The 144,179-nt window shown below is 32.8% G+C and overlaps 6 protein-coding genes and 1 long non-coding RNA gene across 11 annotated transcripts; 4 read left to right on the top strand and 3 right to left on the bottom strand.

The window, feature by feature from the left end:
- Window positions 1-3,481: 3,481 nt before the first annotated feature.
- On the top strand, window positions 3,482-6,537 carry LOC105786309 (ubiquitin-conjugating enzyme E2 variant 1D). Of its 2 annotated transcripts, XM_052635265.1 has the most exons (5): window positions 3,482-3,650; window positions 4,843-4,982; window positions 5,301-5,426; window positions 5,700-5,882; window positions 6,290-6,537. In XM_052635265.1, exons 1-4 carry the CDS (start codon window positions 3,617-3,619, stop codon window positions 5,838-5,840), a joined length of 441 nt encoding a protein of 146 aa, XP_052491225.1. In that variant the 5' UTR covers window positions 3,482-3,616; the 3' UTR covers window positions 5,841-5,882; window positions 6,290-6,537. The 2 variants fall into 2 exon arrangements, with proteins under 2 accessions (XP_052491225.1, XP_012468140.1); XM_012612686.2 differs by lacking the exon at window positions 6,290-6,537 and having other exon boundaries at window positions 5,700-6,085.
- An 8,586-nt stretch (window positions 6,538-15,123) lies between these two features.
- Window positions 15,124-16,090, top strand: LOC105786308 (transcription repressor OFP15). Its single transcript, XM_012612685.2, has one exon. It carries the CDS (start codon window positions 15,209-15,211, stop codon window positions 16,025-16,027), a length of 819 nt encoding a protein of 272 aa, XP_012468139.1. The 5' UTR covers window positions 15,124-15,208; the 3' UTR covers window positions 16,028-16,090.
- Window positions 16,091-54,105: 38,015 nt separating this feature from the next.
- LOC105786307 (transcription repressor OFP6) lies at window positions 54,106-55,323 on the bottom strand. Its single transcript, XM_012612684.2, has one exon. The coding sequence runs from the start codon at window positions 55,122-55,124 to the stop codon at window positions 54,510-54,512; it is 615 nt and encodes a 204-aa protein (XP_012468138.1). The 5' UTR covers window positions 55,125-55,323; the 3' UTR covers window positions 54,106-54,509.
- Window positions 55,324-58,408: 3,085 nt separating this feature from the next.
- LOC128043116 (uncharacterized) lies at window positions 58,409-77,102 on the top strand. Of its 3 annotated transcripts, XR_008198857.1 has the most exons (4): window positions 58,409-58,608; window positions 58,800-58,993; window positions 75,960-76,464; window positions 76,841-77,102. It is a non-coding gene; the product is annotated as an uncharacterized LOC128043116 (long non-coding RNA). The 3 variants fall into 3 exon arrangements; XR_008198856.1 differs by lacking the exon at window positions 76,841-77,102 and having other exon boundaries at window positions 58,410-58,608; window positions 75,960-76,834; XR_008198855.1 differs by lacking the exon at window positions 75,960-76,464 and having other exon boundaries at window positions 58,416-58,608.
- Window positions 77,103-100,470: 23,368 nt separating this feature from the next.
- Window positions 100,471-103,752, top strand: LOC105786303 (HVA22-like protein j). The gene is made up of 7 exons (XM_012612679.2): window positions 100,471-100,617; window positions 100,741-100,819; window positions 100,942-101,040; window positions 101,806-101,862; window positions 101,947-102,010; window positions 102,093-102,302; window positions 102,403-103,752. The coding sequence occupies exons 2-7, from the start codon at window positions 100,788-100,790 to the stop codon at window positions 102,538-102,540; spliced, it is 600 nt and encodes a 199-aa protein (XP_012468133.1). The 5' UTR covers window positions 100,471-100,617; window positions 100,741-100,787; the 3' UTR covers window positions 102,541-103,752.
- LOC105786304 (uncharacterized) lies at window positions 102,306-103,421 on the bottom strand. The gene has a single exon (XM_012612680.2). It carries the CDS (start codon window positions 103,419-103,421, stop codon window positions 102,900-102,902), a length of 522 nt encoding a protein of 173 aa, XP_012468134.1. The 3' UTR covers window positions 102,306-102,899.
- Window positions 103,753-122,501: 18,749 nt separating the features above from the next.
- On the bottom strand, window positions 122,502-125,655 carry LOC105786302 (cytokinin riboside 5'-monophosphate phosphoribohydrolase LOG7). Of its 2 annotated transcripts, XM_012612678.2 has the most exons (7): window positions 125,425-125,649; window positions 124,567-124,664; window positions 124,181-124,211; window positions 123,991-124,090; window positions 123,805-123,875; window positions 123,059-123,202; window positions 122,502-122,912 (listed from the first exon to the last, which is right to left on the bottom strand). In XM_012612678.2, exons 1-7 carry the CDS (start codon window positions 125,530-125,532, stop codon window positions 122,817-122,819), a joined length of 648 nt encoding a protein of 215 aa, XP_012468132.1. In that variant the 5' UTR covers window positions 125,533-125,649; the 3' UTR covers window positions 122,502-122,816. The 2 variants fall into 2 exon arrangements, with proteins under 2 accessions (XP_012468132.1, XP_052491207.1); XM_052635247.1 differs by having other exon boundaries at window positions 123,991-124,211; window positions 125,425-125,655.
- Window positions 125,656-144,179: the final 18,524 nt, after the last annotated feature.

The following is a 144,179-nucleotide window of genomic DNA, read 5'->3' as shown; positions in this document are numbered from 1 at the left end:
AGTGGAATCGTTCCCAGAAATAAGTAAATCATCAACATAAACCAGCACATTAATGCGTACAGATCCTTTAGTGTATGTAAAGAGTAAATAATCAAAATATGATTGAAAAAGTCCATACCCTTTCAGTGCAATAACAAGCTTTGCAAACCAACACCGAGGAGTCTGTTTCAACCCATACAAAGACTTGCACAAACGACAAACCATTCCAGGCTTATCAGGAGCAAAACCTAGAGAAAACTTCATGTAAACCTCTTCATCAAGATCACCATGCAGAAAGGCATTATGGACATCCATCTGATGTAACTCCCAATATTTCAAAGTTGCAATAGCTAAGAACGCCCGAATAGTCACCATTTTCACCACATGTGCAAAAGTTTCATTATAGTCAATACATTCTACCTAGTGATTACCAAAAACAACAACATGAGTTTTAAGTCTCTCAATACTTTCATCGGAGTTATATTTAATCTTGTAACCCACTTAGTACCCAATGTTTTCTTTCTAGGAGGAAGTGTTTCCATAGACCAAGTGTCATTATCCTCCAAAGCACAAATCTCCTTTTACATAGCATCATGTCATCTTGCATCCTTCACAACCTCTTTAAAAGAATGTTGCTCGACCCATGTAGTAATAGCTGTAAGAAAATTTCAGTGCTTTATAGTAAATTTGTCACAATTAACATAATGCGTTATATGAAATGGAGTACTTGAGGAAGACTCTGAAGCAGGTGAGGTGAGAGATGGACTTTTCTTTATGATGGTATGGGTGACAAAATTCCAAAGCTTCATAGAAAGAGATTTCTCCCTATGCCCTCATCTCAATTCAGGTGCATCATTACCCAAAGCCTTCTGTACCACCGTGTCATTAGAGGAAGAAGAAGATACCACAAGTGTCGGAGAACTCACAAGTGGTGAACTCACAGGATATGGAGTAGCAAGTGGAGGAACTATCACGGATTGTAACACTTTTGATTCACCAAAATATGTATCAAAAATTTCGTCTGCACGCCCATATGGCAAAGCAACATTGTCAGGCTCAATGGTTGCAACATTCCCATCCAAATATGGAAAAATATCCTTAAAAAATTTCACACCGCGGGACACAATGAATTTCTTAGAATCCAAATCATATAAATATCAACCTTTTTTTCCAAAAGGGTACCCAACAAAAACACTCTTTCGACTTCGACTAGCAAACTTATCACCTTTAGAACGTTGATTATGAGTAAAACATAAGCAAGCAAACATACGAAGATCATAAAACAAAGGAGAGCTACCAAACAACATTTCATAGGGTGTTTTATTGTGAAGAATAGGTGAAGGAGTTCGATTAATGAGATAAAAAGCAGCCAACACACACTCCCCCTAAAAAGATATAGGCAAATTTTCTTGGAAATGTAAAGCATGAGCTACATTTAAAATATGTTGATGTTTCCTCTTCACTCTCCCATTTTGTTAAGGAGTACCAACACAAGATGTTTGAAAAATAATGTCATTTGAAAAATAATCTTGAAGATGTTTGTCGGGAGGGGGTGTCATAGAAAATGCATGGATCCCATCCAAAAATGCGTCGCAAATCAACCAATTTTTCAAACTTGAAAATTGACAGCTTTGGTAATTTTAATTTAATAAATTTCACCTCATCTGTGCATGTATCACATGAGTTGTACATTAGTAATGCTAGTGCATTGTAGATAGCATTGATAAAGGAGTACATGCTAAAAAGAAGATATATTTGGCATTTCTATCCGGATAGGTAGCAACTAAAATTGGAAGAACGTTTTACAGTTTAGCCTAAGGGCATAGGATTTGATTAAGCATGCAGATAGTAGGAACACATGGCCTCACCCAAATAATAGTTATTTAGTTGGTATGGTTAAGAATGCTAACAAACCCAAAAACGATAAGTGGATGGGCATAAGCCAAAATGTCTCAAGTTTAACATTCCATCTTTGCTTGGATAGCAATAAAATGTTGGCTATAAAGACAGGTTAATTAATTAAGGCATAGAATTCTCGTGTTTAACCTAGTGATCAAGGGTTGTTCACCTATAGAACCCACTTAAGTTTGAGCTTTCAAGGAAGTAAGTGGTAAACTTTTATTTGGGCAACTCCCTTTGAATGTGAGTATGTCTCTACTGTGTGATATATATATTAACCCTTTAAACATTAAAAAAAAATTAGAGCATAAATGCGAATGCAAAATGCCTTTTTGCAAATAGGAGAAAGAAACACAAGTTCACATGTGATTCTCCAAAGAATTAAGGTGTGAAATGTTAGACTTATGCCACCTTCAAATAAGAGCTCTCAGTTAAAAAGAAAAATTGCATCACCCATATATACTCAAGAGTCGCAAAGCATTGATGATTGTCATTTTATAGCCCGAGAAAGGAATAGTAGGTAATTCAAAACATAGAGACGTAACTTAGAGAAGAAAATCAAGGAAATAATAATATTTAGGTTGCTGTCTTAGCAAAGCTAAAGTATATAATATTACTTCTAAAAGAAAATAGATATTATTAATATTAATATTAATGTGTTGGGTATAATAGTAAGTAATGTTATATTTTTAAAGAGAAATTTTGATTCGAATTTTAGATATAACATGGTTGAGAAGGGTAGTCGTGAATTCTAAAATGATTAGTTTTTTTTTTTAATGTTACAAGTACAATTAAAATATAAATACATGTCCAAAGAACCACAAAATAGAATCAAATCATTATAACACAACTGTAATAATAACTAGTACAATCCAGGCTAAAGCCAACAAATTGGACTAACTAGATTAAAACCTACACATAACCACCGCACAGTGAGATTTGGAGACCCATGAATATATTGCATATGATAGGTCTCGAACTTATGTACTCATAGGAGAGAGCATTTGGTTTTTTCGGTCGGTTCGTTTGGGTTTTTTATTAAATCGATTTAACTAACCATAACCTAAAAAAATAGACCCAACCAAATTAAAGTTCAAAAACTAACATAATCGAACCGATTTTAGGTTGATCTGTTCGATCGATTAACTGACTTTAGTTATTGAGCTTGAATAATATATATATTTTATATATTTTATATTATAAATATATTATAAATAATTAATATATATTAAATTAAGTCAATTTTTTCAGTCGAGTCAAATTAAAAATTTAAAAACTGATAAACCGATCAAAATAATCACCCTAACCAAATTCATAACAAAAAAACTACACAAATGCGCAAATCAAAACCGACTAAATCAATTGATTCAATTTAGTCGGTTTATTCGATTTTTATTAAAAATTGCTCTCCCTTAAATACTCAAGACTCAAAGACTTCACTTTTATCAATTGAGCTAAGGCATTATCGGGGGAAAGAATTTAAATATTTTTTTTACTGATGGTAAAAAGGTAAAAGTTTATTAATTATGATTTAATTTTCCAATTATAAGAGTTGTGCCGTATTGGTAAAATATTTAACAAATAAAAATGCCCCCTTTATTTCCCCCATTCCATAGCTTATTGCCTTTCGTCACTTTCCTTTTACCAGATTCTCGACTCTGTCTCCCCTATCGCTCTTTTTCATCGATCAGATCTCTTCAAACCCATCAATTCAAACAACCCTCCACTCATTCCATCCATGACGCTTGGCTCAGGAGGATCCAGTGTTGTGGGTTAGCCCTTCGATCTTCTTTCTCCTTTCTCTTTATCCCTTTTTTTTTAATGCCCCCTTTCGTTTCCCCTGTTGATCTTGCGTTTTTTTTAAGCATTGGGTATCCTAGATTTCGTTGTTTCATCCTCTGTTTCATATGTAAAATAAATGGTCTGGTTAATTTATAACTAATTGAAGGGAACGCTCTATTTTTCTATTGTTCTGCGGCTTTATCATTTATTTGAAGTTTTGGGTTGCTGTAAATTTCTGTTTTTGCTTTCTGGGTTGATTTAGTTGCTGTTATATTCGATGTAAAAATATAAATTTTTTTTCTCTTGCCTAGCTGGATTATCTATTTAGCAATTTAAACCGTCTATCTTATGTTCATGATGAATATAAGCTTTATATTAACAAATTCGAGACTCTAAATGTTGATGATTTATGTTCTAGTGTTTGTCTGAAAATGTTTTGCACCTAAAATCTTTAATCAAGAATATGAAAATGCACATTTCTTTGTGTAATTGCTAATTTTTTGTCCTTAAAGCATGTAGTATAATCATTGATGATTCTGAATTTCTTTGGTTGTAAGAGTTGTAGCCTATGCAATATTTGAACAGTTTCTATATTGGAGGACTAACATAGATGTTTATAATTTCGTAATTACTTGTTTGTTGGCGCTTATCCCGTTTGGGAATGTTTCGAAGAACAAGTATATCAAAGGCAGATTATTCTTGTTAGTGACCTTGTCACTTCTTTTGCCCTTGTATACTACGTAGACCGTTTACACCTTGAGCTGGATGAGATTGTAATAACTAGAGACTTGGTACATTTTCCATTAATGGCTTAGAAACAATTGATAAATGCAGGTAAGTTGAGGTGGCAAGAATATTGTGGTAAATTTATTGTGAAATTATAGTACCGTAAATTGTATGCCCTAAGTGTGTTTACCAGTGAATGTCTATGCGAGAAGCTTTTGGAGCAGCCTTATCTAGGATCGTTGAATCTAAGTGTTGACAAACAATTAATTTATGGCAGGTCTAGAATGATTGTACTTGGGCAATGGGATTGATAGTCATGATTGTAATGGAAGAACAAAACTTAGATTACATTTTTAACATACTTTCAGATTGGTGGTCTTTGGCGACAAGTCCATTGCTCGAATTTGTTACGATATTGGCTTATAGATTATGAGTATTTTAAATTCTTTTTTGCAGTGCCTCGGAACTTCAGATTGCTGGAGGAGCTTGAGCGTGGAGAAAAAGGTATTGGAGATGGTACTGTCAGCTATGGAATGGATGACGGAGATGACATTTACATGCGCTCTTGGACTGGCACCATTATTGGTCCTCATAATGTAATTGCTTATTTTTGTGTCCACAAATCATATATTATGATGCTGGTCCTCTGTGTAAAACTTTGTGTTTGCATGAACAACCATATGTTAATATTCTGAACTCTGGGCTGATATGTCATTACCCTACGTCCCTACCATCTTATTGATGCTCAAGATCCTTTTCAAAAATGGTTAGCATCATGGTGCAGTGGTGCTTGTCCTCCAGATTATCCTACTCTTGAACAAATGATGTTTTACTTTGTGATTTTGAAAGTGACCATTTCGTACATGAATTTCAGTTTCTTTCTTTGAGTTGAATTTTGTTTTTCCTGTTGTCAGACTGTACATGAAGGTCGAATCTATCAGCTGAAGCTGTTCTGTGATAAAGATTATCCAGAGAAGCCACCAAGCGTCCGTTTTCATTCAAGAATCAACATGACTTGTGTTAACCACGAAACTGGAGTGGTATGCTAATAACTTGTTTCATATCTGTATTTTCCGGTTGATCTTATGCTGCTTTTATTGATCGGTTATTATAACAATTTAATGGTTTGAGAATGGTGCAGTCTGGTTTTGTTTGATTGTGTAAACTGCCCAACCCCCAACCCCAATTCAGATACTCGATTCTTCTTAAATCCAGGGCACTCTGATTAATGCAACTGTATTTTTTTTATATTTTTATGAGTACGCTTACAGAAAACTGAATGACAAGAATTTGATGACATGCGATGACAACAGGTGGAACCAAAGAAGTTTGGACTTCTTGCAAATTGGCAGAGGGAGTATACCATGGAGGATTTACTGACACAGCTGAAAAAGGAGATGGCGGCACCACATAACCGAAAGCTGGTTCAACCTCCCGAGGGTACCTACTTCTAGCTCTCAAGATTATCGGACATCCTGGATCTAAGTGCATTTCTGGTATGCAATATATAGTTTGTAATGCTTGTTGATCTTTAAAGAAAATAGTGGGGAATGCCCCAAAAAGCTTCTCCAATTACTTTCCCTTGGTTTCATCTTCATTATCCTTTTCTTATCAAACTCTGTTTAAGGAATGCTGTTTAATTAATGGGACTTTATCCGTATGTCGAATATAAAAAAACCCCTGTTTGATTATCGTTTTAGTTCTCGCCCCCCTTTTCCCCCTTGATTTTGTTGCATTTCAGAATTTTCTTTGTTCTTCGATCTCTTTGTTCCTCTAAAGTACCAAAAAGAAAAAACCCAGAATTTTTTTTTATTTATTCCAAGTCAAGCCTGCTTCATTGTTCTGTCATGCAAATTTTGCTTTATGTTTTATGCGTTTGTGTTTTTTTTTTTTTTCATGTTAGTCTTACTGAACCAAGCAAAAGGTAGAAGGAAAGAAACTAAAAGGATATTGTAGGGAAGATTTGGAGGGGTTATTTTCTTGTTGATGTTAATGCTATTTCAGTATTGGACTCCATAAATTCATGAGCTACGAGTTGGATTGTATTTTGGTTCTTTTACTCAAGAAAATGGTAAAATAACTTTTGTACGCTAGACCCAAGAACAAATTTGTTCTTTTGTTGAAAATTCTATCCATTTCTAGCGTTAAAAATTTGTCATTGACTCAGCATGAGGTACATGTGGCACGTCACATATCAGTGTTTGGTTATTCTGTTAGTCACGTAAGTTTTTAAGAGTATAAATGTTTAAAAAAGATGAATTTGTTTTTTGATTTAATGTATAGAGATTAATTTCTTCAGCTTTTATTATAGGAGATAAAATGCAATTTGACTTTCGGCTCTATGGTGCACTTCCACCATTGATTTTGTGATTTTGCTGGGTTTAAATGAAACGTAAACATAACATTTGAGGGTGGAATCCATTTTTAAAGTTGAAGCTTGATTTATGATAAAAATAAGTTGGATTTTAATGCTTAATTTCAAAATTAAACTTCCTGTATAATATAATAAAGAAGGTTGATTAAGTTTTCAAACTAGTATTAAGACCTTGGAAGTTGTTGGAGCTCTTTAAATTTGAATTTCTTTCCATGGCACCAAAATTATAAGGTTTAAAAATATTTGTGTGTAAATCTTAGTGGTTATTGTATTTTAATTATTTTTATTAAAAATAAATTAATAGTAGTATGATGCTTTGCCAAAAGGTTGTTTACTCCTTACTAAAGAGAAAAAGAAACAGAATATATATTGTTTTTAATTGACTTTTAACATATCAAAATGTAACCATACAACCCAACCCCAACATTTTCTTTTAAAACCCTAAATTAATATTTCTAATATCAACTCTTGCTTTGCTATGTGTAGTTTATTCTGTTTCGGTACGACTTGACTATTTGTCAAGCCTTCATATCATTTTCTTTTTGTAGCTGACATTTTTCGGATTCTTTTCTTTGTTCAATGAAAAAAAATCATGAATAGGATAGGTTAAAATATAAGTGTATGTACTTTTCACAAAATTGAAATTTAATTTCTAGAAATTTAGTTCCTCTCTTTTAAAACTTCAAAATCCAAGTTTAATTGTTAATATTATTTTATTAAATTTAGTTACATGGCTGTCACACTGATAATTTTAAAAATAAAATTAACAATTTGACTTAAATTTCGAAATCAAAAAAAGCGACTTATTTTTTAACCTTTGTAAATATTATCAAACATGGGAATTTGAAAGGGATCAACGGCCGAAAGGTATTGCAGAGAAGAACAGCCAAAAAATGCATGCAATTGACATGAACAAGGAAGAGCCAGAAACTGAACACAGGACTGAAGTCATTGTCATTGCAGTTTGCAAATTGGGTGTCCAAAGGCTAAGATGGTGACCAATATGGGCCTAAGTTTCTGTGATATTAGTTGAAAATGGAGCCTGCTTGCCTGAGGTAAGATTCTTTTTTATCTTCATGTAGAATAATTTTGACTACTGCCAAAAGTTAAAAGGATTCTATCATCACAAAATAGGGTGCTTATGCCATGGGACCATTTCATCCTTTTACAACTATATTGCGCCACTCCATTACATCATCTTAAAACATACTTTTCATTCTTAAATCATTACATGCTTTCTTTAAAACCATTCTTTTAATCAGCTAAAGATTAGATTTAAGGATGTTGATGAGAATGACATCTCTCACTTCCCAATTTGTATTTGGTTTTAGATTTTTAGCTAGTTTAGGCAGTTCTTTGCTGTTTTAATTCATGGGTAAATAATTATTTTCAATCATTCGAGGTAAATTTGATAGACTCATGAGTACTTCTATTTAAAAAGTTGTTTAATGTTTTAAATTATATTAAAAAGTCAAATTTATGTATTTAATAATGTGTGTGAAAATTTCAAGTAATGGAGTAAAAAGTTTTGAACTGATGGGCTCTGGGAAATGGAATGGACCACATATATAAAGATTATGGTCCCCTTTCATTAATTATGCATGTTGGAAGTTTTAACTTATTAAAGATGTATATTTTGCTAATATTTTGTGTTTGAATTTCTCTTGACTGATTACATTTATTTAAATTATGAAAAATTAATTTCCTTTCTGAACGAAGAAATTTAAAATTTTAAGATGGTAGAATAATTAAAGTTTGATCAATTTTTAAATAGATTGAATTAATTAAAATGTTTGCTGAAAATTAAAAATAGTCAGTTAAGCCCTTTGTTGGCACCTCAAATATTAAGATTCAAATTTTGTTCGTGTCATCCTTTTTCCTTAATTTGTAATATGTACCAAAGAAAAATGAAAAAGTGTTGATACACGAAGGAATAGGTAGTGAAGATAACTGGTTTACTTTGTTTAAGACAGCATAATGAATCATTCACTAAGTGACCTAAATAGGAGACTAAGAGTTAAAACTGGTGTAGAGGTAGAGATAGTAGGAGTATGGGTTGCTTGCCTCTAGCTTGAGGCCTTGAGCCTTATATACATATGGTTTCCCATCCCGTGGAGCAACGTGTTGTGTCGTTATTGGTGGGTCAGGGACAAGATTTCAAGTGATCTATTGCTATAGATTTAGGTAAAGTGATGTTATGATGTGACCTGGGTTACCTCAAATGGGATATGGTAGTTGAAGTTAATAAGTGAGTTCGATTATAAAGACCAAAAGGTTCTTTCAAGGGATTTGTATGTATAGTTTTTATGAGGGATTTGCACATACTAGACATGGAGTTAACAACTTCAAACCATCCGAGTGGATGTAACAAAAATGAAAAATAAAATTTCGATTGATTCAATTACAAAAAGATATCTTATCATCTCATAAATATGAAATACATTACAAGGACATACAACTTCCAATATTAACTAATAAAGACCAACAACGTTAGATGGTGAAATTACTCTACTCTAATTTAAACTGGATTGTACTTCAAATATGATAATTTAAATTTAAGCGGATTATATTTGAATTATAATTCAATATAAAATTTTATGTTTAAAATATTAATATAAGTTGGTTGAGACTTAGCTTAATTAGTATTAATATTATTGTTAGTTTAATTAGTTTGATCGCATTCAAGTATATCTTATTCTCCTATTTATAGGTTGGAGGAGATAATTTTTTAATCTGAATTTTAATTAATTGAATCAAATTCATGAAAACACCACATATATGGTATTTTTTTTTTTTTGAATTTAGGGTTTTCAGAATTTATGATTTTCCTCTTTTCAACATTCCAACAAGATATCTTTATATAAACTAACAGTAATTATATATAACTAATAACTTAAGTCTTGTGTGTGTATATATATATATTCAATGAAATGGAAGAAGAAACAAATAAAAATGGTTGTGTCAGCCTGAGGTCCCAATTTCTTGTCTAGATAGCACGTGAAGAGAGTTACAATTGCACATGATTTTCATCCCATTTGCCAACCACCAAGAACAATCCATATATATTTTTTTATATACAAAGAATACATATAAATTTATCCACTAGGATGTTTTAAGATTTCATATTCGAGTTTTATTAAGTATAAATTCTTTTATATATTTTTTTTGATTTAAGTCTCGTAATATATAAATCATATTTAAATATAGACTTAATACTAAATTTGGTCATTGACGTTTACATGTTTTGTTAAAAGATTCTAATTGTATTTTTGAGTCTTTTTAGTTATCAACTTTTGTTCTTTTTTTCATCTGCTTTTTCTATGATTTAATGAATAAATTCAAGACTTCAAATTTTCTTTTCTTTCAAAAGGTTTCAATCTTTCGTACATTTATTTATTGAGAAGTTTTCTATTGAGTTAATTTTTTAGATAATTACGTTTATTTTCTTTGAATTAAGAGTTAATTTTTTAATTTAATTTATCTTATTAGGTTATTTAAATAATAAATTATATCTTATTAAAATATTTTACATATGAAATTTCACGTGATTCCTATTAACTTTTTTAACCGTAGTTTCACATAGAATATTTGTTAAGGGTAATATTATGCAACCGAAAGCATTAAAAAATTGAACAATCACAGTCATAACTATATAAATGTATCACTTCATATCATGAAACACTTTAAGTAAATACCTCAAATAAAGAATAGCTTTGACCTAAGCTGAAGTTGGGTGTTTATATTAGTATAACGTCTATATCTCTCAAATATCGACTAGTTTCAGGTGTATAAATTAGTAAATGATGACATTATTTGACAGCCTATGTCACAGTCATGCATTAATTCAGAAGAAGAAAAAAATTGACCGTTTGCTATCCAACTTTTCAAATGCTATGGTGGCATATCGCTAAAAACTCTCATGTTTTATTTTCAAATTCCAGTTAATAAATATTTAATCATGCCTATGCATTATCCAGTCAAAAAGATCTTGATATTGTTAGTAACCACAAAGGTTCTTCACCTTAAATATTTTGATTCAATTATATGCATGGTCTTCGAATCTCATTATGTGTAGTTGCCACGTGCGGGTAAAAGTGAGCGTTCGATTGAATCGCGTAAAAAATTTTGAAGTTAATCGAGTTGACGAGTCCTTTTTTATCATCCTAATTTGATTTAAAATTTTTTCAAATCTAGTTTAGTAAAATGAAATTCGAGTCGAATCGAATCAAGTGCAATTGTTTGAGTTAAATTAAAAAATTAAACATGTCAAATTAAAATCTTGTTACAATATAACTAATTCCATATTGGAGTACATAAACCATATATATTTGAAAACTTTTCAAAGTAAAATAATAATAAAATAATATACCTTAGTATGATAAAGTTGAATTATTAATTAACTTATTAGGTCCCGAAATTATTATTTTAGAAAGTTTTTAAATTTGTTTATATATTCTTTAGATTTTTAAATTATTATAATTTTAAATATATATATTGGAATTTTATAAATAATGTGATTTTTAAAATTATTTTGAATTTTGAAAATTCTTTTTGTAATTTTATTGAGAGAGAGACCAATTTGGTTATTTTTAAAATTGACAGGGACCAAAGGGGTATTTACATCAATCTGTTATTCGAATTATTTGAATTATTCCAGTTATTCGAATTGTAAAATTCAACTCGATTCAAACTCAAAACTTGAATTACTTATTCGAGTTAACTAGAATAACTCGATTAACTCAAAATTTAATTTTTTTTAATTGAATCAAGTTTTGCTCAGTCCTATGTGTGGGTTTTAGTCCTATTAGTCTACTTTAGTTTGGATTTTACCAGTTCTTAATCCATTTGTGCTGGAATAATTTGATTCTACTTTGTAATTACTTAAACAATTTGTGTTGTAACAATTTGATGCTTGTTATTACTCGGAATATATTTGTATTTGTATTTTGAAGGTACTATAATTATAACACTTTAAACATATATGTTATCCATTTAGTCCAATTTGAATTAGACGGAATCTTAACTATAATTTTTAGCTCAATTTATTTATTAAATAAAAAATTATTTGAATTTAAATATAAAATATATAAATATTAGTATAAAAATATGTATATAATAATAAAAAGCTTTGCAGGTGGATCCAAAGTGAAGTTGATAGAGGAATATTTGGGGAATTCAAAGCTCAACCTAAAAGTTTCATGTTAAATCCATTATCTGCCTGCCTTGACCCAGCTTAATAATTCAGCACATCTTCACTTCTATGAGAAAAAAAAGAGAGATTTTCTTATGGATATCTATGCGCCTTTAATGTCATTAATTCGGTCTTTTATTTATGGAAAGTAGCAATTGAAAGAAAATTTATAAGAATATTACAATGTCTCTTTGTATATTTTAATTATATTTCTTTGGATAGTTAAGAATACCTTACATGGAAGAATCAAATTAAGCAAGAATCGAATTTAGACTTTCAATATAATCAAAGTTCTTTTAAATAAAAGATTTAATCTTTAAAGGAGTTTGATATTGAATGGATCTTTGTCGGTATTCTAATTATTGGAGTTTGGTATTGAATGGAGCCTTACCACTATTTTAATTATTGAGGGCCTTTTTAAATGGTTACTTAAAAATTAGTAATTGTAATTGATTGTAATTCAACAAGTCTCCAGCAATCTCCCAAAATGAATAAAGACAAATTTGGGTAATTTCGGAGGGACGACAGATGGGATCCCTTGGTCTACTCTTTTTAGTTTGCTTGTATCGTGTATATGGAAGAACAGAAATCTCTTTGTGTTTCAAGGATTATTCTAGAATTTCATAGAAACTATTAAAGTATATCTAAGTTGGGCTAAGGAGTATAGCATAGCACAAAGGTTGATCCCGACAGGGAGAAGCTCAGTAGAGTCTGAAGTTATTTTAAGAAGAGACTAGAATAATACGGTAGCAGAATATTAAGTTTAGGTAATTTGCTTAGTTACTTTTTTTACACCAACTAAACAAACATATTTTGTATTTATATTCAATGGCTTGTTTAGGTTAGCAGTACAAATTAGAGAGCACATTACTTGTTAAATGAGGAATTGTCTTTGAGTGCAAAATTTGTGGGTAAATTGAATTGAGTTAATCAATTCACATCTAAACTTTCTGGGGGAAAGCGATCTAGTTTGAAGTATAGAAATATGATTGTAACTTAATAAGTGAGTTGAAATTAACGCATAGCTTGTAGTTGTTGATAGTGGATTAGTCTCTTAATTAGGCCCAGCAAACATAGGAAATTTTTGAATTACATAAACATTTTCTGGTGTCCATCTTTATTTTCTCACTAGTAATTACTTGGTCTAGTTGCAATTGAACGAACAGTTGTCTGGAAAAAATCAATAAACTTTCCATTAGTATTAAAGCTAGACACTCGACACACGATCAAATATTTACGAGTAAATTACTTTAATAATCACTCAACTATTGACGAGATTTATTTTTATCACTTAATTATAAAAAATTATAAAATGATCACTTACATTTTCAATTGTTTTTGTTTTGTCCATTTACGTTAATTAGGTAACAAAAGATGATATGATAATTTTAAATTGGCATAATAATAAATTTAGCCATTAATATTTACACACGATGTCAATTTGATTTCAATTCTAAAAACTAGTCCTCAATATTTACACATTGTGTCGATTTGTTTCTATTTTAAAAAATTCAAAATATATATAAATTCCAAAAATAATAAAATTTTCAAGTAAATCTTACAAATTTTAAAAATCTTAATAAAATTAAAAAATACATAAAAATTTTAAAATCCAATAAAACAAGTCACTAAACCAACTAAAACCCACAAAAAATCTCAACTTTATCATCCTTCCTCGGTTTCCATGGTAAAGCTTCTTCATTGCTCTTCGTTTTTCTTAAGAGTAATTCCTTTAACTCTCCCATTAAATATTTTTTTTCTTTTAATTATAATTTTTTCCCTTTCATTTATGATAGGAGGAGCCACAATCACTGTAGCATCAGTTGCAGGAGGAACAATCACAGTTAGTACCTTAACAGGATTGCTTGAAGTTCCAAATTTTGCAGAAGTGACTAAATTGACATAATATGTAAAAAGTGAGGATTAAATTTTTTTTTTAAATTAAGATCAAATGTAAATATTAATGGTTAAATTTATTATCATGCTAATTTAAAACTATCAAATGTTAATTTAACCCTAAACAATATGATTTTCCTATTTAATTTGATATTTATCAAATGTTAATTTATAAAAGGGTGTTATAACAAAAAATTATTATAATAAATCATTTGTTTTATTTTCTATCATTTAATTAACCAATGATTCTATATTTGGCTTCATACTTTCATTTTCTACCCTTAAAAATATACAATAACGTGTAATTTGACATAATTAATATATTATTTTTATTTAATTATATACATAATTTTTAATTTAATCGTACACATTTAAAAATTAAATTTACTTTTTTTATATTTAATAAATATAATTGTTTGTACAAACAAAAAATACTAACTAAAAATTCATATATAGTTTTAAAATGAAAAAATATTTAGTACACTATTAGTGAAATCTAAAAATTCCATAAGCAAAGTTGAGTTGATGATAAGTGTATATAAGGTATAGTAAAAAATTGAAAAATATATATAAAAAAAATGAAACACATTGCAAATTTATAACTTTGCTTGAGGAGTTAAAAAAGTACATTGTCAAGATATTAAATACCCACTCTTTTAAAATATATCATTTTACTTCTTCAATAGAAGACTAGACCGGTTCAAGAGTTGGACTATTTGCTTAAGTTCAAAGGCTTGCCTAAATTTTAAAAGGGTTTATGAAAAAATAGGTCTAGAAAATAAGTTTAGACAAAAAATTTAAGTCCATTCAAAATATGGGTCAGGCTTAAATATTAAAAGCTTGAGCCCGATCTGACTCATTTTTTAAATTTATAATGTATATATCATATAATTTATAACATATAAAAATTAAATTTATAATAATATCTCATTATAGATTCCTATTATAACCTATAATCCCTCCCCAACCCTTAAATAAGTGAATAATATTTTTTAGTACACTCAAATTCACGTTCGATTACACTGACAATAATATCAATACTAATCAAATTAATACTCCGTGTATATATATATTGAAGGAATACTAAGATCTCATTTATTAATGTAACGTTGGTCTATCTATAATTCAAGTTCCCTCAAGAGGCTACTTGATTCACCACTCCTTCAAAATCTTCTCTCCCCCACTCAGTCTGACTCACCCATTAATGCCCACATAAGAAAATACAATTCACTTTAATTATTTATTTCCAAACTCCCAATATTTTAACCATTTCAAAAAACAACCCCATTCGTTTTTTTTTTTTTTTTGCTCTTTATCATAAATCGCTCTCTACAACAACAAACCAAAGCACAACAACAAACATGGGGAAGAAAATCAAGTTCCCTTTTCTCTCCAATGCCAAGAACAACATCGTACGACAACCTAAATCCTCTTGGCAATGGCCTTCTTGTCACCAACCCCGAACCCTCTCTTTTAGAACGGATAACAACACCACCCTTTTCAAGACCATCAACTCAGCTTACTTAGATGCCATTACCATAGCCGATGAAAATGAAACACCCCCATCCGACGACTGTTTAGAGACTGTCATCCGTGGTTTAAGGTCTGATAGGCTGTTCTTCAAGCCTGGTGAAACCAGTTCAATCATGGAAGAAGCAACAAAACCAAGTGAAGAAGATGAAGAAGAAGAAGAAGAAGAAGATGGGTTGCCTTTTAAAGAAAGTGTGGTCTTATCAATGGAGTCACGAGATCCATACGTTGATTTCAGGGAATCCATGGAAGAAATGGTTGAAGCTCAAGGGTTAAATGATTGGGAAGAGCTTGAACAACTCTTGTGTTGGTATTTAAAAGCTAATGGGAAATGTAACCATGGGTTCATCATTGGTGCTTTCATTGATTTACTTGTGGGAAAACTCACCATTGTTTCTTCTAATCCAAAGTCTGATAATTGTTCTCCTTCTTCTCCATTATCTTTTTACACTTCTTCTTCATCTTCTTCATCTTCGTCTTCCTCTGAAGATTGTTCTTCAGCAACGATTAATGAAGCTGTGAAAGAGATTGATGATAATAGCTGTCATTGTTTATTCGAAGCTGACAACAAAAAAGAGATGATTATTATTGAAGGTAATGAAGAGGATGATGCTTCTTCTTTATTAGATGTTTGTGATTCTTCCTATTGAAACATTGTGTGTATGACCAATTTTTCAGAATATGCATGATAGTTTGATGATTTTTTTTCTTCTCATTTCTTGTTATTTCCCCTCACTTTCTGTGTTGCCAAACAGGACTCTGAGTCCAATGTTCTATGACAAATGCACATCTCAACATGGTATACTATTTCTTCTGCAGTTACTGAAAATAAACTTTTTTTGGTTCAAGAAAATAACACTTCTATACTCTAGGGAATTTTCCATGTATTTTCAAATCTTGCTTCTTCTTTTTTTAACAAAAACAGAATAATAATAAAGAAAATTTAGAAAATAAATAGTATAATTTTATTTTTTTGTACGAATGGTAAAGTAAATATTATTCAATCTTGACATAAGACAAATTTTATATTATAAAAGTTAGCATTTGATTTTTTTTTAACCCCAATAAAAACCTACCCCACTAATAATAACAATACCTTCAAATTTCATTTTATAATTATAAGTTAATAATTTGAAAACAATTTTGAGAAAAAATTTAAATTCATTCAACAAATAATTTTTTTTATCAATTTGAAACAATGATGGTATCCTTTTTTTCAATAGTTTTAGGTTAGCATTTTTATTCTGAAAAAATCAAATAAAAATAAAAAATTTTAAAATGACGAGGACTAGGTGTCATGTAAAAACAAATCAGGAACGTAGACGTGTAGGAGGTATGATTGAGAAATATCTGCCATTGGATATAATTAACCTGGCAGCACCTCATTGTGGCCTGAAAGAGATCAGAGCCGTTGATTTTCAAATTGGAGAGTCATTATCATCTGATAGGTACTATTCCAGCCAGGATTTTGGCATTGTCCTACTCTCGTATCCCTTTGCTGCTGCACCACCATCATCTTTCTTAACACCTAAAAACAAGACATTTTTTTTTATCATTTTCATTTTAAAATTTTGAATTAATTAATTAATTAATTAATAGTCCGAATATATTTCAATTACGTTAAATCAATTGAAGTAATTTAATTTTCAAATTTAGATTCTAATAATTCAATCGAATGATCAAGATTTAATTACTGCTAATTAATATAAGTATTAAAAAAGGAACATTTTTAAAAAACTTGTGGCAGGGGTTTAGGTACTATTAAAAAAAATAAAAATTGTAACATTAAATGCGAAATTTTGAATGGAAATAGATTGGGGGTTGAAATCTGAATCAAAACGAGCACAAGTTGCGAGAAGAAAACAAGAAATGCAGAATGGGCGGGAAGAAGAATGTTGTTGGCTGCTTGTCATGGAAAGAGGAAACGAGTGGTACCTAAACACCAACCCACTCTTATTTATTATTGTCGAGGTAGTAGAATGTAAATTCGAATACGTTGAAACGCATTATCCTCCTATTTATGAGTTAGAAAAGACTATTAATAGTTCTAGATATTGTATCAAAAAGACTTCTTATAATGAAAATCGATTTCTGAAAGTGCCAGTCAATATGCATTTCTTTTGCTTCAGTCCTTGCTCACTATGAAACAACATCAAGGCTGGTAAAAGATGGAGAAGCATGAATGTCATATCTGATCCGATTGGAAGGACTAAAATATAAATAGAGAATCCAACACTTTGAAGGACTGACTTTAAAGTCGACACCTCCAAGTAAAGACTTCCATTTCTTGAGACAGCAATTTTGAAATCGGTGTCACGATATCCATTCCAACTAATTTACTAATTAATTGACAAAGTCTATTATATTGCTATTTTTTTTCCAACTCATACATATGGGAAAAAAAGGCAAATTTTTGGAGGTTTAATATTTTTATTTAATAAATCCATACATCAGATTTCATTCCAGCCTTTCAAAGTGACATTGTTTTTGATAATCTCAAAGTCTTGAGCAATTAATTACCAATTAAAATAATTAAATAACACATTTTAATATTCGTATAAAAACAAATAGCAAATTAACCTAATCGTCAACGTTCATTTTTCAAGAATTTTGGCTTCAATTGGCTAAAATTATCGATTGCCGAAGCTTCCAAACCCTGCACCATCCTCTCTTTTTTATTTATTTTCTAACCAAAGAAATTGATTCTCGCACTTAGCGAGGGAAAATAATGATTAATTAATGGTGTAGGAAAAAGATTAAAAAATCCGCTAATAGTTATCTAATGCATTAACTACAGATTCTTTAATTAATTATAATTTTATTACTTTTTATGAAACTTCAATTTTCTTCATACTCCGGATAATTGGATTAATTTATGCTTTGATGGTGCGGTGCAAGCTGTGTCTGAAACTACGGTAGTTGGAGAAGTCTTAAGGTGTCGAAATGGGGATTGGATTATAGGTTATAACATATTTTTGGATAAATGTTCAATCTTTGATGCTAAATTGTGGGCATTCTCAATGGACTGACCTTTATCCAAGATAAGTTATTTGAGGGTGTAATGATTCAAGCATATAGTTTGGAGGTGGTCAAGGCTATTCAGGATTTCTCCTTAACAGTTTCAAACTCGAGCTTAATTAGAAGAACTCATTAACTCTTAGTGAAGATTGAACATTAGGTCATATAACACGTCCCCAGGGAGTTGGATGAAATTGTAAATTGTATGGTTAAATTGGCTTTTGATACAAGTCAAAATTTGATGGTATTTGAAGAAATCCCAAAAGAAGTGTAAGCAATTTCGCCTATTGTCAAAGTAAGTGTTAGCCTTGCTCAAAAATCTTCTATGTAGTTAAGTTATCTTAAGTTGGTTTTCTTTTCATAAAAATATATATAATTTTAAGATTTCTGGTTTTGCATTAAAAATAATATTCTTATGCAATTTTTAAAAGATTATTTCATTATTTGCATTTTCTTTTACATAATATTAATGTTTTCCTTATAAAAACAATACAATTGTAGTTTGGATTTCCCAATTTTTTAAAAATAAAATTGTTGCTAATGAAATGAAATTATTTGATTGATTAATAGAATATTTGAATAAATTAAATACAAATGGATACAAAATTTAATGCAAAGGTCCCGTGTTTTGCTCTCTCGGTATTTAAAATCGAAGCTGCTGTTGGAATCACAATTCTAGAGATGAACTCATTTTTCAAGAGGAATCTATGTTAATTAATTAATTAATTGAGTTATCTTCATTATATTTTATATTTTCATTTAATTAATAAACGTGGATAATGGCGATAGAACAATCGCAAAACAATAAGAAAAGAAAATTAAGAAAAAACCCTATTCTAATCAAAGTCAAATAGAAGAATAATAATACTATACGAATTCAACTTGTTTTGCCACTGTATTCATTTATTCAACAAGTTACGGGACTCGGGTCACACAAATTCTAACACTTTTTCATAATCACTTTTTACAATTACAATTAGAAATATAACTATAAACATAAATAAGGGTAGAGATTCACTTACATCGATATAAAATTAAAATAGTTTTATATCTTTCCGTATTTCTTTCTATGATTAATATTTTAAATATTTCACCGTTAAATTTATTGATGTAATTTTTAACTAATCGATATCTCCATCACATCGATCTAAAGTACTCTTCTCTATACATATTGATATTTATTGATTGATTAATTTTTTTACCTAAAACAAATAGTTAAAAATTTTAATTTACATCAAATTTGATATTTATAAATTCAAGAGTTGAATTGTTAAAATATTAATAATAGAAAGATATACAAAAATGGTGTAAAACTACTTATAAGTAGAATCAAATTATTAAAATGAATCAAGAAATTAAAATGAATATATATTTTGACTTGCTAGATCTTTGTAATAATAATAATATTACATTGTTGAAAAATACATATAACTTTATTACAACTTAAGTAATTGAGTCAAATGCTAGATTCATTAGGTGTGAGGGTTTATCTTTTGGATTTATATCTTCAACTTGTCCACTAAACTAGCACATTCATTTATATTAACACAAGCCACATTTTTAATCTATATCAAATAAAAATAATCATATATTTTAATTCACTGGAAGTAGGAAACATTACATAGATTACATAAAATAAGTAAAATTATGAAGGCTTATAAAATCAAAATGGTTTTATTAGTGGAATTTTTAAAAAGAAATACAATTACAATTAGCACCCATCAATACTAATTACATTTAATTGTCCAAAAAAATCCTCAAACAAAATTTAACCATTACAATAAGCTAATAATCAAAACATTTTGAAATGAAATCAATATAATTTAAAGAGAACTCACCCATGTGCAACTTGAACTTAAAAGTTCTTAGGGCCTTGCTGTTGAAAATGGTAGTTACAATCTGGCCATTAAGGCATTGGCTTAACGCCTAGTAGGAAGCTTAAGAATTTTAAAGTCTCAAGTGACGTGAATTTTTCCATATTTATTTTGTTTCAAATCGAAATGTATTATGGTTATTTACTTGATTGTTCATTATAATTATTGAATTTAATTGTAGTTATTTTATTTTGTTAATTGAATCTTACCTCGGTCGGTATTAGAATTGTTGTTAGTGTAGGAGCTGGACGTGGATTCAAGCGTGCTGAAGCGCATTTATCCTCCTATTTAAGGGTTGGGATGGGTTATGAGTAGTTCTAAGCATTGCATCAACTTAGAAACTTTCAGATATTTTTACAATTGAATTAGATTTTCAAAAAATATAAAAAATCGAACACAAATATTTTATGTGGAAAACCTCCTCTGAAAAGGATAAAAAAACCATGGGCAAATATAGTTTCACTAAAACAAAAAAAATGAAGAGTACAAAAGATGGAGATAAAACTAAACCCCGAAACCTGAAATAAGAACCCTCAAAACATAAACACAAATTTCTCTGAAAGATTGTAAAAGCTAATACCTAAATGTGTAATGAGTTATTTTTTGCGATGGAAAAGGGTCTATTAAAAAGCTAAATTCATAGGTCAAATGATATTAACTACACTAATAAGAGTTTAAGTAGGAAACTAAAAACAAAGTTTAATTGAGAGAAGAAAAGCCGAAAAATGCGGGGCATAACTCCACAAATCTCCACATTGGTTCATATTTCCACAATGTCTTCTTTGCTAAAGCTCGCCACAGGCTTATCTCAAACTATGCAGGATATTAACTGAGTCGAAGTTGTGCTTAGAAGATAAAAGACTTCTAGTTTTCGACTTATGCATTGCCAAATCAAAACTGAACTAGGTCTAATTTTCACAAACGTAGTGCCCTATATTTGCAAAACCTGCATTCAAAAGAGAACCCCTCTTATACGATCATACATTTTCCCTCTTATGACCAAGTTATCTTCGCTTTAAACGAGTCGACTTCGTCTCCTTAACGGACGAGGGACGTCTAATTTCACGGGTTACTGTTGATCCTTCCAGAACATAAAGACTGCCAATCTTTTTACCCTTCATCAAAATGAGAGTCCCGTGGAATATCTTAATGCCACTAGACTCGATGTTAATTCTACAACCCTTAGAGTCCAAATTTCCCAAGGAGATGAGATTTTTCTTTCAGTCAGGCACATGTCTGACATTTGATAGTGTCCTAATTGTCTCGTCGTGCATCCTGATCTGAATAGTACCAATACTGGTTACCTTATTGGGTGAACCATTCCCCATACGCACAACTCCACCTTTAACTGAATTGTATGTGAGAGACTAGTCCCTGTTGGTACACATGTGGAAAGAACACTCCGAGTCCAATATCCATTCGGACATAAGCTCGGAGCTTTCACTTGTTGACACCAACAAGAATTCATCACTCTTGTCATTGGCCAAATTAGCACCAACTAAATCTTCCTCGTTACTCTTAGCAATCATTTTATTTCTCAATTTGTAACAATTTGCCTTAACGTGACCTAACTTCTTACAATAGCGACATCTCTTGGGTCATTTCCTTGATGCTATCAAAAAATAACTTGAACCAGACTCATTGTCAAGTTTGTTTTTACTCAACAAATGACTCTTCACATCCTCAAATGAGAGATTATCTATGCCATAAATCAGGGTTTCCCTAAAAGACTTGTATGAAGAGGGTAAAGATCACAATAATAGTATTGTCTGATCTCTATCGTCAATCTGAACCTCAACATTCTTTAAATCATTCAAAAGAGTAATAAATTAAATGATGTGATCTCTAAAGTACTCACATTCGTTCATGTGGAACATGTACAATTATTGTTTCAACATTAATCGGTTAGCCAGAGACTTTGTGGTGTAGAGGGTTTCTAACTTTTTCCACAGGGTGTATGTCGTTTCTGTTGCGGAAGCGTCGATAATATTAATAACAATATTATCAGAAATATTTAGATAATTATTATGCCAACAATTAAACTAAGAAAATTCCCAGTTAAATTGGAGGGGTCACAAATGGTCCCACTTAAAACCCAACAACTAGACAGAACTCACTTAGTTATTTATAGCAATAATAACTAAATAAATATAACCAACATAAAGCTATTAAATATAAGCAAACAAATGAGAAATAAAACACCAGAATTTTAACGAGGTTCGGCCAATTTAGCTTACGTCCTCGGACACTACCAAATTACTATTTCCGCTAGAAATATTACAAAAGAGGAGATCAACACCAAGTTACAATTAGCTACTTGGATTTTCAAAATGAGATTTTGGGGATGATGAAACCTAAGGGGGAGGGGTTCTATATATAACAAACCAAACCCCCTCCCTTTCTATCTTTTCACAATGTGGGAAATTGCCAATATTCAACAAATCTCCACCTTGGCGATACTCCACATTTTCAAACATCTTCTTATAACACAAACTTCAATAGTGTCTTCAAATTTGTGCCAACGACGCCATATCAAATGTGTCGGACATTGATCAAGTCTAAACAATGTTCAATCTTGGCCCTTGTAACCACCTTAGTTAGCATATCTGCAGGATTCTCCGTAGTGTGAATCTTTTGGAGAATTATCTCCTCTTCTTCGAGAATTTCCCGCACAAAGTGATAGCGAACGTCTATGTGCTTCGTTCGTGCATGAAAGACTTGATTCTTTGCTAAATGAATAGCACTCTGACTGTCAGAATATACCTTAAGTTGTTTCTGACCGACTTCCAAGTCTTTAAGCAATCCATGAAACCAAATTGCTTCCTTCACAGCCTCTGTAATTGCCATATACTCTGCCTCTGTTGTAGACAAAGCCACCGTGGACTGTAAGGTAGATTTCCAACTAACTGGCGCTTTTGCTAAAGTAAACAAATAGCCAGTTGTAGACCGTCGCTTATCCAAATCACATGCATAATTAGAATCACAATATCCAACTATGCATTGACCAAGTGATTCATCCCGCTCGAATGTCAATCCGACATCTATGGTATTTTGGAGATACCGCAGAATCCATTTTACAGCTTGCCAATGACCCCTGCCCGGATCATGTATGTACCTGCTAACAACACTAACAGCCTGTGAAATATCTGGTCTCGTACATACCATTGCATACATCAAGCTTCCAACTGCATTTGCATATGGGACTTTTGCAATGTACTCTCGTTCTTCCTTAGTCGTTGGAGATAACTGGTTACTCAGTTTAAAATGAGGAGCAAGTGGGGTACTTACAGGTTTTGTACCTTCAGACATACCGAAACGTTGTAGTACCTTCTCCAAATACTGTTTTTGTGACAGCCAAAGTTTTCCCCTCTTTCTATCCCGAGTTATTTCCATGCCGAGAATCTTCTTGGCTTTCCCTAAATCCTTCATCTCAAACTCTTTACTCAACTGAGCCTTCAGTCTATCAATCTTCATTTGGCTCTTTGCTGCAATCAGCATATCATCAACATACAAGAGTAAGTAAATGTAGGAACTATCTTAAAGCTTGCGCAAATACACACAATGATCGTATTTGCTTCTTTTGTACTTCTGGTCCTTCATGAACCTGTCAAATCGTTTTTACCATTGTCTCGGAGATTGTTTCAATCCGTACAATGATTTGCTAAGTTTACAAACCCAATTTTCTTTACCAGCAACCCTGTATCCTTCTGGCTGAGTCATATAGATTTCCTCCTTCAAATCACCGTGTAGAAACGCGGTCTTCACATCAAGTTGAGCTAGCTCCAAATTCAACTGCGCTACCAAGGCCAACAAAATTCTAATGGAGGAATGTTTAACAACTGGAGAAAACACCTCATTATAGTCAATTCCTCCTTCGGCGTAGCCTTTAGCCACCAACCTTGCCTTGTAACGAACATCTTCTTTGTCAGGAAATCCTTCTTTCTTTGCAAATACCCATTTGCAACCAATCGCCTTCTTCCCTTTTGGTAGTTGTGCCAGCTTCCACGTCTTGTTTTTCTCTAGAGATTGCATTTCCTCTTCCATTGCACCTAACCATCTATCATTCTCTGAACTTTGAATGGCTTCGGTGTAAGTGGATGGAATATTATCAACAACTGGAAGTGCATAAGCTACCATGTCAGTGAAACGAGCAGGTTTCTAAATTTCTCGTCTCTGCCTTCTGACTGTAATTGGCTCTAATTGCTGTTGAGGTTCTTTGGGTAGGAACCTCTTCCTCATTTGACTCTACATCTGCCAATGAAGAATCACTAGTGGTACCTTCTGCTGGAATTACCACACTCTGCTCAAACTTTACCTACTGCGGAGTACACTCCACCTGCTGCGAAGTACTATTCACTCCTTCTGGATTTACCTTATTCAACATGGCAGATTCATCAAAGGTAACATCCCTACTGATTATCGTCTTCTTTGCCTCTAGACACCACAAACGATATCCCTTAACACCAGCATTGAAGCCCATGAATAGAGCCTTCTTTGCTCTTGGATCTAACTTTGATTCTTTCACATGATAATATGCAATAGAACCAAAAATACGCAATGTGTCATAATCGATGAGTGTTTTCCATACCATTCCTCCAAAGGAGTCTTGCCATTTATAGCAGATGATGGCAAATGATTGATGAGATGTTGAGCGTACGTCACAGCCTCAGCCCAAAACTTTCTATCTAATCCAGCATTAGATAACATACATCAAACTTTCTCTACAAGCGTTCGATTCATACGCTCTGCCACCCCATTCTGTTGCGGTGTTCCACCTACGGTGAAGTGCCTTACTATGCCACAATCTTGGCATATCTTCAGGAATGGATCGCTTTTATATTCTCCACCTTTGTCTGATCGGAGAACCTTAATCTTCCTTCCTGTCTGATTTTCAACTTTAGTTTTCCACTTAAGGAAAACTTCAAGCACCTCATCTTTGTTCTTCATAGGAAACACCCAAACTCTTCTGGAAAAATCATCAATAAAGGTGACAAAATAACGTCTTCCTCCAAGTGATGGAGTCTTGGACGGTCCCCATACATCAGAATGCACATAATCCAGAATACCTTTAGTATTGTGAATCCCAGTGCCAAATTTCACCCTCCGTTGTTTTCCCAGAACACAATGCTCGCAAAATTCAAGTTTGCAAGTCTTTGTACCTTTCAATAATCCTTGCTTGGCTAGAGTTTGCAAGGATTTTTCACCAGCATGGCCCAAACGCATATGCCACAGCTGTGTTGCTTCAGCGTCCTTCTTGGTACTCGAAATTGCTGCTGCTGTTGTCCCCACCACTGTACTACCTTGGTAGTAATACAGATTGTTCTTTCTTATGCCTTTCAACATCACCAATGCTCCTGAAGTTGCTTTAAGAACTCCATCTCGTATTGTCACAACTAGGCCTTTAGATTCTAACGACCCCAAAGAGATGAGATTCTTCTTCAACTTTGGGACATATCGTACATCCCGTAAAACTCTAGTAGATCCATCATGATTCCTCAGTTTAATTGAACCTATCCCGGCTGTTTTACATGTGTTATCATCACCCATGTAAACAACCCCTCCATCTAGTTTTTGAAATTCAAAGAACCATTCCCAAATGGGACACATATGATAGGAACAACCAGAATCCAAGATCCACTCATCTGCATGTGATGTTAAAGATGACATACTAAGAGAAAAGTCTGACTCTGCTTCACTATTGCATTCTGCAACATTTGCATCTTGCGGAGTCTTCCCTTTTTTCTTCAATTTTGGACAATCTTTCTTCCAATGTCCTTTTTCTTTGCAAAATGAACATTCATCTTTAGCAACAGCTCGACCTTTGGACTTTCTTCTCTTCCCCTTAGACTGACTTTGGTGACGACCTCTTGTTACCAATGATTCCACTGCTGCTTCACCTGAACCTTTCAACTTATCTTTTCGGCATAGTTCATAGCTATACAATGCAGCAGTTACTTCATTGAAAGTTACTTCCGATTTTCCATGAAGTAGAGTAATTTCAAGGTACTCAAACTCCTCAGGAAGCGATCCCAACAACATTAACGCCAAGTTTTCGTCTTCAAAAGTCACATCCAAATTCAACAAATCAGCCACCAGCTGACTAAAATTGGTAATGTGCTCGTTCATCGTGGTACCAGGAACATAACTGAAATGAAACAGTCTTTTCTTCATATGCAACTTATTTTGACTGTTCTTCTTCAGGAATTTCTCCTCCAATGCTTTCCACAACTTACTTGCAGAAGTCTCTTTACTGAATGTATACTTCTGCTCTCTGGAAAGACATGATCGAATTGTACCACATGCCAATCGGTTGATGGTCTTCCATTCTTTATCATCAACCCCTTCTGGTTTTTCTTCCTCAATGGCAATATCTAGACCTTGTTGAAAGAGGGCATCTAGAAGCTCACTTTGCCACATGCCGAAATGACCTGTTCCATCAAAAATTTCCACTGCAAATCTCGTATTTGCAGTTCCAACCCTCGACAAAATGTACGAGGTGGAAGTTGTTGAAGTGGATGGTTTTTCTTCTGTCATTTTTGCCACAGCTTCTATTTAATAGCCACCAAATGCGGAATACCCACAAGCTTTAGGAAATGTTTCTGATGTGTAAGATCAGACTAAGCTGCAAACACAGAGCATACTACAAAACCTTGGCTCGGATACCAATTGTTGCGGAAGCGTCGATAATATTAATAACAATATTATCATAAATATTTAGATAATTATTATGCCAAAAATTATACTAAGAAAATTCCCAGTTAAATTGTAGGGGTCACAAATGGTCCCACTTAAAACCCAACAACTAAACAGAACTCACTTAGTCATTTATAGCAATAATAACTAAATAAATATAACCAACATAAAGCTATTAAATATAAGCAAACAAATGAGAAATAAAACACCAGAATTTTAACGAGGTTCGGCCAATTTAGCTTACGTCCTCGGACACTACCAAATTAATATTTCCGCTAGAAATATTACAAAAGAGAAGATCAACACCAAGTTACAATTAGCTACTTGGATTTTCAAAATGAGATTTTGGGGATGATGAAACCTAAGGGGGAGGGGTTCTATATATAACAAACCAAACCCCCTCCCTTTCTATCTTTTCACAATGTGGGATATTGCTAATATTCAACAGTTTCTCCATCAACACCTCCTGTAATAAATTATTTGTGAGAGACAACTAAATTAAGGATAGAGCTTTTTTTTTATCTAATGTATGTCATTTTGATTGTTCTATGTCTGTAAGCTTATTCTCTGTTAGGACATTCTCAAAAACACCCTAAACCAGAATTGTTGTCATCCGAACTTGTCGCAGATTGAAATTTGTGATGCCATCAAACTTACCAAATAACAAACCTTGTTGTTGCCATCTCTGTATGGGTTGATTTTGGAAATCGACTAGGCTCTAATACTAGTTTGATGGGGATAAAATTGATTAAGCAATGAACAAGTAAAATAATGAAGAAATTGAAAAGATTGAACACAAATATTTTACGTGGAAAAACCACTTCGAAGAGGATAAAAAACCACGAGCAAAGATAATTCCACTAAAACGGCAAAAACGACTAGTACAAAAGATGGAGATAAAACTAAACCTCGAAACCTGAAATAAAAACCCTCAAAACATAAACACAAAATTCTCTGGAAGCTTGTAAAAGCTAATACCTAAATATGTAATGAGTTATTTTTCTAGGATGGAAAAGTGCCCATTTATAGTCTAAATTTGTAGGTCAAATAATATTAAAATAACATATACTAATCAGAGTTTAAGGGGGAAACTAAAATGGAGTTTAACTGGAAAAAAAGCGAGAAAAATATGAGACATAACTCCACATGTAATTCTATTTGTACTTATAATTATAACTTCTTTTCAAATTTATTCTGGTTTAGCCCAGATATATGATGGTTATTAAGCCTATAGTTTATTATAATGATAAATCATAATTGTAATTATTCATGCTATATTAATTATAATTTTATAGTTTATAGTTTATACTTGTGATTATAACTCAAAAATTCTATAAAGATCATGATTTATTTATATACACAAAATTTTTTTAATGATTTCCATGTTCATGTTTAGAATTTATAATTACCTCTCATAAAAATATTATCTCTAAAATTTAATTTAATTTATTCTTTAAAAATATAATGTATCCACCACTATATCCCACACTTAACACTTAATTATACGTAAGTAATTTTTATTAGTCATGGTATGTCAACCTGTGTATGTATAGGTTCATAAATAGAGGGTGATAGGGCATGTGATGTGTCAAAAACCTGAATACGTATGCTAAAATGGAGCAGCAGCAAATAATTTCTGCTTCAGACAAACAAACTCAACCCTTATAATTAGAGCCATTTTTACTCTGCAGGCTTTTACTTGTCGAATGCTTCGGGGAAAAGAACAAACAGAAATTAAAATGTGTATTTCAAAAACCATGAAATTAAAGTATGGTCCAATGTATGGTAATTAGTGAGATAAAGACATATTAATGGCAACTCCATTTTCCAAGAAAAATCGATTTTCACTACGACCAAACAGTATCTTTCCATTCTTTTCATTCAATGTCTCGACTGTCAAAGTTATTTTCTAAAAAAAAAAAGGATATATATAATCAAAGGGCTTTGGAGTTTGGATGCTATAACATAGCATGGCCCATCACATTATATATTTTAGACTATATCATCAAACATTAAATTATGAGGAGATTTTTATCATTTAACTAAAAAAAGTTATTCAAAAAATTTTATGTAAGTCCCTAAAATTTTAAAATTGATGTTATATGACTTTTTCTGTTTGTACTGCTGGCACCAATCGAAAGTTCTTTTTCCCTTCTTTTCTACAGTTCAATATTTTTTCATGAAACAACTTTGGATATTACAAATTCGCGAACCAAAAATTCAAACAGCATTTTTCTTTGATCTTCAACACTGACTGTCAGATTGATTGGATTTAAGGCATGTTTTACTTGTCAATGAGTATTGATCCATTGTATTGATCATCGAATCACCGCTTGGAGCTTACTAGTGGAATTTAAAAAAAGAACTTAACAGCCTAGTGATTTAAATAAAAACAGTTGAATAGTTCAATGACTTAAATGAAAACTTTTAAAAAGTTTAGTGACCAAATTATAAATTTTTTAATTAAGTGACCAAAATAAAAACTTACTCTTAGTTTAGTGACTAATAATGTAGTTTACCCTATATATAATATTTATCCGTCCATTTAGTTAAAGAAACTTTTAAGAAATATAGTTGAATTAAATCGGATAATTATTTTGAGATTCATGATTGGACTCCCACTGATATCAGTTTTAAAATTCAAAATTGAAATATATTATATGCAACTAGTGGTTGGAAAATTGATCCATATATACATTTAGTATGTAACTAGGGTTTTATTGCTTTTTTGGATTTGGTGCGATAGTGACTTGAGAATGAGTCATTTGCTGTCCAAATTAATAACTTGCAGTTTAGTGAATAATCAAACCCCTTGCTGCTGCTGCTCATTTGAATCCCATGCCATGCCTTGTTTCTTTCAATTTTGTACAGTTTGTCTACCGTATAAAATACATGGGCCTTTTAAGTCAGCCAAGGAAATACTGTCAATTATTTTGGATTTTCCACGACTTTTTTAGGCCCATTATTTGCTTGTTCCAAATGAAACCCATTAATTTAAAGAGTTGTAGACATGCACCAAAAGAAAAAAAAAAGTTTATAGACTAAACAAAGGCCTAATTTCGTATTAACTAAAAATCTTCCTTTAATTTTTATTAAAATATTAGTTTTTTCTTAATTTACAAGTATAATTATAATTCAAACATATACATCCAAATCAACTATAATTAAAATCAAGCATTACAAACAATGAGGTGTGGTGTAATGTGGTGGTGGTTCACCTCATCCCTTAATTATGTGGTCGAATGATTAATTTCATTTATTTCTTCGAGAAATAAAAGTTTGAAAATTACATTGAAGTAACCTTTGCACTAGAGAATGTAATCTAATCTAACATAATTACAAAATGCTTTAATTTGCCATGCATTGGTAGATAGTTGGAAGAGCCATCAATAAAGTGAGATAGAGTCCTCTTTGCACGATTAAGTGTACTGATAAAATATATTATGTTTGAAATGGTTAAGATATGACAATGAGGGACAAGAATCAAAATTATGGAGTTCCCCGTGATAATGGTGACTAAGGAATTAATTTGATATGACTCTAGTGTGGCCACTTTTCTTCTGTATTATCATAATCTCTTTCACCTTTTTAAGCTCCAAAATCTAGAAATTCCGGTATTACAATTCATTGGGCAAGCAATGCACTAAAGCTACTTTAACTTCATGTCCCAAACTTTATAATTGTCTGGTCTTTTGGCAACAATAAATTAATTGATTTCGTATGATTTCGGTCGAAACCAATTTTTTTAATAAAAGGGGTCGACTTTTATTTTGAAAATAAAAACAAAAAAAAATGGGAGTCGTCACCGATATATTTTGAGGTGTGATCGGATCACCTTGCAATTTAATTTATTAATTAAATGTTTCGATTTTACTAAAACAATGATTTTGGTCTACGAAATTCGAGAAAAATGGATTCGAGAGTCGGTTACGTGCTAGAAAGGGTTAGCACCCTCGTCACGCCCAAAATTAGTACCTAATTGATTAATTAATGTCTTAATGTTGAAAGTTAAAAATTTTGATGAGACTTAAAACACGGTCCTTTTGTTAAAATTATCAAAAAGAATTTAAAATGGGCGTATTTCACGTCAATCGAGAGAAAGAATTAGACCGCGTGAGTTAGGATATAATCTTAAATCCCGAAATGATAATAAACACCGAAAATTTTATTTACTTTTAGAAAATTTTAATTATCTCGGTTTTAAAAAAGAAATCATATTCCGTAAGTTGGAAAACGATCTTTTTTAATTCCCGAGATAATTTTGAAAATGTGTTTTTGAAAAATGGTTCGTATATTTGGATTTACCGGAAAAAATAAAAACCCCGTAAGTTAGGGAACGACTTTTCGAATTCCAAAATACAAAATGTAAAACCCAAATTATGCCCGGGCCTATTAAAACCAAAAACAGCCCAAATAATACAGCCCAAACATCAGTCCAAATATAAAAAATAAATTAATTAATGTCAAATTATAATGACCCAATACCCAGACAACCTAATACCCAAACAGCCCAACTAAACCCAACTAAACCTTAGCCCAAAACAACAACAAAAGAAACCCCAGCAGCCGCCGCCCCCAACAATAGCCCAACGGTAGCCCCCGCGCGCGCCGCTTTCTTCGCGTGTGCCGCCACATCCTTGTACCTGCAAAACAAACTAGGAGAGTCCAAAAGCAAGAAAATAGTGTAAAAAATAGAAAAAAATATGAAGATAATTAGTATTTTCGGGCTATAAAAAGAGTCCCGAGTTTGTATTTTTTTAACTTATGAATGAATCAAAAGAAAACGGAAAAAAATCAGTTCAAATACAAGCCATTTTCGAAGGTATCTGATTTCTTATTTATTTATTTATTTATTTATTTTCCCTTTTTTTAAAAAAAAATCGAAAATAAAGTGATAAAAATCATACCTTTTTTGAGGAAGAGGTACCGATTCCGATGAAAATCGGTGTTTTTGAGTCAGGGAGTGGAAAAACACAAAAAATGAGTTTTTATTTTTCGGCCACCGCGAGCGGCAGCGGCGTCATCGCCGGCAGTCGGCGGCCGACGCAGTGGTCCGACGCCGGAGCTTGGCCGGGCTTGGGGGCTGCTGCAGAGAGAGAAGAGAAGAGGTCTTTGGTTTTTTTTTAATGTGATGCTAAAATGTTGTTTTAAATTTTTTTTGGTTTAAATAGAACAAAAAAACGGCGCCGTTTTGCAAGAGATGTTCAGGTGCCAAATCGGCATCGTTTTGGCCCTGACCCGCGCGGTGACCCGACCCGAGGGGAGGATTTGTGTGTTTTTTATTAATGGGCAATTTGCACCTTTATCCCTTTCGCTTTTAAATTACTTTGCAATTAGGTTCCATTTATTCTTTAAATTTCGCCCTGTATTTTATTTCAACTTATAATTTGGTCCCTTGACGCTGTGTGTTTTGGAGGGAGGGAATTATTACCCATTTGGCCCCTCATAGTCATCCACAGGTTCTATTGGGGCCGTATTCATTTATTTATTTCTGATTGGCCCCAAATTCTTGTTTTAAAGCTAAATTTAGTCCTTGTTATTATTTTGACTATTTTATTATTAAATTAATATTATTATTACCATTATTATTTTACCCTTATTATTTATGTACTTATTATTATTACTATATTGTTAAATCAATCAATTTGTACATTATTATTTCCATTATATCTTTTTATTTACTTACCAAAATACTTTAAATACATTTATTTTATTTTATTTCCTATTTTTTTAAAAATTAAAACTTTAGACTATTTTTTTATTATAACTCTAATTTCACCCATTTTATAATAGTTTTTTATTTCTTAGTGTATTTTTATTGTTACTATCATTGTTATTTCTCTTATTTTTATTAGTATTATTTTTATTACAATCTTAATTTCATCCTTATTTGTCCTTTGAATATTTCATAAATTATTTTTCTTTTTAAATATTTATTTGTATATTTATTTATTAATTCATTTTGCCCTTTTAAATTTAGTATGGCTTTGTTATTTTTTTATTGTTTTATTGTTGTTATTCATTGATGTTATTTATTTATCTTTTATTTTTATTTATTGTTAATATTTGCGTCAAAATGATGTATCATTGTGGTTGTATTTGTAACGATTTTTTATTAGTACACTCACATTGTGGTCGTTTGTTAGTTTAATATTTTTTGTGTAACATTTCAAGTATCGCATCAATTTCGACCCAAATACATATTTTAAAAAAATAAAATAATTTGTATTTTAAAATTCGGAAAGATTGTATCCTAACTTACGGGGTCTCGATTTTTTTGATAATTCCAAATATACGACCCTTTTTTTTTGAAAAAAACATGTTTTTTTTTAAAAAAATGTCTTTGGAATCAGAAAAGGACTGTGTTCCAACTTACGGGATATGATTTCTTTTCTAAAACCGAGATAATCAAAATTTCTAAAAATAAATAAATTTTTGGTGTTTATTCTCGTGTCGAGATTAAAGGTATTGTGTCCTAACTCACAGAATATAATTCTTTTTCTCGATTAATGTGAAATACACCATTCCTTAAATTTTTGGATGATTTTAAAAGGATCATATTTTTAAATTTCTTTTCGAATTTTTAATTTTTCGACATTAAGACATTAATTAATTGACTAGGTACCAATTTTGGGCATGACGAGGGTGCTAATCCTTCCTCGCATGTAACCGACTCCCGAACCAGTTTTTCTTGAATTCCGTAGACCAAAATTATTATTTTAGTAAAATCAAAACGTTTTATTAAAACGATTGAATCGCAAGGTAACCCGATCACGCCTAAAAAATATCGGTGACGACTCCTGTTTTTTTCGTTTTGGTTTTTCAAAATCCAAGTCGATCCTTTTATTTAAAAATGGTTTCGACACGAAATATTTCTTATTTCCTAATTTTTATATTTTTTTACAAATTTAGATAAAAAGGTGTAATATTTAAAATAATACAAGAATGAAATGTTGCATTAATAAATAACTATAATGAAAAATAATAAAGATAATTTACGAGAATCATTATATACTACTTTAACATTAATAAGAATAATCAAAAGATAAATAAAATAAATAATAACAATGGTAATAATGCCAATGTATGCACATAAAAGGACAACACCAACTTAAAAAATAAATAAACAAATAAATACATAAATAATGTAAGGAAAATAGTTTATAAAAAATATTGAAAGTAAAGAAATGAATTAAAACATAAACGAAATTTAAAGACACAATTTAGAATAAAATATGTAAATAAATGAAATAATAAAAACCATAAAAATAACAAAAACAACAATAATAATAACTATAAAAGTCAAGAATAAAATAAAATAAAACATCATTAAATACGAAAATCAAAATAAAAAGAAATGGAAAGAAAATAAATAAAATAAATAAAACACAACAAAAAAAGAAAATAGATGGGGATTAAATTGACATTGAAATAAAATTAAGAGCCTAAATCCTAATAAAATAAGTTTTTGAATATAAGAGGGGCTAAAATTATAATAAAATAAGCGCAAAAGGACTAAATTGAAGTTTAATCGGAAATCTGGGTAAAACTCGAGAATGAAAATAAGGTAGAGGACCCATTTGAAAGGCCCGAATAACTTAGAGGGACCAACTGGGGAAATATCCCCGCCCTTTGAAACGCGTCGGTGTACTAGGACTAAATCGAAAATGAAATAAAAATTGAAGTACAAATTAGAAAATAAAAATAATAAAAAAGGATTGGATTAAAACAATTGAAAAATGCGAAAGGGTCTAATGCGCAAATAGACCCTTCCACAAAAACACGCCGATCCTCCTACGGGTCGGGTCAATGAGTAGGTGAACGGGTGAAACGACTTCGTTTTGGCCACTAGGGTTAAGGCCCAAAACGGCGTCGTTTCGATCCTCTATAAAAACCTAATTTTTTTTTAAATTTTAATTTCTCCCCTTTCTCTAAAAAAAAAGTCAGAAAACACTTTCAAAACCCTTCCCTTTCCGAAACCAAGGTGGCTCGTGCGGGACCACCTTAAGCGGCCACAGTGTGCCGAAGAATCTGTCTTGTGTGCTCTGCGGTGGCTGGAAAATCAAAAAGGCCATTTTTTAGGGCCTTTCAACTCTCTTAGCTTAAAAACGTTGTTTTTCATCGGAAATGACGAACCTCACCCACGGCGGCGCAAAACCCGAACAAAAAGGTAAGTTTTTTCTTTTCTTTGTTTCCTTTAAAAAAAATAAAACGAACGAAATCAAAAAAAGAAGAAAAACAAAAAAACTAGCTTCAAAATTGTTTGTATTTTTTTTTTGTATTGATTTTCTTTGTAAAAAAAAGGGTCCACATCACTGTTTCTTGGGGCTTTTTATAGCCGAAATCGAAAAAGAAAAATACAACATTTCTTTGCCTCTGTCTGTGTGTTTGTTTTGCAAGTACGGAGGCCGACGGGCCGCGTACGGAGGTGCTGACGTGAAGGGCGGCGGCACAAGGGTTTCTGCCATTTCTTTTTTGGCTGAAAATAGGTTTAGGTTTTGGGCCATTTGGGCTTTTGGTTTCTACCATACGAGCCGCGTACCAACCAAATGTTATATGAGTCCACTAAATTAGAAAAATGCTAACAGTCAAAAGAAATTAAGGACTTATTTAGGTGTACACAAATATAAGGGTTTATCTACATAAAATTAATAGAAGTTTAGATACTTTGTTAAATTTATTTTAGTCAATTGTTAATGTGTTAAACTTTGTACAAATATACATCACCTCAAACATTATTATGACATGAAAAATAATAAGAACAAATGAATTGTGAAGCTTAATCCTAATGGTAAACTTATCTCATAATATTTGGGATTATAAAGGAAACTCTGTCTTCTTCCCCTATAGTTGTTGAATTTGGTTAGAAAAATTGGAAGGTCTTCGCTTGTTTGGTCCTTATCTGAGAGTTTCTTTAGTCAACAGTTAAGGCAAATAGTGTTTATCTAGCCAACCACAAAAGGCAATGACATGTTCCCCACTCAGAGAGAATAGCTAGATAAAGATGTCCATTATGTCTACTTCTAGCTAAACTGTATGCCCAAAAATGATAGATTTTTTATTTAATTTTTTAAAATTTTATGAAATTATATATTAATATAATGATGAAATTTTACTTTAATTTTAATAATATATGATTCATTTTTATCTTTTAAAAAAAATTAGTTTCATCTTTATTTTTAATATTGATAATTTTTTTAAGTAGAATTTATATATCATTGGTGAAATAAATCACTGTTAGTATATGCACTACAAGTCATGCTAGCTAATGGGCTAACATTGGGTCGATTTCATTTTAATTATAATAAGGGGCAATCAAATAAATTGACATGCAATGATGCAGTTTTAAAATTGAATCCAACATCTAGCTCATGATGAAGGTCACTTGTTTCTACTAGCCCCAAAGATTATGAGATTGTGGTTTTGACAAACACTCGAAAACCACAACACATTTAAGTTTTTTCTAATTGATCAGACCAGCTCATTTATGAAATAATTATGAGATACAGAGAAAAAAATGGGGAAAAAAACAGATAGAAGCAACCATCATTTTCCTTGCACATTACATCTGAAGTACTGGTCTCTACTTGCAATTAAAGTCAACTATTTTGAGAAGTTTGTAATTTTCGAAATTAGAGTATTTATTGAGGATAGCAATGTTTAATTTTTTTTATTGGGAGTATTCTCTAAAGAAGTAAATGATTGGTCATGAAATGAGCTCTATTTTTATGAGTGAAGATCGAACTCCCGTTCTCATAGTGGATGAGGTGAGTAACCACCATACCTCATGATTGAGAATTTTGTAATCTCGATTATTCCTAAATCTCAATGAATTTTTTTTTGTTTTTCTTTAAGCAAACCCAATGGTTTCCGTTGGTCAAAAATATATCCCTTGGCACATTTAGTATCCAAATTTAAGATCCACCATACGCAATTATATGCATGGGTCTTTGAATCTCGTTATGTGAGATGTTCGTGTGTGAATTTTAGTCCAGTTCCTTGACTTTAATCTGTTAAAATTACTTTTGCATTACTTAATTAAAAATAATAATTCATTAATTGTATTCTTGTAGTTAACATCTTAACTAGTATCACTAAACAATTAACATTTCTTCTTTTAAAAAAAATGATAATTTTATCATTTCAAATTTCAAGTTAGGAAGTAGATATATATCATGAATAGTTATGTATAGTAGTAAAGTCCTTCCATAGAAATACACTACCATAAATTACTTTTATTTATTCTGGGAGACTATTAATGTGCTTTGAAAATGAATCATAATGAATGTACAATTTTCTCATAGTCATTAATTATTGTACTCCAGATTTGAAAATTTGAACAAATCTAATAATTGTTTTATGAGTAAATTTAATACTATGCTAGACCTTTTGAAAAAGAAAATTTTGAGAATAAGAATAATAGTATCATACGATGTTAGTAACCCATCTACCACCATATTTAATAAACATAATTTATAATATCAACAAAGAGAGGTCCTTTTGTTTTACACATTGCAATAGCATAAGTAAGAGATTTTCAAATTAATTATAAAAAGTGATATTATCTTGTATCTTAATTATATGATTAAAATTTGATTTTCGCAAACATATTTCATAATCAATCTTTCATTTTACTCTAATTTTGAAAAAAATTATAAAATGAAAGGAATGGATTCGATAAATTTTTGACTAACCCTTTAAAGCGGACTACATTTCAAGTATTTTTTTTAATTTCATCAGACAAACTACATTTATGAAATGGCAGAGAAAAAAAAAACAAATAAAAATTGTCGAATTTGCCACATGCAGTGATAATTAGTCCCTACTCCATTCGCATTATATTTATGATTAATTATTTGAGGAAGAAGCTTCGTTCAATAAAATCTCAATTTTTGCTACTGCCATTTGATCTCATAGTTAAACTGAATGCGTGTGAATTCTTCACTAGAATTGATTAATGTTGCATATTATAAAGATACATAAATAGATTCAGCTGTTGAGAGAAATGACAAAGTTTCGTTAATTGATGATTTATTTATTTGCACCTAAATCTCCTAATTATCATTGATGTGGCTATCTACTTATATGACTCTTTTAAACCCAAATAAATTGAGATCCTTGGCAAATGATTTTATAAGTCTGAGTTGATTCAACTTGCATTACTATTTAGTACTACATTTTTATTTAAATTTAATTATAAACGTTAATGTGAAAATAATTTTAGTGATAATATTTTAAATTATCAAAAGGTTAGTCGAAGGTGAAAAAAATTAAACCACGGTCCAATTTAAACAACTTAATAAGAAGGTGAGAAAAAACCTTTTGAATCACAAATTTGACCACAATTTTAATTTAAAGATGCTTATCGGTAAACGAATAAATTTTAATTTTATTAATTAATTGAGATTTAATTTAATTAATATCGTCATTATTGTAATAATTAAAAGAAATTGAGGTTTTAAACCATATTTCTCCTTCAATTTAAACATTAATGGAGAAGAAACACATTAATTATTTCTTGTAAAATAGCCCTTACTTGACGAAGAAGTTAGGCTTAGACTTAGCTCTAAGTGATTATGTTCCTACGGCTGATGAGATAAAATGTAAGATATAATTTTGCTCAATAGGGGTAGGCAGGGTTGTTAGTCTAAAAAGTTCAAATATTTAATAAAATAATAACATTAAATTTTAACTTTCTTAAAAAATTATAATTTATTTTTAGCTTTTTTCTTTCTTTGACTTTGCCTCTCCTCCAAGGTAAAAGATCTAATGTATACCATTAGACTTTGTAATTGGTATTGTTGACACTATTTTCTGGATGGAAAACGGGGTCGACTGGGGTTTTGAAAAATGAAAGAAAAAACGGGAGTCGCCACCAATCCTTTTTAAAAGGTGTGATTGAATCACCTTGAAAAGTGGTTATTTTTAATAAACAATTTGATTTTATTAAAACAACGGTTTTGGTCCACGAAATTGAAAAAAGCGAGGTTCGAGTCGGTTACATACGAGGAAGGATTAGCACCCTCGATCGCCCAAAATTGGTACCTAGTTGATCACTCAAGGTCCAATGTCGAAATTGAAAACTTTAAAGAAATTTAAAATCGATCCTTAAAAAAAACTTGAATGGCATGGATTAAAATTTAAGAGGATATTTGGCAATTTGGTTAAACAAGAAATCGAAACCCAGCACATTAGGGCACGTTCCTCGAATTTCCAAAGGCAAAACATTGCCTTATTTTGAAATATATATATATTTTTTAAAAAAGGATATTAAGCCATTTGGTTGAACGAGAAAAATCAACACCCAGCACCTTAGGGCGTGTTTTCTCGAATTTCCAAACGCAAAACATTGCCATATTTTGAATTTTTTTAAAGGATATTAAGCCATTTGGTTGAATGAGAAAAATCGACACCCAAAGACCTTAGGCGTGTTTTCTCGAATTTCCAAACGCAAAACATTGCCTTATTTAGAAATATTTTCCTTTTTTAAAATATGATATTAATATGCAGTGGAATAATAAATATGATAGTGTGAAATAAAATGAACAAAAACAAATAATAAAACAAATCAATCATGCATATATCATAGCAAATAAATAAATAAACTAAAGCATAAAGATGGACATATAAATGAATACATAAGTGAACATAAAATTAAAGGAAAATATATGAAAATTATAAAATATAAAAAGGTAGGTACATATGAGGGAAATATGTATGTATATACATAAAATTATGGAAATATAAAAGATGTGTATATAAAAGTATGTATATATGTGTATACTTTTTATAAAAGAGAACTATGTACGTATAAATAAGTTATATAAATGTATTAACGTGTGTATATATATATATATACTTTGAAATTATAAAATAAAAACATATGTACATATTTTAAAATTATTATATAAAATATATATATATAAGTAAGTATATACAAATTAAGTGAGAAAAAATATAAATATACATATATATAAATATATATAATGAGTATTTATGTATGTATAAAAAATAAAAATATATATACATATATATATATATATGTAAGCAATTATATAATAATAATATAATATGTCACATATATCTAAGATTTATATAAGTAAATATAAGTATAAATATAATGATAGTAATAATAATAATAATAATAATAATAATAATAATAATAATAATAATAATAATAATAATAAAACTACTGAAAAAGGACTAAATCGAAATAAAATAAAAATACTGAGCGAATTTGAAATAAAAAAGACGAAAAGGACCAAAATGTGACGCGCGAGAAAGGACGGAGGGCCAAATGGGAAATAATCCCCATCCTCCAAAACGCGCAGGTTCAATAGGGACCAAACTGGAAAGCAAAACAAATTAATGGTGCCAAATTAAAACACAAAACGAAAAGCCAAAGGAGTAAATTGAAAGAGGGTGACAATGTGAGAGTACTCGCAGCGAAAATAGCCCAGAAGGCGCAAAAACACGCGGACCTTGGCCGCGGGTCGGGTTGAGATTCGGGTAAGGGCAAAACGACGTCGTTTTGGAGCCTTTCTGACCCTTCCAAAACGGCGCCGTTTTGGATTCCTATATAAGTAAAAAAAACCCCTAAAAAAATCATTTCATCCCTCTTTTAAAAAAAAAAATTCAGAAAACTCTCCCTTCTCTCCCTTTCATTGAGACTCAGCTCAACATCCGTGAGTGCTTCAACTATCGGCGCCGACGCCACCACCGTACTGATGGTAGAAAATCCGTAAAAGGTATTTTTTTTGCTTTTTTTTTACGTTTATACGTTTTATATATGTAAAATAAAAGAAATAAAATCGAATACAATCAGTTTCGAAAGGAAGAAAAAAAAAGGAAATGAGGAAAGGAAATAGATCTTATACCGAAAAAAGTTTCTTGAATCTGTTTTTTTTTCTTTTATTTCTTGAAATCGTGAAAGAAGAGAGCCCTTTTTACAATAGATTTTCTTTGGCTTTATAGCCGATTACATGTTATTATTTTTCTTTTCCTTTTTTGTTCTTTGCGTGTCTTCTCCCTTGCAAATGTCGGAGGAGTTGGTGGTGCGGTGGGATTGCTTGTGCGGTAGGTGGCGGTGGCGAGAGGAGTTGATGAGCGGCGAGGTAGGTCTTGGCGCTAGGGTTAGGTGCAATAGAGGCTAGGGTTTTCGAAAATGTTTTAGTTTTGGGTGGTTGGGCCTTTAGTTTTTTTTCTTTTTGGGCTGTAATTTTATTGTTTTGGGTTGGTATTTGGGTCTAGGTAGGTTGTAATGGGTAGGGGTTTAGGTTTGGGTTTTAATTGGGTATTGGGCCCCGGGCAAATTTGGGCTTGTACAGCTGCCCCTCTTTGCTCGTTGTCGTGTAACGAGAACAGAGTAAAGACCAAGAAAGACCAATTTTGCCCGGTCTTGCCGAGTCTTGACTTGTTCTGGTGCTTCTCTTCTTCAAATAGCCTCCTTCCAATCCACCGTGTCTTGTGGCTTCAATCCACTATACTGCACTTCAGAAAGATCTGACTTGTAGCTTTAATCTTCTTCGCAGCGACTTCAGGGGGACGAGATTCATGGTTTTAATTTACTCCACTGCAACTTCAGGGAGATAAGCTCTGTGGTTTTAATCCGCTCCGCTGTAACTTCAGGGAGATAGGATAGTGTCTTCGATCTGCTCCGCTGTAACCTCAGGGGGATAAGATCTGAAATTCTTCGGTCTACTCTACTGTATCATCAGGGAGATAAGACACGTGTGATCTGCTCTCAGTAACCCGGAGAGGTAAGATCCTTTATTTTAATCCGCTCCACTGTAACCCGGGGAGATAGGATTATGTCTTCGATCTGCTCATTGTAACCTCGGGGATAAGATCGAAAGTCTTGATCTACTCCACTTGTAACCTCGGGAGATAAGACTGGTGCGATCTGCTCTCTCAGTAACCCGGAGAGATAAGATCCTTTATTTTAATCCGCTCCACTTGTAACCCGGGAGATAGGATTATGTCTTCGATCTCTTTCATTGTAACCTCGGGAAATAAGATCGAAAGTCTTGATGCATTCCACTTTGTAATCTCGTGGAAATAAGACACAGTGCGATCTGTTCTCATCAAATTTCGGAGAGATAAGATCCTTTATTTTAATCCGCTCCACTTGTAACCCGGGGAGATAGGATTATGTCTTCGATCTGCTCATTGTAACCTCGGGAGATAAGATCGAAAGTCTTGATCTGTTCCACTGTAATCTCAGGGAAATAAGACCTGGTGCGATCTGCTCTACTGTAACTTCAGAGAGATAAGATCCTTGGTTTTAATCTGATGCGATCTACTCTGCTGTAACTTCAGAGAGATAAGATCTTTTATTTCAATCCGCTCCACTGTAACTTCAGGGAGATAGGATAGTGTCTTTGATCTGCTCCTCTGTAATCTCAGGGAGATAAGATCTCTGGCTTCAATCTGCTCCACTGTAACCTCAGGGAGATAAGATCTGAAATTCTTCGGTCTACTCCACTGTAACCTCAAGGAGATAAGACCTGATGCGATCTACTCTGCTGTAACTTCAGAGAGATAAGATCATTTATTTTAATCCACTCCACTGTAACTTTAGGGAGATAGGATAGTGTCTTTAATCTGCTCCGCCGTAATCTCAGGGAGATAAGATCTCTGGCTTCAATCTACTCCACTGCAACCGATGGAGGCAAGGCTTTGTTTTCGATCTGCTTCGTTGTTAACGCAGGAAGGCAAGATCTGCTATCTTCAACTAGCTCTATTGCAACCAATGAAGGCAAGGCTTTGTTTTCGATCTGCTTCGTTGTTAATGCAGGAATGCAAGATCTGCTTCTTTAACCAGCTCCATTGCAACCAATGAAGGCAAGGCTTTGTTTTCGATCTGCTTCGCTGTTAATGCAGTAAGGCAAGATCTGATTCTTTAACCAGCTCCACTGTAACCAATGAAGGCAAGGCTTTTTCGATCTGCTTCGCTGTTAACGTAGGAAGGCAAGATCTTCTTCTTTAACCAGCTCCACTGTAACCAATGAAGGCAAGGCTTTGTTTTCGATCTGCTTCGCTGTTAACGCAGGAAGGCAAGATCTGCTTCTTTAACCAGCTCCACTGCAACCAATGAAGGCATGGCTTTGTTTTTGATCTGCTTCGCTGTTAACGCAGGAAGGCAAGATCTGCTTCTTTAACCAGCTCTACTGCAACTAATGAAGGCAACGCTTTGTTTTCGATCTGCTTCGCTGTTAATGCAGGAAGGCAAGATCTTTCTTTAACCAGCTCCACTGCAACCAATGAAGGCAAGACTTTTTCGATCTGCTTCGCTGTTAACGCAGGAAGGCAAGATCTGCTTCTTTAACCAGCTCCACTGTAACCAATGAAGGCATGGCTTTGTTTTTGATCTGCTTCGCTGTTAACGCAGGAAGGCAAGATCTGCTTCTTTAACCAGCTCCACTGCAACCAATGAAGGCATGGCTTTGTTTTTGATCTGCTTAGCTGTTAACGCAGGAAGGCAAGATCTGCTTCTTTAACCAGCTCCACTGCAACCAATGAAGGCAATGCTTTGTTTTCGATCTGCTTCGCTGTTAATGCAGGAAGGCAAGATCTTTCTTTAACCAGCTCCACTGCAACCAATGAAGGCATGACTTTGTTTTTGATCTGCTTCGCTATTAACGCAGGAAGGCAAGATCTGCTTCTTTAACCAGCTCCACTGCAACCAATGAAGGCAAGACTTTGTTTTCGATCTGCTTCGCTGTTAATGCAGGAAGGCAAGATCTTTCTTTAACCAGCTCCACTGCAACCAATGAAGGCAAGACTTTTTCGATCTGCTTCGCTGTTAACGCAGGAAGGCAAGATCTGCTTCTTTAACCAGCTCCACTGTAACCAATGAAGGCAAGGCTTTGTTTTCGATCTGCTTCGCTGTTAACGCAGGAATGCAAGATCTGCTTCTTCACTGATCTGTTCTCTAAGGAACATGACCTGTATGTTCTATTTTATGAACCTAATTGTGCCTAGTGATTAGGATAACATGATCATAACGAATCAAATGCTCCTAACTATATGTGTATGAATGACATTTGAATGAATGCAAACTGTCATGAAAATGATTCCTTAATGCTTAGGTTATCATCACGCAATAGCTTATTAAGGCTTTATCACTGACATGCTACAACGCCTTCTTGCTCGGCAGGCGTATCCAAAGAAACACTTAATTTGAATGCCCCCGAGTGTGATCTTCAAACTTCAATCCACTGGGATGCAAAATTTGTACCATCATTCTCCCACTGTAATCCAAGAGTAGAAAGATATGGCTTTTCTCGATCTTCTCCTATCGCAATTCAAGGATACAAAATGTGAAGCTCTTTGGTCCTTTACCCTATTCCCAAGGTGTCATACCAAATACTCATGCACAATTGCAAAATTTTATTCTCCAAGAAAACCTTTACTTATCACTCGGTGATCATTACTTGTTTGTTCATTGAAGCTTTGTCACCAACACGGTATCTTGTCATTTTGCTTAATCAATGTTTGGACAACAAAATCTGAAAAGATAATCTTTAACTTAGACCCTTCCTTCTTAGATATTTCACCCTTTAAACCTGGTGTTTTCTAAATAATAGTCCTGTTTCAGGTCCCTATATTATTTAGAAACTTCTAGAGTAATATGCAAAACTTCCATTGTGAAAGTATTATTAGTCCATTAATCATTATTCTAATGCAACATGCTTGCAAAAAAAATCATAATGATAGGTAAAATAGAATTGATTTGAGAGCATAGCTCGAAATGAAAAAATTTTCAAGGATAGCAAGAATAAAAAGAGGAATTGATTAGAACATGTATCTTGAAAAAGAAAGAAGTATTCCAAGAATGACAAATTCAATATATAAATAGTATGAATGTCAGGTGCCCCAGATATCGCAGCTTGAACTTCTCTGTACAAACTTTCTGAAGACTTTCCTGAGTTTGACATGTGTTTAAGAGATCTACAAGGCTTTGTCGATGCCCCAAGATGTCACCCTACCCTTTCAGGTATAGCAGGATCACCACATGCCCCAATATGATCAAAATTCGAATCGCTCTGATCGCCTCATGCCCCATTCTGAACAAATATTTGAGCCGCCCTTTTTGGGTTTTCAACTCAAAGCCCCTTTGGCCTAAGGCGCCCTTTCCAGGTTTTCCCCTTAGCCTCTCCATTTTTCACTTTCATTTTTCATTTTTCATTTTTCATTTATTCATCTCTTTTTTTTGACTCGAAGTGCCTTTTGTAGTTTTTCACCTTGGTCTTCCTTCTTCTTTAAATGAAGTGTTTCTTAACTGGATCCGAGTTTATAGGATTGGCAATCTCACTCAGGATCAGTGCTCCTCTGAAAATAGTCTTCTTTACAACATAGGGACACTCCTGGTTTGGCACCCATTTCCCTTTAGAATCATTCCGTTAAGGAAGAATCTTTTTCAACATCCAGCCCTCTCGTGAAATTCTCTGAGACGGGCCTGTTTATTATGGGCTCATATTATTTATTTATGGTACATCCGCCCTGATGAATAGCTTTTAACCCTTTTCCTAGGGCCAACTGATCACATCGCGATTGGATCCCTCCAATAAGAAATGAGGGGATTTTAATAGGTAAAACTACCTCAATCCTGTAAACCAAAAAGAGAGGTGTTGCCCCAGTACAGATGTTCGACAAACAATGAGGGCAAATGTTAATTTCCTATGTCAATCATTGTAAGTCACAGTTATTTTCTTTCAATTTTCGATGTTCAACTCTAGGAACTTCAGTGACGAATCGTGGTGTTCACTTCTGAGTTAATTTGAGACCTCAGCTATCATGCTATGGTTTAAGCTCAATGCATTCTCCAATACCCTCTTCTCTGAAATTTTGTATCGGTACGATGACTTTGGCTCATGAAGTAGCCTCTCAAAATGAAGCAATGCCCATTAGAAGTCTTCGATAATGGTGATGTCCATGCTTCATTGTGCTCAAAATTTGAATTGCCCTTTTCGGGTTTTCAACTCAAAACCTCATTTGGTCACAAAGCGCCATTTACGGGTTTTCGCTTTGGCCTCTCCTTTTATTTTTCTTTTTCTTTTTCATTCTGATTTTTTCATCTAGATTTCTCTTTTTTCATTCTTCTTTCTTCTTCTCAGTTCCATTTTCATTTTGATCTTGATTTTAATTTTTTTCTTCTTTCTTCTTTTTGTTTTTTTTTATTTTGATTTTTGATTTTTTCATTTTCATTTTCATTTTGACTTTGATTTTGATTTTTCTTTTTCTTCACTTTTTTGATCTGAGCCTTTTGGGATGCAACTTCGACAAAAAACTTTGGATCTTTCTCTTTAATCAGGATGGACCCAACAACAACTTGAAGAGACGAAAATTCAACTTCAAATGGGCAAAACTATGCTGACTCCACGAGAAAGGCATTGCCCCGGTAAAGAATTACATCGTTCATACTGTAAATTTCTGACATCATGCTGTTGTGCAGATTTCATTATCGGCATTTAACCCAGGCATATCCTGGTATGATCCTACAAAGATCTCTTCGAAATCTAGAGGTGCCTCAACAAGGTGTTGCTTCGTCTCTGCGATCAGGTCAATTCTAATCCTCGCTAAGCTCACAATTTCTGATGATTCCTTGTGAGGTAGGATCTGTCTATCCTCTTGTTCAACCATCCTTAACAAGTTAGGAGATAAACTACAATCTTTGTCATTTTCAAAGCATTGAGATCCCTCTGAACACATGCCTCGCTCAAAAGGAAAATCTGGGTCTGTAGCAGTCATTCACGTAATTGATATCCGGGGACCCATAGCAAGTACCAAAGAATATACAAAAGAATGTATAGATTCATGAATAATTATTTGTATCATATAATTATGAAAGAATGAATGAATGATGGTTTGGAAGAAAATTCAAAAGAATGAAAGAATCAGAAATAATTATTCAAAAAGAATGAAAGAATATTAGCTCAAAAAGGAATGCAAAGATGTATTTTATTGGAATAATAACGTTCAGACATTAGCCTATTTCACAAAGGAATTTCTATCGCTTTAGGCTAAAAACAACAAAAATGTTCTGAACATTACTCTAAATAAGCCCTGATAACTACAGGGATTTCTTCTGCAGTCTAATTGTTTAGAACACTCCCAGGGTTATAAGGGCGGATATCTAACAAGGTCCCTTTTCCTTTTTGTCTTCATGTATGCCATTGGTGTGAACACTTGCCAACATTGTTTCATACACCTCATTTATCCTGTTGTCAACATGATTGGGTAGATGGTTTTTTGCACTAGATGAATCACCCAACTTGACAATACCCATGTTGATGAATTTTTCGACTAGCTTCTTGAAGGCAATGCAATTCTCTATTGAATGCCCCGTAATTCCCGCATGGTAGTCGCATTGTACGTTCGTGTCATACCATTTGGGATACGGAGGCTGTATGGGTTTTAAGTAGAAGGGGGACACCACACGTGCATCAAATAAGCTTCGGTATAACTCACTATATGACATCGGAATTGGTATGAACTGGAGCTTCTCAGTACCTAGCTTCACTCCAGATTCTTGCTTTGAAGACCTCTGATGGCTGGTGGTTTCTGTCTTTGATCGGCCCACAGTGATTGGTTTTGAGTGGCCCTTGTTATATATATTCATATTATTCCCCATATTCCCCTTCTTTTTTGGGGCCTCTATAATATCTGGGTACTCTGCCCCTACCTGCTTCATTTCTTCTGGATCATCACGTGCAACAAGAAAATTGTTCCTCAAATTGGATCTTGGGCCCGTCAAGCCACTTACTGGTGCTGTTGTACCAGTCTGATATTGTTGAGATCTTATGGTAAAGAGTGCCCCTTGTGGACGCCCATCCGGCTGGACTTGGACACTTATCGGAGTATAATCTAGGGAATGGGCAAGATCCTTATTATCAACCCCTAAGTGGACCATTGGGTCCTTCCTTTTTTCTAACTCTCTAGCTGGCAGTCGGTTGAACTGACTTATCAAGGTTCTTTGTAATTCTAGCATCTGATCTCTCATCTCCTGTTGAAATTCAGTCAATTGCTCCCGCATCTGAATCTGCATTCACTCTAATCTCTCCAACCTTTGGCCCATTCCTTAGTTTCTATTCGGGTACTGCAAAAATGTTGGTTTTCCAGATTTTCTGAAATAATTTTACCTAATTAGGGTCACTTCGTGAAAATCTAATGCATATGATACAATGTAATGTAAATGCATGAAATGAATGCCTAAACAGACGTTGATTCTGATTCAATTACATTTAGGAAACTTTTCTAGAAAGCAAATTCCCTTACATAAAACGGATACATGTACGACCTCACCCTCATATTCCAAGAAACAACATCGGTTTTTTCTTCATTCGCATGTTTGAGGTAATCTCTCCAATAGATGCCATTGCTAGCTCATTTTCTTGATCTTGGTCGCGATCCATCATCTGCCCATCTTCATAAAGCTCGTCCGCCTCTTTAAGGGGGTGGAATGTTGAAGCCTCTTAGATAATTGCCTTGAATCCTCAGGCTACGAAGCAGGGTCACGAACTTTTCCATCGCCATTCTTGTGTTTCTCAGAATATATTCGAGAAGTCGTATTGTTTTCCACTTTATCAAGGAATCCGTATTCCATGACAAGCTTTCTAATTTAGTAATCGGACTTGAATCAATATCTCTTTCCTAAGATGCAAATGCAATGTAATACAATCATAATCAAAACACAACAAGAGGGGTCAGAACAAAACATAAGCAAGCACAGAAAACAAAAAGTACCTAATCAGGTAAATACTAGGGATTTGGAGTGGCTCTACCTAGGTTAAGTTCCTAAGTCCACTATATGAGGGTTGGTTCTAAAGATAAGGTACCGAACCAGTGATTCCTCGATCTTCACCCATTATAGGTTCATACTGCATCGAAGTTCGGTTACGGGAATACATTTCCTATGGTACATGCGGAGATGAAAATCTCACGAAGACATAGGTACGGATGTATCCCAAAAGCGATCCACTATCCTGCACGGAGGTGAAAACCTCACGAAGGAGTAGCTTCTCACTCCCACTTAAAAGGTGTGACCAGCGGTCATGCAATGCAATGCAGAAAGATATAAAAATTTAAAATACAAAACATGATGAAAACTATAACTCAAAACAAATGAAATGCAATGAGAGGATCGTATATTTAAATCAAATTTTCAACTTTCGACAAAAAGACAAGAAATAATCAACTCGTGGCTTGACTCTCTTATTTAAAGTCCCCAGTGGAGTCGCCAAGCTGTTGACACCATTTTCTGGATGGAAAACGGGGTCGACTGGGGTTTTGAAAAATGAAAGAAAAAACGGGAGTCGCCACCAATCCTTTTTAAAAGGTGTGATTGGATCACCTTGAAAAGTGGTTATTTTTAATAAACAATTTGATTTTATTAAAACAACGGTTTTGGTCCACGAAATTCAGAAAAACAGGTTCGGGAGTCGGTTACGCACGAGGAAGGATTAGCACCCTCGATACGCCCAAAATTGGTACCTAGTTGATCACTCAAGGTCTGAATGTCGGAAATTGAAAACTTTAAAGAAATTTAAAATACGATCCTTAAAAAAAAACTTGAATGGCATGGATTAAAATTTAAGAGGATATTTGGCAATTTGGTTAAACGAGAAATCGAAACCCAGCACATTAGGGCACGTTCCTCGAATTTCCAAAGGCAAAACATTGCCTTATTTTGAAATATATATATATATATTTTAAAAAAGGATATTAAGCCATTTGGTTGAACGAGAAAATCAACACCCAGCACCTTAGGGCGTGTTTTCTCGAATTTCCAAACGCAAAACATTGCCATATTTTGAAATTTTTTAAAGGATATTAAGCCATTTGGTTGAATGAGAAAAATCGACACCCAGCACCTTAGGGCGTGTTTTCTCGAATTTCCAAACGCAAAACATTGCCTTATTTAGAAATATTTTCCTTTTTTAAAATATGATATTAATATGCAGTGGAATAATAAATATGATAGTGTGAAATAAAAATGAACAAAAACAAATAATAAAACAAATCAATCATGCATATATCATAGCAAATAAATAAATAAACTAAAGCATAAAGATGGACATATAAATGAATACATAAGTGAACATAAAATTAAAGGAAAATATATGAAAATTATAAAATATAAAAAGGTAGGTACATATGAGGGAAATATGTATGTATATACATAAAATTATGGAAATATAAAAGATGTGTATATAAAAGTATGTATATATGTGTATACTTTTATAAAAGAGAACTATGTACGTATAAATATGTTATATAAATGTATTAACATGTGTATATATATATATATACTTTGAAATTATAAAATAAAACATATGTACATATTTTAAAATTATTATATAAAAATATATATATAAGTATATACAAATTGTGAGAAAAAATATAAATATACATATATATAAATATATATATAATGAGTATTTATGTATGTATAAAAAAATAAAAATATATATATATATATATATATGTAAGCAATTATATAATAATAATATAATATGTCACATATATCTAAGATTTATATAAATAAATATAAGTATAAATATAATGATAGTAATAAGAATATTAGTAATAATAATAATAATAATAATAATAATAATAATAAAACTACTACTGAAAAAGGACTAAATCGAAATAAAATAAAAATACTGAGCGAATTTGAAATAAAAAAGACGAAAAGGACCAAAATGTGACGCCCGAGAAAGGACGGAGGGCCAAATGGGAAATAATCCCCATCCTCCAAAACGCTTGAGTTCAATAGGGACCAAACTGAAAGCAAAACAAATTAATGGTGCCAAATTAAAACACAAAACGAAAAGCCAAAGGAGTAAATTGAAAGAGGGTGACAATGTGAGAGTACTCATGTGAAAATAGCCTGTATATGCAAAAACACGCGGACCTTGGCATGGGGTCGGTTGAGATTCGGGTAAGGGCAAACGACGTCGTTTGGGGCCTTCGACCCTTCCAAAACGGCGCCGTTTTGGATTCCTATATAAGTAAAAAAACCCCTAAAAAAAATCATTTCATCCCTCTTTTAAAAAAAATTTTTCAGAAAACTCTCCCTTCTCTCCCTTTCAGCCCAGACTCCGCTCAACATCCGGCGAGTGCTCCGGCTATCGGCGCCGACGCGCCGGCCACCGTACACGGTGGCCGAAAATCTGAAAAAGGTATTTTTTTTGCTTTTTTTTTTACATTTATACGTTTTATATATGTAAAATAAAAGAAATAAAATCGAATACAATCAGTTTCGAAAGGAAGAAAAAAAAAGGAAATGAGGAAAGGAAATAGATCTTATACCGAAAAAAGTTTCTTGAATCTGTTTTTTTTTCTTTTATTTCTTGAAATCGTGAAAGAAGAGAGCCCTTTTTACAATAGATTTTCTTTGGCTTTATAACCGATTACATGTTATTATTTTTCTTTTTCTTTTTTGTTCTTTGCGTGTCTTCTCCCCTTGCAGATGTCAGAGGAGTTGGTGGTGCAGGTGGGATTGCGCGGCGTCGGCAGGTGGCGGTGGCAGAGGAGTTGATGAGCGGCAGAGGGTAGGTGCGGCGCTAGGGTTAGGTGCAATAGCGGCTAGGGTTTTCTGAAAATGTTTTAGTTTTGGGCTGGTTGGGCCTTTAGTTTTTTTTCTTTTTGGGCTGTAATTTTATTGTTTTGAGTTGGTATTTGGGTCTAGGTAGGTTGTAATGGGTAGGGGTTTAGGTTTGGATTTTAATTGGGTATTGGGCCCCGGGCAAATTTGGGCTTGTACAGGTATTGTGTTTCATAATGTAGTTTACCATATCAATGTAAATATAAATATGGGAAATTTATTAAATTCGTCTTACTTAATTTTACTACGAATAAACACTAATACTTCCCGGATTTAGATTTGTTCGAGTTTATGTTATTATTTTTGATGAAAAAGTTTTTACTACTTGGTGTATGTCATTTTATAATGAAATTATTTCTTTACTTGGATCATTGATTTTAGCTATCAATGGATTTTGTTTGTGCCGAGTTTGGTCTACTTGAATGTTGCATATTTAAAAAAACTAAAAGCATGGATCGATGCCAAATTGCTTGAGGTGATTGGATAAGTATGAAAGTCTTATTATCTCTTGAGAGCGTTTTGGAGCTATTAGAGAATTGATTTTATAAAAACTTTTATGTGATAAATTCTTAGGATAATTAATGAGATTGTTCTAGCTTTTAAATAGGAGTTTAAGGCCTATCAAAACACTATTGATTAACAACTTGAAGAGGCCTATAGATAGGCTATTTTGTTTCGCACATCAAAATGTGTTTTTTTGTGGTTATTTTATGACATTCTGTTTGGTATTCTTCGGAGAATTTATTGATTGTATTGTGAGGTATTTGAGTGAGTAATTTGTGACAACTAAGGTCAGTATTGGAGCTGCAATTATTTCTTTGTGTAAGAGTAAATTGAGGTTAAGCCAATAGTTGATCCGGACGATTGTTGAATAAAATTATTCACTGGACGAGACTTTATAGACCTAGAATCGTTGTATTTGAACTGTGTTAACAAAGACACAACGGTTGATAGTATCGATTCTTTTTTACTCTTATCTTTTTACGCTACCTATTTTCATTCTAATTATCGTTACAACAAAATGTTAAATAAAATTGATTTATCATATCTACAAGCTAATTATTTTTTCAATTCCTTTAACATGATATTTCAAAGAAAAAATACTTATCAAAAACAACTAAAGGAATAGAAGAAACTATTAAACTACGACCCAATAAGTTGTTAATGTTCACAAGTTGCCAAATAAATGACTTCATTTTTACTTAAATTTCAATTGAGTTAAATCCTAAACAATTCTAAACGTTATTTTTATTAAAAATATTAAGATAATATAAATTTAAATTTTAAAATGATATTATTGAGAAAAGTATTCATGAACCATTAAATGGAAATTAAAGATAATAGGTATTTTTCATTTTCTTTGTAAAAGACCTCTCTAATCCCTTTTAATTTTGAAATTGAGTAAATTGGTCTCTCTTAAAAAATTTGGAGTAATTTAATCATTGTCAATTTGAAAAGTGAGCAATTAAGAACAATTAATCATGGTGGTAATATCTTTCGTTAATTGTACATAATTTTGATTGGTATGATAATAATATTAGCCTTCGATGTTTACAAATTTTGTTAATGTGGTCTTTATTGTAAAATGTTCAACAAATTTAGCTTTAATATGTATATATTTACACATACTGCAAGCTACATTTGTTAAACCATGGCCAATTTGATAAAATGTGTAAATTATGATAGATAAATTTATTATTATACCAATGTAAAATTGATTAAAAATATGATTAATTATTTTTAAAACCAATAAGAATTAAATTATTTTGACTTTTTTTAAAAAATCTATTAATTTAATTAACATGGAAATTGAGAGAAACTAGGGAGATATTTTACCCATATATCATCACTTAGAAATGGCAAAGGACACTGTTTGACCTAATTATTACTGTACAAATCCCAATGCCTATGTTTTCCCACCCAAGAGCAGAACACATCCGGATACAACAATGTCATTGTATTTTTTTATATTAAAAGTGCACAAATACAAAAATGTATTTATTATATTATTATTGATCCGTTCTACGGCCACCCACAAACAAGGGACATATGAAGCCACCACCTAACCCATGGCTCTGCCAATCTCTTATCCAGTAAGCTAGTAGTTTCTTTTCATCTTTAAATCTTTCCCTCGTAATTTTTTTTTCCAAAACAGGATGAATGCATGGTGACAAATGATCTATTCTCTATTGACCCACCACCAATCTTTTCTGCTTACTTAGCCAACTTTTAATCATTGATGTTAGTTTCTTCTGGAAATTAACATGTGAAATTGTATATAGCATCTCCTCCACTCACATCTCACTCATCCACCATGATTTCCTTCAACTAATTCGCCATTATTTACTCATTCTTATCGTTTATCATATAAATAAAACTTAGTCTAAGAATTTTGAGTTGTTATGTTTAAGTTTGATGGCGTTTTATAACGATTAATTATGATTATAATTGTTTGAATATATTTTATTTTAGATGTTAATTGTATCTATATGTATAGATTCTTTAACAAATTTACCTATTAAATAAATCTAAGTATTAAACAGGTCTTTTATTGATAAGTGTTAAACACAGTGATAAATCACACTACAATTCAAGAACAGAAAGAAATAGAAATAAGTGTAAGAATTTTACCACTTTCCATTTCCAAAGTTGAAAACATAATTAACTTCTACGCTACCATATGCTTACAAATGACCCATATTGTAATAATATTTTGAGGGTCATTTAGACATTCTAATTTTACACTTCTTAAAAAGTTTTTTATTTAAAGAAATATATATTTTTTCCTTTAATGCACACACAAAAAAAGAAGTTTCCTCCAACTTGCTATTGCATTAAATTCGAAAATATATTTCTTTAAATATAACTTAAACAAGTGTTCATCAGCCAACTGTCAGAATGTACTATTATTTTATCAGCCCATTGGACCTTATTTCCCTAGAACTGTCGTGGCCTAAGCCCAAAACGCATCTCCGGCGAAGTACCGGTGCCGGAACCAGGCTTGACGGAGAATACTCCATTCCAGATCTCGGTGAAAGCTCTAACAATGATCCCATGATGGTAAGGCGAATTCAACTGCAGGAAACAATTGAGAAGCTCTTTTAAATCATCTTTAGAATATATCTCTTTCTCCAATATCATTTGTAACATTGACTGCCTGAAATCCAAATAAGGATCATCAGAATCTTTCTCCACCGCCAAGCTGTCACCTCCGACATGACCAAAACCTCGTACTGTCGCCATTGAACACTTGCTAGCACTGTCCGGACCGTCTGTGTCGATATCCATGTCCCAGTACATAGCAGTGTCTGTACCTGGAGAAAAAGAGGTACCAGTTTCATTTTCAGACAAGGAACAATGGGTTGTTTTCTTGGTGGATGAACTTGAAGAAGAGTAATTGTTGCAAAGAGAATGAGATTTTGGTTTGATTTTAAGTTTCAGTTTGGGTTTTGGATTGAAAAAGCTTGTCAGCTTGGGTTTCAAGCAACTGCTGCTGCAGCCTAAGCTCACTGAAACTGTGTTCAGAACCAGCTTTTTCTTGTTGCTTGACATTATTTCAGAGGAAAAGAAATTTTAGGGTTTTTAGAGTTCAAAGAGACAATAAAAAAGAAGAAATTAAGAGACAGGGCTAAAGTGGGTTGGCTGGATTAGGGGGGTGAGGTGATTGACTGAGCAATGAGCATGGAGAAAGTTGTCTCTAAATCCTTCATGTGAGCAAGGAGAGTCCATGGATAATAGAGTGACTGTTTTTTTTTTCTCTTGTTTATATCACAATTTGATCACAACCGTCCAATTTTGATTGAGTTTTTATGATCTAATTTTCAATCCCATCCCCTTATTTTATGATAATTGACAAGATTCCTTTAATTTGTCGGAAATTCATCCTCATACTTAATGAAAATTAAGAAGTAAGATAATTTATATATAAAGAATTAATAAAAAAATTAATAGTTCAACAATTTATATATAATAAATTAGTAAAAATTAGTACTTTAAGCTTACCTATTATAACTAAAGAGAAATGATTGTACGAAACTGTGATTCCACGTTATCCTTATCCCTTCCCAATTAGGGAATGACAAATCAGATTTTTCCTCCTCATTTTTAGCATTTTTAATTGGATTTGAATTTTTTCAAAAGGAAAAAGCTGAAACTCAGAAGAAAAAAGTTAATTTATAAAAACCCAAATTCTGACAAATTGAAATTGAAATAGAGAAACTAAGTTCTCGATTTTAATAAAATAAATATATGAAATTCAAATTTTGACCGAGGTTTTATTTATAAAAAAATAGGTTTGGGATTTGCATGCATTAGGATTATTAAATGGTTTGCATTGGAAAATGTTAATTTATAAGGAATTAGTAAAATTAACAATTCAACAATTTATATATAATAAATCAATAAAATCAACCCTTTAAACTCACTTATTTACGGTTTTTTAAAAGATCAAATTTTAATAAATTGAAATGGAGAAATTAATTTCTCAATTTTAATAAAGTAGAGGATACAATACAAAATTTGATGGAGGTTTTATATATATAAAAAAATAGGTTGGGGATTTGCATACATTAGGATCATTAAATGGTTTGTATTGGAAAATTAAAGTTACTGATTCCATATTTATGGTCATAATTATGGATTGCCCCACCCCCAACTTTAACTAAAATAGGGTATTGTGTCTTTGTAGAAAAGATAAATCCGAGCCAAAAGGTTGATTAGTCAATTGAATAAAATAAGTTTCACCTAGATAGGTTACTTAGTCATTATAGAAGAAGATTAATTCATAAGGAGGGTTTATTAGTGAATTAACCTTTTCTTTATACTAATCCAAATAAGAACAAGTAAAATTCAACTTACGTGTATTAAGATTCATCATATATAATATCTCTCTCAATTCATAAATATAATAATACTCATGTCAATCAAATTAAAACTCCATCAAGACGTATATTAAAATTTTTTACATATTGCGAATTTATTGATTAGGAAGACTAATGGTATTGTAATATAAGATACATTTTAATTACAGGAACTGACATGACAGCAAGAATGAGTTATGGGTATAGACAATTTGATATTAATAAAAAAGAGACATGCATATTTAAATATGATCAAATTGTAGAAGAAAAATAACATTAAATATCATGCATAAACTTGGACTTTAAAGTAAAAGGAGAAAACTAAAGGCTAGTTAGGATGCTTAGAGCTTCTGACTTGTGCGATTTTGGGGAAAAACTTCATTGTTTTTATGTAACCAATGAGACATGGAAATGTCTCCAAAGGTTGCACTTGTACGGCCATGGTACAATGTCCATGTCAATATAGGTAAATAGATTTGACTGTTGCATAAATGTATGAAAATTAATATATGTATATACATAATAATATGATTAAATAATATAAATAATTGTATTAAAATTTATATGAAATAAATCATAAATGTATATATTCACATTTATAAATATATATAATATTTTAATTATGATTTTTCATATTAAAACTGTTGGGGTTTTTTTTCATCCCTTTATTTGGGAGTAATGCTTTTATATTTATAAAACACGATTTCTTGATTTGATGTGTTAGGAGGTAACTAGATATCATATATAATGGCACTTTACCTCTTAAGCTATCCTAACTAAAATCTGAAGCAGTATGAGGTGATGTCGCGAGGAGACGACCGACAAGCTGAAAGATGACGAGTTCGTAAAGTGAGCAAGCTGGAAGTAACTCAATGGGGAACCTGGAATATCTAACAAAAACTAATAAATGAGAACATGATATAAATAAAAATTATTAAGATTTTAAATATTTGATAGGGGCAATTTCATTGAATTCTTCACATTTTCTTAATTAAAAGTACGCAATGCATGCGTGGAGGTAGATACGAGTTGATTATATTTTAAACATTCACGTGCACACATTATTGCAGAATCATAAATTCTCATTCAAATCTTATTATTATCATAATTAATTAGTATGATGGTGGGAGGATGACTTCAGGGTTTGCAAGGGTTAGGGTACTGGTCCAGATATCAAGATTTTCACCACAAAAATTACAAAGCTAATTTATATATACCAAACAAGTAATCTTTTGATTTAGCTGCCAAATTTTTTGTATTTCTTTAGGTAAAAAATGGTAACATATATTTTTAGTGGAATGATTCCTATTTCGGTTTTCAGGCAGCAACTTTCTGCTTCTCTATGGACACATAATTTCCTTCTGCTTCATCTTGATTTTCATATTATACAAATTAATACGGTATAATTAATAATTTTAATTTTCTTAAAATATTATTACTTTCATAAATATACTAAATTAATTAAAGTGGAATTGGAGTTGATAATTTGACTTCTTCTTAATTTTTTTTCTTTTGTTACATAACCTTTAACGATAGAAATCATAATTTTAGTTAATTTTTGTTTTGTTTAATTTTAATTCAGCACGAATGGATCATATTTAATTTGTTATTAAAGTAAATAATCAATTACCTTAAATTGGGTCATTTGATTCAAGACTTAGCTTCGACCATGAATTTGGACTAAAATTTTACATTCTCTTACTTGATGAAAATATAAATTTTATAGCACAAACGTTGAATGTGCATAATAAAATATAGTATTCTTTTTTTTTTTTAGAGAAATCAGATTGGGCGTAAATATAAAAAAGAAAACAAAAAGAAACATGATAAACAACAAGTCCAGCAAAAAAACAAACTCGAACGTCTATGGCCCAGATCTTAGGCCCAAACCTACTCAGAAAAATCAACAAAAAATAAATAAATAAAGTACAAAAAAAGGTGTGCACCACCGTTCTGTTGCCCAATCAAAAACTTCTAGAAACCCTTCCCAACAACAATTAATCATACCCCATTCCAGATGGTTCCATTCATCAGATAAAGCCTCTATCTTCCCCAAAACAAACAAAGTACAGCCTCCTCCCAAAACTTGTTAAACATTTCGCCATTCTTTAGTCTAGTTCCCCCACCCTCTCTGCAGTAAAACGGCGCACCACAAGTGAAGGAACACTCTCCACTAGGTAGAACTCCTCGCCCTCTCTCAAAGTTTCTGTTGCAAAAAACATGGGCTAAACCATTGAATATTCTGAATATAATTTCCTATTTGTGATTTATTCGGATATTGTGATTGGCTCTTCTTTATAATGGATAATACATCTCCCTCAACTATTACCTCCGGCCATCTTTCTTCTAACCCCGTTTGCACCGCTAGGTGACAAGCGATGGCTTCGGCGACGAAAGCTACAAAGACCCCCTTGTGGGTATCTAATTTTGAAATCAACATTTCCCCTCAGCATTTCTCGCAACAATACCTTATGGGCCTCCTCACCCCACACTAGCATATCCTTATGGGCCTCTATTGCCAGTAGGATACAAAGGATTCTTTTGGCGTCCATTGGCGAGAAGGTATTAAGAATCATCTCATGTTTCCATGTTCTTAGATTTGCATCGATTAGGTCTGACACCTTTAAATTTTGCAAATTATGAACATTACTAAATAATTTGTAATTATCACCTCTTGGTATCCATGCATTAGTAGTATTAGATATCCTATCTCCCGAACTCACCCTCCAACAACTTCCCTCATTTAAAATACCTTTCGTAACCGAGATACTTTTCCAAATGTAAGAAGGATTATTACCTAATTGAGCATTAAGAAAGTCAGACCTAGGAAAGTATTTCGCTTTGAGAACACGAGCAAGTAACAAATCTGAATTTGTTAAAAGCCTCTATCCTTGTTTAACCAACAAAGCAATATTAAATTTACCCATATCTCGAAAGCCCATACCCTTATCTTCTTTCAATTGCCACATTTTACACCATGTGTACCAATGGATCCCTCTCTTCCCCTGCTATTTTTGCCACCAATATCTTGCCAATATACTCTCAATCTCTCCACAAAAAGATTTCGGTAACAAAAAACATGACATTGCATATGTAGGGATAGCCTGTAGCACCGACTTGATGAAGATCTCTTATCTCTATTGCGATAACATCCTCGTAATCAAACTCTCAATACACACTTTAATCACGTCCTTCATATTTTGGAAGGACGCCTTCTTCCCCCTTTCCACCATGCTAGGCAATCCTAAATGCTTTTTGGGATTATTCGAGAACCGTGTCGCTAAAATTTTTAAGACATTCTCCTTCTGCCCCTCACTTCTATTTGAGCTAAAAAAAGACTATAAACTTGCTGAAATTCACACACTGACCAGAGCATCGCCCATATTCCTTAAGTATTCCTTTCAACATTGTGGCTCCTTTGAAGATTGCCTCACCAAAAAGAATACTGTCATCAACAAATAGTAAATGTGAAATTTGCGGTCCTTGTCTATTAGCCTTTGCTCCCCACAACAGACCCTTATTCATTGCCAATCGCATTAAAACTGATAGCCCTCACTACAAATGAGAAAAAGAAAAGGACTAAGGGGATCTCCTTGTAGGAGTCCCCTGGTGGGCTTAAACATCTTCCCCCTACAACCATTAACAATAACTGAGTATGACGTCAAAGAAATACATCTCATTATAAGTTCCACTCAGTCCTCAACGAATCTCCTCAACATAACCTCTTTTAAAAAGCCCACTCGACCCTATCATAGGCTTTATTCGTATCTAGTTTTAAAGCTATGTAACCTTTTTTACTCATGTATTTCTATCAAAAACCTTGTAATAATTCATAAATTAACAGCAAATTGTCTGAAATTAATCGTGCAGGCACAAATGCACTTTAGGCACTATCGATACAGCTCCCTATAACACCTTGAAGTCGGTTTGCTATAGTTTTAGCCACAATTTTATAAAGGACAGAACACAAACTAATAGGTCTAAAATTTGCTAAATTCGTAGGATTTTGAACTTTTGGAATAAGCACAATATCAGTAGTATTATCAGAGTTAAGGACTTTACCCACATTTAATATGCCCAAATTGTACGCAACTACATCATTCCTACAATATGCCAGTAACGTTGAAAGAACAAAGTCGAGAAACCATCAAACCCCAGCGTTTTTGTGGCCTCATTTCTTTCAAAGCCATGCAAACATCCTCTTCCGTATACCTATTCAAGAGGGTTCGATTTTTATTAGAGGAATTGTTAGCATCTATTCCTGATAATAAGTATGTCAAAACCCTACTCCACCTGATGAAAACAGATGCTGAAAGAAATTAGTAGCCACGTCCCCTATTTCATCCTCATTACATGACTCCATTCCATCCGCACGTTCCAACCTTTTTATCATATTAATCCATTTATGAACAGAAGTGTACCTCTAAAAGAAAGTCATATTCATGTCCCTCAAATGCAACTAATTAGCACGTGCTCTCTGTTCCTAGAAAACCTCCTTACTGATCTCCAAATTGAGTTGAACCTTAGTATCAATAAGCTCTGCCATGTGATCATCATCGCGATCCATCCCCATCAATTCTTCTAATTTTTTATTCAAATCTTGTTTCAAATCATTTCTATTAGCCCTTAACGATTTCGTCTAGGCAATCAACCCAATTTTTAACCTTTCCAATTTATCAAAAATAGAACCAGTGGATGCTTCCCAAATTCGTTTAATCTTCCTTTCTAAAGAATCTTCCATCGTTTATCAAGCCTCAAACATGAATCTTGCCACCATCATTTTTCCTTTTCTCCTTCAATATAGATTAGAAGCTGGAAATAATCTGAAAATGAATGTCGTAAATGCCTAATAAAAGTATTCAAGAACATACTCAACCAATCCTCATTCGCAACCCCTTATCTAACCGCTCCCTTATGTTTATTTCAGGTATATTGCCCCTTTCCCACATGAACCACACCCTAGAATATCCCACGTCTATTAATTTTCATTCCTCAAGGACGTCTTGAAAAACCTTCATTCTACTCTCTTCTCTAGGCATCCCTCCTTCCTTCTCAAAGGAGTACATAATCTCATTAAAATCCCCACACACCAACCATAAGAAACCTTAATCATGCCCAAGCCTTCCCAATAAAGTCCAAGTGGTGCTTAGAGACACTACAAAGATTGGCTTTTTCTCTATCTAAAACATCCATGTAGTGCTTAGAGAAACTACGAAAATTGACTACATCCTCTTTTCATCTCAAGCTCAACCCTCCACGTGAGCCCTCCACCTCTACGTCAATTCCACACATGAAACCTTACCCTCGTATTTTAAATTTTTATTTCCATACCCATTAGACTCGCATAAGTTTATCTCACTAGACCCATATGGACCTACTTTACGTTTGACTATTTCAACTACACTACTATGTTGGTCAAACATTAAACCTCTCGTAATTCTTTTCCAGCTGGCCTTTTTTGAGTTATGAGATGTACCCTCAATTGGGTTGATAGGCTAAAATATAATATTCTTAATAATTACCATATTATAATGAATTCCAATGTAAGTTCTAGCAATTATATTAGTTTGAATCACTTAATTCCATATACGACAACATTATAACTCAATATAATGTCTTTCAAGTTCTAGCAATTAGACATGTTCATGGGTCAGCTACGATAGTATTTGCTCAATCCCGAAGGTCAGTCCAAAATTTGGGAGGGTTTGGGTAAAAATATTAGGCTCGTTTAAAATATATGACGAGCTCGAACTTGAACATTCAAGGCCTATACCCGGCTTGGACTTTTTTAAGTTTGTAATGTTTTATATTATAATATTTTTGTATTTTATGAAATTTATATACTACTATAATGTAAACATTAAAAAATGTTAAGATGATCATATATAAAATTTTAATATAAAAAATATATTAAATTATTAAATTAAAAATAGTATAAATATTTTATTTTATTTTATTTTATTTTTAAATAATATAGGCAGGCCTAAAATGGATTTTGGTTAGACATTAACAAATATGGACGGGCTTAGGTAAAATTTAAGGCCATATTTGGGTTGGGTTGGGCTTAAGTAAGCATAAAGTGTGTTAATATCATGCCTAGGCTTTACCCATCCCATGAACACCTCTATATATCTTATAATGACTTTCATGTTTTAAATAGTTTCAAATAAATTATGTGTAGAGAATAATAAATATAATCAAGAAATATGCAAATTTTATAATAGAAATGTTGTAATTGAGCTCAAGTGTGATGTTATCATACAATATCGCCCACCAATACAATCAATACACATCCTACATACATGCATGTTCTTTCATGTTGTGTTTAAAAAGCCACCCAGTAATTAGATTTGAGTATAATTGCATGTAATTACACACTTGTAGCATGCTTAGGTAATCACTTTAATTAGTGAGTTCCACTGAATTGAGTGTAATTGGAGTGCCCCAATTACACTTTCTAAATCTTAGGGTGAGAATTGGAGGAATTATAAAAGTAATTACCAAAAAATTATACTCAAATCCAATTGCCTTATTGCTTTTTAAACATGTTTCTACATGATTTAAGTTTAAAATTTTATTTCTATACAATAACAAAAGTATTTTGATTTTAGGATATATATCTTTTTAATATAATTATATGTTATTTTATTGATCTCGTTTAAATAATTTGAAAATTTTATTGACGAGAGATAATTTTCTTATACGTTTCAACTTACTAAATAACTAACAAAATTATATAGCATTTATTATTAATTATTTATACTTAGTCAATGATCAATTGATGATAACAATAAGTATATTGTTGGAATCCCTATAATTAAGGATAGAAATCGATGGTATTGGAATCTCTATAATTAAGGATAGAAATCACAGATCTCTTGTAAATAGAAACTAATCTCGCCATCGATTCTTAGGAAATTACGATATCAATTATCGATTCTTAGGGATTAGGATTTATTTCCTTTAAAATGATTATTTTCTCTTTATAAAGTCGTAAACTAAAGCAGTAGCAATATAATGTAATTTTTCCTCCGAGTGTTTTTACATGGTATCGAGCTATAGGATTCACTCGATCCTATTTTTTCTCTAAATTCCTTACTAAAATTTCGTGGTTTAGTCCTCCAATGGGTGATATCAATGAGAATTTCTCCAAACCGAGACATCACAAATAACTCGAATATCAATCGTGGAATCACTCAAGGTGAAATTAATTCCTCCCTTATAATCACCAATCATCGGCTAAATGGGAAGAACTTCTTGCAATGGTCTCAATCGGTTCTTATGGTGATTCGTGGTCGTGGCAAATTAGGGTACATCAATGGAGAAATCCCACGACCAACCATGGTGATCCTACTTATGCCACTTGGGAACTCAACAATTCAATTGTAATGGCTTGGCTAATCAATTCGATGGAAGGCCATATAAGCCGCACCTATCTTTTTTCAAACGCAAAAGACATGTGGGATGCAACAAAGAAAACTACTCGAGATCTTGGAAACGCCTCCCAAGTATTTGAAATCAAGCTTAAGTTAAAGGACATCCGACAAGGAACACTCGAGGTAACTCACTACTATAACAATTTGAAAATTTTGTGGCAAGAATCGGATATGTATTATGAGGCGATTGGGGTGAAGGCTTAGAACACAACAGTTTATGGTCCATCTCAACAATGAACGTCTTTATGAGTTTTTAGCAGATCGAACCGTGAGTTAGATAAGGTCCGTGGTCGATTCGGTAGATTACCTCTTCCAACGATCGGTGAAGCATTTGCGAAGTTAGAAGAGAAGAAAAGCGTCGTCTTGTCATGATGGGAGATTCAAAGGAACCTAAACCTATGACTCCAATTTCTAATCGCCCCATCAAACCTCTCGCTCTCATCTCCAAAGGTCCACACCACAAAAGCGTCTTTGAAATGATTCGGATCAATAAGACCATGGTGTAGTCACCGCAATCGTGTTGGTCATACAAAAGAAAAATGCTTCAAACTCCATGGCTATCCCGAAAAAATGTAGGATAATAAGATCGCCATGTTATCCTCCACTATCACGATGATGTTCTTGATGTTCGCTAACTAAAACACGACTTGAGACTCTCCATAAGATACTTGGTACTCCCACTACTCATGGATCTCTAGCAACTCAAGGTACCGCCTCAACATTGCTTTTGAATCTAATAATCAATCTCCTTGGATACTAGATTCGGCGCCTCGATCACATGACAGTGACTCCACGTTGTTTCACACCTACACTCCTTGTCATAACAAATCCCGAATCCAAGATAGTCGATTTTCTTACTCACCGTGGTGGAATAGGAGAAGTACAAATGACGAGAATTTTTCTCTCGATAAAGTCCTACATGTTCCAAACTTGTCCTGTAATTTACTTTCAATTAGTAAACTTACTAAGGATGAAAAAGTTCTCACTGAATTTTCTCGCAATTGGTTGTGTGATCAGAATGTAAATCGGGAGGATGATTGGCAATCGCTAAAGTTGATGATGGACTATATATTTGGAATAAAAACAAGACACAAGGGGATTGGCTCTATCCATCGCAAAAGAGGACACTATTATGTTATGGCACCGTAGGTTAGGACATCCAAACTTTGTGTATTTGAAAACATCTTCCATTGTTATTTCAAATAAAAGTATTAATTCCTTGAAGTGTGAAATTTGCCAATTATCTAAACATACCCGTGTGCCATACCCATTAAAACCACATATTCAGTCCCAACCTTTTTCGTTAATCCATAGTGACCTATGGGGAGCCAGCCGAGTGAAAAATATTACAGGGGCTAGATGGTTTATAACATTCATTGATGATCATACTAGGGTCTGTTGGGTCTATCTACTCAAAGAAAAATTTGAAACACCCAAAGTATTCCAAAATTTTCACTCATTGGTTCGAACCCAATTCAACTCTACCATACATACCCTCTGTACTGACAATGGGAGAGAATACTTCAACTCGTCTTAAGTCCATACCTTTCGACCAAGGCATTATACACCAAAGCTCTTGTCCTGACACTCCTCAACAAAACGGGATCTCTGAGAGGAAAAATCGTCATCTTCTTGATGTGGCTCGAGCCATAATGTTCACTATGAATGTTCCAAAATACTTGTGGGGAGAAGTCGTCCTTCATCGCCGCTATCTCATAAACCAATGCCATCAAAGATCCTCAATTTCCAAACACCTCTAAATACTTTTAAAGGCCTTCCCTCTATTTCATGTCCCTAATCTTCCAGCCAAAATATTCGGCTGTAAAGCTTTTGTCCATAACCATCAACCAAATCAATCCAAACTTGATCCTCGAGCCCATACCTGTATCTTCATTGGATATTCCCCTACACAAAAAGGCTATAAGTGTTACTCACCAACATTGCGCCGAATGTTTGTCTCTCGAGATGTTACCTTCTTTGAAAATGAACCATACTTTGCACCATCTCATCTTCAGGGGGAGATTTTTAATGAAGATGAGACCCTTAATACTCTCCTCATTATACCGCTTTGATCCTACTACTACTATCCCAGATTTAGTTGTTTCCTATACAAAGAAGAATTTAACACCGTCCTTCCCAATGACAACACCTCCATCAAGTACAACAACCACTTGATCAAGGAAAACAAAGAATCTGAGTTTACTCCGACGGAATCGTTCTCTTGAAACCGACATGAAGAAGCCAACTACATCTCCAACCGAGGACTGCTCAAGCGAAGTCCCACCTCCGTCACCATCCATCTATCTTCCAATTGCAGTTCGAAGGGTACAAGGAGTCGCACTCAACATCCTATTTCTGGTTTGTATCCTATGGAAATTTATCTAAGTCTTACAAAGCTTTTGTGACTAATGTTGATTCTAAAAATTCCAAAAATATAGAAGAGGCTCTTGAATCACCGAGTGGAGACAAGCCGTGATGGAAGAAATGAAGGCCCTCAAAAACAATGAAACATGGGAAGTCTCGGATCGCTTAAAGGGAAAAAAATCGTAGGGTGCAAATGGATTTTCACTACGAAATTTAAACCCGATGGTCAGTATTGACCGATACAAAGCTCGACTTGTGGCTAAGGGATTCACCCAAACTTATGGTCTCGACTACAACGAGACGTTTGCACCGGCTGCCAAGCTAAACACCATTCGGTCCTCGCTATCTCTTCTTGCCAACCTTGATTGGCACTTGACTCAATTGGATGTAAAAATGCTTTTCTTAACTGGGAATTAAATGAGGAGGTGTATATGGATTTCCACCGTGGTTTGAAGAAAACAAGGACCAAGTGTGTAAGTTGAAGAAGTCCTTGTATGGTGAAACAATCTCCACGAGCGTGGTTCACCGATTTGCAAAAGCTATGACTAGCGAAATTACATTCAAGGACAAAGGCATCACACCATGTTCTACAAGCACTTCTAAGAGGGTAAGTCTTTGCATCCTTATCGCTTATGTTGACGATATAATAATAACAGGAAATGACTCGAGCGAAATTTTGAGATTGAAAAAATTTCTTGGTACAGAGTTTGAACTTAAAGACTTGGGGAGTCTTAAATATTTTCTTGGTATGGAGGTAGCAAGGTCGAAAAAGGTATCTTCATTTCCCAAAGGAAATATGTTCTTGATCTCTTGTCGAAAGTTGGTTTCATGGGCAAGAAACCAAATTAAACTCCTATGGAGTTTAACCTCAAATTGGGAACTAATGAGGATGGAGAAGAAATCGATGGGGGAGATATCAACGTCTAGTAGGAAGGCTCATCTACCTATCTCACACCCGTCCGCACATAGCCTTCATGTGAGTGTTATTAGCCAAGATATGCATGCCCCGAGGGAGAAGCACCGAAGTCGCATATAGAATACTAAGATACCTAAAAGGAACTCTGGTAAAGGCCTGTACTTCAAGAAGACTATCAATCGAAGCGTGAAGTCTACACTCGATGCGCATCAAGGCAAGCGTGTTCATTAATGATAGACGCCTACAAGCGGCTATTGTAGTTATGTTTGGGGTAATCTCGTGACGTGGAGGAGCAAAAACAATCTGTGGTAGCACGCAGCAGGTCAGAGGCGAGTATCGAGCACTATCTCATGGTATATGCGAAGGAGTTTGGATACAAAGACTTATGGGAGAACTAAAAGTGCCTTTTACCGGACCTATGAAGATGTCTTTGTGACAACCAGTCATTGTCAAGATAGCACATAATCCATGCATCATGATCGGACCAAACATGTGGAAATAGATCGTCACTTTATAAAAGAAAAAGTACACTCGTGAGAAGTATGCATCATCTACCTACCTACTAGACAACAAGTTGCGGACATGTTAACCAAAAGTTTGAATGAAACATGTTTGAAGAACTTAGTGGCAAGTCGGGTTTGATTAACATCTACACTCCAACTTGAGGGGAGTGTTGGAATCCTATAATTAAGGATAGAAATCGATGGTATTGGAATCCCTATAATTAAGGATAGAAATCATTGATCTCTTGTAAATAGAAACTAATCTCGCCATCGATTCTTAGGAAATTACGATATCAATTAATGATTCTTAGGGATTAGGATTTATTTGCTTTAAAATGATTATTTTCTCTTTATAAAGTCAGTAAACTAAAGCAAGAGCAATATAATGTAATTTTTCCTCCGAGTGTTTTTACATATATGTTTAATGTTATAGAGAATAATTTAACAAATATATAATGCTAGAGTAATTAGATAAAATTTCTTAGCATGTTTATTCTTTGTTAATTTTATTAGCAATTTTAGTGTTGAGTACTATTTTCAACTAACATATTTTATACGATGGTTTGATACTAGGTTTTGTTAGTTGTTTATAGAATTTTTTCTCGATATTATTTATAATTTTTATTATAATTAATAGTTTTTAGAATTTAAAATTATGTACTTATGTAATTATAATTTACACTACCAAACATAACATAGGAAATTATGATGTAATTATACTCTATTAGTCAAATATGTCTAGGGAATTATAATTCTCAGTAATTACATTTTCAACAAATGTCCAAACAACCCTTACTTGTCTTTGGGTGTAAGTGTCACGGGGCTAGATCTTTCATCTCGTGATCCGTGCAGCCTTAGACGATCTGTTCGAATCAAACTCGCCTAAGTCAGCCTAAACACAAATGAGGGTTCCTTTAGAATTCCTCCAAGGCACTAATTTGTATAGCGGAATCAATTTATGCCAAAAGAAGCCACAAAAGAACAACAGAAAGAACGCGCGATAGGTCTTTGAGTAAATGCTCTCTATATTCTCATATTCACAAAGAATAATTGTAACACCCTAAACTCGTATTCACCGTCAGAACAGGGTTACGAAGCATTACCGGACTTATACATCAAACAATTATACAATTTATATTCATTTCTCAATCCAAATATAAACCATTTAAATTCATTTATATAGTCCCTAATACGAGCCCTTAAGGCCTACAATAGACATTAGAGATGGTTCGGGACTAAATCGAGTACTTAAGAAATTTTTAGAAAAGCCTACAAGCCCGTGTGGTCAGGCCGTGTGAGGCAGTGTGGGCATTCAAATTGGGGGCACACGACCATGTCCTAGCCCGTGTCCTACCCCGTGTAACTCACTGACTTGGGTCACACAGTCAAACCACACGCTCGTGTGTCAAGCCATGTACCATTCGAAATGGCCTTACACATCCGTGTACCAAGCCGTGTGCTAGGCCGTGTGAAAACTGGAGAGTATACTGATTTGTGCCACACAGCCAAGCTACACGCCTGTGTGTTAGGCCGTGTGAAGCTTCTAGCTTACTATCTATAGAAATATTAGAGGACACACGGCCGTGTCATCTGGCCGTGTGTCACACAAGGCTGAGACACACCCCTGTATCTGTACCCGTGTTAACAAAAATAAGTCAATTTTCAAGCCACATTTCTCACCCAACTTGATATCAACCTAAAATTTACAATATGCATATGACTATGACATAATAGGCATTCAAACCCACCTAAAATCAAGCTTAAAACATGTAACATCATCACATACAACCATTGAATTTACTAAATGCACAACCTACCTATATCAATCCTATCCAATTCACAACCTAAGTGATAAGAATTTGTTTCTTTTTATCTATTAAACAACCAATCTATATAAATCACCAAAATGATCAATTCATTTAACCAAACATTACTTCCACTATAGCATAAGACTTCAAATATGTATTTACAACTATTTACATTTACAAAATCATATACCCTAAAGTTCAATAAACAAAAGGGATGTTAACATTAAATTTACATCCTAGGTACATGCCAAATAAAACATGAAAATGAAACATCACCAACATTGAGTATGGTATTCTTGCGGGATGTTGAGTTTGTAACACCCCTAACCTGTATTCGTCGCCAAATTAGGGTTACGAGGCATTACTTAACACAACATAGTCTAACACAGACATTTATCACAATTCATGTCTACTAATCGTATATCATATACATACCATACTTTTTTTTCCGTGCAAACCAATTTCACAATGCAATTCATACACTGAAATTTAACCAAGTCATAACCATTCTACTATTCAAATTTCGAACCAACTAACATAGATCGAATCATATTACATTATAACAAAACACATCCACCAACTAAATCATTACTCAAACCGAATCTTATAACAAAAAATTATATACATATATTCCTCAAAACTTACTTCCCAAAAGAGCTTATAACATGACCGAATATACATAAAAATTATTATCTCTAACAAGCCATTTCGTATGATAACATATATACAATTCAAAATTAGCCATAGTCTATACACGCCAGATGTCATAATATCAAGCTTTCAAAATACCAAAATGGCGATTGATAGTGTGACGATAATCCTTGATGATCCCCGAGCTCGAGCTAGCTTTATATATATAATACAATGGAAGGATGCACAAAGTAGGCTTTGGAAGCTTTGTAAGCCATAGGCAAATAAATCATCTCAATGATATTTATAATTCAATTCAACTAGGTCAAATTTAAATAAATCTCAAACACATATACATTTAACTGTCTCATATAAATTCATATTATCTCGTTATGTACTCAACTTACCTTATTATTTCGTGAAAATATAAAATTCACACATACTTGAACCATTTAGCTCAAATTCACATTTGAAATTGTTAAGAACACACGAAAATCATATAAAGCTCGTACAATGTCATATCCCAGATATGGTCTTACATGTTAACGCATATTGATGCCACTGTCCTAGACAGGGTCTTATACGATTCATATACGATGCCAATGTCTCAAACATGGTCTTACACATTTTCTCACTTCGATGCCAATGTCCCAGACATGGTATTACACAAAATCACACCTCAGAAGTCCTAATATTATGACATCAGTATCCTATACACTTCGTAAGATTCATTCGGAGCTTTTGACTTCGTAATTAAATCAATTCATGCAAGAAATCAGTCATCCAATGCTCAAATCAATTCGAAAATATATATGTATACATATACAAATCAATTTGACAATATATAAAACATATACATTTGAATTCAAAAACATTTATTTACTTATGAACTTACCTCGTACGGAAACGAATAGATCGGATAAACTACTCGTCAACTTTTAATTTCCCCCAATCTAAATCTGATTTCTTTCTTTCTTGATCTATATGAATTCAAATTTAACTCATTTAATCACCTCTTCATTCAATTTCATCCAAAAATACCTATTTGGACATTTTTAACTTTAGCCCCTAAAGTTTTACATTTATTCAATTTAGTCCCTATTTCACAAATACACAAAATTCACACAATTCTATATAACCCATGCTTATTCGAATTACTATAGTGCCCCTAGAAGCCCAAAACTTTCATTTATTTCACATATCAACCACTCAATTTACATATTTCACAATTTAATCCCTATTTGACATTTTTGTCAAAAATCTATTTGCAAAACATATTAATCTATCAACAATTATTCATTTTCCATCATCAACATTCAAAAACGTCAAGCTATCATCAATTACAACTCACAAATTCATGAACCAATTCAAAAATTAGGGCTTGGGCTAGTTAGAACACGAAGCAATGATCTCAAAAACATAAAAATTATAAAAAATCGAGCTCAAACCGTACCTTAATCAAGCTATGTGTGTGTCGAACCCTAAGTGTTCATAAATAGTGTCTTTCTTCTTCAATATTCGACCAAGGTAGAAAATATGGACAAAATTTTAGCTTTGGTTTTATTTATTTTATCATTAATTTAATTATTTACTATTTTACCATTAAAAACATTAGTAATTACACCAAATGCCACTCCACTATCATTAACTAACTCAAAAATGGCCTATTTACCACTTAAGGACCTTTATTTTAATGTTCTATAGCTATTAGACACCTTTAGCTTATAGAACACAACTTTTATGCTTTACACGATTTAGTCCTTTTTACCGAATTAAGCATTCAAACAGTAAAATTTATTTACGAAACTTTCACACATATATAATCACATGCTATAAATACCAAAAATAATATTAAAATAATTTTATAACTTTTGATTTGTGGTTCTGAAACCATAGTTCTGATTTAACTAAAATCGGGTTGTTACAGAGTTCGATTCTACTATTTATCTAACCTGCAACATGTAAATTAATTTATCATTAATAGGTTCCATTTATTAGTTAAACACAATTTCAGTCACCATTAATATGAAATTCTAACTTAACCAAATAAGAATTCGATTCTTTTGATAATTCAAGTGACTTTATCGTAAGATCTATTAGCGTCGTAGCACCCGGTGCCTAGCGGTAAGCCGTAAAGGAGATTGGGCCCAGTGCTAGTCGGATTTATCGACAGTATTGAATGTGAGCCCAGCTCTAGTTGGACAAACCAACACTATTTAGACCTAGTGCTAGTCGGGTATACCGACGATAATAATTGTGAGCCTAGCTCTAGTTGGATGAACCAACGGTGTTTGCGCCCAGCACTAGTCGGATTAACAGACGATTGTGTGCCTAGCACTAGTCAGACAAGCTGACAAATATTGCGCCCAACGCTAGTCGAATATACCGAAAAAATCCATAGTGAGTCCAACTCTAGTCGAATATATCGACGATTGTACAATTATTTACTTCCACAAATTCCTCATTCATTTTATATCAAGAGCTAATTTAGCATTAATCAATAATATACATACATTTTATATCAAGAGCTAATTTAGCATTAATTAATTTAAATAGTAATTAGAAGATCAAGTTCGAGTCCACAAACTTACCTAAATACGACGGATATCTACTCAGAGATCTTCTCCTTTCCACGGCTGATAATCGCTTTATTCTTCTCTTGATCTATTTTTAACAACTTAGCTCAATTAATACCATTCTTGTTTCCACTAAAATTAATCAAATTTATATTATAATGCATACTTTCATTTAACAACAATTGTAATTTATTCATCTCAACTATTAACATCCAAATTTGATTGATCATATTTCCTTCTTATTTCAATAATTCATTACTTATACATTTAATTTATTATCAAACCCCAATAATCCTAAATTTAATGAATTAATACCTTGCTAAATTTATTTATAACATTTAACTCATTTGTAGTTATTGCTAATCAATTTCATATCACAAAATATTTTATATACTTAATGGGCTTAGTAAATAAGTCCCAAATTTTCCAGAATAAGAACAGTCCACTAAAGCAGGCCCTTTACTTCACAAAATTAACAATTTAAGCTATGTTATTTTGAATTTACAACATTTTAGTCCCTAGGAATTATTATCAATAAAATCACCATCCAACATTACCAAATTAGTCTACAAAATTTATGCTCAAATCATCACCTCAAAAACATTTAGTATTCAACAAAATAACCCCAAACCTTTGAGTTTCTCATACATGGTAATTTTCACAATTTCCATTCATTCTTAAAATTTCAACATGGGTAAACTAGCTCACAGCATTATATCATCAAAAACATAATTTCATGCCAAGATAACTAAACATTACTTACAATCCTATACATGCACTAAACACCCATGGCTGAACAGCCCCTTCTCCCATTTCTTCTATTTTTTGGCAGCAAATAGAAAAGAAAAGAAAAGTTTACTCCATTCCCCTATCTTCTTTTCACCTACTATATCTTTTATCTCTTATTATTATTATTTTGTTTTTTTACTTTATTTCTTTTATTTATTTCCCTTACATATATAATAGTTATCCTATTATAATTATTAATGATATCATCTATATATCTATATTTTTTTCTCATGCATAACCACTAACTCCATTTAACCAAAACAAAATGGACTATTTCCTTGCAACTATTTGTTTCTTATAATAAAATTTAAATCCCTAGCAATTAAAATTATCAATTTAATATTCAATTTACCTCTAAAGTAACCCTTAAATTATATTATTAATATTTATAAACTTGATACTCAAAGGTGTGGTCCCGGAAGTATATTTTCCAACATCCCTTACTTACGAGACGTTACAATAATGAAACAATAAATGGAGTGAGTACAAATGAGGGAGAGGCTCTCTATTTGTAGTTGAGCTCTCCCCAAACCAACTGTCAAGATTACATTATATTGACGGACGAGAATCCTCTTGATTCATAATACTTGGCTTCGATTTTCCCACAGTCCTTTAGCCTCTTTGCTCAACAACTTCGAAAGGGACCTTACGTTCTTGCCAAGCCAACAAGTTAGAACGCAGAACACTATCAGAGTGTTGAGAATGCATCTTCCTCGTTGCATTTACTCGGGTCAGCTGTCTAACTTGCATCACCACTTTCCCGAAGTTTAATGCGCACCCCACCTCTCTTATGGGTGGTAGACCCTCCAATGTGTCAACAGAAATGAGCCTCATTGATCCTAGCTTCAAGGTTTGCATCACGACTTCTCCCTCTGAATCCGATGCCAAACTCACCACTTCCATGGGTAAAAGTCTCACCGACAACTCCATCAACTCCGTTGCTTTACTCGATTTGAGCCTAATTGGTCCCATTTTCACTATTTTCATCGTAACTTTTTCCTTAAGTTCGATGACAAACTCACATCTTCCTCATGTGGAATCCCTCCGATGACTCAACAAGCTCCGATGCTACCTTTTTTTTACCACAACTAACTTGGATTACTTTGGATAGTTCCGCAACTCATGTAGACCACGACACAATAAGCATTTTACTCACTTCTTTTTGCTCCTCTTTGCCCTACCGGCTTTGAATTTTCCTTTACTCGAACCAAGCTTCTTGGGCTCCTTATTTGCTCCATCGTCCCCTTCAATAACAGACTTCTTCGGACACTTCCGCAACTTATGCGGACCATGACACAAGAAGCACTCCACTGGCTTCGACACCCCTTGCGCTCGAACCAAGTCCCAAGGCCTCACCTACTAGCTTCTCCTTAGAAAGCGCGAATTTCTTCAAACATTTCTTCAACATGTGTGGATCGTCACAAAGAAAGCAGTTCAACTTGTTCTTTTTCTTGTTGGGTTCCTTCTTTCCAACTCGTGGTTTCCCATTACCACAATTGTCGCCAATGCAACTGTCATCAATATCCTCTTTGTGATCCTTTTCACGTAAGCCTCTTTTTGTAACAACTTGATTTCGACCCTAATCGGACATAGTGGTTTTGGGACCACAAATCTGAGTTAGAAAAATATTTTAATATTATTTTATGTGTTTATTATGTGTAAATTTGATTGTGTGAAATTTTCGTGTCTTAATTTTATCGTTTAAGTGACCGATTAAAGAAAAAGGATTTGATCGCGTAAATAGTAAAAGTTGCTAACTAATTGTTAAAGTGCTAAATTGATTTGTTCTTTTAGTGGTAGGTGTTTATGTTGTAATTATACCATGAGTTATATTGATGGACGGTTATGTATATTGTATATAAAATGTGTATACTGAATTATAAAGGTTATTTTGGTAATTATATTAATTATGATAATATAATAAAATATAAAAGAAAAACATCACATGCATGTTCATCTTTAGTAGCCGAAATTAGCTATGGAAAATAAAAGAAAAGAAAAGCTACATTCGGCCTTTGTCTTGCTCAATTAAGGTATGTAATTTGTTCGGTTTTTGATAATTTTTACATTTTTGAAATCGTTGCTAAGTTATCTTCAAAGCCCATGTTTCAATTTTTGAAATTTATGATGATTTTGTGTTTTGCCATTGATGGTAGCTTGTGATTTTTGTTGTTTGATAGTGAAATATTAAAGATATGTGAAAGACTAATATGTTTTGCCTTTGAATTTTTGGTGAAATTAAGTAATTAGGGTTAAATTGTGCAAATAAATTTTTGAGGGACTAAAATGCTAAATAAATGAAAAATATGGACTTGTTTGGACTAGGGTAAAATTCGGCCTAAGCATGGTATGTGTGAATTTTGTGTATTTTGTGTTTTATGTAATAGAGACTAAATTACAAAAAGTGTAAAATGTCAGGGGCAAAATAGTAATTTTCTAATTTATGTGTTTTTGGATTAAATTGAATGAATTAATGAATAAAAAGGCTAAATTTGAATATGTTTAGATCAAGAAACGAATAAAACAGAATTGGATCGGGGGAAAATAAAAGTAGTCGAGTAGTCGATCATGTCCGTCAATATCCGAGGTAAGTCGATAAGCATTTAAATTTTGTTAAATTCAATTGGTATATAGTATATATATGTGATAAATTGAATTATTAAAGATAATGTTAGTCTTGGCCGAATGTATTTGTTAAAATAGGTAAGTAATTGAGTTCAATTCAAATAGTATTTAACATCTGTCATCCCGTATGAACCCTAGAAATGCATGAGATTTTTTTGATAAATGTTTTCGTGTAAGACCACGTCTGGGACATTGGCATCGACTTGTGTTTTCGTGTAAGACCCTGTCCAGGATAGCGACATCGATCAGTGATTACATGTAAGACCACGTCTGAGACGTTGGCATTGTATAAATCTCTTGATTATTCGAGTATCCTATTTAATTTCAAACGGTTCAACGGGCAATGATAAATGAAGATCGGATATGAAATTGAATTGCATATTCAGGTATGTGCTTGTTAAATGTATGTTTACAAATAGGTTAAGTTGTTATTTATAATTATGGAAAGTATGTGAAAATGGCATTTGAATTAACTAAATCCATATATATGTATATAAGTCGTTGATTCGCCCTTGTTGAATTAAATGTTGTTCAATGGAAAGGTTATAATTATATATAAGTTTATTTTAGATTATATAGCTTGAGTTTGAAATCAAGGTATGAAATTATAATGGATGATGTCTTTATTTATGGTATGGTATATAATATAGGTTATATTAGTTAAATGTTATATGTTATGAATAATAAATATGCTTAAGCTTATGACTTACTAAGCTTTAAATAACTTACGGTGTATTTGTTTTGGTTGCTTTTGTTTTATAGATTTTGAGGTTCTTACGAGCTCGGGATTCTTCAGAAAAGCTCATCACACTATCAAATGACTACGGTATTTTAAACTGAAATTTCTTTTGAAACTATGACATGTATAGACTAGCTTTGAAGGTTGTTTAATTCGAATATGTATATATTAAAGCCATGCGAAAACGGCTTAACATCTTGTTATGTTTGGTTTTGGATTGAATTATGAATTATACATGACTTGATAATAGTTAGTATTTTATGGATAGTATTTTACATGCGAATATTATGTGTGGTTTATTTGGTTGGCATCAAAATGAATATATGATATGATCTATAAATAGAAGTATATTTGTAAATGTTGGAGAGTAAAAGAATGTTAAGTGTTCGGTTGTATATTGATTTGGTTTGAGGTGTGATTATAAAATTTTAAAGGGTTTGTATAATTCATTGAGATGTATATTTAAAAATGTTAATGTCTATGTACATGTTTGTGGTTGTTTATTTTGTTTGATAGGTTAATGAGATTACCGAGAGTTATAAAAGTGATATTTGTTCGGCATCTTAGATTAGTGTGGTAATGAAATGGAATGTGGAATTGGGAAGTGAATTATGTTTGAGTATTTATGAGCATGCATGAAAATGGTTAACTCGGTTATAGGCATTTAAACCGGTATATGATTTATTGTTTAAACATTGGTTTTTGATAGATAATTTGATTAGTAAGAATAGGTTTGTTTTGGGCGTATAATGTAATAGTGATAACTTATATACATATAATAGGACATATGTAATTCGGTTGTATAATTAGAACATGTATATTTGTTTTACATTAGGGAGTGAGTTGATTTGGTTACAAGATGAGCTAATTACGAACACCTATTAAAATATTTTGGATGTTGTTAAAAGAGATATATGTGTGAATCGACATTAGTACGTATAAGGTACTTTTATTGTATAATTTGGTTTTGGTAAATTATAAGTTTGGCTATGGCATTAGTTTCTTTTCTTGTATATGTGCATATTTTAGTTAGTTAAGAATTAGACTATAGCTTGTTTTATATATATAACATATGTGTAATCAATGACTAAATTATATTTGGCTAAACATAAATTCAAATTATATGCATTTGTAATCGGCTTTATAGGTAAGTATCAAATTGGCTATTATGTGTTTGTATTTTATTTTCTTTTTTCGAATAGGTGAGTCATTAAATTCGTTAATCATATGACTTAATTATATAGCATATTTAGTTATAGTATTTAATTGAAATAGGCTTGGTTATACTAACATAAAGTGCTATTGATTAAATAATTTATGTACAATGATTGAGTTTGTTTATGTAAAAAAAATTTATGGAGACTGAAATTATGAAAAGTTAAATTGCTTAGGCTATTGAATTTGGAAATGTTAAAATGTACATTATTTTATTTTATTTTTGTTTGTTTAATTAGTTTGGATAATTGAATTAAATTATCTTATTTGTTATTTATTTTTGAAATAAGCTTAATATTAAGTAATGCTTCGCAACCCCAATCTGGCGACGGATACAGGTTAGGGGTGTTGCATCTTTTTTCAGGCTTAGAATACCCAAGCTTGTCTTTCCCTAAACCAAGCTTGACCACGGACTTTGCTACCGTCATGGCTTCCGACAGCTCTTTGACACCTTTTTGTTCTACTTCCTTTCTGACCCACGACTTCAATTCATTCTTGAAAACAAGAAATGTCTCATTCTCGGTTGCATCTTAAATTTAGAGCATAAGTTCCTTGAACTCTCGACTATACTCCCCCACTATGCCCTGCTGCATTGGCCATCGTAACTTTGCTCAAGCTTCTTGTAATACCACTTACCCGTTTCCGTCGCCGGAATAGGATACGAGACATTATCAGATTTTACTGAATTAATTTTTCTGTTATTGCGAGTTTAATTACTATTCATTTATCGAATCATGTCATGACGTCCCTTGGATGGACCTTCGAAGCCCAAAACATACATCGAGACTAAACTAATATTAAATCGAAGCCATAAGAAATTTTTCGCAAAATCTCAAAGTTATACTTACTCTAGCCATACCAACAGCTAAGTTACAAACATTCATTTCTATGTAATATTGTTATTTAGTCTATACATGCCATTCTTTCAAAATAAGTCATTTTCAAATATCAAAAGATATGGGTTGATAGTGTGATAAAGCTCCGACTAAATCTCCAACCTTCGAGCTCCCGAGCACTACAAAATAGAGAAAAAAGAACGGGGTAAGCACATTGTGCTTAGTAAGTTCGTGCAACAAGAATTATACTTACCATATTATACACCTATCATTTAATAACACAAGCACACATCCAATTCACATAAACATATACCTATCACAGACAAACTCAACTTTTGCATTAGTTAAGTAATCATCATATAAATTCATTACAAAGACAAATTATTGATGAGCTCATCAATTCCATATTTTTCATTCCCTTGTTATTTTTCCATATTTATCCCGTTGAATTTTTCAAAATTTCGATGAATTTTCAGGGTTACACTTTAGTGTACAAATTCGAGTCCGTCAATTCATATTCATGTGTGCACATTTCTATTTCAGAGAGCACACTCCCGCGAACCTCATCCTTACAGTGGGATTACCAGTCCAGGCTAAATCCCCTGTAATATAAACTCATAGAGTATTGTTGGGATTACCAGTCTAGGCTAAATCCCCTGCAACGACAATTACTCTAATGAGCTTGGATCTGAATTACCAGTCCAAGCTAAATTCAGACCCTAATTTGGATTACCCGTTTGGGCTAAATCCATTTTCCACATATTCTTCGGGAGGGCTATATCAGAATAGGATCACCCGTCCGGGGTAGATCCTTTTTACTGTCAATTCCTTTTCAGAGATCCATCAAATTTTCCTTTTATTCAACCGGGATTTATTTCTCTTTTCATCAAGAATATCAATAATTCATCAATTATCATACAATAAACATCTAAATCATATTCACATCAAGAAGAATATATTTCAAGCATTTAAGAATATAATTCAAGTTACACGAACTTACCTCGACACTAATTCGTAACCAAAAATCTACTAATCCCGAACTTTTTCTTTTCCTCGATCTTTCTTCGAATTTGAATTTTTCAGATTTAAATAAATAAATTTAATCATTAATCTAATATTTTTCATGTTCATATGTAACATTCTCTATAATTCCATTATTATTTATAGTGCATTCAAAGCTGTCTCACTGAGTCACAGTCACTAAATTATTTATATCTTGAGATACGGAACTCCAAATTAATATCCGCTAATTTTTCCCGAAACTAGACTCACATATCTTCTTATCATAAAATTTTCAGAATTTTTGATATAGCCAATAAGTACAGTTTATTCTTTAAAGTTTCCCTATTTCACTGTTTGACAGTTCCGACCTCTCTTCACTAAAAATTAATTATCTAATTGTACAAAATTTGAATGATGTTTCCAATTGTTTCCTATGAAAATATACTCATTAAGGATTCTAACCATATAAATTATAACTCATAATAATTTTTGTACAATTTTAATGATTTTCCAAAGTCAGAACAGGGAACCTGAGTTCATTCTGACCTTGTCTCACAAAATCTATTATATCTCATGATTTACAATTTCATTGCTTACACTGTTTCTTTTATAAGAAACTAGACTCAATAAGATTTAATTTAATATTTTATTCATTCTCTAATTCGATTTCTACAATTTTTGGTGATTTTTCAAAGTTAGACTACTGCTGCTGTCTAAAACTATTTTAGTGCATAATGTTAATTATCATTCTTTCCTAAGCTTTCAATAAATGATAATTCTATCCCTGCTCAATTAACCTCTCAATTGAGCTGATATTTCTAAACCAACACTTTATTCTATCACTTTAAACTACTTTATAACCTTTGGAAATCAGAATTTTAGCACTAGGCTTTAATTCCAAACTTTTTCACAATTATGTCCTACAAATCAATTTCTAGTGAAATTACCTAATAAAATCATCTCATAAACAAATTAAAGCTTCAATTTCATCATATTTCATCATAAAATTCCAGCACATATTCATAGAAACTTTCAAATTCATTCATAAAATCAAAAATAATGAATTTAGTAATAGGACCTAGTTGTAAAAGTCTTAGAAACACAAAAATTACAAGAAAAAGGTAAGTATTAACTCACTTGGTGCAAAAATTATGAAAAACCAGCTTGAAGAAACCCTTAGACCTTTTTTGGCTGATGAGAATGCAGAAAAATAAAGAGAATTCTAGATATTCCACTTTAGTCCTAACTTTTAAAGTAAATTTTCCAATATTCCAATTTCACCCTTAATTCTTCAATTCTCCTGATTTTTCTCAGTGTATGCCGCCCAAAATATCTTCTTTTGGGCTTATTTGCAATTTATGTCCCTCCTCATTTAACAATTGAGCTATTTAATCCTTCTAGTAACTTTTACACCTTTTTCAATTTAGTCCTTTTCACTTAATTGACTACCCAAACATTAAAATTTTCTAACGAAATTTTATTACCATATTACTAATGTAGTAGGCCCAAATTGGCCCAGGCCCGTGTGGAATAAATAAAGGGACACAGCCCAATTTTTACAAAGCCCAAATTAAACCCTAGCCTTAACCCCCTCAAAAAAATAGAACCATAGCAGCAAGTAGCGCTGCAAACCCCCGTCTTTAGCGCCTCCAGCAGCATCCAGACGCCGCAAGTTTCGGCCTCCACGCATGCCAAACTCTCCACGCACCTGCAAACACGGACTTAGAGAGTCCATTAGCGAAAATATAGTGTAAAACAAATAAGTTTTAGGCTATATAAAGCCGTTTGATTTTGTAAAAAAGGGAAAGACATGAAAATCAGAAGAGAAAAATCAATAGAAAGCAAATATCAGTTTTAAGGTGATTTATTAAAATTTCCTTAGTTTTTTTTTGTTTAGTTTCTGTGCATACAAAAGTAAAAGAAAAGGGAGAGAGGCGTACCTTGCTCTTAGATCTGCTAAAAAAGGGGTTAAAAACCCGGTCCGGCGAGCCTCCGGCCACTGGTTGCGGCGAAACCGTGGCGAATGGATGGCGGCGGCTTGGGGTATGGAACCCTAGCAGACAAGGGAGTGGATTTGAGTTTTTGTTTTTTTTGGCTAACTTTAAATGATATTTTTGTAGAAAACAGGGTTTAAATAGAGACACCGAAATGGTGTCGTTTTTACTAAAGCAGACCCGCGCGGTGACCCGACCCGAAGGGAAGGATCCGCGCGTTCTTGTTTTTGATGGTATAATTACGCATTTAGTCCCCATTTTTTATGCGTATGCTTTCGATTAAATCCTTTTGTCTCTTTTTAAATTGAGCCGCATATTTTTATTTTGTTTTTCAATTTAGCCCATTGCTACGCACCGTTTAGAGGGAAATGGATTATTTCCATTTTAGGCCCCTCATATAATGCGTGCATCGCAATTCGGTCCCCCGTTTCGTTTTAATTACATTTCTTCTTTGCAATTCAATTGTGTTTTTGTTTTAGAAAAAGAAAATTGATGCTTACTGTCATTATTCTCATTATTGTTTATTACTATTTGTATTATTTTATTATTTTTATATTTATATGCATGCGACGTCTTTATATAATATGTATATATTGTCTTATATTACTTATACATATATCATACATGTGTTTTATTTTATTTTCTAACTTTTATACACATATATAAATATTTTCATATTTTAGCTTTTTTCCTTTTGTAAATATGAATACATATTTTATAGATATATATATTATTCTTCATAATTTTTTCCGTACATACATATTCTAAAATATACATTCATTTCCTATAGTATATACATTTTTTAAATATTTTTTACTATTCTATTCCATTTTATATATATATACATACTGTACATAGATATAAGTATTTTAATATACGTATACATATTTGCATGTTTTACCAATTCATATATACTTATACATTTTTGTTTTTGTAAATATATACACATATGCATATCTTTATACTTTTATTTTATTTTTACGATTTTCATACTCATACATACATGCATTTTTTTCCATCTTTTATATGTATCATTGTATATGTGCATTAAATATATGCGTACACATGTTTGCAAATTTATTGGTACATTGTATTTGTATATATATATTTGTAAATATTTATTCAGTATATGTCTGTAAATTAAAGTATCTCAGATCATATTGTACATTAACTTTTAACATACCCTTTTAAAAATATATTTTGGTTTTAATCATTCATCAAATTTATTTTCTTGATTTAAAGGTTTTTTTTGAATAAAAGCATTATTTGAAGTTTGGGATTTTCGAGGGAAATTGAGCCCTAACGTATTGGGTTCTGATTTTCTTTGTCAATCTTAAATGACCGAGAATATTCTTTATTCAAAATGCATGAGCATAAAAGTCATTTTTGGGAACTTAACTTGTTGTGCCCTAACGTATTGGGTGTGGCCTGTTACTTTCTCGAAATGAAGATTTTCGCATAAAATAAAAGTGATATTCAAAGTTCGGGGATTATGAGGAATTGTACCCTAACGTATTGGGACTCGATTTCTTTACATGACTTGAACAATTGATTATCCTTTTTAAATTTCATCATTTGAGTTGATTTTAAAATCTTTTTAACCTTCGACACTAAGACATTAAATGATCAATTTGGTACCGATTTTGGGCGTTACGAGGGTGCTAACCCTTCCTCGTATGTGAATCGACTCCGAACTCGTTTTCTCAAAATTCGTAGGCCAAAATAATTTTTTTAAGGTGAGCCGATCACACCCTAATAAAGGATCGGTGGCGACTCCAGTTTTATTTTTAAAGTCGACAATCAAATTTTTGTTTTCAAAAAAACGATTTCGACAGCTTGGCGACTCCACTGGGGACATTTGAGAGTCGAGCCATGAATTGATTATGCTTTGTCTTTTTGTCGAAAGTCAAAAGTTTTTTTTAAAAAAAATTATGATTTCCTTTTGCATTTATTGATTTTCATCATTTGCATGATTGAATCAAATTGGTTGATCTCTATTTGCATTGTGCATTGTATGGTCAGTGTTACCCTTTAAGTGGGAGCGAGAAACTAGTCCTTCGTGAGGTTTTCACCTCCGTGCAGGGTAGTGGACCGCTTCCGGGATACATCCTTACCTATGTCTTCGTGAGATTTTCATCTCCGTGCAGCCATAGGGAAATGTATCCCCCTGAACTGAACTTGATCCACATGAGCCTATAATGGGTGAGGATCGAGGAATCTGCTGTTCGGGTACCCTTACTCTAGAAAATAACCCTCATATAGTAAACGTTAGGAACTTACCCTAGGTACAGCTACACAAAACCTTAGTAGATATCCGAATAGGAGTTTTACTATTTCTTGGTTATATTTTATGTTTATATGATACTGACCTTTTCGTGTTTTGTTTTGATTGTATGACATGGCATTACATTTTCATCTTTCAAAAAGAGGTGTTGATTCACGTTCAGTTGCTAAATAGAGAGCTTGTCATAAGAAAATGGGTTTCTTGATAAAGTGGATGACAATATGGTTGTCTGAATATGGTCCAAGAACTCGTGATAAGAGAAGGATGATAATTTAATGGAGGACTACACGACTATGGCTCCGTTGCCCAAGGATTCAAGATGACAAAAATTATTCGAGAGCTGCTGAACCTTCTTAAAGAGAGGCCAATGAGCATCACGAGGATGAGTGAGCAACGAGTTGTGACCCGGACCGAGCAAAAAGAGATAGAAGAGACATCTTTTTTGAAGAGTTCGTGAGATTTATCTTAACGCTCGAATGAAGAAGGGGATCAAACGTCTCCGCCTATGAGGGCATGCCATATAAATATCCATTTTATGTAAAGAGATTTGTTTTCTAGTAAAGTTTTCTAAATGGAATTGAATCAGAATCAACGTCTCTTTATGCATTTATTACATGCATTTGCATCACATGACATCATACGCATTAAAGTCCATTAAAAGATCCTAATTGATTAAAATTATTGCTCAGTTAACCTGGAAACCAACCAACTAACCAAGCAATCAATTCTGAGACCCGAGCAAAGATTAAAGATATGGATCAGAGGTTGGAAAAACTCGAACAGTGTCAGAAGGAGATGCAAGACCGACTTCAGCTACAGGTGCAGGAGCGGTTAGACAAGATGAAACAAGAGATGTTTGAGAAGATGCGAGAATCCCAAGATGATATTATGGCGAAGCTAACCAAACTGTTGACTGGAGGAGGTGATAAAGGAAAGGGTCTCATGGTTGATGGCGAAGAAGGTAACGAGGATGAACTACTCTATCCTCCAGGCTTTACTTCTCCACATGCGCGAGCTCAAGCTGAAGCATACCCGCTCAAACCTACTGTCACAATTAAGCCTCAACAGTTTCAGGCCGATGCTTCGAACTTTTAAGCTGCATCGGGCTCTAATCCCAGAAATAACCCTGTCAACCTGGCCATTCCTGACTTTGATAAAGTGGAAGAGAAGAAAAGAATAAATAAGGAGTTGTCGAAACAGATAGAGGAAAGATACAAGTGGCTCGAGGAGAAGTTCAAGGCAATGGAGGTTGCTAAAAGTTATCAAGGTATTGACGCCAAAGAGCTGAGTTTAGTACCGGATTTGGTACTCCCTCATAAATTTAAGATGCCAGAATTCGAAAAGTACAATGGGACAAGCTGCCCAGAAGCTCACATCACCATGTTCTACAGGCGAATGGCGGATATGTTAACAACGACCAACTCTTGATACATTGTTTCCAAGACAGCCTTGCAGGGGCAACATCCAAATGGTACAATCAGTTGAGTCATGCCACGATTGGTTCATGGAGGGACTTGGCACAATCGTTCATGAAACAATATAGTCATGTGACAGACATGGCTCCCGATAGAATCACCCTTCAGAATAAGGAGAAAAAGTCGAGCGAAAGTTTTAGGCAGTACGCGCAGAAGTGGAGGGAGGTCGCAGTTCAAGTTCAGCCACCGCTCCTGGAAAAGGAAATGACCATGTTGTTCATTAACACCCTGAAAGCACCTTTCATCACACATATGTTAAGAAGTGCCACAAAAAGCTTTCCTGACATAATCATGAATGGTGAAATGATTGAAAGCGCTATAAAGAGCGGGAAAATTGATGCAGAGGAGAGTAACAAGAGGTTAGTCCCAAGGAGAAGAGAAAATGAGGTGAACAACACAAGTTACTCTAAATCGCCATCGTAAGTCATCCAGGAAAGGGGGTTGCTAGTCAACAAAGTTCATTGAGACAGGAATTTGGAGTGAAACCAGGTACTGAGAAGCTCAAGTTCACGCCAATTCCGATGTTGTATAAGGAGTTGTACCAAAGTTTATTCGATGCACACGTTGTTTCCCCTTCCTACTTAAAACCCCCACAACCTCCGTATCCCAAGTGGTATGATGCGAACGCACAATGTGACTACCATGCGGGAATTAGAGGGCACTCAATCGAGAATTACATTACCTTCAAAAAGCTAGTTGAAAAACTCATCAACATGGGTGTTGTCAAGCTTGATGACTCATCAAGTGAAAAAAATCCGCTTCCCAATCATGATTGACAATAGGGTGGATGCAATATAGAAGAGGTGTTGGGGGTGTTCACATCAGTGACATATACGAAGAAACAACTGAAGAAGGGACCTTGTCAGATATTCGCCCTTGTAAACCTGGGAGTTCTAAATAATTGGACCGTGGAGGAAACCCCTGAAGTATTTAGAGTCTGTTAGAGTAATGTTCAGAACGCACTTGTTGCTTTTAGCCTAAAAGCAATAAGGATTTCTTTGTGAAATAGGCTCACGTCTGAACATTATTATTTTAATAAAATACATTATTGCAATCATCTTTGAGCAAATGTTCTTTCATTCTTTACATTTTTTTCATTCTTTTAGACTTTTTCTGCTAAACGATTCATTCATTGATTCATATTATTCGCACATTCTTTTGTATATTCTTTGGTACCCACTATGGGTCCCCAAATATCAATGACATGAGTGACGCTGCTACAGACTCAAAATTGCCTTTTGAGTGAGACATGTGTTTAGAGGGATCTCATGACTTTGAAGATGTCATAAATTGTAGCTTATCTCCTGACTTGTTAAGGATGGTAGAGCAGGAAGGAAATTTTACTTCACGAGGAGACAATAGAGGCTGTGACCTTGAGGTAACATGCATAACCGAAAAAGCAAAGCAGGACATTGTTGAGTTACTTCAAGCATTCAAAGATGCCTTCGCATGGTGATACCAGGATGTACCCGGTTTAAGCGCCGTCATTGCAATCTGAACAACAGCACGATATCAGAAATTTGCAGTATATTCAAGGTGAATATCATGAATGGTGCAATGAAAACTCTACCGAGGCAATGTCACTCTTTCTAGTTTATCACATTTTTTTATTGAAGTTGAAATTCTTTCTCTTCGAGTTTTGGCTGAGCTGAAGCAGGACAGATCCAATCGCAATGTGATCTATTAAACTTGATAGAAGGAAGAAGATTAAAAGCTATTCATCACGGTCAGATGTACCAAAAATGAATGATGCGAGCCTATAACAAAAGATTCATCCTAGAGAATTCCACGATGGTGGCCAAATGTTGAAGATCCTCCCTCTACAAAAAATATCTTGGAGGGAAGCAGATGCCAAATTGGGATGAACCTTATGATTATAGAGAAGGTTTTTTTCCTTCCAAAGGAGCTTTGATTTTGAACGAGATGGGTGATAAACCTGCAAAGTCCCATAAACTCAGATTCAGTCAGGAAATTCTCTGCTTAAAGAAGGAGATGACCAAGGTAAAACCCGCGAAAGGAAGTTTGAGTCCAAAAAAAAAAAAGAGTGATGTGAAAAATGAAAAGATGAAAATGAAAAATGAAAAGATGAAAATGGAGAGGCTAAGGTGAAAACCCGCAAAGGGCGCCTTAGACCAAAGGGGATTTGAGTTGAAAACCCAAAAAGGGCGGCTCAAATGTTGTCCAAAATGGCGTTTGAAATTTTCAGACCAGCTCAAATACTGATCAGAGTGGGGCAGGCAGTGGTCTTGCATACCGGAATCAACATGAAAGGGTAGGCGACATCTTGGGGCATCGACGAAGTATTGTAGATCTCCTAAACACATGTTACACTCAGAATGGTCTTCAGAAAGTCTGTACAGAGAAATTCAAGCTGCGATATCTGGGGCACCTAATCCTTATACCATTTTTGTTATTCTTGGAACACTTCATTCATTGCCAAGATATGCGTTCCTAAATCATTTTCTTTGTTATCCATCTTTATTATCTTGGATAATCTATTCATCTCAGAGCCATGCTCTAAATCAATTCTATTCCTACCCATTGTTATGATCTCTTGCAAGCATGTTGCATTAGAAGAATAATTAATGGACTAATAAAACTTTCACAAGGGAAGTTTTGCATATTACTCTAGAAGTTTCTAAATAATACAGGAACCTGAAACAGGGCTATTGTTTAGTACACACCAGGTTGGAAATTTTATAAGGAAAAGTCTAAATTCAGACTATCCCTTTGAGTTTTTTCTTGTCTAAAGTATTATTCGAACAAAATGGCAAGATGTTGTGTTGGTGACAAAGCTTCAATGAACAAGCAAGCAATGATCACCGAATAATAAGAAGAAGTTGTTCTTGGAGAAGATTCCTTCATTTGTGCATCAGCATTTGGTACAACACCCTTAGAATGGTGTAAGAGACCAAAAAGTTTCACATCCTGTGTCCTTGAATTGTGATAGCAGGGGATTGATAAAAGGCCAAATCTTTTACATCTTGGTCTACAACGGGAGAAAGATGGTACAAATTTTTGCATCCCAGTGGATTAAACTTTGAAGGTTACAGTGGGGCAATCTGACTAAGTGTTTCTTTGGAGACGCCAGCTGAGCAAGAAGGTGTTATAACACATTAGTGATGAAACCTTAATAAACTTGGAGTAATAATAACCCAAGCGTTAAAATATCATTTTCATGACATTCTGCATTCATTCAAATGTCATTCATACATGTCTAGTTAGGAGCATTTGATTCATTCTGATCATTACATCCTAATCACTAGGCATAATTAGGTTCATAGAGTTCATTAAACAGGTCATGTTCCCTATAGAACAGATCAGTAATGATAATAGATCTTGCCTTCCTGCATCGACAGTGAAGCAGATCGAAGACACCAACCTCGCCTCCCTGAGACAAGGGAGCGAGTTGAAGATAGCGACTCTTGCCTTCCTGCATAGGCAATGAGCGAGATCAAAGATGGTGAATTTTACCTCCACGAGGTTGCAGTGGAGTACATTGAAGCTGAATTCTACTTCCCACGTCGTGATGGAATAGATTGAAGATTTTAGATCTTGTCTCCCTAACCAGTAGTGGAGCAGATCAAAGATGGCGGATTTTACCTCCCTGAGGTTACAGTGGAGTACATTGAAGCCAGAATTTCTACTTCCCTGGGCAGCAGTGGAATAGATTGAGATCTTGTCTCGCTAAGCAGTAGTGGAGCAGATTAAAGATGGCGGATTTTACCTCCCTGAGGTTACAGTGGAGTACATTGAGGCCAGTAATTCTATCTCCCTAGGCAGCAGTGGAATAGATTGAAGATTACAGATCTTATCTCCCTAGGCAGTAGTGGAGCAGATCAAAGATGACGGATTTTACCTCCTTGTGGTTACAGTGGAGTACATTGAAACCAGTAATTCTACTTCTCTAAGCAGCAGTGGAATAGATTAAAGATTTTAGATCTTGTCTCCTCAAGCAGTAGTGGAGCAGATCAAAGATGGTGAATTTTACCTCTCTATGGTTATAGTGGAGTACATTGAAGCCAGTAATTCTACTTCCCTGGGCAGCAGTGGAATAGATTAAAGATTTCAGATCTTGCCTCCCTAAGCAGTAGTGGAACAGGTCAAAGATGGCGGATTTTACCTCCCCGTGGTTACAGTGGAGTACATTGAAGCCAAAAATTTTACTTCCCTGGGCAGCAGTGGAATAGATTGAAGATTTCAGATCTTGTCTCCCTAAGCAGTAGTGGAGCAGATCAAATATGGTGAATTTTACCTCCCTGTGGTTACAGTGGAGTACATTAAAGCCAGTATTCTTATCTCCCTAAGCAGTAGTGGAGCAGATCGAAGACCCCAGTCTTATCTCCCTGAAGTTGCAGTGGAGCAAACAGAAGTATACCAATCCTATCTCCTTGAAGTTTCAATGGAGTGGATTAAAATCGCAGATCTCATTTCTCTGAAGTTATAGTAGAGCTGATCGCGTCAGATTTATCCTTAAGTTGTAGCAGAGCAAATTGAAGCTACAGGTCTTATCTCTCCAAGTTGCGAGAGCGATTAAAGATAGCAAATTTAGTTCTTTTGAGAAGCTACAACATACGAATCCTATCTCCCTAACATACATTGCAGTGGAGTAGATTGAAGCACCAGTTCCTATACCTCTGAAGATGCAGTAGGAAAGAATGATGCTACCTAAAGCACTGAAGAAATCGAGGCTTAGTAGGACCGGGCACAATTGGGTCTTGTAGTCTTTACTCTGTTCCCGTTACACGACTACGAGCAAAGAGGGGCAGCTGTAGTAGGCCCAAATTGGCCCAGGCCCGTGTGGAATAAATAATTGGACACAGCCCAATTTTTACAAAACCCAAATTAAACCCTAGCCTTAACCCCCTAAAAAAAAGAGAACCATAGCAGCAAGTAGCGCCGCAAGCCCCCGTCTTTAGTGCCTCCAGCAGCATTCGGATGCCGCAAGTTTCGGCCTCCACACATGCCAAACTCTCCACGCACCTGTAAACACGGACTTAGAGAGTCCATTAGCGAAAATATAGTGTAAAACAAATAAGTTTTAGGCTATATAAAGCCGTTTGATTTTGTAAAAAAGGGAAAGACATGAAAATCAGAAGAGAAAAATCAATAGAAAGCAAATATCAGTTTTAAGGTGATTTATTAAAATTTCTTTAGTTTTTTTTAATTTTTGTTTAGTTTCTGTGCATACAAAAGTAAAAGAAAAGGGAGAGAGGCGTACCTTGCTCTCAGATCTGCTAAAAAAGGGGTTAAAAACCCGGTCCGGCAAGCCTCCGGCCACTGGTATCGGCGAAACCGTGGCGAATGGATGGCGGTGGCTTGGGGTATGAAACCCTAGCAGACAAGGGAGTGGATTTGAGTTTTTTTTTTTTTGGTTAACTTTAAATGATATTTTTACAGAAAAGAGGGTTTAAATAGAGACACCGAAATGGTGTCGTTTTTACTAAAGCAGACCCGCGCGGTGACCCGACTCGAAGGGAAGGATCCGCGCGTTCTTGCTTTTGATGGTACAATTGCGCATTTAGTCCCCATTTTTTGCGTTGCGTTTCGATTAAATCCTTTTGTCTCTTTTTAAATTGAGCCGCGTATTTTTATTTTGTTTTTCAATTTAGCCCATTGCTATGCACCGTTTAGAGGGAAATGAATTATTTCCATTTTAGGCCCCTCATATAATGCGTGCATCGCAATTCGGTCCCCCGTTTCGTTTTAATTACATTTCTTCTTTGCAATTCAATTGTGTTTTTGTTTTAGAAAAAGAAAATTGATGCTTACTGTCATTATTCTCATTATTGTTTATTACTATTTGTATTATTTTATTATTTTATATTTATATGCATGCGACATCTTTATATAATATGTATATATTGTCTTATATTACTTATACATATATCATACACAGGTTTTATTTTATTTTCTAACTTTTATACACATATATAAATATTTTCATATTTTAGCTTTTTTCCTTTTGTAAATATGAATACATATTTTATAGATATATATATATATTATTCTTCATAATTTTTTCCGTACATTAATATTCTAAAATATACATTCATTTCCTATAGTATATACATTTTTTAAATATTTTTTACTATTCTATTCCATTTTTTATATATATACATACTGTACATAGATATAAGTATTTTAATATACGTATACATATTTGCATGTTTTACCAATTCATATATACTTATACATTTTTGTTTTTGTAAATATATACACATATGTATATCTTTATACTTTTATTTTATTTTTACGATTTTCATACTCATACATACATGCATTTTTTCCATCTTTTATATGTATCATTGTATATGTGCATTAAATATATGCGTACACATGTTTGCAAATTTACTGGTACATTGTATTTGTATATATATATTTGTAAATATTTATTCGTATATGCTGTAAATTAAAGTATCTGTATCATATTGTACATTAACTTTTTAACATACCCTTTTAAAAATATATTTTGGTTTTAATCATTCATCAAATTTATTTTCTTGATTTAAAGGTTTTTTTTGAATAAAAGCATTATTTGAAGTTTGGGATTTTCGAGGGAAATTGAACCCTAACGTATTGGGTTCTGATTTTCTTTGTCAATCTTAAATGACCGAGAATATTCTTTATTCAAAATGCATGAGCATAAAAGTCATTTTTGGGAACTTAACTTGTTGTGCCCTAACGTATTGGGTGTGGCCTGTTACTTTCTCGAAATGAAGATTTTCGCATAAAATAAAAGTGATATTCAAAGTTCGGGGATTATGAGGAATTGTACCCTAACGTATTGGGACTCGATTTCTTTACATGACTTGAACAATTGATTATCCTTTTTAAATTTCATCATTTGAGTTGATTTTAAAATCTTTTTAACCTTCGACATTAAGACATTAAATGATTAATTTTGGTACCGATTTTGGGCGTTACGAGGGTGCTAACCCTTCCTCGTGCGTAACTGACTCCCGAACTCGTTTTCTCAAAATTCGTAGGCCAAAATAATTTTTTTAAGGTGAGCCGATCACACCCTAATAAAGGATCGGTGGCGACTCTAGTTTTATTTTTAAAGTCGACAACCAAATTTTTGTTTTCAAAAAAACGGTTTCGACAACTAACACTTCATAAATATTTATAAAAATATTTTTGACTCGATTGTACGAGATCGAGGTCTCGATACTTTATTTTTACCCAATTTCTTCAATAATTTCTTTTTCTAACTAACCACTAAATCGGTAAAATTCTTCTATCTATATTTTCATACGGTTTTCCTATCATATCAATATTCATGCAAAAATATTAAAATAAATTTCTCTTTAAATCAGATTTGTGGTTACGAAACCACTATTCTGATAACCTTGAATTTGGGCCATTACACTTCTTCCTCGGTAAATTCTGGGTAAAATTGTCCATTCAATTCACATTGGAACTCTTGCCACTAGGGGTGTGCAAAATTCGAGTAAAACTGAAAGAATTTGGTTAACCGAACGAATTCGGTTAATCGGTTGGTTAACCGAATTAATTCGGTCGAGGGTCGGTTAATAATTTTTTGAGTTTTTGATTAACGTTTAATTCGGTTCAAAACCAGTCGGTTAACCAAATTTTTTTGGTTTAACCAAAAAAATTAATAAATAAAATTATAATATATAAATAACCCACTATTCACCCAAACCCAATCCAACATAAACCTAATTTAATATATATAAATCCAAGTACCCAACCCAATTACCCATCCCAATCATAAAAATTACAAATAATTTAATAAATAAAAATAAAAATCTAAAAGTAAAAGTAAAAGTCTAAAACTAAAATATAGCAACAGACGACAGAAATAAATAAAAATCCCTAACTAAGACCCTAACCTTCAAAGTCCCTAATTCAAATCTCCCAAAGTCTTTCTATTGTCACTACCAAGCCAGCCACCTTCGTGAACCGTCCGGTGTCTATCAGGTCACCATCACCGGCGAGTTGAGGTAGGCTTTTACTCTTGAAAATTTGGGCACTATTTTACTACTTGTTTATTCTACATCTTGACCAAGTGTCCTAAATTCCTTCCATCGCATTTGATCTGGTTTGCATCGCCAGATTTTCCCTATGTTACCAGTCATTTGTGGGAATGCCTTTATTTGTTTTTTGAGAAATGTCTCTTTCATCCAAGAGTAGCAAGTGTATATATAGTAGTAGTAGTAGTAGTTTAGTAGAGAATTCAGTTTTATAGTTATTACAATCAAAAACTGAATCTCTAGATTTTCTATATGTACTTCCTTATGGATCGTTTTTCTCTAGAAAAAAAAATTTACTTACCATTTCTCTAAAGAAGAAGAAGAAGAAGAAAGAAAATAGTGGTAAATAAAAATGTAAAAGCATATCAGAGATCCATCTCCTCTCACTCCAACAATACAAAGTTTCCCATTTCCCATTTTATTTTCGTCACTCTGGAAACGCATCATAAACATATCAAATACTGAATATTATTGGTTCAACTTGTGCTTCTCACCTTTTTAACAGAAAGAAAGAAGTTTTATATAGATTTTTATTTGAAAGCTTTACTAAATCCAGCTTAGAAATTTCTTGAAAGTTTTACTAATTACCATAAAAAAAAAACAATGTAGCCGTCAGATTAAGACTTTAAAATTCACTACCCAATGGTTGACTCCACACAAATATAGAAAAAGGGAAATCAAAAAAAGAAAGCTAAATGGCATAGAACAATATAACAGAGAAGATCTTTAAAAAGTTCATAGCTTTTTCTTCCGTCTTTTAATTCTTTCTGCACCATTTGGAATGTCACTGTTATAACTTACATACAAGGCCTAAAAAGGTGTTTTTAACTTAGTTATGTAATAATAAAAAAGGGGGGAAATGAAGTATTAGAAGAAGAGTAATATATATGGAAACAAAGATGTCCTAAATTAGAGTACAGAAAAATTTGTGAAAGTTTTGAAGGTTAGATGGAGTTTAGCGGTTGGATACTACTCATTCTTGAACTTTAGCATGGTTGGAGGCAGATCTTACTAAAGATCTTTTGTGTATTTTGGAGAAAGTATCATAGCTGGAGCTACGGTTGGTGTTGTCGTTGAAGCAACTCTATACCCAATTGATACAGTAAAAACTCGACTCCAGGTAAGTTGACTTAATGGTTCTGTATTTAATCATTTCCAGAAAGGAATTTTATCTTGACACTTTTTTTTAGGTTTTTATTATGAAATTACAGGACGGTATTTCTGAAATACATCCATTATATGTGCCTGCATTATCCTATTAACTATTTTTTTAACAAATTGGTTTCTTGTCTGCCTTCCTCTAGTATTCTTTTTAACTTTTGGTTGTTTACTATTTGAATACCTATAATCAAGCGCCCATAATCAATTGTTTCCTCTTCGAATACTTATGATCAAGTACCGTGTCTTATGGTAGGCAGCCATGGACAAAAAGATTTTTGTCTTAGTAATTCTTTTATCAAATCTTATAATACTCATAAAAAACAACCATGGAGAAAATTCCTCCTCATCTAACCCTTTCTCTTCTACTAGGGGTTAATTTAGTATTGCTTATCATTAGGTATTATTATTCCAAAATTTTCTTATTATCAAGTATATTAATTTAGTTTATTATTCCACACCATGACTTTTTTTAAGTCTAACTTTTAAAGTTTGTCTAGCTGATCCACTTGTGCAAACAATGAACCAGTCAATAATAAGTTATTAGACATGGATAAAAGCAGAATTTACTTCTCTAAAACTGAATATCAAAATATGTTTAATATTATAAATGTATTGTAATTTATTATATTTTTTCTTGCAAAATGTTCACCAAACCAACATTTATTGAGGGTAGTGTTGCACCTCTTACTTCGATAGATTCTAAAAATCCGGGCATTGGAGCTTCAAGCCAAACAAAGGGGACTATTGGGAAAAGAAAAAGCCACTCCTCAAAGGTCAGAAGTTTGGTGTCACTTCACTAAGATTATTAATAGTGAGGGTGCAAGTAAGGCTAAATGTAATTATTGTCAAAAGGAATTTTGTTGTGATATGAAAAAAATGGTACAGGGTCATTGAAATATCATATTGGTTCATGTAAGAAAAATCCTAGTAATGTTGTTGACACTAGTCAAGGATAACTAGTTTTACCTAAAAAGGGAGTTGAAGGGGGGGAAGGGCATCTTTCAACTTGGAGATTTGATCAAGAAGCATGTAGGAAAGGATTAGAACAAATGATTGTGATTGATGAATTACTTTTCAAGTTTGTTGAAAGTGAAAGCTTTAAGAAATTTATGTTTGTGGCATGTCCTAGGTTTCATATTCATTCACGAACTACTATGACTAGGGATGTTTATCAATTGTATTTAGATGAAAGGGTCAAGATAATACAACTTTTGAGAAGTTCTTGTTCTAAAGTTTGCTTAACTACTGACACATGGACTTCTTTGCAATGAGTTAATTATTTGTGTATCACTGCTCACTTTATTGATAACGATTGGAAATTGAATAAAAAGATTTTAAACTTTTGTCCAATTTCTAGTCATAAGGGTGAGTCAATTAGGATGGTGATTGAGAAATGCTTGTTGAATTAGGGGATTGATAAGTTGTTTACTGTTACTGTTGATAATACAAGTTCAAATGATGTTGCTATTGGTTATTTGAGAAAGAAATTTAACCTTCGAGGGGGTTTAATTCAAAATCGTAAATATCTTCATATCAAATGCATGGCACACATTGTGAATTTGATTGTTGTTAAAGGCTTAAAGGAAATGAATAAATCTATTGAACGTTTTAGGGGGCCATTAGATATGTGAGACAATCTCCAGCTAGATTACAAAAGTTTAAAGAGTGTGTTTTGGTGGAAAAGATAAAGTGCAATAAGATGTTGTGTCTTGATGTTTGTACTAGGTGGAACTTGACCTACTTAATGTTAGACATTGCTCAGAACTTTAAGAGAGCTTTTGAGAGATTTTGGGAGCAAGATACAAACTTTAGGACTAAACTTGAAAAGGAAGAGAGTTGGCCTAGTGTGGATGATTGGGCTAATGTTAGAACCTTGAGGGATTTCTTGGAACACTTTTATAAAGTCACTTTGCGTATATCTAACACTTCATATGTCACGTCCAATAATTTTTTTGACGAGCTTTCTGAAATTGATATTATTTTACGAGATACTCTGTTAAATAATAATGTTGATTTCAATGTTATGGCCATCAAGATGAAAGAGAAGTATGATAAGTATTGGGGTGATATTGATAAGATGAATTTGTTTATGTTTGTTGCTTGTGTTTTAGATCCTAGACAAAAACTAATGTATCTTGAATTTGCACTTAGTGAAATGTCTAGTTCTGAAAAAGCTTGTGAAATGATGCAAAAATTGAAGGAATCCTTGTATGAATTGTTTGATCAATATAAACCTCCACTTCATATTACTTGTAGCCAATCGAGTGTGCCAACACATGTTTCTCTCGGTAAACCACAATAAAAAAATGAAAAGGCAAGCTTTGTATAAAAAGTGTGAGTTGGAAAATAGTGGTGAGGATAAAACATCTGAGTTGGATAAATATCTAGCTGAGGCTAATGAGGATTTTGTTAAAGAATTTGATATTTTATTGTGGTGGAAAGTGAACAACCCTAGATTTCCCACTCTTTCAAAAATGGCCAGAGATGTGTTAGCTATACCAATTTCTACGGTTGCTTCAGAGACTGCATTTAGCACCCAGAGACGTGTGCTTGATCAATATAGGAGTTCTTTAACTCCTAAAATTGTACAAGCTATTGTGTGTACTCAAGATTGGATTCGAAAATCATTATCACAAGAAGACATCAAAAAAATTGAAGAACAAATCCAAGAGCTTGACAAGATTGAAAATGGTATATTTATTGTTTCATTTTAATAGTTTCAATTTTTTTACCATATCACTCCTACTTATTTAATTGATTCAATGTTTAGATTTTTCTTGGAATGCATCAAAGCCTACCCTAAATTCATGAGCTTTCGTGAGTTGAAGGGTATTCTTACTATCTTATTCTTGTTAACTTACAATCTATTCATTTGTTTATATTATTTGATTTTTTTAATGCGTATATTTCCATTATATGCTAATTTTTTGCACATGTTTTTTTGTAGGTATAATGTAAATGTTGATCTTTTAGAGAGAAGAAATGGATACAAATGGAGAATATTAAAGACTTACATTTCAATTATGTGTTAATTTCAAGACTTATGTAATGTTTTTAATTATGTTGTGATTCAATACTTTAACTCGGTTAATTTAGTTAATTCGGTTACTTTTTATACTTATTTTAACCAAAAATAAAAATATATGATTTTCGGTTAATTCGGTTAATCGACCGAATTAACCGAAAATTTTTCGATTCGATTAATTTTTTTGAAAAAATTTCGGTTTGATTAACGGTTAAAAGTTTTAAAGGTTCGGTTAATTCGGTTAATGGTATTTCGGGTCAGTTAACCGATTGAACACCCCTGCTTGCCTTAATCGCATCATCCGTGATGTCTTTAGCACAGAAGTAGCTTTCCATCACCCACAAGAATTTGTCCACATCGCATACAGACCTTGTCCTCACAAACTCTTCCGGCTTCGAGACATCTTTATAACTAAGTGCTGCACTTGACACTCCTTCCCCCAAGGTTGCTCGACACAAGGCTAGCTCTCATTCAAGCTCTTCTATTCTTGTGTCAAAGTCATTGTCGTAGCCATTGTTTCCTCCTTTAAAGTCATCACCATGGCTTTGAGAGCATCGTTCCTCTCCGTGAGCTTCTTTCTTTGGGAACCTAGCAATTTTTGCACATTATCCTTATTAAAAGTGAGACACATGGTCACAAAGTCCCTGGATTGCTCCTTTAAGTCATATATGCTTTCACCAAGCGCATTGTATGACTCCTTCGCGTCCTCCATGGACTCCTCGAGTTTATCCACACGTTCCTCTACTGCCAACAACATCTCCCTCAAAGGGACTGATTTTCTGGCCCACCTTTGTTCGAACTCTTCTTTCGACATCCCAACGATGCCTTCGCAACTAATAGCTCTAATACCACTTGTCACGGGGATAGATCTTTCGTCTCGCGATCCGTGCGGCCTTAGACGATCCTTTTGAACCAAACTCTCCTAAGTCAACCTAAACACAAGTTAGAGTTCCTTTAGAACTCCTCCAAGGCACCAATTTGTATATGGAAAGTAATTTATTCCAAAAGAAGTCACAAAAGAACAATAGAAAGAATGCACGAGAGGTGTTTGAATAAATGCTCTCTATATTCTCTTATTCACAAAGAATAATAAAACAATGAATGGAATGAGTACAAATGAGGGGGAGACTCTCTATTTATAGTTGAGCTCCCCCAAAACCAACGGTCAAGATTACATTATATTGACGGACGAGATTAGCCTATCCCTTGATTTTAGAGATTTACAAGATTACATCAAATCATATCAACTTTAATCTTTACAAGATGTGATTCTTTATCAATCTTTAAAGATCAGTTCTCATACTTATCAAGATAGCCTAAGTTGTCATATATTTATCATCGGGCCAACCAGGCTTCAATTTGACAAGCTTCTCCAATAGCTTTTCAAATCGGGCCAGTTCTTGCGGGCCAAATGATCCCCATCTAAACAATAAACCTCTATTGGATGCATTTGGTGCGATGGTCACAAACTTTGAACTTTGACCCGTGACATAAGCATGTACTTAAAGGACCTATAATCATGAGATCGACTCTAATATGCTTTATAGAAAATTTTTGTTTTTGAACTTCCTCCTTAACGATAAAATATCTTAATTTAACATGTTTTGAACGTTTAGAATATTTGTCGTTCTTTAAGAAAAAAATATTTTTTTTTGGAATTATCATAATAAATTTTAATGACCTAATAATGATGTTGGCCACCCCAATTCCTTAAATAAAATTTTGCAACCATAATGTATGAATTATTGCATCAAAACATATCACATATTGTGCTTCCATCATAGATGATGCAATGATAGATTGGTTAGTATTTTTTTTGTGATATGACTCAGCAAGTAAAAATAAATATCTAAAAATTATATTTTTATTATCAAGACATTTAAAAATAATTAATTAGGTTATTTATACAGGAGTAAGTAATCTTTTTTGTTTAAACTGCCTACAACAGAAGCATAAAGAGTTTATTCCTTTCTTTTCGTTGCATATCAATCTTTGGACATTGATAATACAGAATTTGCTCCCTTTTATATAGGAACAAATTCTACTAAACAATTATTTATGTTAAAATCTCTCTGAAACTCGTTCTATAGTTTTTGGATACATCTTAATGATTTTTGTGATCTAAATTCTTATCTCATCTTTTGTTTCAAAATTATTTAAGTGAAAACTTTCATTTACTCAATTGAAAAAGATTAATTTATTCATTTTATTAAATTATTATTGTTATTATTTTGATAACGTTTTTATATTTCCATACTTTTATATAATCTTTAAATAAAAGAACTAAATTTAAGAACAAAACGCATCGCCAATTGAGTCTTAACTCGACTGGCATGAGCATTGTTACCGATGCAGGAGAATGCGAATTAGAGTGTGTTGAAGCATATTATCCTCTTAATTATGAGTTAGGGAGGGATTATGGGTAAAAAAGAGTATATATAATTCAGAATCTATAATGAGATTAATACATTTAAGTAAAATTTAAAAAACAAAATTGAAGTTTAAATATCAAGTTTTGTGGCTCCAAAAAAGGAGACGCTTCGAAAACCAACCCAAGCGGTTCCTTTTCTTTGTTTCTTTCTCTTTTCTTAAGCCCAAGAATCAAATAATCAGAAGGGATCCCTTTATTTTCTTCTAAAGTATATTTTTAATCTTTCCTAGATTTCTATTTATGTTCCTCTTTTTAATTATTCATTTCTTCTTTCTTTCTTTTTCCCATTTTTGTAGGTTTTTTATGGGTTATTTAAAGGTTCCTTTTTTCATGCCATAAATCAAGGAATTTCCATTAATTTCTTTTGGTTTTCGAAACAGGTTTGGAAATTCTTGGGTTGTTATTCGTTTTGCCAAATTTCAATGAATGAATGATTTAATGGAAAAGAATTTGAGTTTTTTTTTTTAATTGAAAACTATTCCTTTCTTTCTTTATTTTCCCAGGAAATATTAGCGCGGGAGATTGGAAAAACTAAGAATTAAATTACACAATGTTGGGTGATTTCCTTACCAGATTACTTGTGTAAGTCATTTACAAATATTTGTTTTTTCTTTCTATTTGTTGCATTGAATGTTCTTTTATCGTTGCAATTGAATATTTATTCGAATTTCGCCATAATCTTGTTTATGATGTTATATATGAAGGTTGATTCTTGGATATGCATATCCGGCGTTTGAATGCTTTAAAACTGTGGAGAAGAACAAAGTTGGGATCGAAGAACTCAGATTTTGGTGTCAATATTGGTATCAATCTCTTTATTTGTTTATTTATTTTTTCTCCATCATAATTAGACCTAAAACCATGCATATGATCTTAAAAGATGATTTGATTGATTCGTTTATAACGAGAGTATGATCAAACCAATGCTTTTAAAATTGAACAGATGATCGAACTGGTCAGACCACTGATTTATCGTTCCAACCAATTCGATTCAAGAATTATAAAAAAATTAATTAAAAAAATTCAATTATCAATTTAAGGGTTCTTGATCTAATTGGCTCAAAACCATTCTCCAAACTGATACCTCAACTGATTCCTGATCCGATCTACTAATCTAATTCGATACAATATCATCGAACTGGAATCAAACAGCACTGATGAAATAGGTTATAATTTACTTGTAAAAAAAAAAGTTTATATAAAGAATACATACATGAAAAAGCAAATATTCTAAATGATCAGAATGCCAAATACCCATCAATTTGATATATAGATTAGTTTGATTATAGAATTACAACTTTTAACTGATCAGTCACCATCATATTGAATTGGAATATGCTTGTGTTCACTTGTTCATGAAAAAGGCTTTTATGTTAACTACACAATCATTAGAGTAATAAAACTCCACAAGCTGATCTGAGTTAAACGCCATTTGTTTTTAGAGTACGATAAAAAGGGAAAAAATTTATTCCACTTGGCATCAACTCAAGTCCACATCTGAATTTTTTTACTCCACTTATGTTAAATCCAAAAATTATGTATGCAAATGTAATTGTTTTTTTCCCCAGGATCCTCATGGCTTTTCTGATAGTTTTCGAACGAGTAGGGGAAGTATTCATTTCATGGTACTAAAAGACCCTCTTTGAACATTTCATAGCTTTAAATCTTTAATAGTTGATGATACTAAGTTTTTGAACTATATGATGAAGGTTACCAATGTATGGTGAGATGAAGATTGCACTTTTAGTTTACCTATGGTATCCTAAAACTAAGGTAAAAAGTTACAAATGGTGTACTACAATTTGACTTTTTTATGCAGCTGTAGAACAAAGTTGACAATTTTGACAAAATGTAGGGAACTGGATATGTATATGATACCTTGTTTCGACCATTCATGGCGAGACATGAAACAGAAGTGGATAGAAAGATACAAGAGGTAAAAGCTAGGATTTGGGATTTTATTTCCAAGTACTGTCAAAATTTTGCAGAAATGGGACAGGGAAAATTCTTTGAAATGCTTCAATATATCGCAAATCAATCTAACAAGTTTAAACAACAAGCACAGGTATAATTCTTGAAGATTTTTACTTGAAGATTTTTATAACTTGAAAGAGAAACAATCAGCATTCAAGTTTCAAGTTATTTGAACCAAACCTGTTTTGCAGAGACCTGATAATCCAGTTCCGGCGGCGGCAAACGGTCACCGTAGTCAATCTGGGGGAAGTGAGACTCGAACTTCAACAACGATCAATCGTTCCGCTCTGGATTCACCTCGTTTAAGACCTCGTCCGGTCCAAACTTGAGGGCTGATTTGAAAACGATTAATCGTTCCAATCCGGAGTCGTTGCCTTAAGCTCCGCCGCCGTATGGAACCACACAGATTAACAATTTCTAATAAACAAAAAATTGTACAAAAAAATCTAGAAAGAAAAAAAGAAACCCAGAATAAACAAAAAAATTGTACAAAAAAATCTAGAAAGAAAAAAAGAAACCCAGAATTGTTCGTTGAATACCAAGGCTGAAATTCAATTCATTGATTTTTTTTTTTTTGTAATATAAATTATGTTTATATATATTTGATTCCGTACAGTACAAGAGTTGTTATTGGATATTCTATCCCTTGTTTCCTGCGTGTGAAGACGCAACCTTTTTTTTTTATCTGTTATCTGGTGAAGATGATTCGAATGGATCGGATGATCCGATCAAAAAGTCGGGTCAGACGGGGGAGGAGTTTGAGGTGAATGAAGCGGAGGCAAGAAGAGAAAGGGTTTTGAGAAGATAACCGGAGCCAAAACCGACGGAAGAAATGAGTACCGGAAGAGTCAGGGGAGGCTGACATGGGCTGAAGGTAAGCCCAAGCCGCTTGTTTTACCAACCGGTTACGTATGGAGATTTCGTACCCGGAATTGGTAGCGGATCCCGCGGCGGTCGGAGAGTTGACGGCGACAGCGGGGGAAGGGAGGATGTCTTTGAGTGAAGTGTAGGAAGCGAAGGAAGCTTTGAGAGAGATAAGCTCGAGGTCAAGAGGCAAAGGGGCGGTGGCGCTGCCGCTTGAGAGGCTGGTGGCGGTTTGGAGCGGCTTTGGTGTGAGTAGAGTTAGCTTTGTAGGGATTTGTACTGGGGTTGTGATGGAGTTGCGGCGGCGGATGGTTGATGTCGGCGATTGCCCCAAACCGTCTTCCATAGTCGGAAGAAAACCAGGGAGGAATATTTTGGAAGTGGGAATATGAAGGGCGGAGAGGCTGTGTGTGTCTTTTGAGTAAAGACTTGAGCGGCGGCTGACCAATTGGTGACGAAAATGGAGTGGAGTGCAATTATTAAGAAAAATATAAACTCTGTCTTCATTTTTTGGCCCAAAAATAATCTTTTTCTTTTTTTCTTTTTTTAAATCTCATCACTTATGTGGTGTATTCTTCATGTGCCTATTTCTATTGTTTTTGTTTTTACCCTTGAGTTGTACTCTATATATCATATTCAAGCTGATCTAATAGTTGGCGTTGGAGATTAGAGAAAAATTTATTTAAATTTTGAAAAAAATAACTAAATTGTATAAGAGAAAGTATAATAATAATTTTAACACTCCAAAGAATATAAGCTTATTAATAGTTCAATGATAGAATTAAACGATCGTAAATTTAAAATTTCAATCTTGTGTGACATCTTTATTTATTTTATATAAAATTATAACATCTCGTAATGATATAAATTACTTTATAAAATTAATAATTTTATAATCAAATTAATACTTAATTATCTCGTAATACAAATTTAATCACAAATTAAATTATAAAATAGATGCACTTGGACTTCTTTTCCTTTCTTTTATTAAAGATGATGGTTAAGAAAACAGTCGATTAGATTCCATAAAAGAAGAAGCTAAAGTTGCTTTTTGATGTGGATTAGTCATCCAATCTCATTAAGATTAAACATTTTTAACAATCCAATTTGCTATGATATTAATTTACTACCATATTACCTTCTCGAAAACATAAAATAAAAATAAAAATGACAGTCAACTTCTTTCCTAAGTATTTGTATTAAGTTTGAATCTTAAAATTATTATTGTTGGGAAGGCTTTACCTAAATACTATCTCTGATCTAAATAGAATCAGACTCCGACCATAAAACAAATAAGGACACTTATGGTTATACCAAAAAAGAAACGAATAAAAAATTAAAGGTAAGAGAAGCAGATGACTTGTTCAACAGCATAAGTACTCCAACATTCGAGTTAAGGTAGGCAATAATATGAACCACAAGGTGTAGCCTAATGATTACTCATCTCATTCATTAATTATGTGGTTGAAAATTTGATATCCGCTCATGAAAATGGAACATAACCGTTTACCTCGGTTAAAAACAGCTAATGAATTTTATTTTATTTTTACTAAAAGAGAGAGAAGGGCATGCGCAATTAGACACAAATATAACGTTCGACCATCCCCGCTCGGATCTACTATTTCTTCAAAGATGGATAATTTTAAGTTCAATTTATATTTGTTTTAATTATAAGTTAATTTTTATATTTAAAATATTATATAACTTAATTTAGTAAACTAAATTACATAATAAAAAAAAGCATTTATAATTAGTATGGATAAAGTTTTATGATGTCTGAAAGTTGAAGTCAAGTTACAGATATTTTTAAATACCAATGCAATATTTATAATAAAAATTTCAAATACGACTTGGTATAAATATTAAATACACAACATATTTTAAGTCTAATATCCATCTTTAAAAATTTGCTTAGTAATTATAAAAGGTATGACGTCAAATTGGAGCAATAACCAATTCAAAGACAAAAGAAATGGGAGGCCACTAAAATCAATCATCAACTTTATATTAGTTAAATAATTTATCATTATTAGCCGATATGAAACCATATAATTAATCTATTTTGAAGAAAGAATCGTACGTACCTTATTGACTTTTATAGTGTTTTGTTCATCTAATCTAACTTCCAAGTTATTTGGAGTATTTGTGAACTAAATAACCCAATTAAAAATAATAATAATAAATTCATAAGTGTTAGATTCAATATAAATTTTATCTTGACGTTTGGACAAAAATATAGGTCCGAAAAATAGATTTGAACAAAAAACTAGGCTTGTTTTTTAAACGGACCGAGCCTTGACTAATCTTTTTTCGCCAGAGCTCAACCTAGCTTGAATTTGCAAACCAAAAAATGTTGCTTTTTTATGTTGTTTTGTCACTATTTTGGTGTTGTTTCGCTATTATATTGCTACTATTTTTATTGTTATTGTTTGGATATTATATAACGCTTGTTTTATTGTTAATTTTGTTACTATTTTAGAGGTATTTTGCTTGTTAAGTTACAACTATCTTTGTGTTATTTAAGTATAAATAATTTTTTTAATCTATTTTCAATTTGTTGGGAAACATTTATTTTAATGTTTTTTGTGTATTTGATGTATAAATTTTTATATTTATTTTATATAAAAATAATAATATAAAAATATTTAGTATTGGTGGGTTGGACCAAGCCCGTATTTTAACATTTTTATCCGTGTCGGGCTTAGAAAAATATTTAGACTCATTTTTTGGGCCAGGCCGAACCCAAATCTAAAATTCTATTGAAATTTAACTCGGCCATGATCACTTTTAATTTTATCACATAACTTAAACATTTTTTAAAATACAGATTATAATAAAAATTTTGATTGAATTTTTTAATATAAAATGTTTGAACGAATTTAATATCACGAGTTAAATAATGTTAATCTTTAAACTAAAAAAATATTAATTTAATTATTAAATTTATCAAAAACTTCTCTCATTCATCAAATAAATAAAAAATTACCCACTCCCTACATAAAGATGATCATTATTTTCTTTAAATATTATTTAAATTGTTACCCATATTATGAATGTGATACAATTTAATATGTAATATTTAATTATTTTAGTTTCTATTTTCATATTTGTAGCAAATCATATAAGATTCTCTCATTAAAAGTTTTAATAATATAACATTAATTAATTGATTAAAACATATAATTAAATTATATATAACATTTTATATCTAAATTTAACACTTTTTAATCTGATCCTTAAGTTCTTTTCTAATTTGGTATCTAAATTTGACAGTTTTTTTAATTGAGTATCAATTTTTTGTCCAATTTTGTACCTAAACAGATGACATAGAATTTAATGGTAAGAATGATTACATTTATTTGGAGTTTACTCTATCTCATTAAGTAATATGCTCAAAATTTACTTTTCAATGGAACTGTGATTACTTTGATTGTCAATGGCAAGAATGATTCAAGAGGGACTATATACATAAAGCATGGCTTAATCTTTACAAAGCCCTCAATTTTACAGAAATATTGTAAATATAAGAGGAAATCCATGTTTAAAAATTTGCTTTCAGCTATGTTTAATGAATGGATATTGAAGAAGAAAACAAATTTTTAAAACACAAAATAAAATAAATTCATTATGTTACATTTTAAAAAGTAAAATAAATTGAACTAAAGTAATTATATATATAAAAGCATGTCTTTGTCACTTATTGATTTTTATTAAACGTTTCACAAGTTTTAGATACTAAATTAGAGGGAAAAATCAAGTTGTGGTACTAAATTAAGAGAGAGAAAAACAGTCTAAGTTGAAATACCAAATATTATATTAAACCAAATTAAATATTATCATGTCAAATATAATTTAAATCATATAATTAGTTGCCAAAATATGCCATAGGTTTCTATACTTTTCAAAAATTTGTATTTTAGTCTTTATAGTTTTATTTTCAAAATTTAGTCCATTTACTTTTTAGATTTCAAAATTCTAAGTCACTGTTAATTTTTACTTTTTGTTAAATATGTTGGTGTGATACTTTGAAATAAAAACTACTCACTTGCATTTGTAATGAACTTGAGCTTAACATAATAATCTTAACACTGTTAACAGTTGGATATAAAAATAGAGGGACTGAACCCTTAGAAATAAAAGTATAAATAATAAAGTTAAAGACTTATAATATATTTTAACCTAAAATCAAATTAGAGGAAACCACGCAGAAAAACTTTAAAAAGAAAAGAAAGAAGTGGAAACCCCACCACTGTTTAAAACTCAATTCAATTGTTTTTGTCGTCTTTCTTTGAACTTTTCGAAAATATAACCTATGGTTTTTTCTTTGTAAATATTTGCTACCAAACTACATCCATAATCAGTGTCAAATCAACGTGGATTTTCCTTTGTACTCATCCGGTTTGGCCAACCTATCACCAGCAATATCAACATTAGAAGAGGGACAAATCTTAGTTGGCTTGGATTGGAGCTGCCCGAGTCAAAGTATAAATTGCTTTATTAGCGTTTCTACGAAGCTAATACAATCATAAGAAATAGCTTGACGAAATAGTTAACCATCGATCTCTAAAATAATACCACCCACGTGTAAAAACCGAAGCCAAGAGAGCCTCATGGACTACCAAAATCTCAGCTATAAAAGGACCCAAAGTACTCTTCATAATAACTTAATTATTAAATGTAATAAATTTGCGGGATGAAAAAGGGAAAACAAAAAAACAAACTAGTATATACAAATAATTATATCAAACTGCAGAATTATGGATAGAGTGGTACCGTTAAAATTAACAAAAATATTATTTATATTTGGGTTAAAATATGTTGTTAGTTCCTATATTTATATAGAATTTGAGATTCAGTCCTTGTATTTTAAAAATTAAAAATCAATTCTTATCGTTATTGGTAATTTCTGTAAAAAATATTTCAACTTATCATGTTTATTTTCTAATCATATGCTATGTCATATGAGGACAGTCCAATCAAAATTTCAAATTGAGAAATTTTAAAGAAAATGCTTATGATTTTAATGACTGGATTGAATTTTTTTAAAAATAGGACTTAATTTTTAACTTTTAAAGTAGATGGATTAAATCTCAAATTATGTAAAAATACAGGGATTAATAACAGATTTTAACCTTTATATTTGTCAAGTTGGCGATAAATGCATTCACCCAAATCAAAAAAGATTCTTTTCCAAAACACGGTTTATATAATTATATGGGTAGACTAGTCAACTAAGTCAAGCCCCTAGATTGCTAATCCCTTTAGTTGTACATTTACTTTTTAGCCCTTTGAATAGTTAACCAAAATATGATAAATTACAATTAAATGACTACATTTATATTAATGATCACATTAATGATTTCATTATATATTCATAACATGGAAAACTTGTTAAATCATTACATCTAATACAAATTTTCCACTTTGGAAGAATTTTTTTACGAGAAATTAAATTGTATATTTTTACAATAGTAAAATGTAATTTCATCAATTTAATAGTCTATATCTTTATAATTTTAAAGGATTAAATCAAATTTTATCATTTTGGAGGAGCTAAAGTACAATGTTATCATTACTAATTTAAAATTTTATAAATTATAAAGAGATCTAAATAAAAAATTTATTTTAGGAAAGTCAAGTCTCATAGCCATTGGCTTCACTACTGTAATATATCTTTATATTTTTTTTGTAATTTAAAGTAATCTATCACTTTATAATAAAAATTATGCCTTTTTAATTATTTTACTTAATATTAATTCTTTTAACAATAAAATTTTACATATACAATTTTACTCGTAATATTTAAAGGGTGAATATTTGGCACAGTAATGGTGTATTTTTTATTCCACAAATTGTCTTAAAAATTGAAATGCCTCTTTTTTAAAAATATTTTGCTATACTATTATATAACACTTGTCAACCACTTGACATTACTTGTGAAATCTAAACTTCCATTGAAAATGTACCAAATAATTTCTTATATTTAAAAATATTTTTATTAAAAAGTCATATTATTTGCAATATAATTATCACATATAATATTTGAATATAAAATTTATTTTATACTCAAATTGTTTACTGTTCATCAAGTCAAAACAAATAAATTTAATTGTTGGAATCTCAATTTAACCCACAACGCTTTTGAAAATATTTTAATATTAGTAAATTATATACTATAAATTTAAACATATTTATAATTAAATTAAATAAAAATATTTTGTAATAATTTTAATTTTAACTTTTGATTCCTGAAAAACTCATGCAACTTTAGAGTTGGAAAAACATTACCAATAGAGCCATTTAACTTTTCTTAGCAAATTTCTTTTAGAGTTATAGAGTAATTGAATGGAAGTGTACTTGTTAATGTCTTTTGTAATTATAAATAATTGTAATTCTTTAGACATGTATAATTATATTCTCTTGTAATTACAAAAATTGTGATTCTCTAGACATATGTTTGGTGATAAAATAATTACATTATAATTTTCTATATCATGTTTAATAGTACAAATTGGAATTACATTGTTACGTAATTTATATTTTAAAAAATACCAATCACTATAAAAACTTATTAGTGTGATAAAAATAATTTCTAAACAAGTTACAAAGATTGAAATCAAATAATCATACGTATTATGTTAGTCTAAAAAGTATTTGATAATACGATTATTAACAAATATAATAAGAAAATAAACATCATATGCAATTTTATCTAATTATTTTAGTGCATATTTGTTGGGTTATTACCTCTTTAATATTTAACATATGATCCTTATCATCATTTGTTTGTCCTTGACCGAATTCATTATTATCGAATTTGAATCGCATCATTAAGATTATCAAAATCTCATTCTTCCATGTACTCTTCGAAGTATGGATCATGTTAATTCCACTTATGATTGAAGTTATAAAATATGCAACATGTTAGTGCGATATAACCTTATTTTTTTATGCTATACTGAAGTGATGTTGTTAATATAAGAAATATTTTTTTAGAATAACAAATGTCTTCTTAACCACATTTCAAATCCTTGAATGTCTCAAATTAAAGAGTTCGTGAGTTGTAAATGGTGCATGTGTCTGCACCATTCTCTCAAATGGTATCATATCTCACGATATGATGTAAGAAAACTTTTTCTATTTGCATAATTAGCACCGACCTTATAATATTTGGATTCACGGTCAAAATAGTCTTTTTATAATATGTAAGGTAAGTAAAAAAATATAAAATTTATAATATATAACATTTATTAAAAATGTATTATAAATTATCCAAAACTTCCATAATATTTTTTATAAATAACATAATTTTATCATATCTTTAAAAAGTTATTTTTATAAATAAATTATGATATATAACATGAAAAATAAATAAATTATAACCATACTTCTTAGCCATAACCTTTTATAAATAAATATATTATAACTTTTTATAACATGTACATTGTTTTTCTAATAAAATTTTGACCATAATCTTAAAAAATTATAATTTAAATGATATAATTTTTTTATAATTTTATAAAATATACAAATTATTTTTATATTTTTGGGATTTATAATATAAGATTTTTTATCATAATCATCCTAGACACTCATATGTATTCATGGTTATAATATAATTTGTATAAAAATAATTTTTTAGAATTGATTTTGGATGTAGTTACATGCGTAATTACTCCGATTCTCACACTCCCTCCTAAGAAGTTAAAAGTGTAATTGAGTTGCTCTAATTACACCCAATTCGGTGAGATCTATCAGTTACAATAATTATTTAAACATGTCACTCTTTTATAATTACAAACGATTACACTTATATTTAATTACTAGATTACTTTCCAAACATTATCTTAAAGAAAAGAAACACTGTTGTTGGTGAACAATTAATAAAGAAAGAAAGAGAAGTGGTGAATGAATTGAAGAATACGACGGGCCGGGGTGCAAAATGTTGATAATAGGAGCCCATGATTTCAGTGAATATGACGGGGAGAAAGTAAAGGCTACTTGGAAGTGGTGCTTTGCAGTTTGCACCAAATGTCAACTTCCTAGAATATCCCTACAACATGTCTCGTGTTTAAACCTCATTGTTCCAATAGTGGTTTGGATTCTAAAATGAAAGCAATTGAACTATATAGTTATAACACAAAAGTTGGGGATGATTGATTATCACCATTTACACCGTGGAGTATGGAAAGTCACTAAGAAAAGGGCGATTCATATAGTGGAAAGTGTGAATAGCTGCTAGATATAGTGGTTGGAGAATATTGAGTAGTCGTAGAAGTAGAGTTTCAATATCTCATGTTTGCTTCTCCTTTTCGGAGGAGGTAATTTATGGAGGGGAGAAGGGCGTAGCTTGGGTAGTGGGCATGATGGAACTTTCTTGTGAGTTGGTGAGTTTGGATAGCTGGAATTATTAAATGAGATTAGATTGAATGTGATAGTTGTCCTTGATGGAGTTACGACGATGGTATCATGGCATTGCCTATTAAGTATTTGAAACGACATAGGCTTTATGCCTACGATGTAGGGGATGTTTTGTCGTAACCATCTTTCCACTCAAGTTGAAGAAGGGTTTATAAAGTGAATTCTTCTGAGATTGGTATACTGTGGCGGTCAGGAAACCTTTTGTTGGCAACGGCAAATGCTAGTGTTGTTTGAAATGCTGATGTTGGGATGCAAAGATTATTTGTGTCATTTGTTTGAAATTTGGAAACTAGTGGGGTATAATTGTTTTTTAATAATGTAGCATCATTTGAGTGGTCAACAATTACACTGCTTTCGAGGGTTTCCTTTCTTCTTTTTCTCTCACCGTCTTATTGTTTCTTTATAAATAAGAGACTCGGGGGTTTTTGGGTAGCACTTTCGTGTTTCTTGAACATTTCCTATGCTCCAAGTAGCTTTTCTCTCGAGGTTGCTCTTATTTTGTTTTTCATTAAATGAAATTTATATTTTTATTGAGCAAGAATAAAGGTGTTTATGGGTTAGATTAGATTTAAGTATGGTATTAACACATTTTATACTTGATCATGCCCAGCCTAGCACGGATTATGTGCCTAAAATTTTGCCAAGCCCATCCATATTTGTAAATTACTAACATAAGCTCATTTTAGATCCATTCATATTTTTTTTTAATTTTTATGTTCTATAAACTACATAATTTATATAGAATACAACTTCAACCATTTACTCCTTTAAATTATTAGCAATTTTTTCCTTTTTTCTTGGACCGATGTTTAGATCAAATTTAACAAGTTATTTATTTATGTTTTTGGTGAATTACAATAATAGGGAAAAACCTGAATGACAAACGCGAGTTGAACTTAAGCCACACCTGAGGCGGTAAATACTCTTGCTCATCAAACCATCACATGAGATTTAAACTATTGAAGTGCTTAATTTATGAATAAAAAACTAGTTTATCTTCTAACGAGATAATAAAACATATAATATTAACTTTTCTTTGCCAATCAAGGGATAAAATTGACATTGCCTCTAGTTTAGTAGGAGTGTAGATGAATTGAGCCTTAGGTTTTATTTGTTTATTAAGTTACATAAATGAATGTTTGTTTATAAAATAAACTGAATTTGAACAAATTTATGTTCCTTAATAATCTTGTTTATATTCGTTTAATAAATCATTTAAAGCTCGTCTATCACTCATTTACTATTTATAATCGATTATTATATATTAATAAAATTATTATTGCTTGTGTGTTTATTTTGTTGCTTTCTAATAAACTTATTAATATTTATATTTGATTATTTTATATCTAGAAAAAGATATCAATTTATTTATTGTTTGTTTGCTTATTATTCATGAACGTTATTCGTGAACATGTTTGTTTAATGTTCATAAACATGCATGTTCATTTAAATGAACATGAACACACATAATTTTAAATAAATGAATACAAATGAACTTAAAAATAAATAAATGAATATGAAGAAATATTCATTCATTTAAACTCGATTCATTTATAACCCAAAATTTAACAATTTAAATATCAGAATACAAAATGAGTATGTATACCTAAATCTGATTGAACCTAAATTTACTAGGCGTTCGGCAAATCAGAGGTGCTGAAGGAGCGATGGGCATAGGCCCAATGGCTCAATTATAAGTTATAACGGTGGGTTCATCAAAATTCAAAACCCATTTCTGCCCAAAAATTGGGCGCCATTTCTTTATCTTACATTATTGGTTAAACTGATAATGTTGTTTTGATTAGGGTGAGCGTTCAATTGAATGGGACGAAAATTTTTAAGTTAATCGAGTTGATAGTTTTATTTTATCATTTTAATTTGATTTGTAATTTTTTGAATCAAGTTGAGTGAAATAAAATTTAATTCAAGTCGAATTGAATTGTTCAATTAAATTAAAAATTAAATATGTCAAATTAAAATTTTATTACAGTATAATTAATTTAATGTTATAGAACATAAATTTGAAACCATATATATTTAAAAACTTTTTCAAAACAAAATAAGAGAAAAAAATACTTTAGTATGATAAACTTGAATCATTAATTAACTTATTTAGGTCCCAAAATTATTATTTTAGAATTTTTTTATAATTTTTAAACAATGTAAATTTTAGAATTTTTATAAATATAAAAATTATATTGAATTTGTCGAAACCGTTTTTTTTTAAACAAAAATTTTAGTTGTCGACTTTAAAAAACAAAATTGGAGTCGCCACCGATCCTTATTTAAGGTGTGATCAGCTCACCTTAAAAACGATTTTGGTCTACGAAATTTGAGAAAACGGGTTCGGGAGTCAGTTACGCATGAGGAAGGGGTAGCACCCTCGTTACGCCCAAAAATCGGTACCAAATTGATTATTTAATGTCTTGGTGTCGAGAATTTGAAAAGATTTTAAAAGAAAACTTCTTAACTCATGAATGAATTAAAATGAGAAAACATTCTTATTTCAAAGAAATAAAACATCACATCCAGTGAGTTAGGGCACAATATTTTTTTAAATCTTCAAAATACCGAATATTGCCTTTTGTTTTAGAAATTCTTATTTCAAGATAATAAAATGTCATGACCAGTAAGTTAGGACCCAACATTTTTGAATTCCCGAGAATAAGCTTTTATCTGAAATTTGTGGATTTATTGCAAAACAAATACTTGGCTTTCTAAATTCATCGAAAAATAATCGCAATCCAGTAAGTTAGGACACAATCTTTCTCGAGAATCATGAATGCCAAATATTTTAGAAATTTGTAAAAATATGATGATTTAAATACTTTGATAAAACCAAAATATATTTCCCAAAAAGTATGTTAAAAGTTAATGTATAATAGAAAACAAAACTTTAATTTAAAACATATATGAATAAATGTTTACAAATATATATACAAGTAAATTTACAAGCATGTGTACGCATATTAAAACACATACATATAGGTATACATATAAAAATGAAATATGCAGAAAAACTTATAATAACTTCTAAAAAATATGTATGTTTATTTTACAAATATACATATATATGTACATATGAAAATTTTGAAAGTAAAATAAAAATATAAAAATATGTATTTGTGTACATAATTTTAAAAAAATAATAGAAATGTATAAGTATATATATATATAAAATATAAAGTATATAAAAGTTAGGAAAATAAAAATAAAAAAATCGTGTGCATAAGTATATGCATGCATTTATAAAAGCTTGGAAATATATACATATACTACAACAACTGTATATACATTATATAAAATGACCATGCAGTATACTTTGAAAAAAACATGCATATATATATATATATGTATTATATATAAAAAATTGGAAACCGAAATATAAAAACAATATGCATATATGTACATGAAAATAATAAATAATATTAATAATAATAATAAATAAGAATAAGAATAATAAACAAGTAATAATAAAAATATAATAATAATGTAAAAAAATGGATTGAATTGAACAAAAGACGAAAAAACGGGGGCAAATTTGAAAAAAAAACCAACTTGATTGCGCAGGAAACAATGGAGGACCAAAAGGGAAATTAATCCCGCCCTCCTACATGCTGCGCAGCACTGGATTAAATTAAGACGAAAAATAAAATGTGTGGCTAAATTAAAGAGAAAAATTTGATTGAAGTGCGTTGCAAAAAAAAGGACTAATAGCGCAAATATCCCATTCGGCCAGAACGCACGGATCCTCCCCTCCGGGTCGGGTCACCGCGCAGGTCTGGCCATCAAAACAGTGCCGTTTTCGTCTTCAATATAAAAAACTAAAATTTTCTTTCAAAAACACCATTCTAATTCAATTTTCTTTTTCTTAAAACAACAGAGAAAGGGGGGAAGGTGCTCTGCTAGGGTTCCTTAACCCAGCTTTGCGCCGCCGCTCGGCCTACGCCTCCATGACCCGATTTCGCCGGAGAAGACACCGGCCTGACGACTCAGGCGACCAGGTAAGTCTCTTCCCCCTTTCTTTATATTTTAAATGAAAAATAAATAAGAAAAAAAAAACAATTCACCTTTGAAAAGGAAAAAATCTCTGGAATCTCAGTCTTTCTCTTTATTTTCGTCTGTCTTTTACACTGAAAATTCCCCCTTTTACAAATTTTCATCGGCTTTTAAATAGCCAAAAATCAGAGGAAAAATAATCGAAATCAAATCCCTATTTTTCCTCCTATTTCTCTTGCTGCGTGGCAGTTTTGTTCCTGTTTATTGTTGCAGGTGTGGCGCGCAAGGAGCGGCGCGCGGAGAGGAGCGGCGCACGCGGAGGAGGATCGCCCCGAACCTTGCGGTGGCTGAAAAGGGGAGGCTACATGCTGCTTAGGGTTTCAGTTTTTTTGGATTAGGGTTAGTCTTGTTGGGCCATACGAGCCCTTTGTGATCTGTTTGGGTTATTTTAAACCTAGGCCAAAAATTGGGCCTTACAGAATTATTTTGTAATTTTTGTTGAGAAAGAGACCAATTTTCTCATTTCAAAATTGATAAGAACTATAGGCATATTTACACCAATCTATTATTCGAATTATTCAAGTTATTCAAATGGTAAAATTCAACTCGACTTAAACTCGGAACTCATATTACTTATTCGAGTTTACTCGAAAAAATCGAATAACTCAATTCGGTTAATTTAAAATTTGATTTTTTTAATCAAATCGAATTTTACTCACCCTTAATTTTAATATAAATAAATTATTACCTTTCTTTTTAATCGTATGTTAGTTTTTATTTGTTTATATGATGAAAGGTGAGATTCCTTCGGACCACATTACAAGTTTGTACCTATCGAGATTGAGAAGATCATGTAGCTTTCTCTAAATCTCCTGCCTCATCCCTTACATTAAAAAACAAACAACAACAACATTATTCTTAAATTTTTAACTCGTTCAATAAAAAAATTATTTATAAAGTATATACAAATATTTATATAAAACATTTTTTTAGAATGTTAATATTTGTATTTTTTTTAATTTATTAAAAAAAGTTAAATTTGACCTATAAACTTAGATTGGTGGTTCGAACTATGATGTGTCTAAGTGTCTATTTCCACCGATTAAGATATCACCTTTTATAAACTGTTCACAGCTTTGTATAGAGACTGAAAATATTCTATTGTTGAGATCTGGGTTAATTGATTTGAAGACTTTTTCGGAAAGGAGACAAATATTCCCACTCTACAACTCTTAGATCAGTTCTAACTATTACATATTACATATATATGATATTTATTTGTAAACTTCTTCGGTAAGACTATTTTGCACACAATTTTTGAAACAAATTCTGTTGACTAAAGATTTTCTCTTAATGTTCCGAACATTAGGGATTGACTAAAATTCCATATGCATAGATTAAGGGAAATTTGTGGTTTTCATTTGTTTGTGCTATCAATGACTTTGAACTTTAGAAGAAGAACAATAATGGAAAGGGTAAAATTTTCTTCCCAATAACATAATGTCCATGCTCCAAAACTTTACACCTTTATAAATATATGGGTAGACAATAGGTCACATCAACACGTTTTCATACTTAAAAAAATCAAAACATTGAATATGTTCATCTATTTTTTTCTAATATAAAGTGATAAAGTGTAAGAAACTTTGATGATGGTTCATGAATCCTCAATTAAACTACATGAAAACGAGTTTGAAGTCCAAATATTTAGCTATCACGTTTTTCTATTTTTACATGTCAAACTTCCTTTTTCTTTTAATTCCTTTTTCCAACCTTTCATACTGGGGGCACTGTTTTTTTTTGTTTAAGTTCAGTGGATTAGAGTTTTGATGTTGTTTATTTGGACTAGAAGTTTTAAAATTTTTGATGTTGATATTATTCAAATCTGCCATACTTTTATAGATAATATATTCAAACATCTAAATTCATTACTCTAATTCGTTATATTATTGTAGTTATGGATATTAAATCTGATTCTTCACTTTATATAATATTTAGATTGATATCCCAAGGTTTATAAAATTATATATATCTTATACCTCAAAAAATATATATATATTAAAATATAGCCTTAACCATATATATCATCTATAAATTATTAATTGTAACATATTATACATTGTAATAAAGATGCTATAAATGCCAATTGAGTTTCAACTCGATTGGCATTGATATTGTCGTTAGCGTAGAGAATGTGGGTCAGAGTGCACTTAAACATATTTTATCCTTCTATTTACTAGTTGAGGAGAGGTTATGAGTGGTTCTAGACAGTGTATAAAAAAGATGTTGTAAATTATTAATTGTAACGTATTATGCATTTGTGATATATAATAACTTAGAGAAGAAGTGGAGAAGTTTGAGATAATTGAGTATTGTTATACCCTCCGCCATTCGAACACATGTCAACATCAAAAGTAGTGTTGACCTCCCTGTTGCCCCTGCCTGAAATTGTGCCTTGATGAACCACCCGCTTGGATCAAGGGTGCACCAACATCCTGCGCCCTTAACCACCCGCTCTCAGCACCCTTGGGTAAGGCCATCACTCCTCTCAAAAAGGCCCAATCACCCGCCTTTTAGGTGTGAATACTCATCAAGTGTGAATACGCCCTCAAGGTCTTGTGTGGCCTACTTGAGCGTAACAACCTCATACTATTTGAAAGAATGATGGAATCAGCCCCACGATGCACATCTTTCAAGCATTGGATGAGGATAACTTTCCTCATAGCAATCTGTCACGTCACATTAATGGACAAGTGGACCTCTCTTATAAATATCTTGATCAACAATGAAGTAGAGATCGATTTCCAGCACCCAAAAGTTACTCTAAGAATTTATCCTCTCAGTTAGCCTTTTTGGGTGAACCGACCTCCACAACACCACCTTTATCTCCTATTTGTTCTCTTCCCTTATTGTACACTATATCAACAAGTATCATTATCCTTATCTCTTGGAAGAGTTTTGAAGCTGACGGGAAGTTGATTTACGAAGAAATTTATTTGAATATTATTCAAGATAATTTAGGTGATAAAATTCATATTTAAAAGAGATTAATTTCAAATCCAAGTGGGGCGACAATTTTGATGGAATTCAAATTTCAACTTTGACTAAGATTCCTTGTTATCTTAAAGGATAAGCTGCTAATTAGATTTAATTCAAGTAGGAGACTTATTTACCATAGAGCCGATTATGTTTACTTCAACTAGGATTCAACTTATTGATGGCTGCGGACCTATCCTAGTTCAACTTGAAGATGAAGTTATTCAAAGCCTATTTACATATAAGTTGTTGGTTCAACACAAGGGGTGTGATTTTGTGTTTTTCTTTTTTTAAATTTGAGAGTTGATTATTATGCATTCAAACACTTTTTGCTCAGGCATTTATTGGAGAGTTATATCATTTGTACTATAAGATTTTGGGAAAGTGATTTGTAATAAATTGGGTTCGATTTTGGGCTGCAATTATCCATTTTTAAAAGGTAGATTGGGCTTAAGCCAATAGTTATATCAAATAAAAAAATCATCTTGTATGTGAAGCTCTACAGATATAAGATTAGTGAATTTGAACTCTATTTAACAAATATAATATGTTTATTTCTCTAATTTCTTTGCTCCAAAAAAAGTTAAAACAATAAATTTGAAATGAGTGCAAATCGAAAGACTTTTTCAAATATTAAATCTCTAATTGAGTTGGTGTGTAACAACTCGATTTTCAATGGTATCAGAAACAGTAGTTTCGGAACTCCATTTTTGTAATTCAAGTTCGTAAATATTAAAATAATATTTACGAGACTAGTGTAAAAATATATTAAAGTTTGATCCAGTACTTTTGTCGAATTGCTAGTTAATTGAGGTACAATGGCTAACTTGTAAAAATTTATCACTATAGATTTTAATTAGCCAAAAGACTTGATGAGCAATTAGACCTTTGTAAATTAGTAAATAGTGGTGAATGTTGATAAAAGACCTACTAACTTTGCTAAATTTAAGTTAAGGTTTGATTAATTAAGTTTTTATTAATTAATTAAGACTAATTAGGTTAATTAAGGTGTATGAGTAATAGTTAAAAGAAAAACATAACATTTTTTTCTTCTCTCCATCTTTCTCACCGTAGCAAAAGAAAGAAATAGGGTTTGGAAGCTTTCAAACTTTCGACTAAAATTAGGTAAGTTCAATCAAGTTCTTTTCTTGTAATTTTTATGCTTTGAGGTCATGTGAGCATGATTTAGCTGGCCCATGTACCAATTTGTAAAACTATTAAAGTTTTTGAAAGTTGACATTGATGATTTCTTGATGAAATTGATGTTAAATTAATAGATTTTAAGCTTAGATATGTAACATGACTAGATTGTAAAGTGCAATTATAAATTATGAAATTGATGTAATAAAATAGAGGTCATAGAAGAATGTGATTGAGATTTGTTTACCTCAAAATTGAAAGATATTGTTATTTCGGTTTTAGAGACTAAATTGAATAAAATACAAAACTTGGGGACATTCAAAATATGAAATTAAACTGATTTATGCATATTATGGGATGTTATAAAATGTTTGATATGGATAAATTGAACAGATTATTGTATAGACTGGAATTGAACCAAATCGAAGATAATCGAGGAAAAATAAAAATTATTAATTAGTTCTTAAAGTCTCGTTTATTGTTTTTTTTTCAGGTAAGTTCATATGGTATGATTTTATTTAAATTTTTATGTCTTTGAATTATGAATATGTGTATGTTTGGTTGTAATTTGAATTGTTTACTATTTGGTATAAAAGGTGAGATATGGACTAAAATTTAAAGAAATGGTTGTGTGTTTAAGATGCCCGAGTGAACGTAGTAAAGGATAGGATACAATTGGCATGCCAATAGGGTTATATACACGCTTGTACGAGATATGTGATTGTACGAAGATTATTACAGATTATATCGGGATCCAACATTTGTTGCGAATCATAGAGTTTTATATGTCTCTACGAAGACGCTGATGTGGTGGAAGGACTTATTGTTATACGATTATACGTATGATTGCATACGGACTTTGCACTCCGGTGCTTTGGTGTGGTGTAATTAATGCTTAGATGAGTAATTTAGTGTGGTTTAGTTAATGCTTGGACAAGCAATCTAGTATGGTGTAGTTACTCATGTACCTGAATTTGTTCACTAGAGTTCATCGGGCTAAATGATTAATAAAAAGTGATAAATTGCAATGAAATGGTATTGAAATGTTAATTATAAGTGAATTGAAATGTTATATGTTTGTATTGCTATGATATGGCTATATGCTAAACTCACATTGTTGTTATGTGATTTGCCATGTTTAGGCAAAGTTTGCGAAGCTAAATAGCTTGTTGTGTTTAATTGTAAGCTAAGGTAAGCTTTTGTTTAATGCCTATGAACTTACTAAGTATCGTATATGCTTACCCCGTTTGTTTTCTTTTTTTCCTGAAGATCACCTTGCGGAACAAGTCAAGCAGGATTGATATCGAAGCTTACACTATCCTACCATTGAATCAATAGATGTTTGAACATTTGAATCCTAAATTGTGGCATGTATATAAGTTGTCTTATAGATATGAGTCTTTATAAGTCAAATTTGGTGTTAAGCTTGATTTATGTGGTTTGGATGTTGATTTTTCTAATGTTAATGCTTGAATGAAATAGCATGGTTTGGTATGAATATGAGGCATTTGAAATGGCATTTTTGGTTGTGAATTGATCAAGTTAGTATTTGATTAATGGTTTGACATGTATACTTAGATAAGGAATGATATGCCTAATGGTTGATTGGAGGTTATAAGTTGTTATTAATATGAATGTGATTGTTTGTACATGTTTAATTTGGTATGTATTGGAAGTGTTTTGATGCAGGTAAGGTTAACCGTTTATGTAAAATTTGGTGAAATGTGAGGTAACATTGAAATAGGTACCAAACGACTCAAAATTTACCAAAAATAGAGTCCATGTATTGACGAGCAATCTTACACATTGCAACGTCGGCCGATTGTGATTCACGTCGCGACATCGAGTGGCCTAAGGTCACAATATGGCAAACTGTTTGGTGACGTCACAATGTGGAAGAGGTGACGTCAGTCTTAAGATTTTGAAACTTTACAATTTGATTCTATTTCATGCTTGGGTCAACAAAAGAGCTTTTGTAAGCTCGATTGAGACTCAGATTTGATTGTGTATCATAATATAATTGTGTTTAATAGATAATTGTATGCTTGAATGATTATGTTACTGCATAATTGATTGTAGTTGTTTCGGTAACGAATATGGTATTCTATAACTCAGACCCGACGATCGAGTCGGTGAAAGGTGTTACATGGTGTCATGATTTCATTGGCTTTGTAGAACAAGTTCATGCTAAAAAAATAATAAATATTATTATAGGGCATTTTTGCCTTTTTATACTTTAATGCTCCTCAATCTTGGTTGTTGGATTTGTCAAATTTTGGAATTTTAATTAATGATTGTTGATTTTTGAAATCTCAATTTCAGAATATATCTTTCTAAATTAGATTTATCAAAATACTAATAAGGTCACTCATCAACTTACTCGAATAGCCTTAATGTATGCAACCCATCAACAAGTTAATGTTATTGCTTCTTATTTATTTGCCTTACTCTTCTATACCAATTTAGAAAGGGGTTTTAAGACAAGATATACTCAGGTTTAGATTGTATCCCTTTCTCTATGGCATTTTGTTTTATTTCTTTTTATTAATGACTTTTCACTTTTTTTTCTTTTGAAAAAATTTTGATTTAAATTTAAGAGATTAAATTGTCTAAATCCTTAATTTTGTCATTTCAACTTAAACTTCATTGTTTTATGTAAAGTTTATACATAAAATTTGTTCAGTGTTAGTGTGCAGATTTTCATGGTAAATACCAAATAATCTAGTATATATTTATGGCCCAACTTAACCAATTTCCATCATTTCGTTACTCATTTTATTTTGGGGTCTAGGGTTTGTATCCATTTCCAAGAGAAAGCTTAAACAATCAATTGCTAGAAACAAAATAATAAGAAGTTTTTGGATTATGATTTCTTCACAGTTTAACAAAGGGGTAAAGGGAAAGGAGCATTGCATCTATTCTCTACCAACATGTATTATATTATATATAACAATTTTTTTCTTTGTGTGACACCGCCGAGTCTTGCCCATGTTCCAAAATTTCACCCAAAAGAGAAACTCCATGTACGATCTCCTTACATGATTATACGGTACAACAACCGTATATACCTCTCTATATACATACATACTTAGTAGGTAAAACTCTTCAAAATTTAAGATAATATTAATCGAACCGAAACAATACATTAGATGGCAATTTCGGAGTCCGACACGTAACTAAATCTATCTACCTCTTCCCATACTAACTTTGATGTTATTTTATCTTGCTGAGGAACATATTCCTGTCAACCAAAAATAAAAAATAGTCAATGTGGTGAAGAAAAGAAACATCATTGCTTGAAGTATGGGCAATTAACAGGAGACATTAGTGAACCTTCAAACATGTGAATATGCTATTCATATATATAAAAGGAATTTTAATTATTACCTCTAATTGTCTAACTAATTGTTTCGCAGTTGGGGCAGACACGATAATTCGTCGTGCAAGAGGTGAAATAAAACCTTCATCGACCGCCTTGTCGATGAAACACAGCAATGAATTATAAAATCCATCTACATTCAACAGCCCCACCTGTCAAAATAATATGTAAATATAAATACGAATATAATATGAATATACGAGAGCTTTCGATCCTTCAATTCACCAACATTTATATTTTATTTTTCTCCCACTCAAATGGAGATGCTGCAAATCATTTCTCCCAAACCATGAAACACGAGCTTCATTATTTTATTGAACCATATGCTATGATTCCATGTGAATTCCATTATTGTAAACACCACATGCTTTGATTCTCTTAGTTTTTCCTTCCTAACCCATCATTAAGTTACTAATTTATCAAAACCGTGTCAACTTTGCTTTCGAAGTATCTATATGGAGCCTTAAAATAACATTAATGTACTCAAAAGACACGACAAGTCAAACACATACCATAAAAAACATACCTTAATCCCAAACTTAAAAACAAAAGAAAACAAACAAACTGAATTCTACAACACGGAAACATGATGTCTCGTGAAAGTTGTCAAAGGGGAAGGCGACATGTTTTCTCTGTAATAAGAAACCACTTGCCTTGATTTGATATTTTACCACCATTATTAATCGAACAAATCATTTTCAAGACCAAGTTATAACTATTAAACTCAATGATTGACATTAACAAATTTTCTTACAGGTTTATGATGGATTCCAAGTTGAGCCCAAGTTATAACTTCCAACAGTTCCTCAAGGGTGCCATAGCCACCTGATATATATATATATATATATATATATAAACATCAACATATTACATGTAAGAACATAATATTAGAATAAGAGAGTTGGGGTGTGCGAATCGATCGATCGAATAGGACTTGTACCGGGGAGTGCGATGAAGGCATCGGCCTGTCGTGCCATTTCGGCTTTCCTTTGATGCATATCCGATACAGCTCTCACTTCTCCGACGGTCACGCCGGTAATCTGTGAGGCATTAAACTTTGTATCATTATTAATAGGCCAGATAAATTGACGGCTACGCATTATCCATTTCAAGGGTCTAAATAATTTTACCTCTCTAGGCATCAAGGTCCTTGGAATGACACTGCAATGTATGTCCGAACCATAAATTAGAATCATTGTAAAGCAAGGACCAAAAAAGTGATTCACCTTTCTCAATCGACCAAAGCTAGCTTTTTTGAAAAAGAAAACTTTACAATATGTTGCTTTATGGAGAAATTCAATTTGACCACTTAAAACATAGAAGAAATCATTTTGCACGTGAATTTTTTTTTTAAACAACAAAACAAAGGGGACAAATCAATTATTTTGTTTAGACAAGCAGTTGATCCCATGATGTCTGCCTTTGTTGATAAACTCACTGCCACAGACAATTGGAAAAAAAAAAGAATTTGCATGGTTCAAGGGGAAAAAAAAAGAGAGAAAGAGAAAGAACAAACCCTAGAACATGGCGCCCACCATCATGAACTGCCTGAGAAATAAGACCCATTAACCCCACGCTTCCACCTCCATAGACCAAATCAATCCTTCTCTCCACCTTCAAGAAACAAGACACCATTTTTTATTACATACAATGCATTGAAAACCAAACCCCATTAACATGCACGTGCCACAATGAACATAAACAAATTGTGTAAGGTTGAGTGGGAAGAGAATGATTTAAAAAAAAAACCCCTACAAAATAGAAATGCCAAAGGGAAGAACACGCTGAAAAGGGACATGAGATCAAGGGGAGCACGTTTGTTTCCCTTGGGAATAGCAGGTGATTATTGATTATGATGATGATGATTATTATTTGTTTATATTAGTGTACTTTTTTTTTTTAAATTTTCCAAGGGTTCTTAAGAAAGAAAACAAACAAACAAACCAAATGAAACAAAAGATCATGCAAGAAAGCTGCTCAACTGACAGGCAGGTTACAGCTAGCAAAGTCTCTCTCTCTCTCTCTCTCTCTCTCTCTCTCTCTCTCTCTCACACACACACACACACACACACACACACACAGAGAGACACACATGCCTAACATAAACCCTAACCCTTCTCTCCTACCATTATACAGCTAATTCCCTTCTACAATCATAACCCCACGTCCATGGCTTCATTGTTTCAAGTTTCAATACAAATTGAAAACAATTCAAAAGAAAGACTCAATGTTGAAAGACTGTAATGACTGTGATAACATCCATAATCGCGATAAATGCATAAAAGGGTATGCAGTGAAATCGATTTAATTTTCCGGAAAACTAGAAATGAAAGGAAAAAAAAAAAGGGGGATTTGATTGTTTGAATGGATTTACCAGTTCTTTGCCCAACTCCACAGCAGCTTCTTGGTAACTAGCTTTCTTCCCAGAACTGCTCCCGCAAAACACACAAATCCTTTTAAACCTAGACTTTGTCTCTTCCATTTCCCTTGCTCTTTGTGTTTTTTCTCTCTCTCTCACTTTTGTGGCCAACAATAATGATGTTGAAGAAAGTTGAGAAATGAGAACAAGGTGAGTAGTTTTTCTAGCCCTTTCAAGTTGTTTATATACACAGCGCAAAGGCAAAAAAACATTCAAGCTTCATCTATTTCTTATTAATATTGGGAAGTGGAAAATTATTGTTTTTATTTATTTATCTATTTGGCGACATCGACTATTATTATTTGATTAATTTAATGTAACCAAAACAAAAACAGAAGGTGGGAACTTTAATAGAAAAAATTAATAATAATGAATCAGATAATGTGTTTTGCATTATATCCCAGTTTCACATTGTCAGCCACTAGTTTTCTTCCACGTGGATTCATGGCATGCCTTTTCTAATATTTTAATCATTGTCATTGGTCTGGACTTGGCTTTGGTTAATTAATCTAACATGGAAACTGTTTTTATAGAGTGAAAATGTGACGTGTAATAAATTATCATTTATGTCTAATTGAAGTTTCTAAAAATTTCATTTAAAATTATTGAGAAATTAAGGGTTAGCTACGGGTTTACAAAGTATTGAGAGTTGGTGGATCCCTTAATAGTGATTGGTAGTGTAAATGAAGTATTTATGCTCGGTTTTATCGTTGGGTTTTGTATATTGACTCTGGAAAAACCTTGAGGGGTTCATCGAGTGAGAGTGTTTCACCCACCAAAAATATGTGAACATTTGTTCTTGGTGGGGTTTGAATTCATGCCATTATAGATAATATGGGTATTTTCGAGGCTCTTCACTAAGTCAAAAGATAATCTTGAGCATAGTACCGATTGCTATTGAGAGATCTATTAACTCTTAACAAACGACACTTCACATATCTTTCCTAGAACAAGTCTAACCTCTCCTCAACAAAATTAAAATAAAGACAGCACCAAGGAGGCAAACAATCTCTTAAAGGTTTTAAAATCGTAAACTAGTTTAATAGTAAAAATATATTTTTATCTATAAAAAATTAAAAAATTTAATTTAAGAAAATTCTATTTTAATTTTTTTATTTTATAATTTAATTTTGGGGTAAACTCTTGGGGTTAAAAATTACTAATAAATACGTATATGACACGATGAATAACGCGTTAAAGATTCAGAGCTCATAACAAATAAAATAACAACACCCTCAGCTATCATATCTACTTAATTAAAACATTATATTGCTTTTAAATAAATAAGTTGCTTACTTATTTTAATTCTTTTTCTTTTTCCAAAATAATGGATTTGTCTCTCTTTATAATTAGAAAAAGAAGCATGCAGGTCACATGTAAACCCCAAAATTTTGGGTGCGCTGCTGTTGCAGGTGATGCCTGAGGGGCTTTCTAGTAGAAATTCCTTAATATATATTTAATCAACATTCCAAATTAATTGGACAACTGTAATTAAGTATTAATCAACTTGTTAATCAAGTGTTTTCGCCATCTAATTAGGTGCACAGGAAAAGTGTTATCCATGCTATGCATGAGCCCCAATTACAAATTTATCCCCCCTAAAAATCGGTTTGGTCAAAGGGGAAGAGCATATTTCATTGAATGTTTAAATAATACTAATGTTGCCCACAAGAATTTTGGCCATATTTTGTTTGAGCAAAACATTTTATTTGAATATTTGAGGTGTATATAATTTGAATTACATCTCAAATGGTAAAGAAGTTATATCAATCTCGGATTCAATCTTAAATAATGATTTTAGTATATAAATTTAAAGGTATATTCTAAATTGTTGTGTGTATACGAGATACTAGTTTGGTAATCAACCTTCGTAACCTATATGTAGATATTTTAGTGACTAATTTCTGAGTTATCTATAATGGGTTGATTAGAAATTAATGCTAATGTATAAAAATTATATATTAAGGCTATGATCCCTAAATTACACACACATAATTTTTCTCACATCTCATCTTCAGGGGAGAGAGAGAGAGAGAGAGAGCCACCTTCTTTAAAATATTTGTGTGTTAATTTGGAAGATCAAAACCATAAGACTTGAAATTTTCAAGATATCAATAGATTTAGGTATGCTTCTCTATTTAGTTTTTATTCTTGATGATCTAACATGACAAATCCTGATTTATTTAATTTTATATCAAACTTATACGGTTCTAACATCAAATCCTTCCATCAACATAATTATCGGTTTAGATGTTAAATGTTGATTCAAATATTAAGTGGAGCAATTTCAAAATATGCAAATCAAATTATAAAACGCATGTAGTTACAATATGGATAACTTGAATTTAACATGTTAAAAAAAAAACAAAGAACTGTTTTTCTTTAACACATGAGATTCAAATAGTTCATGTGATAGATACATACATTTACAATTTGACCCAAATGTTTTAAATATGCTTTGCACTGAATTTAAATCAGTATTTAACACTCAATTTAGTAATGAAATTAATAAAAATATATATAAATAATATAATAATGATACATTAAATACTCAATTCAAACAGTTCAAAGTTAGGGACTAATTTCAAATCTGGACCAATATTTAAAAATATAATATATGATAAATAGGTAGCCCATTCTACATGACTAATATAAATACCCAATAATTTAAATTAAAAATAAAATTTATTTATTTATTTATTTAAATATATATAATTGAATCAAAATTAAAATTTTATATATACATATTTAAATTACAATTAAAATTTTATTTATATAATCAAAATTATTTTCATATTTATCCATACATGGTTTGAAATAACAATCAAAGAATGAATCGGTGATGAGTCGATCCATGAAAAAAGAAATTGCTGCCTTCACACTCAACATGATAAAGCTGTATGATCCAAAGTTCCGGTCTATAATCCGCACGTGTAATTATAATCAAACAAAAAATCAGAACAGTCGGTAATCGGCAACTTAAAATCTTCTGTTTCGTAATAAAGAAAGTGTATGAATTATTTCATTTATGTAACTATTTTTGCCGACAAATGGTGTGTGATTTTGTCAAGTAAGGACGTGGATTTAGTTTCCACCGGTAATATCGATTTCCCGACCACAGTGAAGATTTTAACGGCGTCCCATAAAGGCGAAGGGAATGCGCCAGCCAACTCCCTTGCTTGGCCCCAACCAGATTCAGTGACAGCGACAAGACATGTAGTGTGTTCGGTCTGAGAGTGAGAGAGATGAGACACGTGTGGGACAAACCGCCGGAAACTAATAACCGACGCTAGCTGATGCAGAAGATAACAGATAAGAACCGGGCAGCTTTTGTTGATTGCTACCATATTTGCCAACTCAAAATGTGATCTCTTAAAGTTTTTTATATAAATTTAAATGGATAAAGCAAAACTGTTTTTTTGTTAGTGTTTTAAGTGAAGACTTGATAATTAATAAGCCAGATTAATATCTATCAATAAAAAAAAACATACTCTAAATTCAAGTTGATTTGATAGTCAATGTTAAAATTGAAAAAAAAAATTATTTGAATTTTGGTTTCTGATTCACACATTCAAAGTTATTTCATAAAAAATACTGAACTATAAAAAAAAGGGAATGAAAGCTTTTGATTCATGCAAATATTACGAACAGAGAAAATCATATAACGATAATTTTAATGACCTAATAACATAAATGAAAACATTTTTAATTAAAATCCTAATTTTTATCACTCCTCCGTGTACTTAATAAAATGCTTATTAGAAATCATTTTCATATATGGATGCTTACGTGGATTAACTTTTTTCACCTAATTTTATTTCTTTTAAAATTTTAAAATCTTTTCTAAACTCCATAAAATGGGATTAAGAAACTACTATGTGTCATTGTCCTGTTCGATGTCCAAGTTTAAAAGCTTGTCAAATATTTGAGAGAGTTTGAATAAAAATATTAGGGTGAAAAATGAGTTTGAGCAAAAAAAAGAATCTGCTTAAAATATAGGCCGACCCTAGGCACTAATATAGACCTAAGCCTAGGTCTACTTGTTATTTAAGGTTAGAATATGTTTTTTATATTATGTAAATAGTATCATATGAACATTAAATATATAATAATATAATATATATTAAAAACATTTAAGTTGGTTATCTTGTAATTTTAATAAAAAGAAAATTATGCAAAATTAGTAAAATATTAGATAAAATGTGTTATGTTTTATAAAAAATTAAAGGTTAAATTCTACTATTAGTCCTTGGACTTTTGCAAAAGTTGTGGATTTAATCTCGTATTTTTATTTGGTCATTTTAGTCAATGTACTTTCCCAATTTTAAAATTTCAATCACCAAACAATAATTGTTAAATTCATTAAGTTTTGTTCTGTTGTTTTCAAATTTTGATGTATCAAACATATTATCATATTGTAATGACATGTTAATTTATTATTTCTATGTATTACTCACTAAAATCCAGTTAATGGATTAGCAACTATCATTTGCATCATGACTAGAATTTCAAAATCCAAAAACATAGGGACTTAGAATGATTCAATTGGAAAATATGAATCAAATCTACAACGAAATGCAAAGTACAAGACTAAGAATTAAATTCAACTAAACAAATTTAACTGTTATTGTTTAGGTCAGCACTCAAAATTTCAAATTTTAAAAAGTACAATGACTAAATTTGATCAATTCGAAATGTATAATGACTAAAATTAATCAAATAAAAGTATAGAGACTAAACCCACAACTTTCGCATAGAGCTTAACCAAAACTAAAACAATATAAGAGACCTAAACGAATTTGGGTTAATCATTTACCAATATAGATGGATTTCAAAAAAACTTAGAACTATATTTTAGGCTTGACTGAGCTTGGACAATTATGTAAGATGTTGATACCATCCTTAGGCCTAACTAAACCTGACCTTGCTTTTAATTATTTATACATAGTAGGATTTTAATTTTATTTGTAGAGTTTGAAAATAAGAAAATAAATAAATAAATGATAGGTTTTCCTATTAGACCCTAAGTAACTTGTAAATAAAAATTAATATTATCATTTTTTTCAATTTGACCCTTAGTTTGTGACTAAAATCTAGATAATTTCAAATTAAGAAGAATCCTCAATCCTTTAAAGAAAAAATAAACCCAAAGAATTAGATTTTTAATTCTCAAAATTATATAAAAGTATAAAGAATAATGTCATATATATAGATAGATATAGATATAGATATAGATAGATAGATAGATTTAAGCATGCGCTTAGCCTTATTCTTCAAGCAAAAATAATCTTAATTCTTATGCTATGCTTATCTCGATTAATGGAATCACGTGATAGTAAGCATAATTTTTATCCTGATATTTGTGTAAATAAGAAATTGAGTAAATTTGGATAAAATTTTAAATTTTGAATTAAATAGTTCGAGTTATTCGGATCAACGCTAATAAATTTTTTTATTTTTGATCTAGCACGAATATGAATTATACTATTCGGATAATCCCAAAATCCGAATAAAAAGGGTAAAACTACGTTGTTTTAATAAATGTTTACACACTAAGTTAAAAGTAAAATCATTATATTGTTTATGTAGTTAAATAATCTTGTATTTTGTCTATTGGTTAAATAACCGATCCATATAAACGCAACATTGAGTATAAAGAATAGGATCCGTTAACTCGACTGGACTTAACTCGAAACTTTTTGACTCGATTCAAAAAAAAATTTAAATTAAGTTTGATTACTAAAATAGTATTCGTCAACTTGACTAACTCAAAATATTTTGACTCGATGGAATGCTCCCCAATTTAAACATGTATGATTAATTAACGTTTTTCAATTTGTATTTAGTTTCTTGTGATGATGTTGAAAGAATAAAATGATGGTTGGTCCATTCATCTAAAAGGAATCTTTGAATGCCAAATAAAATTTCTAAAGAAAACCCAATAGAAAATTTTACATATCTCCTACATTGAAGGATCTAAATTTATAATCTTATTGAAAATAATGTCAACAACACATCAAGTAAGGCTGAACAACCAGCTTGATTAAAATTCAAGAAAAATCCACAAATATTATGCTATTTAGTATTTTCTTAATCAAAGATATGATTAAGTTGACATTGACTTTAAAGTTTTCTACTTAGATTCCCACCAAATAATTTATTGTAAAACACGATTCTGGAAATTTTTTTCAGGATTTGATTTTGCTCCTCTTTGATATTCCAAATCTTCGTGACCTGCAAACTTCAGTTGACAAATTCATAAGTTAATGTTGAAATTGAATTCAGGCAATGCTAGATCTAGCAATCTCGAATCAAAGAAATTGAGGCCTAGTGGGTGATTATCTTACATTATTTAAGCTATTTGAAGTTTAAAATGTTCAGATTATCCACTATTTTCTTATTTAATTAATTTAAATATCAATTTCACCAACTCGATTTAATGTAAACGATTTCGCCCCAAAATGAACTGATTCCAAAATTACTTAAATCGGACTCAAACTCAACATGTCTACATAAGTAACTTGAAATAGGGTATTTATTATCCGAATCTACGTTATTTAATAAGATAACAAATTTGGGTATTCATATTCAAAATCCAAATCTTACTTATTTATTGGATAATTTTGTACATCAACTAGACCTGTCCATGGGTCAAGCTACCCGCTCAGGCCCGAAGGCTTGCCCGAAATTTGAGAGTGTTCGGGCAAAAATATTAGGTCTGAAAAATGGGTTTGGGTAAAAAAATTAGGTTCGTTTAAAATATGGGTTGGACTCGAGCTTTAACATTCAAGGCCCAAGCCCAGGCCGGTCTGTTTTAAGTTTATAATGTTTTATATTATATAATTTAGAACACATTAAGAAAATAAACCTATAATAAATATATAATACTATTCTAATGTAAACGTTAAAATAATATTAAGATGACTATAAAAAATTTCAATAAATTGAAAATGTACAAAATTATTAAATATTAAATTAAAATAAAATAAATATTTTTAAGAAAATTTAAAATAATATCGACGGACTTAAAATAAGCTTGGGTTAGCCTTTTGCAAATATAAGCGGTTTGAACAATATTTTAAGCCCAGATTTCGGGTCGGGACAAGCATAAAGTATGTTAATATTATATTTAGACTCAGCTTTACCCATGAACACTTATAGTAGAAAATAAAACTTAAAGAAGAAAAAGTTAAAATATTACATTAGTATTGTAGGGCCCAATTTTATCCGGCCTGTTAAAAAATAAAACCCAAAGAAATAAACAAGCCCAATAACCCAGCCCAAATCAATTTATCCTAAACCAAACCCCAAAACACCCAAACCCTAGCCGCATGTCTAGCGCCGCAAGCCCCATCATTACGTCGCGCCCATATCCGGTCATATAAGAATCGAGATCGGCCTCCCCACGCACGCCGTTCGCTCCTCAAATACTTGTAAAACGGACTCAAAGAGTCCAAATAATGTAAAACAACAAAAAACAAGGAAAATAGGTTAGTGTTAGGCTATAAAACAGTCGGTCTTTTGTAAAAGAAAGGGGAGATCGAAAAATCAAGAGTAAACAAAGCAAACATCAGTTTTTTTTTAAGGTGATTATTTGAAGTTTCTTTGTTTTTTTATTTTGCTTTTGTGTACGAAAATAAAAAGAATAAAGGGAGGGAGACTTACCTTGGCCCTCAAGAGTTGTTAGGAGGGGTTTAAGAACCCAGATTTGGCACCCCTCCGGCCTCCGATTACACGGAGTCGCGGCAGAGGGTGATAGGGCGGCGGCGCGAGGAAGCTTGGGTATTAAACCCTAGCAGAGCGCCAAAAAGGTTTTTTTTCTTTTTTAAGTTTTTTTTCTTTTCTTTTAACTGGTAAATGATTTTTGAAAGGAAATTTGTTTTAAATAACAAAAGTGAAACGGCGCCGTTTGATGGCTGCACTGCGGTGACCCGACCGAAGGGAGGATCCGCTGGTCGCTTTAAGTGGGAAATTTATGCTTTCAGTCCCTTCTTTTTGCGATACGTTTCAATCAAGCCCAATTGTTGTTTTTTAAATTTAGCCACGCACTTTATTTTCTGTTTCAAATTGGCCCTTTGTTGCGCAGCGCTTTGGAAGGTGGGATTAATTTCCCTTTAGGTCCCCATGGTCGTTCGCGCGTTCAAGTTGGTCCCTTTTTGTTTATTCTCGAATTTACCCTATTCTTTTGTCTTTAAGTTCAATTTAGTCTATTTTTTTGAACTATTCAACTTTTTTTTTGTAATTATTATATTATACCATCATTATTTATTATTATTATTAATACTATACTTATTATTTTTCATGAACATACGCATTTTATATAATATATATATATTCTAATTTCAAAAAACGTTTTACTTTTGTAAATGTTATTTTAATTTCAAAAACGTTTTCCACTTTTTGTAAATGTATAATTCTATATTTTATTATAAATATTTTTGTCCTCTATTTTACAAATGTATATATATATATGAATCTACATACGCATTTTAAAATACGCATGCACCTTACATATCTATATATATATATATATATTTTATTCTACTTACATAATTTTTATATACATTTATATACATTTATATTTTATATAGATATACATTTTGTAATATATATATTTCTCATATGTTATAATTCAAAACATACATTTATTCATTTTCTATAATATACATACACTTTTCATTTTTAATTATTATAAATATTTTTTTGTTATTTCATGTATCCCATTATTTTATATACATATTGTACATATATATGTATTTGAATATATACGTATGCTAATTTTCGTGATTTGCCTACGTATATATACTTATATATTTTATTTTTCTATTTTGTTATTATATACACATCTACATGTTTTTATTTTATTTTTACAATTTTCATTACATATATACATGCATATTTTTAGAAATTATTATAAGTTTGTTGTATATATTTCTTCACTTGCCTTTTATATGTACACTTATATTTATGTGTTAAGTATGCCCACTCATATTTTCAATTTGCTTGTATATTGTACTTGTATATATATTGTAAATACATATTCATATATGTTTTACATTAAAGTTTTGTTTCACATTGTACATTAACCGTAACATACCCTTTTTGAAAATATATTTTGGCTTTAACCATACATCAAAGTTATTTTCTTGATTCAAATGTTTTTCTGAATAAAAGCAATATCCAAAGTTTGGGATTTTCGAGGGAAATTGAGCCCTAACATATTGGGTTCTGATTTTCTTTGTTAATCTTAAATAACCGAGGATATTCTTTATTCAAAGTGCATGAGTAAAAAAATCATTTTTGGGAACTTAACTTGTTGTGTCCTAACGTATTGGGTGTGGCATGTTACTTTCTCAAAGTGAGGATTTTCGTATAAAATAAAAGTGATATTCAAGTTTGGGGATTATGAGGAATTGTACCCTAACGTATTGGGACTCGATTTCTTTACATGACTTGAACAATTGATTATCCTTTTGCCAATTTCACCATTCAAGCTTATTTTAAAATCTTTTTTAACTTTCGACACAAAGACATTAAATAGTCAATTTGGTACCGATTTTTGGGCGTTACGAGGGTGCTAACCCTTCCTCGTGCGTAACTGACTCCCGAACCTGTTTTCAAAATTCGCAGACCAAAATAATTTTTGAGGTGGGCTGATCACACCTTAATAAAGGATCGGTGGCGACTCCAGTTTTATTTTTTTAAAGTCGACAACTTAAATTTTTGTTTTCAAAAAGACGGTTTCGACAGCTTGGTGACTCCACTGGGGACATTTGAGAGTCGAGCCATAAACTGATTATATTTGCCTTTGTGTCGAAAATCAAAAGTTTTAAAAAATTCATGAGTTCCCTTCGCATTTATCGTTTTTTTTTCATCTTGGTATGTTGGTAACCTGGCATTTGCATTTTGCATTTTATCCTTTAAGTGGGAGCGAAAAACTAGTCCTTCGTGAGGTTTTCACCTCCGTGCAGGGTAGTGGACCGCTTCCGGGATACATCCGTACCTATGTCTTCGTGAGATTTTCATCTCCGTGCAGTCATAGGGAAATGTGTCCCCCTGAACCAAACTCGATCCACATGAGCCTATAATGGGTGAGGATCGAGGAATCTGCTGGTTTGGGTACCTTTACTCTAGAAACTAAACCTCATATAGCGAGCTTTAGGAACTAGACCTAGGTAGAACTATCCCAAAACCCTAGGGGATTCCTGTTTAGGTGTTTCTTGCTATTTTATGCTTGTTTATATCTCTATATGTGATACTGACTTGGGTTTCTTTTGTTTTGATTGCATGACATCATTATTGCATAGCATTTCATCCTAAAAGGGCGTTAGTTCATATTCGGTTGTTAAATAGAAAGCTTATCATGGAAAAAGGGTTTCTTGATAATGTGGAAGATAATGCGGCTGTCCAAACTTGGTCTGGGACAACACAACAAGAGAAAGGTGATAGTTTGGCCGAGGGGTATGTGTCAGAGTTGTGGGACTTCACTCGTGTTAGTGTGACTCAGAATAGCCTACAGAAACTAAAGGAAATTTGGGAACAGTGGAATGATGAGATTAAACAGCTCTTCTACTCTAGCTATGGAGACCTACCTTACTTGCTCGATGTAAAGGTGGATAAGCGCCTGTTCCGTGCCTTAGCCCAATTTTGGAATTCGGCTTATTGTTGTTTTACCTTTGGAAGTGTTGATTTAGTGCCTACAGTGGAGGAATACACGGCATTGCTTCGTTGTTCAAAAATTCAAGTGGATAAAGCCTATTCAAGAGCTGCTAATGTTCCAACCTTTCTGAAGAAGTTGGAGAATATAACTGGGATGAGTGAGCAATGGGTCGCAGCACGAATCAAACAGAAGGGAGATAGCAAATGTATTCCTTGGAAGAATCTGAGAGATTTAATTCAAGTACATCCAGACACGAAGAAGAGGGTTGATGTTTTCGCTTTGAGCATCTACGGCCTAGTTGTCTTTCCCAAAGCCTTGGGACATATCGATGAAGCAGTCACTGATCTTTTCGATCGACTTGATAAAGGAGTCACACCGGTTCCAGCAATTTTAGCAGAAACTTTCAGGTCACTGAACGAATGCCGAAGAGTAGGTGAAGGAAGATTCATTGGATGTGCGCAGCTTCTCTTGGTATGGTTTCACAGTCATTTCAAGAAGGTTGATGAATTTTTTTATCGAGTTTTTTCTGAAACTTATTCGCCCTTAAAAGAAATAGTGGAAATACCGATGCAAGATGGGGCCTTAGAAGAAAGATGGATTGCAACTCTTCAGAATCTTCAAGAGGAGGACATTGAGTGGAGAGCTCCTTGGTTGCTGTCAGATGAGATATTGTATAGATGTGGAGATTTCGATTGGGTTCCCCTACTTAGGATTTGCGGAGCTATTGGTTATGCACCGTTACTGGTATTGAGGCAGTATAGATCGAGGCAGTTCGTACCTACGACCCAATGATTAGCTCAAAGTGAGTTCACATATAAGTGTGATGGCTACAAGAGAAAGATTCGAGAAATGACAAATGCTTGGAGGCAGACTCGTCGATTGAAGAGATTGTCAGTAGGTCCGTCGACGACTCCTGAATATATCAGTTGGCTGGGTAGGAGGGTCAATGATAATATACCTGTACCAGGTCAAGGAGATAGCCAATTAGTAGAAAAGCATGTACATATGGTCCCTTCTGAGCTAGAAATCATAAAACAAGATTTTGAAAGAAGAAATTCTGAGCTTGAGAAGAAGATAGGGCAAATGGAAGAGGAAAAGATGAGTCTGAAGCTGGATGTGGATGTTCAGAAGCTGGAAACCGAAGGCCTGAGGAAAGAAAAATGCAAAGCTGAGGAGGATTTGAATAGCTTGAAGATGGATTATAAGAGGCTACGTATGTCAATGAGAACTGCTGGATTGGGAAAAACCTCAGAGCAGTGGCGTCAAGAAGTTCAAGAAGAAAAGGTCAAGGCTGATAGGTGGGAAAAGAGATTTTAGGAGGCTCAAAAGTAAAATAAGTCCTTTGAGAGGAGTTTGTCCGGAAGCCAAAACGAAAAGGATGAATTAAAAGCTAGGGTGACCGAACTGGAGGCAATATTACAAGACTATGAAGCCAGAATTGAACATCTGGAAGCAAATGAATATCATCAAAATGAACAGCTTCACTATCTTCATGATCAAGTTGCAAGCAGGGATCACATCATGGGAGAAGCTGTGGTTCAGATTCAAGGGGTAGCTGAGCACTTGCAGACTTTGGCAGTACAAGCTGATGTACTAAGTGTGAAGTATGAATCGAAATCAAATCAGGGGCAGAAGTTGGCATCATTACTTAGGGAGATTAAAGTTCTAAGTGTTAGGGCAAAGCCGTATTTATAGCTGTTTTATGTAAAGAAATTTTTTCTCTAGTAAAGTTTTCTGAGTGGAATTGAATTATAATTAACGTCTTTTTTGCATTCACCTCATGCATCGCATCATATGTATTAGCATCACATCATATGTATTAAAGACCTTTATTAAATCCTAATAAGTTAAAATTATTGCTTAGTTAACCTGAAAACCAACCAACCAACCCGACACCGATACGGCACTCGAGCAAAGACAAAAGATATGGATCAAAGATTAGAGAAGCTCGAACAGTACCAGAAGGAGATGCAAGACCGGCTTCAGCTACAAATGCAGGAGTGGTTAGACAAGATGAAGCAAGAAATGTCTGAGAAGATGCGGGAATCTCAAGAGGATATAGTGGCAAAGCTAACCCGACTGATAACTAAGGAAGGTGACAAAGGAAAGGGCCCCATGGCAGATGTCGATGAGGGAAATGATGATAAACTTTTCTATCCTCCAGGTTTCACCCCTCTACATGAGCGAGCTCAAGCTGAATACCCGCGCAAATCTACTATCACCATCATGCCTCAGCAATTTCGAGCTAGTATTTCGAACCTCCAAATTGGGTCAGGTTTTAATCCCGAAAACAACCCCGTGAACCCTGCCATTCCGGACTTTGACGAAGTGGCTGAGAAAGAAAGAATAAAGGTGGAATTACCGAAACAGTTAGAGAATCGATGCAAGTGGCTCGAGGAGAAGTTCAAAGCGATGGAAGTCACTGAAAGTTATCGAGGCATTAACGCAAAAGAGCTGAGTTTAGTGCCAGATCTTATTCTCCCTCATAAGTTTAAGATGCCTGAATTCGAGAAGTACAATGGGACGACTTGCCCAGAGGCTCATATCACCATGTTCTGCAGGCGAATGGCTGGATACGTTAATAATGACCAGCTATTAATACATTGCTTCCAAGACAGCCTTACAGGGGCAGCATCCAAGTGGTACAATCAGTTGAGCCGTGCCACGATTGGTTCATGGAGAGACTTGGCGCAAGTATTCATGAAACAATATAGTCATGTGACAGACATGGCTCCTGATAGAATCACCCTTCAGAATATGGAGAAGAAGCCGAGCGAAAGCTTTAGGCAGTACGCGCAGAGATGGAGGGAGGTCGCGGTCTAAGTTCAGCCGCCGCTCTTGGAAAAGGAAATGACTATGTTGTTCATTAACACCCTGAAGGCACCATTCATTACACATATGTTAGGAAGTGCCACAAAAAACTTCCCTGACATAGTCATGAACGGTGAGATGATCGAGAATGCCATTAGGAGTGGGAAGATCGATGCTGGAGAGGGTAACAAAAGATCAGCTTCGAAGAGGAAGGAAAACGAGGTGAACAACGCGAGCATGTACAACAAAGGTTACTCGAAGTCAGTAACAATGAGTCAGCCAGGAAAGGTGGCTGCCAATCGGCAAAGCTCGTCGGGACAGGAGGTCGGTACAAGGCGGAATATGGAGAAGCCCCAATTCACGCCAATTCCTTTGTCGTATAGGGAATTATACCGAAACTTATTCGATGCACATGTAGTTTCCCCTTTCTATCTGAAGCCCTTACAGCCCCCGTACCCCAAATGGTATGACGCAAATGCACAGTGCGACTATCATGCGGGAATCGCGGGGCATTCCATAGAAAACTGTACTGCTTTCAAGAGGGTGGTTGAAAGGCTCATTGGTATGGGTGTCGTTAAATTTGATGAATCCACCAAAGCAGAAAATCCATTACCAAACCATACTGACAGCGGAATAAATATGATGGGCGAGGACAGAAAAATCAGGGCAGACATTGCGGACGTGAAGACTCCTTTGAGATGAGTCTGGAAAGAGATGGTGAAAAGGGGGCTAATTGTTTCAGAAGAAAGCTGTGAGAAGAGGAGGAATTACTGTGAGTTTCACTGTGAAATGGGGCATGAAATCCAAGAGTGTACGAAGTTCAGAGCCGTGGTACAGAGTATGATGGATAATAAGGAGATGGAATTTTGTGAAGGAATTCAGAAGGAGAATCATGTATGTACGTCAGAGTTGGCATTGAGAGTTCCAAAGGCTAACCATCCTGTGGTTATCATCTCACGACCTAAGAATAGTGAGGCTGGAGCGTGAGTAGCACCAAAGGTCATCATTCAAAAACCGACCGTGTTTACTTATAAAGATAACAAGAGGGTTCCTTGGAATTACAATTGTAATGTGACAATCCCAGGGAAGGAGGATGTAATTAATAAAGAGGACCATGATGAAGGAGGGCATGACGAACAGGTGAAGGCTCGAGTAGAGCCAATAAGAGAAGAAACTTCGATTGGAAAGAAGAAGAAGGCGGTCGAACCTGAATTGGTGGTCAATGAACCAATCAAGGAGGAGGAAGCTAGAGAGTTCTTGAAGTTCATAAAACATAGCGAGTACAGCGTTGTGTAGCAGCTGCACAAACAACCAGCTCACATATCTGTGCTAGCTTTACTCCTAAACTCGGAGGGACATCGAAATGTACTACTGAATGTGCTAAATGAAACTTATGTGGCTGACGATATCTCTGTTAACAAGTTGGATCGACTGGTCGGCAATATAAGCGCTGATAACTTCATCTCTTTCAGCGATGACGAAATACCACCTGGGGGTATGGGATCTACTAGAGCTTTACACATCACTGCAAGGTGTAAATGGTGCATATTACCGGGAGTTCTGGTAGACAATGGATCGACATTAAATGTATTGCCCCTATCCACGCTCAACAGGCTACCTGTGGATAGTTCGCATATGAAGTCGTGTCAGAATGTGGTTCGAGCATTTGATGGTACTGAGAGGGGGTCATGGGAAGAATTGACATTCTCCTGTTAATTGGCCCAACTATTTATGAGGTGGACTTCTTAGTTATGGACATCAAGCCTTCTTACAGTTGTCTATTAGGAAGGCCATTAATTCATTCAGCAGGTGCGGTACCGTCATCGTTACATCAAAAACTGAAGCTGGTGTCAGAAGGCAGGGTTGTGACGATAGAAGCTGAAGAAGATATCATTGCATCTGTGACCAACGATGCGCCTTATCTAGAAACGAGCGATGATGCAATCGAATGCTCTTTTCGTTCCTTGGATTTTGTAAATGCAACATTCATCCGTGAGGGAAACAAGATCCCGATGCCAAGAATATCTAGGACCACAGAGATGGGTCTGCAGTTGACTGTTGGAAAGGGAGCTTTGCCGAGAAGAGGATTGGGAAGATATCTTCAGGGCCGAGTTGAGGCTCCAGTGTTGAAAGACAAGCAGGACCGTTTTGGCTTAGGATACAAGCCAGATGCTAGGCAAAAGAGGATAGAGCAGGAAAAGAAACAAATGAGAAGAAGGGCTCGTTTGACAAGGGATGAAGTTGAATGGGAACCCATGACCTTTCCTCACCTATCCAAGACTTTTGTATCGGGAGGATTTCTCTATCCAGAAATGCTAGGGGTCAGAAGTATTAACACGGAGCTAGGGAGTATTCATGCCGTGCATGAAGAATCAACGCGAGGAAGAACTTTGCCAGATATTCGTCCTTACGAGACGGAAAGGGAGCTAAACAACTGGACTGCAGAAGAAATACCTGTAGTATTTAGGATTTCCTCAGAGTAATGTCCAGAACACCCTTATTGCTTTCTAGCCTAGAAGTGATAAGGATTCCTTTGTGAAATAGGCTCATGTCCAGAAAATCGTTATTTTAATAAAGTTCATGTTTGTAATCATTTTTGGAGCAAATCTTTCTTTCCATAAGAGCAGTTATTTTAAGTTTCTCTTAAACTACACTTGCATTTCATTCATGACCATATTGCACCAAACAAATTCCTGAATTCATATTGTTTTTCATACTTATAACAGGTCCCACGATATCACTGATGCGAATGTCACTCTTACAAATTTAGAGTCTCCTTTTGAACGAAACATGTGTTTGGAGGAATCGCATGATTTTAAAGGCAACGAAGACTGTGGTTTGTCTCCTGACTTGTTAAAGATGGTAGAAAGGGCCGAGAAACAAATCCTACCTCACAGGGAATCAATAGAAGTCGTGAGCTTAGAGGAGGGTAAAGAAGTGAAGATCGGATCGGATATCTCTGTAAAGACAAGACAGGACCTCATTGAATTACTCCGATAGTTCAAGGACGTGTTTGCATGGTCATACCAGGATATGCCGGGGTTGAGTACCGACATGGTAGTCCATCGTCTCCCTATAAGAGAAGATTGTAAGCCAGTGCAGTAAAAACTCAGAAGGATGAGGCCTGATATCGTGTTGAAGATAAAGGAGGAGGTCCAAAAGTAGTTTGATGCCGGATTTCTGCAAGAAGTCAAGTATTCTGAGTGGGTGGCTAACATCGTACCAGTTCCAAAGAAAGATGGAAAAGTACGAATGTGTGTGGATTACCGGGATTTAAACAGGGCTAGTCCAAAGGATAACTTCCCATTGCCCCACATCGACACATTGGTAGACAATACTGCGGGCTTTTCATTGTTTTCCTTTATGGATGGTTTTTCTGGGTATAATCAGATAAAGATGCATCTCGAGGACATGAGAAAGACTACGTTCATTACGTTATGGGGGACGTTTTGTTATAAAGTTATGCCGTTTGGATTGAAGAATGCAGGAGCGACATACCAAAGAGCCATGGTAGCCTTGTTCCATGACATGATGCACAGGGAAATCGAGGTTTACGTTGATGATATGATCGTGAAATCTAGAACGGAGGGCGAACATATGTGGGTCTTGAGAAAGTTATTCTTAAGATTGAGAAAGTTGCAACTCAAGCTTAATCCAGCGAAGTGCACTTTTAGGGCCAGGTCAGGAAAGTTGCTAGGCTTCATAGTCAGTAAAAAGGGAATCGAGATTGACCCAGACAAAGTCAAGGCAATACGAGATTTACCTCCACCTCGCACTCAGAAAGAAGTTCGAGGTTTCCTCGGAAGACTGAATTATATCGCTAGGTTCATTTCACAACTGACTGAGAAATGTGACCCTATATTTCGTCTTCTGAAGAAACATAATCCTGGTACTTGGGATGAGGAATGCGAGGAAGCTTTTAACAAGGTGAAGCAGTATTTGTCTAATACTCCAGTGCTGTCACCACCTAACCCAGATAGGTCTCTGATATTGTATCTAACAGTATTTGACAATTCCATGGGGTGTGTGTTAGGTCAACATGATGAAACGGGGAGGAAAGAAAGGGCGATATATTATCTCAGCAAGAAATTCACTGACTGTGAAATGAGATATTCGCCTATTGAGAAATTATGTTGTGCCTTGATTTGGACAACCCGAAGATTAAGGCAGTACATGTTATATCATACGACTTGGCTGATCTCAAAGTTAGACCCGTTAAAGTATATGATGGAGTCAGCTGCTTTGAATGGGAGAATGGCCCGATGGCAGATTTTATTGTCTAAATTTAATATTGTCTATGTGAAACCAAAGGCTGTGAAAGGGAGTGCAATTGCTGACTTTCTAGCTAGTAGAGCTCTGGAGGACTACGAGCCGTTGAGTTTTGATTTCCCAAATGAGGACCTGATGTGTGTAGTTGCTACTGAAAAAAGTCCCCAAGAAGGTCACAGTTGGAAGCTAAACTTTGATGGAGCCTCGAACGCTGTAGGCAATGGAATTGGGGCAGTCCTGGTGTCCCCAAATGGTGATCATTATCCTTTCACTTGCAAATTAGATTTTGATTGTACAAATAACATGACAGAATATGAAGCATGCGTCATGGGTATTTGTGCAGCTATAGAGCGAGGAATCAAAGTGCTAGAGGTCTATGGAGATTCAGCATTGGTGATATATCAGCTCAGGGGTGAATGGGAAATGAGAGATCCCAAATTAATCAGTTATCGAAAGTTGGTCCTCGAATTGATTAAGGAGTTTAAGGACATCACTTTTTGCTATCTCCCACGAGATGAGAACCAGATGGCTGATGCACTAGCTACCTTAGCTTCCATGATCAAGCTGAACAGACATGGGGATATAAAACCAATCCAAATGAGTATCTATGAAGACCCGGCACATTGTTACAATATTGAAGAAGGGGAAATCGATGATAGTCCTTGGTATCAAGATATACTACGGTATGTAAAAAATCATGAGTATCCTGGCCAGGCAACGGAGAATGAAAAGAGAACTCTGAGAAGACTAGCCATTGGTTACGTCTTAGATGGGGAGATCTTGTACAAGAGGGGAAAAGATCAGGTACTGCTAAGATGTGTGGACGCCGTAGAAGCAAAGAAAATTCTAGAAGAAGTCCATGAGGGCATCTGCGGAACACGTGCCAGTAGGTTCACAATGGCTAGGAAGATTATGAGATTCGGGTACTACTGGTCTACCATGGAAGGGGATTGCATCAATTATTCCAAGA

This window comes from Gossypium raimondii, chromosome 1 (genome assembly GCF_025698545.1).
Source record: "Gossypium raimondii isolate GPD5lz chromosome 1, ASM2569854v1, whole genome shotgun sequence".
In the NCBI taxonomy this organism is placed as follows: domain Eukaryota; kingdom Viridiplantae; phylum Streptophyta; class Magnoliopsida; order Malvales; family Malvaceae; genus Gossypium; species Gossypium raimondii.
This window is presented reverse-complemented; position numbering and strand designations above follow the sequence as displayed.

Coding starts and splice junctions, on each gene's coding strand:
- LOC105786307 (XM_012612684.2), bottom strand. CDS start 55,124: ATGTCAAGCAACAAGAAAAAGCTGGTTCTGAACACAGTTTCAGTGAGC.
- LOC105786302 (XM_052635247.1), bottom strand. CDS start 125,532: ATGGAAGAGACAAAGTCTAGGTTTAAAAGGATTTGTGTGTTTTGCGGG. Junction 123,203..123,804: donor TTGGAATCCATCATAAACCT/GTAAGAAAATTT, acceptor TTATTTTGACAG/GTGGGGCTGTTGAATGTAGA. Junction 122,913..123,058: donor AATTAGTTAGACAATTAGAG/GTAATAATTAAA, acceptor TTTGGTTGACAG/GAATATGTTCCTCAGCAAGA.
- LOC105786303 (XM_012612679.2), top strand. CDS start 100,788: ATGTTGGGTGATTTCCTTACCAGATTACTTGT. Junction 102,011..102,092: donor TATGGTATCCTAAAACTAAG/GTAAAAAGTTAC, acceptor GACAAAATGTAG/GGAACTGGATATGTATATGA. Junction 102,303..102,402: donor AGTTTAAACAACAAGCACAG/GTATAATTCTTG, acceptor CCTGTTTTGCAG/AGACCTGATAATCCAGTTCC.
- LOC105786309 (XM_052635265.1), top strand. CDS start 3,617: ATGACGCTTGGCTCAGGAGGATCCAGTGTTGTGG. Junction 3,651..4,842: donor AGGAGGATCCAGTGTTGTGG/GTTAGCCCTTCG, acceptor TCTTTTTTGCAG/TGCCTCGGAACTTCAGATTG. Junction 4,983..5,300: donor CCATTATTGGTCCTCATAAT/GTAATTGCTTAT, acceptor TCCTGTTGTCAG/ACTGTACATGAAGGTCGAAT.
- LOC105786308 (XM_012612685.2), top strand. CDS start 15,209: ATGGGGAAGAAAATCAAGTTCCCTTTTCTCTCCAATGCCAAGAACAAC.
- LOC105786304 (XM_012612680.2), bottom strand. CDS start 103,421: ATGGAAGACGGTTTGGGGCAATCGCCGACATCAACCATCCGCCGCCGC.